The 144,179-nt window shown below is 38.4% G+C and overlaps 1 protein-coding gene across 2 annotated transcripts; it reads left to right on the top strand.

Moving 5' to 3' along the window:
• The first annotated feature begins 58,084 nt into the window (after positions 1-58,084).
• On the top strand, positions 58,085-124,431 carry DOK5 (docking protein 5). Of its 2 annotated transcripts, XM_026664859.2 has the most exons (8): positions 58,086-58,778; positions 91,988-92,095; positions 106,697-106,811; positions 107,890-108,009; positions 109,424-109,613; positions 111,468-111,603; positions 117,328-117,448; positions 123,921-124,431. In XM_026664859.2, exons 1-8 carry the CDS (start codon positions 58,713-58,715, stop codon positions 123,977-123,979), a joined length of 915 nt encoding a protein of 304 aa, XP_026520644.1. In that variant the 5' UTR covers positions 58,086-58,712; the 3' UTR covers positions 123,980-124,431. The 2 variants fall into 2 exon arrangements, with proteins under 2 accessions (XP_087815393.1, XP_026520644.1); XM_087959267.1 differs by lacking the exon at positions 107,890-108,009 and having other exon boundaries at positions 58,085-58,778.
• Positions 124,432-144,179: the final 19,748 nt, after the last annotated feature.

The raw sequence follows: 144,179 nt of genomic DNA, 5'->3' as shown, positions 1-144,179 counted from the left end.
AAAAGGTCGCACATTTTATTACTCAGGCCCTGGAAAAGAAAAGAATTCTGTTGCTGTTATAGTCAGAAAAATGTAGAAATAACAATTCTTGGTTACAAGCAATCAGTGATTGAATAACATCAATTAGACTTTATAGACAATCCTTTAATATGAAGATGATCCAAGTTAATGCTCCAACCATTGATGCTGAAGAAGAGAAGTTTGATTGTTTATGATTAAGTTCAATTCAAAATTGACAAAATATGCAAACAGGATGTGCTACTTGTGATGGGAGACTGGTAGGCCAAAGCTGGAAACATTCAAGAGGAAAATGAAGTTGGATTGTACAGCTTAGGAAATTGAAATGAAGCACAGGAATGATTCATCAATTTCTGCCAATTCAATGATTTCTTCAATGGTGGCTGTTCAAAAAAATCAAAATGACATCAGTATCTATAAACATCACCAGGCAGAGTACATAGAAATCAAATTAACTATACTATTACTAACAGGAAATGTAGGACCTCAATTACAGCATCAAAGATATGACCAGCTGCTGTCTGTGAAACAGATCATGAACTGTTCATGTGCAGGTTTCAAGTTAAACTAAAGAAGAAGAAGAAAAAAGCCATGCAGTTTCCGCAATATAATCAAGAAGAATATGAGGAAATAGTTTCTTAGTTAGTTTTCAAGAAGAATATGAGGAAATACTTTCTTAGTTAATTATTTGCTTAATTTCCAATCTTCCTTCCTTCCTTCCTTCCTTCCTTCCTTCCTTCCTTCCTTCCTTCCTTCCTTCCTTCCTTCCTTCCTTCCTTCCTCTAAACCTCCTTGATAGAAAAGCAGAACTATAGAGTGAAATTTTAAGATGTTGTTAAGGAGGAATATGAAAATAATCAGCAAAAAAAATGAAGAAACTGAAGAAAATAGTGTGTTGAAATAAAGCAGGGAAATTGCCAATTCAGGTAAGGCTCTGAAACTATAGGGAAATATGCTGTTATCTGTACAGTATACTGTAGTACTGTGTGGATCTACAACATTACATATACTTCCAGATTGCAGAACTTATTTAACTCTGGACATGGATGTTAAGTTTTAGCTAGAACACATAATATGGTTGTTTTGTATACACCAATGTTGTTGGAGAGTTTACTGAATAGCCTGTGATGGACAAAACTAAATAGTGATTTTCATTTCCTAGAAGGCCTGAAAATAATAGGAGCACTGTGGGAATATGACAACAGAATGTTTGATCTGGCCAATGAGTTTGAAATGTTTATATAAGTCTTTTAATAGGGACAAGGTATAGTTCAGAAGTCCAATCTTTGCTTGTTTAGGAGACAACAGTATTTCAGACTGTAGGAACAGCTTTAGGATTAGGGTTTTTCCATCCAGTAAAACATGGACACTAACCTCACAATCAATACAAAAGCTATGAAGGGCGCTATGGAAAGATACATGCTCAGTGTTACAAGACAAGATAGAAAGATCCGTACATGGATTAAAGAATAAACAAAAGTATATGATATCATCAAGAAAGTAAAAGAATTGAAATGCAACTGAGCTGGTCATTTAGCAAGAAGAACTGATGGCCAGTGGATCAAGACAGTCATAGAATGGATCCCACTCAGAGGTGGTATTCAGCAGGTTCTGACCAGTTCTGGAAAACCGGTAGCAGAAATGTTGAGTAGTTTGGAGAACCGCAAATATCACCTCTGACTAGAGATTTTACAGTATCCTTCCCCTGCCTTACCCACCAAGCCCACAGAACTGGTAGTAAAAAAAAATTGAATCCCACCACTGATCCCACTTGATAAAAAAGCATCCATGAAAAAGGCCTAAAACAAGATGGATTGATAGCATCAGCAAGTATTGAGGGCCCAATTGGCAAAAGAAAGCTCAGGAGCAAATTGCTTGGAAACATGTGGAAGAGGCCTTCATCCTGATAGAAAATGGCTAAAATAATGATGATGATGATGATGATTATGATGATTACCTTGTTCAAATAAAGGTAGAAAAGTACATTTTTTAAAATTACAATGTAAAAAAGTACATTTTTTAAATTACAATTTGAAAACCCTGTTAGAAAGAGATAATATTATTATCCTTGGATTTCAGCTCTGCTGTTTTTCTGGCCCACCTTGTTACCTTAGCTTTCAGAAATGGTAATACAGAGTGAAGTGTTAATTGTTAATTGATGTGTTTACGATCTATTGTTTGATAATCCTGATGAAGTGATCCATGGTTCATTGAGTTAAGCCAATCTCTAGGCTTTTCCATAATACACTGAACCAATGAGCTAACCACATAGGTGAGGCTTCTACAAACCAGCCAACTACACTTTGACCAACGTTGTGTGCAAATCCAGCCTGCAATTAATGTCAGCATCAATCATCTAACCCATACAGGAGCTTCGCAGTTCATTTGTCAGAAAATCAGTCTGGCAGTTTTTCCTCCCACACTTTGTTTCTTGTTTTAAAGAACAAACTGTCCCTTCCTCCCACCTGGCAGCCTTGCTCGTTTCTCTTTGGATTATAAAATGTACAGATGAAAATGTTCATCGAAAGCCTTAAAAGTCCTCCGGCTTCTCCAATTTCTTGTGATACAACTGTATCTTTGTGAAATGTATTTATTTATATTAAGCATAAAATGGCAAACTGTTTACCAAGGAAAGATTGAAGTCAAAAAGCCACAGAGCAGTAATTTATCATGAGGATTTGGTTCAGTGGCCCAGAACATAATATCAAAGAAGACAGCTAAAAGTGTGGTTTTGTAGGGTTGTCTACGGTGCCTAAGAATGTGACAAAGCTGAAGGAGAGGACATAAAAATGGCCAGGCAGTTTTCTCATCTTCTCAGAATTTGCATTATCCTCTTTATGAACCAAAGTGAACAAAGGCTATCTTGACCTTCTTAAAAGATAGTCTCATGATTCATCATTATCATCAGCTGCATGCTGAGCTGAGTACCGAACTGAAATTCCACAAACATAAAAGCAAGGAATAATTTTAAAATAAGTACCTTTCAGGCCATTGCTCTTGATGAAAGCAATTGACCTACAGACTTAATTCACCACTGAAAGAACTGCAACAACTTTGCTTAGTTTGGGCTAGACTGAGTGGTACTCTTTATTTGCTTCTCTTTTGAATTTAAAGGCTTTTTTTCATGCTCCACCAAACTTGGTCTAAACCAACACACAATAATAAAATAACACACAATAACACACATTCAGCTCATCACCATGAAAAGAAATAAATTCAGTATCCATCTGCGAACAGGGACTTTAGTGAAGAACAGAAACGTCTAGCAGAAATGTATTTTTCTCCAACCAATTTTATTTTTATCGTTGGAGAGAAGAATATTAACAGCAATGACAAAAACTCAATCAAACCAAAAAGATCTTCACTCACTCAATAAACTAATCTCCTTTAGAAAGATATGCTGGAAAGAGAGTGCTAGGGGGAAAAAACCCACCCATCCTATATGAGGGAAAAGGTGCATCTTGGCAAAACGGCTTAAATCAAAGAATACTAATACATTGGATGAAGAAAGACAGGTACTTGTAAATATTGGAAAATTATTTAAATTAAAGATGAGCAAACTGTTCAAGGCCTGAGGCCCATATTTAAGGTGGCACAGTAATGATAACACTTGCTTGCTTCCTCCTTACAGATAGTCCTCAAATTATAACCATTCATTTAGTGACTGACTGAAGTTACAGTGGCACTGAAAAAAGTGACTTACAACTGTTTCTTGCATTTATGACTGTCATAGCATCCTCACGGACGAGTGATAAAAATTTGGGCACTTACAACTGGCATATATTTATGATGGCTGCAGCATCTTGGAGCCATGCATTTGCCATTTGTTATTTTTCTCAGCCAGCTTTCAACAAGTAAAATCAATGGGAGAAGCCAGATTTGCTTAGCGACTGTATGATTCACTTAATAACTGCAGAGATTCACTTAGCAACTGTGGCAAGAAAGCTCATAAAATTGGGCATGATTCACTCCCTAGCTTAGCAGTGGAACATCTGCTCCCAATTGTGCCTGTAAGTGTCTATACTTTTGGGCAGTGATGGTATTCAGTCGGTTCGCAATGGATCGGGCAAACCGGTAGCAAGAATTTGGCATGGGTCGCCAAACTGGTAGTAAGTTCTGGATGCCCCCCCCACCCGGTCGCCCTCCAGCCTGATGCTCGCTCACACCGCCCGCCTGCCTGACATTCGCCTAAGGTATTTCTTTCTTTTTTCCCCTCCCGATAATCAGCTGTAGATAAGATCAACTGTGCCAGGATTCCCCATGCCGAGGCCCAGGAAGGCAAAAAATGGAGGGAGGAGCTTAGCCCCCTCTCCATTTTTGCCTTCCAGAGCCCCAGAGGAGCCTCAGGGGCAAAATGCCCCCAGAGGCTTCTCTGAGGCTAGGAAGCTCCCAAAATGGAGCTTGGATGAGTGCTGCGTGCCCCTCCCATGTTCTGTTCCTTTTCTTCCTGAGCCCCAGAGCAGATTTAGGGGAGCAAAACGCCCCCCAGAGGCTTCTCTGAGGCTAGGAATCTCCCAAAATGGAGCTTGGAGGAGTGCTGTGTGCCCCTCCCATGTTCTGTTCCTTTTCTTCCTGAGCCCCAGAGCAGCCTTAGGGGAGCAAAAATGACCCCCAGAGGCTTCTCTGAGGCTAGGAATCTCCCAAAACGGAGCTTGGAGGAGTGCTGTGTGCCCCTCCCATGTTCTGTTCCTTTTCTTCCTGAGCCCCAGAGGAGCCTTAGGAGAGCAAAACACCCCTCTCTGTGGCTAAGAAGCTCCCCAAAACGGGTGGGGCCTGCAAAAAAAAGCCATGCCCACCCAGTCACATGGCCACGGCCACCAAGCCACACCCGCAGAACCGGTAGTAAAAGTTTTTGAATACCACCACTGCTTTTGGGTATATTATAATGTTATAGTTTTTTAAAGGATTTCTCACCTATACTCTGACTGGTTTTTGACAGTCATGTTTGCAGCACAATCAATGGTGGCTTAGCCTGGATGAAAGATAATTGGAGAGGAGAAAGAAATCAGGTGGTCATTTCAAAATCCTGTAAGGCCTGTCCAATGAGATAAGGAATACAAAATAATATTTTAAATTACAAGCTGGAAAGTTACAGTTTAACTGTAGGCAGTGTTTCATATCTATAAAGTGGAAATCCTAACTTCATTGACTTGAGAATAAACCCTTTGGAGCTTAAAGGAATTTAATTTTGAGCAGATATGTGTACAAGAATGTAGCCTTGGATGAAATGCCTTAGCAACTTGCAAAATCTTTCTTCATGACAGAAGAAAATATAAGGATTATTGTATCAATATGAAGGAAATGAAATAATGTAATGTTTTAAAAAAGAAACCTTAAGCTTATTTGATTTCCCAAAATTATATGCTGAAAAGTTGTAAAATCTCTTATCTCCATTTATCTGTCTCGGTTGATAAGCCATAATTCTTTAAATTATCAGACCACAGTTTTAGTGATATGAATTATACCAAAACTCTGTTTCTTGAATAATAAAGAATTTTTCCTCCTGACTTACCTCACTAAAATGTCTGCAATGACAACTGAAATCTTCTTATTCTACCAAAAGATCATTTATTGGGTTCTGAAAAAAACCAACGACATTCTGCAACTGTATGATTCCCAATTATTAATTCCCTCTTATTAATTTGTATTATTTATGGATTTTCTGATTTCGCAGTTTCCTCCCAATCAGACATTTCCTTTTATTTGCAATTTTTTTTTTTTAAAAAAAGCATGCTAAACTATTAATCATTGTTTCTAACCACACATAATGGTTGGGAACCTAAAAGTAGTAGTAATTTTCATTACAGTCAGAGACCAGCAGTACAAATAAAAAGCACTAAAAATGAAATAAAATACAATAAGACAGGTAATATTTAGTAATTGATAGTGGATTGTCAGTGGGCAGTCAAAGTCTTCCTAATATTGCAGACAATTAACAAATTTTAGCTACATTGAAGAGACTACATTGGATCACCCTGATAACAGCAATTATACATAAAAGAGACAAGTGTTTCAGGGGTATTTTATCAGGTGAGGTGTTATGAGATGGGTCTGTGAGTCTTACAGAAGATATATTAGAAGGACATGAAGTGTAGTTTAGATAGAGACACACTCAGCTCATATAGGATTTTTTAAATATCATTCTCCAAGACTGCTGTGGGAAGTACATTAAAAGCAGAGGTGGTATTCAGCAGGTTCTGACCAGTTCCAGAGAATCGGTGGCAGAAATTTTGAGTAGTTTAGAGAACTGGTAAATACCTCTGGTTGGCCCCACCCCCATCTATTCTCTGCTTCCTGAATTCCGGCTGATTGGCTGGGTCTTCTTTTGTTGCCCTGCACTGGAAAACAGAGCTGGAAATCAGGTTAGTGGGGTGGGGAAGGAATGGGGATTTTGCAGTAACCTTTCCCCAGGAGTGGGGAGGGAAAGGAGATTTTACAGTATCCTTCCCCTGCCAAGCTCACCAAGCCACACCCACCAAGCCACGCCATGCCACCAAGCCACACCCACAGAACTGGTAGTAAATTTTTTTGAATTGCACCATTGATTAAAAGCATGCCAAACTTAATGCCCTTCAGAGTTTGGGGGCAGGTATATGATGTACATATCTCACTGCTTTGAAAAGAGGGAGTTGACTGCTCAAGAAATTGAGATTGTGAAATAAAGTAATATAATCTGGTTTTAGGTTCATGTTCACATGCCTTTCATTTTGAGATCACTGCTATCATCACATCCCTTCCTTCTCTGACGTCAAAGGCCTGTCTTTGGAAAGGACCAAGTGGAAGCATACCATGCAAAAAATCAGGGAAGATTTGAATTCATAAGATCCAAAGCCCACCTTATCCTTTTATATCTCTTGAAACCTATGCCAATGAAGCTTTCATAATTTCTTATAATTGTCACAATAGAAGATAAAGAGTAATGTCTTCATTCACTTTAATTTATAATGACTTATATGGAGACTTCCATGTCACTGACTTGACACGATTTAAAAGTAGTTTGCATTGTTTTCTGTGATTTTCATCAGTTTCCACTCCCAGTCTAACCTACACTCTTGACATGCTTTGGTGACTACAATCCATGACCTAGTCAGCACCAATTATAATCAACCAAGGTCATATAGGTACTACCACTGAAATTAAAATGAGGGACTCAACCAGAAAGAGAAAATGTTGTCATTTTACTTTCTCTTTCTTCAGTACTAAAATCTTAAACCATTCTCTTCACTTCAAAATATTCTGCCTCGGGGGTTTTATCAGGACTTAGTTATACTATAAATTTGCTTGCTGTGACTTAAACTAATGCTAGTACTGGTTTCATGGATTGCACTAAGATATGCTATGCTGTAAACATGGTTTTTAGAATAAACAAATCACTTTATGGCTTATCAATGTGCAGAATACATATTCTTCCAGACTGATCTGACAATATTTAATTACAGAATTTGGATGCAGCTAGCATTATCATATTTTAGCTTGTTTGGAGTTATAGCTTATTTGTGTATTTTTCCAACAGAAACAAAATACACCAGTTCTACAAACCAATCATTACTAATTTGGCTGAGATTTAGTACATTGTTTAGGTGACACTTTACCTGACAGAAAGTGGGCGACAATTATGCAAAAATAAATGTAAGCATTTCTAATATATCCATAGCTATATTTTAGTTTATAGCTATAGAGTGTTGGTAATACGATATCATTTCTATGAGAAATTAGAAGTCAGAGTTCATTATCCATGCCCTAGGAATAAATAGAAGTTGCCACTTGTTTTATTTCTGGGTTTGAGGATTTTACTAAGTAGTGGTAACCTTTGGAAAGCGAAGCATTCCTGGCATTAAGAAAAGTTTGGCAGGGGAATCAAAGATAAAGTCAAATGTCATAAAATGTATCATCAAAAGATCTTGGATATTCCCCCAGGAAATCAGAACATCTGCTTACCATCTTAATGAGAGTCTTGCATGTGTCCTTCAACCAGTATAGGACAGCGTTATCTGCTCCCAAGCAGCATATTTGAAATTTTATTGGTGTCATTATGAGTTGCTATTTACGATCTAAAATAAGACAAATAATGTAAAGGAGAAAACCTACAATTTTAAAAGCAACACCACATTACATCTTCACTTCTTTGTGAAAAGAAAGTACTTTTCTTTTTCACTTTGTCATATCCAGCCAATCATGACCCAGAAGGAAAACTACAGAATTTACTTTTCTCTTTCTCTCTCTCTCAGCAACCAGTTGCTATTTTCCTTTTTCTAAGAATATGCATGAAATATCATCTTATTGTGAATAATCATGTTTTATGGATCAGCTTCAATTTTTTTTTAAAAAAAGAAATAAATTTAAAAATAAACAAACTACTGTTAAGCAAGAGAAGAAGCCTAGGGGGTATCAATGACAGCACTGTAAGAGTAAGTGAAAAGAAAGAGAAGGAAGAATTTGTAATGGTGATCCTGGCAATAACAGTTTAAGCAGGTGCAAATAGCAGCAATGGTGGGAACACTCACAGGAGGCCATTTTCTAGAGTATTGTCAAACTTTGCAATGTTCTCATGGATATCAATATAATCACCATGGAAGGATAATATTCATATATAGATTGGAGACTGTTCTTCAAAGTACCTGAAGGCAGGAAAAGAAGTAATGGATGGAAACTTATCAAAAAGAGATCCAACCTAGAACTAAGGTAAATGTTTGTGACAGTAATAACAATTAATTGGTGGAAGAGATTGCCTCAAGAAATCATGGGTGCTCCATCACTGGAGGTTTTTGAGAAGAGATTGGACAGCCATTTGTCTGGAATGGTATAGGGTCTTCCACTTGAGCAGAGGATTAGACTAGAGGACCTCCAAGGTCCCTTCCAACTTTATTATTCTGTTATTGTTAGAATTATGATGACATAAATTATGGACATTGGGGAGACCCTTCTTCAAGCAGCAAACATTTTTTTGTAAAACACTAGTTTCATCAGGTCCTATTAGACCTGGGCAATAAATGGCCTTTCAAAGTTCTCCACCAAGTTCTCTAATCAATTTTTCAAGGAGAAGACTTTCACTGAGCAAAGATGGTAGTACCCTACTGTGTGTGAAGATCCGTCATGAACGGAACTGAAGCATCAGATACCCAAAATACTGCTGACCACTGAAGAGATGACTAGACAATGAGAGACAGGACATTTACACACATATAAATAACAGAGACTTCATACATAAAAAATTACAACCGTGCATTGCACCCATGAGAATTTATCTGAAATTTTTTTCTTTGAAAGGAATCTCAAGTACACAGGTTCTTTCATCAAATTGAATGAAAACTAAAAGCCAAACTCTGAGCAGGTTATAAACCAAGATAGCTGTCGGCACTTTTGACTCAAAGATTTTTGATTGTTCTTCTCTCTCTCTCCCCCCTCTCTCTTCTTCTTCTTCTTCTTCTTCTTCTTCTTCTTCTTCTTCTTCTTCTTCTTCTTCTTCTTCTTCTTCTTCTTCTTCTTCTTCTTCTTCTTCTTCTTCTTCTTCTTCTTCTTCTTCTTCTTCTTCTTCTTCTTCTTCTTCTTCTTCTTCTTCTTCTTCTTCTTCTTCTGTAACTAACTACCATAATATATTACAACTTGAGGCCTTCAAGCATAGTTTTCCCTACCATTTCCATAAGAGCAACAAAATGTATTGATTTTCAGTGTCATGCTTCCCCCGACCCCCAGTTAATTGATTAATTTCTTCCACAGTCAGTATATGAGTGGGAGATCATTGTATTAACTTGGTATAAAAGGTGGGTTGGGCATGCAACATGGAGATATGTGCTGAGGCAGAATGGAAACCAAAAGGCTGAGGAGCAAAATCAGAGCAGCTGAACAGTGCTAACCTTTATCAGCTATTTTGGGAATCTAATTATTCCCCTATTCAGGAATATTCACATAGGTACAGCTGCTTTGAACTGGACTCAATTTGCCAGCATACTTAACTGGCTATGGAAATCTAGTTCTTATATGAAGGTCTTTGTGGGTCAAAGGGTTGAGATGGAAGTCATGGATGTTACCTCAACTTCTTCTTTAATTTCTTCTTTATGTAACCCTGTCTGTACCTATTCTGTATTGAATCTTTGAGAAATTGGGTATCGTTAGTGGAAAATGCCAAAAACTTTAAGATTGGTTGCAATTTATTAATTGTTAAAGCCTCTCTTCATCACAAATAGATAGTGTGCAATAAATATTGAACCCTGTTAGAATAAGGACTATGAATTAAAGCAATGTAGAACAGAACATTAGAAACACAATCATGTCCTGGTATGGTAAAAAGGAATTTCCTAGATCCCAAGGTGTAGGATTCAGGAGACTTGCCTGCCAGACAGTACCAAAATCTTGATTTTTTTAATTGATGAGATTGTAGGATTTAAGAGAGATGAGCATCTAAGAGAGAATGGCTAGTTTTTCTTGTTCTTGTTGCATTTCCCCATAGGCATAATCTGTAGAAGATTACATGTGGCTTGGTAGTTATGTCACATCTGGGTTATAAAAATTCAGGCAACAAAAAACTGAAGTTTTCTGTATTTTTGTGCTGCTTCCCAGTTATTGCCTGAAATGCCCGGATATTGTAATGTAGATTGCTTGGTGCTCTTTAAACTTGGTTGTTTGTTTTCAGAGTTTTCATAACCTGACTAGATATCATCAGAACTACAGAGTGTTCAGTTTTCTCTCTGTTTATATAAGGTAGCTTGTCCTGCCACTGTTAGCAGAAGTGTGACTTCCTTCTTAGTATTTTCTTAATTGGGGTGTGGTTTTCTACCTGATTGTTTGTCTCAGATGTATGGGGATCTTATGGATGGGCCTTAAGCAAGCAGTAGACAAGTCCAAAGCCCAGTGTGGGTGAGACCATTGATTCTTTCTCCTTGTCTCTTTCCCTGTCTCCCTTTTCTGAAATTTCCAATTGTCTTTCTGTCATCTCACCTTTCATGCTATCTTTCTCTTTGACATTTTTTCTCTATCTCTGCTCCACCTTTTCCATGTTATAGATCAGGACAGATTGCAGTGGTTGGAATTTTATCTGATTGTTTGAAGGGAATTTTGAAGTTAAGCTGAGAACTTCATAGATGAAAGGCATTTTGCTCTAGGGTGGATGATTGTTCATCTCTAACATCAAAGCTGGGTAATGGAGGAATGGCAGAAAGCAAACACCTCATTTTTTCTATTTTCTTCATCACTGATCTTGCAAATCTATTTGTGCTGTTGTTGAATAACTAGCCTGAGCTTACCAAATATATATGCCTTTATCTGAGTGAAGAAGCAATCATTGCCCCTCATAGTCAAGGTTCATTAAATGGACTTATATTTTTCTTACAGATCCCGTGTTTTGGGGGAAATCATGTCTTATTTATTTCCCTTAATACTTCTTTAAAAGCTGTTGCAATTATATTTTGGGTAGTTTTTTCTTAGGGTTCAAATGTATACCTTTGAATTAAAACAGAGTAGGAACAATTATCATTATATCCAGCAGTTAAATAATTTAAAAAATTGCTAGCTTCCCAGTTGGCAGTTTACAGAAGTAATTAACCAGTTTAAAAATATACTTACATAGTAGGCAGGGATGTGTCTTAATTTTAAAGGAATGAAAGAGACATTTTCTAGCCTGCTAACCACCAATCAATAAAAGTTATCTAGCAATTCCTAGCAATTTCTCAATACTAAGCCAACTGAATAAACCAGATATCAGCTATTATAAGAAAAGGTTGAAAACGTGTTAGGATTGGCATGGAGAAAAGATTAAGATGTGATTGTCCATCTTCAAGTATTTGAAGAGTTGGTATAAAAATGGAGAACAAAAATAAATTATTTCCTGTTGCTTCAGTCAGAACAAAAAAACCCAGTAATTTCATATGGCAAAGAATTTCCTCATAACATGAATTATGTGAGAGCAGAATAGACAGCATTAGAAGGAAGTTGGGTGACTTTTGAGGTTCCTTCTGTGTACTTCTTTCTATGAGATCTATTTTTAAACATTTTTTGAAGCAAGTCTATGCTGAATCTTTAGCAATGTTCAGTTGTCAAAGATACATGATCTCTCTAAAGCATTGAAAGGTTCAATCCCATCAATGATCTCAATGGCTTTTCCTCAGCACAAGGAAAACAATAGTTGAAAAAACAATTTTTAAAATCCTCATACGTTTTTCTGATGCTTTGTCAGACATTACCTCCTTCTTGATTGGAGGCAGAGACCTCATCTTGATAAAGTATTGCTTGTTTGTTTTTTTTAGTGCTAAAATATTGATCTGAAAGAAGCCTGGGATCAGATGTATTCTATGGTTGAAAATTTCAAGATGGAACAAACATCACTTTCACCAAGGACAAATTGGTCTTTGAATGAATTTTGACTTCTCGGTTTCTGAGTAAATAATATATTGGCCTAGATAACCCAAACAAAAAGAATTCCCCCTCCTTAGATGTGTATCTTGCTTCCATTTTTTAAAAGCTACCAATCAAAAAGAAGAAGGAAAAAAAATTAAGCATAGGAGAAAAAATAGGAGGACTTTTATATGTTCTCCTTTTATCTTTATATTTTGATCCATCAATTTCTTAGAGTTATTGGTCCCTATTGCTGCATTGAGACTTCCCTAGGGGAAGTAATCTAAACCAGAAAGGTAGGTATATTATTTGAATTTCCTTTAGAAACTCATTAGGGCATATATAAGAGTCCTTCTATAATAACCTGGAGGACAGGTTGGACTAAGAAAGGATGTCTGGCCAGAATCGTCTAATGAGTTAACTATGAAAATTAAAGTCTAGTCTCTTATCTACTACAACTTTTTAGCTCTCCAGTGTGAAGCTGATTTGTATTAAAGACTAAATTATAGTTCTCCTAATTAACCAAAACATAAAGGATAAGGTCCCAAAGGTGCTTTTTTCAAGAGGCAAGTAGACATTCTGATTTTTCTTTAGAGATGTTTCAACTTCTCATCCAAGAAGTTTCTTCAGCTCTGATTGAATCGTGGGGAATGAAAAGATTTATACTCCTTGCAGAGAGTTGGTCATTTGCATTCTTTTAGAGCAGGGGTGTCAAACTGGTGGCCCGCAGGCCAAAATGCGTCATATGCAGGCCACACCCACCCCGTCTCCAGAAAGGGAAAAAAAAATGCCGCAAAATGTCATGTGACATCACGTGACATGATCAGGTTTGACACCTGTGTTTTAGAGCAGTGGTCGCCAACCAGTGGGCCAGGAACCACTGGTGGTCCGCAAGAACATTTTGGTGGAGAAATGTCACCCCCAAAGCACCCCCAAAGCACCCCCCAAAGCACCCCCCAAAGCAATTAATCCAGGCTGCATGGGAACACAAGGCTGCACTGTGAACAACATAAGGTAGTGAAGGGAAGGGGAAAGGGCGGAGGGGGAAACTTGCCCCATGCGCCTTGCCTGGCCACCGGGTTGTTTCTTTCCACTTCTTTCTTCTTTTTCTGCTTTTGGCTGCACACCAGGAAAGCAGCAAAAGTCTTTCTTTCTCTCCCCGAAACACAGCCAGAAATGAGTCTTTGGAACCTTGCAAGCCATCCTGCTCCAAGAGGCTGTGCCGGTGCAACAAGTCTCACGAAGACTAATTTCTGGTGGAGTTTGGAGGAGAGAAAGAAATACTTCTGCTGCTTCTGCTGCTTTCCCTGCATGAAGCCAAAAGTCAGTCAGTCTCTCTCTCTCTCTCTCTCTCTCTCTCTTTCTCTCTCTCCCTGAGAACAGAGCTGGAGATGGTATCCGGTAATCCCAAATAAAGAATGATCGATCAGTAGGAAAACAGGGTGGGGAATTTTCCTGCAGACTTTTGGGGGGATTTTCCCAGGGTCTCTGGTCCGTGGGATTTAAAATTATGAGTTTGGTGGTCCCTCAGGTCCAAAAGTTAGCGACCCCTGTTTTAAAGAGTTGTTGAGGCCACCTGGAGGTTTATCTTGTCCTCAGGGTCACCTGAGTAGTGCAAATGGAACCGTAAAAGGACTATGTTGTTGACTGGAGATAGATAATGTCGTATCCCTCCCTCTCTGAGAGAGGGCTGTTCAATTTTGACATAGATGAAAGAGGGATCAAAGAGGCCATCTATGTCAAAACTGAACAGCCCTCACTCAACAGGGGAGGGATACAACATCCTCTATCTCCAGCAGAGTCCACAATTAGCCTTTTAAAAAAAAGCTCCCTTTAAACCTGGTGGAAATCTGGGGTTATATCTGCTTCCAAAGAAAAAAAAACTACAGGCAGTCCTCATTTACTGACCACAATTAGGTTTGGGAATCTGGTTGTTAAGCAAATCTACAAATGAAATATGACTCTGCTTACACTCTTAATTCAACCTGCCTTCACTTTATATAGACCTGTGAAGACTGTAAAAATGAGGATTCATTGCAAAGCTACTTCTTCAACACCATTATAACTGTAAATGGTCACTAAATGAGGCAATTGCTAAATGAGGACTACCTGTAGTACCTTAGTAGCTGTGAAGTATGAAGCTGTGTCATTTTTCTCAAACATGTTTCTGAACAAATGGTATGATTCATTACAGGATTGACAAATTCCATATATGATCCTGGAACAATAACGGGAGGCTTGTAATTTAACAAACAAGAATGGTTTTCTGGCATTTTCTGCTTATGTCGTTAGGAAGATAGTTGATTTCATCTTAACTCCTGTTGATGTGCAATAGGTTGATTAAAATATTACCATAGTTTTCATTCAGGAAATTGGTTTTTTTCTTTTTCTTTTCTTTTAACTTAACATAATGATTGTAATATAATCAATGATTATTTCCTTCTTGAATGAGAGGGACTGGGTGTTTCATTTATTTTATAGCACAATCCAAAGTGACATCTGGTAAAGTGAATCTCTGACTTCACATTTTGCTACCTTTAGCAATTCTGCTACAAATGGTATCAACAGAGAGAGTCTATATACCCCACTCCAAAGGAACTTAGATGAAATTATGGGTTTGAGTGAAACAGAAAACATACTGTAATTCCGTAGCTTCAAATTCAATGGTGGCACATCTGACTTCAGCTGAATTATTCCTTGTAACAGGGATGCATTTTAAGGTGTTAATTGAGTGTGCAATTCATTCACTCCAACCTATTTAAATGGAGATTGAAATGAGGCTAGTATTTTACCACCCACCCTTGGGAATCACCCAGTCCCAGACCATAACAATAGATAAGTCTGATAACATTATTAGGCTGCTTGATTAATTAACTACACTTTGAGATTATTCCATCTTTCATTGGACCGAGCTGAGGCAGTCTTTTGTGAAAGACAATTCTGCATCAGCATAATAGTTGAAGATGCTTTTTAAAGTACTTCATCTAGCTTTTGCTTATCTTCTTAATGAAGAGTTGGATCAGCCATGACATGCCACATTTTTTATTTTTTATTTATTTTTTATTCATTTTATTTGTTTGCCAAATATGTGCAAGATAACAAGTGTAGGTATGAACATAAACATGAACAAAGGAAGTAAATACAAATAAATGGGGACAGTAAGACAGGGACAGAAGGCATGCTGGTGCAGTTATGCACATCCCCTTTAAGGACCTCTTAAGAATGGGGTGAGGTCCATGGTAGACAGTTTGAGGTTGAAGCTGTGTGGGTTTGAGGTTGTAACAACGGAGTCGGGTAGGGCATTCCAGGTGTTGATCACTCTGTTGCTGAAGTCATATTTTCTGCAATCGAGTTTGAAGTGGTTTATCTTGAGTTTGTATTGATTATTTGCCCATGTATTATTGTGGTTGAAGCTGAAGAAGTCATTGACAGGCAAGATGTTGTAGCAGACAATTTTGTGTACTATGCTTAGGTCAGACCACAGGCGGTGCAGTTCCAGATTGTCCAAGCCCAAAATTTCAAGCCTGAAGGCACAGGGAATTGTGATAGATAGTATCTACATAGTATCAACACTCAAGATTTCAATCCATATATTCCTTACCAAGCCAAGATAATTGTATAAGTTTCTCAGCCAGTAATTATTTATATGTATTGTATTTGCAATTACAATTAATGGATTCTGTGCTATTGTCAGTCCCTTGAGGAAGTCCAGAAAGAAACCAAACCATGAGTACTAATCCTACCTTTATGCTAAGGTTATAGTAACAGAATCCTACAAGTATCAAAGCACATTCCCCTTTTCCTGCCTTTATTTTTCAGAGAACTAGGGAAGGTCCCTTCTGAGATTCTTTCTCCATCCCCTTTCCTTATGTGGACTGAGATTGTCTTGCCTGACTGTTGTCTAGGCTGTGGGTCCTCCTCCTCTTGCCCAAGATTATTCAGGCCCATTAAAACTATGGCCTGAATTTTCTGCAACTTTGGGGGGAATGTCCAGAGTGCGCTGGTGGCTGATGCTTCTTGTTCTGCACAGCCATTCTTCTCTAAGCCCGAGGTTCCTTAGCTAGCATTACTTCTCCCAAATATTTGAAAACTGTAAGAATCTGTCTAGACCAAAAATTTCTAAGGTATTCTGTTTCCCCTTTCACTTACGACCACAACTGAGCCAAAAATTTCCATTGCTAAGCAAGACAGTTACTAAGGGACTTAACCCTCCATTTTACAACCTTTTTTTTTTGCCACAGCTGTTAAGTGAATCATGCAGTTAAGTGACTAGTGAGGTTGTTAAGTGAATCTGACTTCCCTCATTGACTTTGCTTGTTTGAAGCCAGTTGGAAAGGTTACAAATGGTGATCCCATGACACAGCAACAGTCATAAATACATGCCAGTGGCCAAGTGCCCAAATTTTGATCATAAGACCATGGGAATGATGCAATGGTTTTAAATGTGAAAGCCAGTCATAAAATACTTCTTTTCAGGGCCATTGTAATTTTAAATTGTCACTAAACAAATGGTTGTAAGCCAAGGACTACCTGTAATATCTTTACAAAGTGCAATAAGAAAGCATTATTGTACATTACTAAATTAAATAAAGCATCAACCACTGAACGATCACAAATTATAGCCTTAGGCTAACCTGAATCCTATAAGAATGCAAGCTCATGTACAAATTAACATCTAGTATACATTTCAAAACGTGGGATTTAAAAGTGCTTAAACAGTTAAGCATGTCAACCCATATTTTATGTTTGAAAACAACTATTATGGTTCGTGACAGAAGTAATATTCAAGCTGCAAGTGTATTAATAAAAACAGTAACGATGAGACAAGTTGCAGTCAGAATGAATTTACTGCCAAGATCAAACTATTTATTTTTAGCGATATCCATTTTTGTAAAATCAGTTGCTTTAATTTTCCCAGTCAGAATAACACAACTTTTGGGAAGTCAGAGGTAGGGAATTGCCATCACCACTGCCGCCGCCGCCATCATCACCATCATCTTATCATCATCCATTATAAAACTGAAGAAAATGAAGACAGCATTCTGGGTGTATATGCACATTTACTCAGAAGTAAGCCAGTAATATTCTTTTTTGGGTACAAATGCACAGCTTTATGGCTTTAATATAGAAATGTAAATATTAAATGAGTGTTCTCTACTTGGCTGTTTATGGGACTCTGTTATTATTAGGGCTTCCAAATCCGAATGCCAAATTTTCTGTATCTCTTTAATATCATGTAATGGTGCTTCTGATTTTTGCAGATTATCACAAAGTTGTACAAGACATCGCACCATTAACTAATCAATCATATTTTCACTAATATGTAATGTGATCCCCAGCCAAAATAATTAGTTAATAGTTCTGTGTATCATATAAATCAGATCATTGGTTTAATTGAGAAAACCATGGTTAAGACTCCAGATAAACTATTTATGGTTTTGAATGCTTTCATAAGTAGAAAGCTCATGTATAAGTTTAAAGACAATCATAACAATGGTTTTCAAACAATAATGGTTTTCAAACAATAATGGTTTTCAAACATGTGTTCACTTACTGAACTTTGCTTTTGGCTGGAATAGATAGGCCATTTATATATTAGGCATTTGACAGTACAGTTCCCATCAAAGGAAAAAAATATACCCAAATTGAAAATCTGGGTTATGCTTCAGTTCAGTATTACTAAATAATTGTTAAGTGACAAATAACAAATTATACAAGACTGAGGTTTGTATATGGATCTGGAGTCTCTTATCACTCTCTGCTCCCCTGTCAAGGAACACTTGATCAGACATTTTGTTGGTATGGTCAGTATGGACAACCGTGGGATCTGGAAGGGTGACAGCTGTGGACACAAAGCTTTTGCTGTGTCTGAGCATAACAGATACAGTGCCCTTGCTGACCTTAATAGGGACACTAAAGTGACAGGTCAAGGTAGTTGTGATTATGATAACTCAAGTAAGCCAGGGATCATGGTCCTAGAAGAAGAACTTACTTTGGAAAGTAGAAAGTGTGAATCAGGTATTACGCACCAGTCACACCAGAAGAGCAAGGCATCCAAAAAGAGAAGCCACCTTCTGGTTGGGACTCAATTGTAAGGGATGTAAATTTAGGAAAGGATACTGAGGTGTTGAAAGAGATCAGGTGTCTACCAGGTGCTACTGCCAGCAGAGACAAGAAGTGTATTCTTAAGATAGTCAAGAATGCCAGTAAGGAATGTGATGTTGATTCTATTATACATCTTGGTACAAATGATCTGTCCCAGAAGGATATACTTTCTGTTCAGAATGACTTCCAGAACTTGGGGTATGAACTTAGTAATATGGGCTGCAGGCTTATCTTTCAAGAGGTTCTACCAGTATACAAGGGACAAAAAGGGAAAGGGCAGCGTGTAGCAGAGTTTAATGCGTGGCTAAAGGAGTGGTGTAAAAGGGAAGGCTTTGGTTTTATTAGTCATGATGTCTGCAGCTGGTCCAATGAAAAACTGTACAAAAGAGACGGTTTGCATCCATCAAAGAAAGGGACTGTTACTTGGCATTAAATTCACAGATTTCCTGGATAAACATTTAAACTGAACAGCGGGGACAGAGAATTAATGTATTCAGAACATTTCTGTCTCCAGCAACCTAAAACTAATAAGGATACCAGTGCATGAAAAATAGATGTTTGTGCAGGTAAGATTATCAACCTTGATGCCAACCAAAACCAAGCATTTAATAGTGAGTGCCATACCATGTGCACTAATCAAACAGGTGGCAAGAAAGTAGGGACAGGCAGGCACAACACAGGTTATGTAGACAGTAAACACAGTGTCAGACATAAAGATTTCAAGTGCCTATATACAAATGCACAAAGTCTGGGGAACAAACAGGGTGAACTCGAACTACAAATACATGAAGGCAAATATGATATAGTTGGAATAACAGAAACTTGTTGGGATGAAACCCATGACTGGAACATATTGGTAGAAGGATACAAACTATTAAAAAAAAACCAGACCCCATAAAAGAGGAGGTGGAGTTGCACTGTAAGTAAAGGACCACTATATTGCTACAGAAATGCATGAAACCAAAGATGAAAACCTCCTAGAATGCATATGAGTCAATATAAAAGAAAAAAAGAATGACATGGCCATAGGCGTATATTATAGGCCACCCAATCAAGCAGAAAAAATAGATGTCCTTTTTGTCAGCCAACTAACAAACATATGCAGGAAACACACAACAATAGTAATGGGAGACTCCAATTATCCTGATATCAATTGGAAAACTAATTCTGCACCAAGTGAGAAATCAAATAAGTTCCTAACCAACCTAGCTGACAACTTTGTTGTCCAAAAGGTAGAGGGTGAAACTAGAGGGACAGCCATACTGGACTTAATTCTTACAAACAGAGAAGAAGTGATAGAGGGAGTTGAAACTGTAGGAACCTTAGGTGAGAGTGACCATGTCATACTAGAATTCAACATAACACAAACACAAGCAACAGAACATAATGACACCAGAGCCTTGGATTTTAAAAGAGCTGATTTCAATAAACTCAGACAGAACTTGGAAAAGATTCCATGGATGAAAATCCTAAAGGGGAAAAAAACTCAAGAATCTTGGGAAACTCTAAAAAGTATGATCATAGAAGCCCAGACCAGCACAATACCACTAACAAGAAATCCAAGAAGAAACCAGCATGGCTGCACAAAGATCTCTCTGGCAAATTGAAAGAAAAAAAGGACAAGTACAAAAAAATGGAAAGAAGGACATACAACTAAGGCAGAATATCAGCAGATAGCCAGAATCTGCAAAGACGAAGTCAGGATAGCAAAGGCTCAGAACAAACAAAGACTTGCAAAAAAAGTCAAAGATAATAAAAAAAGTTTCTTCCAACATATAAATAACAAGAAAAAAAAATAAAAGAAACAGTCAGTCCACTAAAGAGAGAAGATGGCAAGGAAGTAACAGGCAACAGAGAGAAAGCAGAACTGCTTAACTCATTTTTTGCATCTGTCTTCACGCAAAAAGAAACTATAACTCAACCAACCAAAAACATAACTGTAAAAGACAGACCTGAAATAAAAGTTAAAATAAGCAAAAAAAATAGTAAGAGAACACCGGTCTGATCTTGACGAAAACAAATCACGGGGGCCTGATGGATTACATCCCAGAGTTTTAAAGGAGCTGGCAGAGGTCATCTCAGAACCACTGCACCATATCTTTCAAAAATCCTGGAGCACCAGGGAACTACCAGAGGACTGGAAAAGAGCTGATGTGGTTCCCATTTTCAAAAAAGGAAGAAAAAAAGACCAGGAAATTATAGACTAATCAGCCTAACATCAATACCGGGGAAGATACTGGAAAAGATAATTTAAAAAAAACAAAACAAATCTGCCAACATCTAGAAACAAGTAAAGTAATAACTAGCAATCAGCACAGGTTTGTAAAGAATAGATCATACCAAACCAATCTTATTTCATTCTTCAACACAGTGACTAAATTAGTAGACCAGCAAAATACTGTAGACATAATATATTTAGATTTCAGCAAAGCATTCAATGAAGTAGACCACAACCAACTTCTTAGTAAGCTAGAAAAAGGTGGAATAGATAGCACCATTACTAGATGGACTCGCAACTGGCTGGCAAACTGTACTCAACAAGTAGTCCTTAATGGTTCTAAGTCTACATGGAGGGAAGTAAGCAGTGGGCTGCCACAAGGTTCCGTCTTAGGCCCAGTACTCTTCAATATCTTCATTAACGATTTAGATGAGGGAATAGAAGGGGAACTTACCAAATTTGAAGATGATACTAAGCTGTCAGGAATAGCTAACACCCAAGAAGATAGGCTCAAGATCCAGATGAATCTTGACAGACTAGAACACTGGGCCATATCTAACAAAATGAAATTCAATGTAGAGAAAAGTAAAGTCCTACATTTAGGCAAGAAAAATCAAAAGTACACATATAAACTGGGTGAAACTAGGCTCAATAGCAGTAACTGTGAGAGGGATTTTGTAGTCTTAGTGGACAACCAGCTAAATATGAGCCAGCAGTCTGCAGCAGCAGCCAAAAAAGCTAATGCAATCCTAAATTGTATTAACAGAGGGATACAATCAAGATCAAGGGAAGTACTAATACCACTCTATAAAGCCTTAGTAAGACCACACCTAGAGTACTGCATCCAGTTTTGTTCACCACATTATAAAAAAGATGTTGAGACTCTAGAAAAAGTACAGAGAAGAGCAACCAGGATGATTAGGGGACTTGGGGCTAAAACATACAATGAACGGTTGCAGGAACTGGGCTTGGCTAGTCTAGTAAAGAGAAGGATCAGGGGAGACATGATAGTGGTCTTCCAATATTTGAGGGGCTGCCACAGGGAGGAAGGGGTCAAGCTATTTTCTAAAGCATCTGAAGGCCAGACAAGGAATAATGGATGGAAACTGAACAAGGAGAGATTCAACCTGGAAATAAGGAGAAACTTTCTGACAGTGAGAACAATCAACCCATGGAACAGCTTGCCCTTGGAAGTTGTGGGAGTGCCATCACTTGAGACTTTCAAGAAGAGATTGGACTGCCATTTGTCAGAAATGGTGTAGGGTCTCCCGCTTGGGTGGGGGGTTGGACTAGATGACCTACAAGGTCCCTTCCAACTCTGATTATCTGTTATCTGTTGGTTTTTAGCTGATACTGGACCTTGAAGGTAGAGAAATAATATATTTTCCCAGGAAAGAGAGGCTGCTGCTGTGTTGATGAGAAGAAAGACTAAGTGAGACATCTAAAATGAGACACTTCTGAAAGAAGATGGCAAATGATTATTCCTGGCAAACTAAAATGGATTTTAGATTATGTAAGCCAGTGTTATTCAACCTTGGCAATTTTAAGACTTGTGGACTTCAACTCCCAGAATTCATGGTTGGCTGGGGGATTCTGGGAGTTGAAGTCACAAATCTTAGAGTTGCCAAGCTTGGACACCCCTCATGTAACTATTGAACATTTGTTGACCCAGGAGAGCTCATGGCAAGACACTTGAACACCTGTTTGCAAAGATATTGTGTTCAGAGAACCTTTGTTATGACAAAAATACTGCAGCAAAATAGTACTTCTAATGATCTGTCTTCTAATGAAATAGTACTTCTAATGATAGTACTTCTAATGATCCAAGTATATTAGTTGCTGTTATTTTTATAGTTGGTGATTTTATCAGTCCGTTTCATCCCATTCTCCCCTATTTTTGTGATATAAAAGAAAAAAAAGAAAGATAAATGCTTTGGCATTTATGGAAGAAATTAAGCCTTTTGGTTCCAAATCCAAAAAAAGCAGCTAGTGGCTTATGGATCAGTGATGGCACGGATCCCAAAGAGCAATTGTGAACACGTTGCAGGCTAAAACACAGCATTGTCAAGGTTTTCTAGAGGTTAAGAGCTCAGCTGGGTTCAGCAACATATGGACAAATCATATGTGAGATTTCCTGCCCTCATAGAACCAGGCTGATTAAACTGTGGAGAAAATATGCTGCATCCTGAGGGTATGTCAGAACACTGCATATGCATTCTAATTGGATGGGATGCAGACAATGATAGAGTGGCTTGCAAGATTATCTCTAAATAAGAGGTGTTACCTTGTATTGAATAGTGGCAAGCATGGCTAGAGTAAAATTAGACTTTCTCTGTGATTATGATATCAGATCAATGTTGTCTTTTCTTTGCAGGGAATGATGAAGGGCAACAGAACATAGAACAGAATAATGGTGTTGGAAAGGACCTTGGAGGTCTTGTAGTCCAGCCCATAGTATGAGCCTAGATTACGAGCCACGGTGGCGTAGTGGTTATAGTGCAGTACTGCAGGCTACTTCTGCTGCCTGCCGGCTGCCTGCAATTTGGCAGTTCAAATCCCACCAGGCTCAAAATTGACTCAGCCTTCCATCCTTCTGAGGTGGGTAAAATGAGGACCCAAATTGTCGGGGGCAATATGCTGACTCTGTAAAACCACTTAGGGCTGTAAAGCGCTGTAAAGCGGTATATAAGTCTAAGTGCAATTGCTATTGCTTCTTCTTCTCTACCTTACAAAAAGTGTTATGGATAACGGTGGTATAACATTTAATGAATGATCATGTCAATGCAACATTACATGGTGTTGGTTACCACTTAATTTTGAAAAGGGGATGGCTAGAGAGGAAATATATGGTTTAGTCAAAACAGAGTAGGTTTTCTTTAAGTAGATAAGCAGTGAGCAGTAACAATTCTCCTGCAGATACTTTAGGCTTTTTTGCTTGTAGGAGGAAGCACAGGGACATTGCTCCCCAGGGTACCTCGCCCTTCATGGAGAAAAGAAATAATATAAATTAACACATTTTTTTCCTTAGGCCCCAAAGAGTCTCCTTCTTAAATATATGGTTGAAGGCATGTAGCCTCTTGAGCTTTCATTTGGCCCTGTTAATTTGGATATCTATGCAAAATGTAGCTGCTTACCAACCCACAAACCCTTTGTGTTTCTTTGTTCTGAAATGTATTGAAATTAAAAAAATAATTTGGAAAACTTTGGTGTATTTATTTCCTTACTAAGAAAATTGGGTATTATAAAAGATGCTCAATTAATAGGCAACAGTAGCAAGACAATGAATGGCCTTGAAAAGAAGATGTTGTTTTGTTTTCATTTAAGGGTGAAAGGGATCACTTGATGATCATAATACAGGACACCACTTTATGTAGCTTATCACAAAGGGAGTTTCGAGAAGGAACTTTCAAAATGCAAAATCTGAAGGCACCAGAATGACTTCCATAATAAGGTTATCTGATGTAGCATTCTTGGTGTGAGAGTTGTATAGTAATTTACATTACCTTTGTAATTCATGGCATTTGTTTGAAAAGTTATATAATTTAGATCTGGGGACTCTACAGCATTCATCTGGCATTCCTACAGACATTACTGTAGGATTGCATATGCCAATAAACTATACTTTGTTGCAGTATCTCTAGATGCTTTGGTTCCTTGTTTAGTAAGTGTTAAATTATGTAGAGAACAATTAAGTGGAACTCCAGAAATTGTGGATATTGAAAATACTCTGGTATTCTGTTCTGTTCTGCATTTTTCACACAACAGGTGCCCTGCTTTCTCACTTTTCTCACTTTCTGGCTCTTCTTCCATCTAGCAGTGTTCCACCTCTCTTCTGTAGCCTTTTATAGGAAAAAAGACGTCTGAGGGGGGGACTCATTTTGTCTAACCCTTTTAGGCTTCCTTCAAAGTTCTTTCCTCTATCTTGCCAAATTAGAAACTTGTACATCTGTTTGAATTTTCCTTCAGGAAAAAAAAATGTTATGATGCTATGGGAGCCTGTTTGAACATTGAACCATTGTTTAGAAATTTTAGTAGAACTGAATAAACTTTTTAAAAAATTTACAAGTCTCTCAGTTGTTTTGCCCTTTAAGCTTGCCTCACATTTTTCTTAAACTGACACTTTGGTAGAACTCATGATTTCATATTTCTGCGATTTATGGAATCTCAGTGAGCTGAAAAGACACAGTAGCTGACAGTGTCAGATAAATGTGTAAAAGGAAGAGAGTGAATTACACATATAATTAAAATAAGAAGATAAATGTGTTGTTCCATAGGAACTCCTGGCTACACACATATATGGAATGAGATCGAACGAGAATGCCACAAATGGCTGCAAGAATGAGGTATAAGGACAAGTCGAACATTAGATAAGTGCTATTTGGAGGTCATGGTTGTACCAAAGATGCTTTTACAAAAACAACTGGAGTTTCTTGATTTTTTTCTTTGAAAACATTTGACTTCTCATCCAAGAAACTTCAGAACTGAAAAATGTATTGGATGATGTTTTCAAAGAAAGAAAAAACAAAAAAACAAACAAAATCCAGCTGCCTTTTAGAAAAGCACCTGTGGTCTAAAATCTAAAGCATCAGAATGAATGTATTTGCCATTACAGCAGCTACAAGTACCTCTCAGCCTTTTCAGATAAAGATACAATAACTGGTTATGTTCTGAAAAAGCAAGCAGCATCTCCTGTTTTCAAAGAAACCGACTTCTGTCTTGGAAGGGAGCAGAACTAATGAGAGATATAACAATCTTGATATCAACAACTCTGGAGATCAATTTTAGGTAGCGCATAAGACAAAGAGGCAATTGAAGTCAAATTGAGCGGTACAAATATACATATATTATGACTTCTACTCATTTGGTAATGTATGTGGCTATGTATCCCTTGTCTACAGAAACAGTGAAGGTCTTTTTATCTGTATATAGAGTGGAAGTAAAGTAAGATTAAAAAGCTAGGGTTTGTATTAGGAACATTTCAGTTGTTTCTCCAACATTTTAGTTTGAGAAGATTTTAAGTGGCAATACAACACAACACAGAAAAATATCCAGTAATATTCAATAATAAAAGCAATAATTAAAAATAATTAAAAATTAACAGTAAAAGAAATGGGCACAATAGTATCTATGAGGGGGATCCAGGTGTCCTAGTGGACTACCACTTAAATATGAGCCAGCAGTGTTCTGCAGCTGCCAAAAAAGCCAATGCAATCCTAGGCTGCATCAACAGAGGGATTGCAAGCATCAAGATCACAATAATTGTTAGTACCACTCTCTACTGCACCCGTGTGGCCACACTTGAAATTTTGCATCCAGATTTAGTCATCCTGATTTTTAAAAAAAATGGTGCTGAATCCCTAGAGAGAGTGCAGAGAAAAGCAGCAAAGATGATAAAGCTTCTAGAGGACTAAACTATATGATGAATGGTTAAGGGAACTAGATACGTCTAGCCTAACCAAGAAAAGGATTTGGGGTAATACGATAGCTGTCTTCCTGTACTTGAAGGGCTGTCTGGAATTGAGTTACTCTCCAAAGCAACTGAAGACAGGACAAAAAGCAATGAGTGGAAGCTCATTAAAGAGTGGTCCAACATGGAGCTAAAGAGAATTTTCCTAAAAGTGAGAACAATTAATCAATGGAACAGCTTGCCTCTCAGAGCTGTGGATGCTCCATCGCTGGAGGTTTTCAAGAAAAGATTGGACAGCCATTTGTCCAGAATGGTATAAGGTCTCTTTCCTTGGGCAGAGGGCTAGACTAGAAGACCTCCAAGGTTCCTTCAAGCACTATGATTCTAGGATTGAGTTTTCATCAATGATGTCATTTTGACTAATCTGAATATCCTCCTCCTTGCTCTTCTTGTCAAAATTTATCACCTTGCATATAAAAATCAGCTTAGCAAATCTGAATCATCTATAGATATCAGTCATTCGCACAACAGGATCCATAAATTCCTGCCTAAGCTTTAATTACACGTTGTCATTTATTCAAGAGGCCGTTTACTCTGCCCTGCTAGTGCCCTATTTTATTGCATAACAGTATAACCATGGTATATTTAAAGAGTTCAGAAAATCTGGATTACGTAGTTGTCAAACAGATCTATTATAGCAGTCAGGCTCATTAAAAACACAAATCAATATCACTCTAGTTTCCAGGACAGTTATTGATTACATATCTCTAGGTTTAGAATGCAGAAGTTGACAAGGTCATGAGTTATAGAGACATAAGCAGCAAAGCCCTTTGGTTTTGAATAATAATTATAAGAATATGAGTTTGGGGGAAGATATCAATAGGAATATTTACAAATGGTCCCTTTTCATTGTATAGGTTGGCTTGTTTATCAACATTCCTCTTTTGTAAAGCTGGTTTTAGCCCCAGTCCTCATTATCGATTGAAATAAAGTCTTCTAGATAGAATAACTGTGTTCTTGCTCATTTTTCTGTGTGGGTCCAACAGGAAACAGAGCTAAACAGCACAAACTGAGTCCAAGCAGGACATTTTATTTCTTAGTTTACAATATATACAGTCTGCCCCAATCCAAATGGATTTTGGGCTGGATACTACAGTGCAGAAAGAGAGGCATTAAAAACATTTATAGATAATACAAATCAATATACAATATTTTTTAAAAAACAAAACAGCTCCAGTATATCTAAGGCACTATACAAGTAACCTAATGCCTACTGGAACAATGCTACTTTAGCTTGTTTTCAAAATTCTTGCACAATAGAGTCCATCTATACCTCCAGAAGGAGAGTATTCCATACAATGGAACTACAACCCAGAAGTACCATTGCCTAGCTAATTCTCACAAACTTTCCAAGGAAGGTGACATTTTACAAAAGGTGCTCTCTAAATCAGAGGTCGCCAACCTTTTGGACCTCAGGGACCACCAAGCTCATAATTTTAGATCCCAGGGACCACTAACTGGTTCTGTGGGTGTGGCCTAATTTGTAGGTGTGGCTTGGTGGTCATGTGACTGGCTGGGCATGATTTGTATGTAAATATTATAAATATTGAATTTTTTATAAAAAAGAGCAGTTTTTACCCAAAATCAGGCAAAGCAGGCAGGCAGATTGAGTTTCTCACAGAATCACAGATTTATTCAGAAATCTATCTATCTGCCACCGGCTAGCTCAGTCTGTCACATTAAATTTGCTTGCAAGCAAACTCACAAAATTAACTCACAATGTAAATATTGATTTTTTTATAAAAAAGGAGCAACTTTTACCCAAAATCAGGCAAAGCAGGCAGATTGAGTTGCTCATAGAGTCATTCAGTGATCTATCTATCTGCCATCGGCTAGCTCAGTCTTTCAAATTTGCTTGCCATGAGTCTGCACTCAATTTGCTTGCAAGCAAACTTTCAGTCCTAAGGTTCGGCTGTACTTAAAAGCAGAGCCAAAGATCTAAAGACTAGCTAGAAAGCAAGAAATCCAACCATGTCCTGCTTCCTAGCTAATCTAAATCTCCCAGCACAGCAGAACAGATGATTGTCGGAAAAAGGAAAAATAGAAATTTAGCAGGCAAGTTTGAGGGGTAAGGAGTGAGTGGGCGGGGAGGGTTCCTGCAGGCCATATGGGTGGCGTATCCTTGTGTTTCTGTGCAGCCTGGATTAATTGCTTTGGGGGGGTGCTCTGGGGGTGAGATTTCTCTGCAGCCCACCAAAATTTTCTCATGGCCCTCCAGTGGGCCATGGCCCACCAGTTGGTGACCGCTGCTCTAAATGACCCCTTTAGATAGGCAAATCTGATTTTACCAAGACATTGTCTGAATCAATCCCGGTCCTGCATCATAAGGGAATTTAAAAGTGATTATCAAGATTTTGATTTGGAGCTGAAGTCTACTGGCAACCAGAACACCTGTTAGAGGTCAAGCCATCATATTTTATACCAATTGAAGTTAGAGGTTATCTCCAAAAGCGGTAATCTTGCTGAAGGGTCATCAAGACATGAATTATATAAAGGCAATAGATTGATGTTGCTTAGGCACTGAAAGTAATAGTAAACTACCAAGAAGTAATATACAGAAATCAAAACTAGTTGTAAACAGCCCTGGTCTCCACAAATATGCTTTTAAAGCTGTCGCTGTTGGTAACCAATGTTCTGGAATTTTTTAGTGAAGAAATCGATATGTGAGGTGATTTTCTTTTTTTTTCCCCCTTTCTCATTTAGAGTTCAGCTGATACTAAAAAAATAGCCCGAAGGGGTGTTGGGCAGATTTGAGTGTGGTTTGAACACGCTTGATACTATACCAGCTGCAAAATTTGCTTCGCCTCTTTGGTGCTTGCCTAGCATTTATTTCTGATACGACCATTTCAGAAAACTTAAAATAATATATGAGGCCTGAGATATTTGTGTGTGGAGCTAACGTTACTGGGAAAAAAAGTGCTATGCATTGCAATGAATAAAATGAATTTCACAAACCTCTCCTCTTACATGTTTCCTTAGCATAGAGCAGTTTGCAAAATGAAATCTTTAAAAAGGGAGTTGGATAGATGTGTTTATTGAAGTATACATTTCTTAGCAGTTTTTAGGTCAAGTGGCATCAATTTACAACTTGGGCAATGTTTTCTTTCTAATTGCCAGTGCTGACAACTAGCTGAGATGCAAACGTCAAACTGGATGAGCAATCTCAATGCTATGTCTTCTGCACCATCAACTGAATTTAGAATTTAGCTTCTCAAGTCTCATCCTGCTGGCAATGGAGCATGCAATACGTTTTCAACACAGAGTCTGAAAAAATCCCAAAGCTTAAATGTGATGCTGTTGGGCTGAAATTCAAAAATGGTCAGTACTTGCTTCTGCAAAGAAATATATGTGTCTGAAAAGCTTCCCAAATATGTGCAATGTTATGTTTTCTTGTTTGTTCTGCCTTCTTCTTTAACTGTCAACACTGCTGCATTCTGTGCCAGTTTCCTAGTATGATTTGATTGCTTATTGTACCCTATGACTATTATTAAGTGTTGTACCTTATGATTCTTGACTCTTGACAAATGTATCTTTTCTTTTATGTACCCTGAGAGCATATGCACCAAGACAAATTCCTTGTGTGTCCAATCACACTTGGACAATAAAGAATTCTATTCTGTTCTGTTCATTCTGTTCGTTCTGTTCCATTCCATTCCATTCCATTCCATTCCATTCCATTCCATTCCATTCCATTCCATTCTATTCTATTCTATTCTATTCTATTCTATTCTATTCTATTAAAATGGATACACTTCAAGGACAGCTCCACGGAAAGCATATTGCAGTGGTCCAATATTGAAGAGGATGATGATCACTGGCTTCTTGGATGAGAAGTGAAACATCTTCAAAGAAAAACCAGAAAGTCCAATTGTCTCTTGAAAAAGCACCTTTGGGACAACCATGACTGAGAATCTCCATTGATATTATTATGCCTCTAGTTTTCTAACACAATACATACATTATAAGTAATCATGGATTTTACACTGATGAAGGAACTGGAGGAGAAATTACCTCTCTTTTGTGAGAGGTAGGCAGAAGAAAAATAAAGGGAGTGTGTTTGGAAAACCTGCAATCATTTATTTGAGTAGCAAGCCTTCCCCAGCCATCAAAGCTCCTTTTCCTGAGGAAGGAAAGAAGAAAGAGGGAATGGGGGAAAAGAAAAACAATAGCAAAAAATGCACCTGTTGTGCTGTTTCCTAGGATGGGTAATCAAAAAATATTTTTATGATTGCACTTTCTGTGTGTGTGTTTTCATGTCACTGTTGTGCCACTGTTAGGGTTAATATGTTTAGAATTCTATTTCATTGATTAATTATTTAAATAACTTCTTTAAAAGGGTGATGTAGAGACACTTATGGGCATTTTGTTGCTCATGGGCTGCCAATTTTCCATTAGATTCTAATTCAATAAGCTGAGGGTCTGGGGTGTTCTTTGCTGTGAATAGTTAATAATATATCACATTTATTAATGGAAGTCCCTTAATAATAGATGTCACTAGAGGAATACTCTCAATCATCAAAGAAAAAAAAGTTAGTTTTCTTCCCTTTTAGCTTATTGTGCTAAAAAATAGTGCAGCTTAGACATGTGCTTCACGCTGATCTTAAACAAGTTTTCCCAAGCCTCCAACAGAACAGCTTTAAAATCGGAGATGCCCTACTGTCAAGACGTATGTCAAAAGCTCTTGTCTGCAATTCAGCATGTGTGGAATTGCTACATTATTCTAATCAAATTTACTTTTCACTCAGAATTACTATTCTTCCTTAGGCAGTTTTGTCCCCATCTGGAAGCAGACATGGGAAAAACAGTGTGTATATGTGTGTGTGTGTGTGTGTGTGTGTGTGTGTGTTTATTTAGGCAGGGAGGCAATCATTTGCTATAATAATTTCTATTGTACCAAAACGTAGCAATAGCAATAGCGCTTAGGTTTATATACCACTTCACAGTGCTTTGCAGCCATCTCTAAGTGGTTTGCAGAGTCAGCATATATTGCCCCCAACAATCTGGGTCCACATTTTACTGATCTTGGAAGAATGGAAGGCTGAGTCAACCTTGAGCCGGTGAAATTTGAACTTCAGGCAATCGGCATTCAGTAGAATTAGCCTGCAATGCTGCATTCTAATCACTGTGCTACCATGGCTTCTTGTAGGTCCTTGTTTCTGCAGATGTGTCACTATATATATAGTTGTGTTAACTCAAGGGGACAGAAAAATAATATGCATTTCTAACTTACTCTATAAGACAACACAACACTTGATCAGTGGGATGGAGTGTGTTTCTCTCTATGCTGAAGTTTTGCCTAATTGGTCAATTACACATGCACACACATTTATTTGAAAGGAAGTTAGTTGCAGAATTCCAAAGACTGAAAAGTTCAATCCATTTATTTTAGTTAGGGTTTCTTTTTTCCTTTTCCTGTTCATTTTTGTCTGGTGCAGTGGTGGGATTCAATTTTTTTTACTACCGGTTCTATGGATGTGGCTTGGTGGGCATGGCAGAGGAAGGATAATGTAAAATCTCCAGTCAAAGGTGGTATTTGCCAGTTCTCCGGACTACTCAAAATTTTTGCTCCAGAACTGATCAGAACCTGCTGAATACCACCTCTGGTCTAGTGTTTGGAGACTGCCCTGACAAGTCACTATCTTTTAAAGGTAAAGGAAAAGGTTCCCCTTGCACATATGTGCTAGTCGTTTCTGGTTCTAGGGGGCAGTGCTCATCTCAGTTACAAAGCCAAAGAGTCAGCGCTGTCCGAAGACGTCTCCGTGGTCATGTGGCTGGCATGACTAAATGCTGAAGGCACATGGAATGCTGTTACCTACCCACCAAAGTGGTCCCTATTTTTCTTCTTGCATTTTTACATGCTTTTGAACTGCTAGGTTGCCAGAAGCTGGGACAAGTAACAGGAGCTCACTCCGGTATGTGGCGCTAGGGATTCGAATTGCTGAACTGCCGACCTTTCTGATCAACAAGCTCATCATCTTAGCCACTGAGCCACTCTCTCTTAGCCATAGGAAATAGGCAATAGCTAACCACTTCCAAAATCTTACCTAGAAAACTGCAGGGACTTGTCCAGGCAGTCACCAGGAGTAAAGTCTGATTCAAAGGCATGCACACCCAAACTTAGCCAAAAAGCATTTTGATATTTAATGCTCAAAATCTGAATCTCCACTACTTCTATGCGATGTAAACATGTCACAAATACACGGTGTCCCTATGAACACAGTGGAAGAGCTTCCTGATGAAGAGCTGTTGCGTCTGTTATAATGAGCAGGGGGACCATCATGGGGGAAAAGAGAGACAGATGCCTTATAAGTTAATTTTCATCTCTCACCTGCTCAGAATGCATGAAATGGTTCTGGTTCTGCTTGGCAGATGCTCACACTGAAAATGTGTCCTTCTGCCCGTCTGCCCCAGAAACTAAATTCAAGCTGAAACATTGGAAGCAAATGGCTTTTAGAATAAAATTAACAGCTGTTGCTATATTGACCTGAGGCAGCATTTGTTCAGGGTTTGATGAGGGGGGGAGGGAGGGGGAGGAGGAGGAGGGGGAAGGGGAAGAAGAGGAAGAGGAAGAAAAGGAAGAGGAGGAGGAGAAGGAGGAGGAAGAAGAAGAAGAAGAAACAACAACAACAACAACAACCTTGGTCATATTGATGCCTTCTGCTGTAAGTCCTAGAAAGTGAGGAAATATAAACAGGGAGTGCATCATCAAATGGCCAGCATACATACATTGTTTAGTAATAGAGGAAGATACTGAGGGAATAGATATTGAAATTCAACTTTGCAAGGACTCACTTTTTTCATTTATCCATCTGCTGACCATTTAGATATTTAGCATTTTTTTTCTACCATATCAATCTGCTATCCAACAGTAGATGTAAAAGTAAACCAAATATCATTTGTGGGTAGTTTGGAGACAAAGCCAGAAAGACCACTGTTTGCTTGAGAACGGTGATCCCTGTCATTAACTATAGGCAAAAGACTAATATGGTTGGGATTCAATTAATGGTGACAAGAAAAGTGTTAATAACAATAGCAGTAGCACTTAGACTTGTATGCCGTTTTACAGTGCTTTACAGCCCTCTCAAAGCGGTTTACAGAGTCAGCATATTGCCCCCAACAATCTGGGTCCTCATTTTATCCATCTCAGAAGGCTGGAAGGCTGAGTCAACCTTGTGCCTGGTAGGATTCAAACTGCTGAACTACTGGCAGCTGGCATTCAGCAACAGTAGCCTGCAGTACTCTGTTCTAACCACTGTGCTACCACAGCTCTTAATTATTATTTTTTTAGAAGATAGACATGTCCATTCATTTTCATAACCATTCAGTTTGCCCATGACTTAATAATCTTTAAATATCCTAGTACAGCTCCTATCCAATGCCCCCATTTTGAAGTTGTGGTCCATCATTTTGTAGTCCTGATTTAAAAAGGGATATGGAAAAAAAGACTTAGTCTTTGTGCTATCAAGTCAGTTTTGACTCCTGGCAAGTCTATGCAATTTTCTTGGCAAGATATTCAGAAGCAGTTTTCTCATTGCTGCCTTCTGGCTGAGAGAGAGGAAGTGACCCAAAGTCACCCAGCTGGCTTTGTGCCTAAGGTGGGAATGAAAAGTAATGACCGCCCAGTTTCTCACCTAATGCCTTAACCACTGCACCAAACTGGTTCTCATATGGATATTTTAAATTTCAGAAGTAATATGGTATGGATAGATGATGAGCAACAGCAAGGAAACGATCTTCTCTTTTGGATATATTCATGGACTTTGCAAAGATATCTGGTTGGCTCCAATATAATATAATATACTTATTATATTAAATATCATATAATGTACATTATACTTTAATATACAGTATAATATTTTCATGTATTCCAGCATAGCTGTTCTGGGATAATTGTTCTTAGTGTTTGAACATAAGTTTCCAGGTATATAGCTTACTTTTCTCCATGAAATCATTTATGATGGACCCCGTCACATTGATTTCTGTGTACCTTGCACCAAAGTATAATGTGGTTGATTTGGGCTCAGTGCTATGCTTGAAAACCATCATTTATGGCTTTAGAGTGTTGTGTGATCCCAGCCAGTTAGAGTTTAGCAGTCTACGGTTAAACAAATAAGGGATTAGGATGATATTTCATAGATTAATGATAGACAGATAGATGACGGATACACACACACACACACACAGAGAGAGAGAGAGAGAGAGAGAGAGAGAGAGAGAGAGAGAGAGAGAGAGAGGGATGGGCAGGCAGACAAACAGACAGACAGGCAGACAGGCAGGCAGACAAAAGACAGGCAGGCAGGCAGGAAGACAGACAGACAGATAAGGATAACTGCCTCTATTTCCTCTGGTCTAGCTACAACTTCGCTAGCAGCATGCTAGGTTGTTTTGGCAACAATCTTTGCCAGCTGTGCACACAGATGCAATATGGAAGAGTTTTTCCATAATTCTGTGCCTAAACAAAATTTCTCCATGTAAGAAGAGAGAATAAAGGGTCAATCAAAATCTCCCCATCTCCATCCATGGCAGAGTTTTTGTACTCTAATGAAAACCTTCATCTAAGTCGGGGGTGTCAAACTCACGTTGTCACGGCATTGTCACATGACGTATCAGGACGTCCCCCCCCCCTTTGCTAAACTGGGCAGGGGCAAGGCCAGCATGTGACGCATCCAGCCCATGGGATGCAAATTTGACATCCCTGATCTAAGTGAAACTACAGTGAAAATCAATGGCAACAAGCAGAGTTATGCACCTTCACTTTATGAGAGGGATGACTTCTCTTATTGTCCAAAATATAACAAATGAATAAACCCGTTCCTGGAGACTCACAGCAATTTAAATATATTCCTTCTCATATATATCCCTAGCTGCATTATGATTTCCATTTCTTTGATTGACCTACGCTAACTTTTGTTGTGATGTGACCATATGAAATTATTCATTTTTATCACATGCTTTTCTTCCCAAAGGAGCCCAGAGCTGATCCTAATAGTTAAGGCCAACATTGAGTGCTTATTTATTTTATTTATATATGAACTCCTTAACCACCTATTTTCCTTGAATGCAAATGACTTGAACTACATACAATTTGATATTTGCAATTATGTAGTTTAGACCATGATGGTATGATGCAGATGACGTCATCGTGACTTCCACAGGATGATTATGGAGAGAATAACATAATCCTTAGGATAGAAGCTGTCAGCATGTTTCCCCCTTAATCTCAGGAAAATGAAAGCAGAAAGCTATTATAAAGGCTTCTGGCTGTGCAATCCTTCTTGTTGGATTTAACCAGATTTGTTTAATGTTCAGTTGGCTAACAGCTGGTCTTAAATGGTAAATAACAACAGTTGATTAAAATATCCTTACTCCATTAGTGCCCCTTATTACTGTTTGAGTACAAAGTCTACCCAAACAGCAACAAAATCCCTGCTTTCTAAGCCTGTAAGTAACGTCATGTTATTACCATTTAGATCAGGGGTCACCAACCTTTGGACCTCAGGGACCACTAAACTCATAATTTTAAATCGCATGGACCAGAGACCCTGGGAAAATCCCCAAAAAAGTCTGCAGGAAAATTCCCCACCCCATTTTCCTACCGATTGATTATTCTTTATTTGGGATCATAGGATACCGTCTCCAGCTCCATTCTCGGGGGAGGGGGGGGAGAGACTTTTGGCTTCATGCAAGGAAAGCAGCAGAAGCAGCAGCAATCTTTCTTTCTCTCCCCCAAATTCCCCCAGAAATGGGTCTTTGTGAGACTTGTTGTGCCAGTGCAGCCTCTTGGAGCAGGATGCCTTGCAAGGTCCCAAAGACTTATTTCTGGCAGAGTTTGGGGGAGAGAAAGAATTTTTTTTGCTGCTTTCCTTGCGTGCAGCCAAAAGCAGAAGAAAGAAGCAGAAAGAAGCAGCCCAGTGGCCGTGGGGCGAGTGGGTCAAGTTCCCCCCCTCTCCCTTTCCCCCCTCCCCTCACTACCTCATGTTGTTCGCAATGCAAGTGATGCAAGCCTTGTGTTCCCATGGGCCATGTGGGTGGCACAGTCTTGTGTTCACACACAGCCTGTATTAATTGCTTTGGGGGTGACATTTCTCTGTGGACCACTAAAATTTTCTCGTGGACCACCAGTGGTCCCTGGCTCACTGGTTGGCGACCACTGATTTAGATAATTTGCTATTACAAAGGGCCATGCCTTATTTAATGATGATTTGGGGGACAATATAGAACATTAAAACCAAGAAATAAGAACATTGATTTTTTTATAGGAGTTGTTTCTTCTGTTAAAATATATTCTTTTGAACAGTTCACACCTTTAAATGTGTGCATACACACAAGAAGGAGAAAACTTAGCTCCCTCTATTTTCCAACTGCCAAAATTACTGACCTTGACAACAATAGCTAGAGCTTCAAACTGACATATGGATTTCTCCCATGTTTGGGTTTTCTGCCATCTGGACAGGCAAAGCTTGATGTGAATTTCCTGTAGCATCTAGAAGGAAATTACATTTTTAACAGTGCATTTGTTCAGATGCTGGTTCTCTTAGATGGTGGGCATGTGGGAAGGCAAATCAACCTCTCAAAAATAACTTTAGGTTATATGTGTTCCAGTAAAATCTGTCATCAGTCATCTTAGACTACCAATACTCGGGGACACTTGTTTAGTGACTGTTTAAAGTTAGGATGTCACCTTAAAAAGTGTCATACAACCAGTTTTTCATAGTGTCCCACATTCATGTGACCCATAATCTGAACACTACTGGCTCATGCTTACAATAGTTGCAGCATCACTGTTATGGGTGAAATTTGGTTATTATACTTGAGAATATAAAGAGACGAACTGAAGCCATTTTGTGTCCACAGTCTGAACTTTTACAAGCTCAGAACAGTTATGAAATGTGTTTTTGCTAGACAAATATGTTGGATTGCAAAACCATGTACTTGGCTTAAGTTAGAGATATGTTCTAGGGCGCTTTGACATTATATAGTCACATGAAGAGAAATTAATGACCCTATTATACTATAATAATTATAGCCTTCTGGTATTTGCATAACAAGAAATCTGGAGATAAATCTGAATAAAGAATGTTGATAATTGTCCAGTATCAAGTGGGGGAATTTTTGTGGAAAGACCCACAACTTTCCTATGGGATTCTGTGTATTTTTGATTTGGAAAACAAGATGTGTTATGTAACTGTTTATATAACTATATTTGAATATAAATATGTGGTCTTTTTGGAAAAAGGCATCTCCTTTTCCTCATACTATGTCCAGTATGTTTTAAAGGTTGATCGATACTGTAGTATCTTAAATAAAAGCCAGTTACGTGTTTCAGCATATCAAGTCTGTTATTTCATTTCTGCTCTGACTTATAACAATCACCATCCCCATTTGCGACTTTCCCAATTGGCTTCTGACAAAGAAAGTCAATGGGGAAGCAGAAGGTTGCAAGTGATGTCTCCCTTAATGACCATGTGTGATTCATTTAATGACTGTGGCAAAAAACCCCTAAAATCAGGTATAATTATGTAATGCCTTACTTAATGACTGCATTGCTTAATGACAAATTATGGCCATAAATTGAGGATTTGCTGTACCCCTCCTCTTATTTTTCACAGGATAAGAACTCTATGAATTCTAAGAGAGAATGGCCTGAATTTAGCTGGCTTCCATATCTTAAGCAGGATTTACAATCTCCCCTTTTCTAATCCACCACCTTAACCATGACATCAAATTTGGTCTTAATATTTAAGGTTTCTAAAATGTGGATTTTGGATTTCGGGCTCAGGGTTCACTGGGATTATCCCCATATCCTAGTAGCAGCAAATTTCTTAAGTCTACAATTCATCATTGTGATTTCTAACTTGCAGTGGCCATTGCCAGTATGTGTATAAGAGCAGGAGGTCATAATGATTCTGAAAAAGATCTGCTTTTTTGTATATTTCATTCCCCCGGAGATTAGAATGGGCCCCACTCTAACACTCTTCCAGAAGACACTGAAGACTTGGATCTGCCAGTGGGCCCAGGGAAGGCAGAGCAGGATGGAACCCATTAAAAGGCTCATGTGATATGTTGTCATCAGGGTGGGGAGTTATTTTATTATGTTATTTTATTAATTTATTATTCTCTCTTTTATTAGTTTTATTGTTTTTATATTTAAAATGTATGTATGTATGTATGTATGCATTTAAAAACTGAGATAAATGTGAGCTAGATCTGACAATGGTGCAAAATATATAAACTGAGTATTCATAATGAAAGTAAGTACTGTAGCACATGCTCAAGAGCTAAATTAGTAGCATAGCTAGGATTTAAATTTTCCTGAAATTCTCCAGGTTTCTCCTGCCTTGTTGCTAAAAATGGACAACCTATGGGTTTCATATAATGCAAAATACTGCAATTTTATATCTTATACTTTAACAAGAAATGAAAAACTGAAGTCTGCAAATAGTATCTTTCCCATACTGGTTCTTTTTGGATAGGCTGAGGGTTGTGTACTTCCAAAACATGCAATATTTTCCTTTTTTGGCACTGTTACAGATGCTGCAGTGCTCGTCTGACCTGCTAAGGCAGGGCTGTCATACTTTTGGCCTTCAGGCCGGATACGTCATGCGCTGGCCACACCCACGCCTGGTTTAGCAAAGGGGGAAAAAGGTCCCAATATGTCACATAACACTGCTGTGATGACATGAGTTTGACACTCCTGTGCTAGGGCAACCCAAGAAGACTTGCTTTCTAAAGAGGAAGATCTGAGGAGTTTGTGATAGGAGGGGAGAAATCAGAGACATTTTTGCCTCTGCTGTCATAGTCAACTTACTGTGAATCAGAGAAGGAAATTGAAAACATATCACCAGTTAATGAAAGAATAACTCATTAAGATTCTCCTGACCAGTTTTTTCCTTTAACTGGAAGAATCAGGAATTATTCTCATGAATTCATAGGAACAAAGATGTAGGTGTGTTGGTAGTCCTTGACTTACAACCATTCCTACAATGACTCTTCAAAGTTACAATGGTACTGAAAAAGAAAAAGTGACCTATGAGCAGTTTTTACATTTAAGGTCCTTGCAGCATCTCCATGATCACGTGATCAGAATTCAGGGGCTTGGCAACTGGCATGTACTTATGACAGTTGCTCTGTTCCAGGGCCACATGATCACCATTTGTAAACTTCCCAGTCAGATTCTTGTTTTTCCCTTGCTCTATTTGGACTGTCTCCTCTCTTTTGATTCTGGACAGTTTATTTATCACAGCCTGCTCTTTTTTATTTTCTCACTGTTAGTAGGCAGGATGGGCAGCCCATGGTCAGTGGCAGAATATAGCTAACACATTGAACACTTCTGATTCAATCCTTGGACCCTCTGAGTTTTGACATTAAAGTTCTGTGACCATTCTGAATTGCTTGGATGGACATTGTTTTAGATTAGGGGTGTGAAACTTGATTTGATTGAGGGCTGCATCAGGATTGTGTTTGACCTTGGGGGTGGGGGGGCGTGGCCAGAGTGGGTGTGGCCAGCTCAATGTCACTCATGTTGGGGGCACCTGTGGTTGCCAAGTGCTAAGGCAGGACTTCCCTCAGACCCTCCCTCCCTCTCATTATAATCTCCTTCCTCCCTTCCCTCCCTCCCTCTTCATTCTCCTTTCTTATTCCTTCCCCTCTTTTTCCTTCCTTGCTCTCTTCCGATCTTTCCTTCTTTTTGTTTGTTCTTCCTCTTTCCCCTTCTCCTTTCCTGTCCCTTCTTGGATGCTCAAATGCAAAAGGGGAAACATTTATCCTTTTGTTTTGTTTTTAGTTTGTTTTGACAGACATCTGCCAGTAAAAATGGAAACCAGGCTCCATTTTCTCTGGCAAAGGGCTGCAGGAAGCTGTCATGGCTGAAAAGGGGGTCTGGAGGGCCACACGCAGCCCTCCCAAACTCCATTTTCACTGGCAGAGGCACTATGGGATGGTCCTTCCCTGTTTCCAGGGCGGCCCCATGGGCCAGATATAAGCACCCTGTGAGCCAGATCCGGCCTGCAGGCCTTGAGTTTGGCACCCCTGTTTTAGATCAATACAGTGCAATTGTATATATACATTTGGCAAGGATTTTAAAGAACATCCCTTGGGGTACTTCAACCTGGCTTCCATAATAAACTTCACTTCAACAATGCGTTTGAACCCCAAACACGTGTAAATCCAGCTGCAGGATGTCATTCATTTTGCTTAGTAGGAAACAAAGCCTCAGTCATAGCCAGTATTGATTTCCTTGTGAAGAAGACAACTCAGTTTCCCTGGATAGATATAAGAACAAACAATGTCAGTTTGGCATGACAGTACAGATTTCATCTTAATGGGATTTACTAGTTTGAAGCTGGACAGGAATAATCACACCTATTCCGTATTAATCTTTTCATGACAGTCTTTCCTAATAGTACCATTTTTTAAACTTCTAGGGTAAATTTAACCTTCAGTGTTAAATCTCTAACTGCAGATCATCCATCCTCACAATGTCATTGCACACTGTCAACATCAAAAAATAAGTGTATGTGGGTTTGTGTGTGTGTAAAGTATGGTGGTGGGGAAAAAATGGGTAGAATAGTTATGTAATATAAAGCTTGGATTAAAGACCAAAAGCTTAAAAACAGTAGGAAGTGGTGAGGCTAGGACTAGAAGTCAGATCCAAGATTCAAGAACCAAATGATTAGGGATAGACAGCTAACATGAACAGCTCAAATATACCAGCAGTCAGGGAAATTTAGGTACATCGTGATCCACTATTCAGGGGTTTCAAACTCGCAGCCCACAGGCCGGATGTGTCAAACACAGGCCATACCCACCCCAGCTTTGTGAATGGGAAAAATGTTGTAAAACATCACATGATGACAATGTGACGCAACAACTTTGACACCCATGCAGTAGATTCTGCAAGTAGAAGTTTTGGTATTCTCAGTCATCCAGGTCATGTTTTTTAAAGGAAATTGGACTGATTTTTTGAGGAGGAAGAAGAAGAAGAAGAAGAAGAGGAAGAAGAGGAAGAAGAGGAAGAAGAAGAAGAAGAAGAAGAAGAAGAAGAAGAAGAAGAAGAAGAAGAAGAAGAAGAAGAAGAAGAAGAAGAAGAAGAAGAAGAAGGAGGAGGAGGAGGAGGAGGAGGAGGAGGAGGAGGAGGAGGAGGAGGAGGAGGAGGAGGAGGAGGAGGAGGAGGAGGAGAAGAAGAAGAAGAAGAAGAAGAAGAAGAAGAAGAAGAAGAAGAAGAAGAAGAAGAAGAAGAAGAAGAAGAAGAAGGAGGAGGAGGAGGAGGAGGAGGAGGAGGAGAAGAAGGAGAAGAAGAAGAAGAAGAAGTAGTAGTTTCACTTTTCATCCATTAAAAAGTGCAGGGCACAACATAGAAGATCTAACCCATCAGGACAAGATTCAGTGGTCCATCTGCATTTAAAAGATAAAGGTCACTTTTTTGAGGACACATTTTGGATGGAGAGGACCATTGGTGTGAAAGAGGGATATGTTAGAACTGAACAGCCCTCCCTCAACAGAGGCAGAGGAATAAGACACCACCTAACTCCAGTATACAATGCAATCCTTCTGGCTGTTCCAATATTCCACAGTTCTGATTCAGGTGACTCTAAGGATGACAGGGTCATATTTGGGCTGTTAAGGAGGTTGATTCAAAGGGATCCAGACTGGCTAAGTAACTCTACTTTCTTCTAGAAGCTGAAAGGGGCTTCTTCAAGGGTGGGCTTCATAAATTTTAGCAAAGGATTCTCTGCCCGGTTGCTGGGGGGGCATGGCCATGATGGGTGTGGCCTAGTTGTCCACATGCACCATGGGGGGGGCATTTTTGCCTTCCTCGGGCTTCAGAGGTTTTCCTCAAGTCTCCGGGAGGGCAAAAATGGCCTCCTTGGGCTCTGGAGGCTCTCTGGAAACTGGAAATGGGCCCATTTCTCATCTTCCCAAACTTCCTGGAGGCCCATTTTTTGCCCTCCCTGAGCCTCTGCATGCGCCCTGCACTTACCTGCATCCAAAACGGGCTGCGTGGGGACTCCTGGGAGGAGAGGGATGGGGTAGGTGGGGCCAGCCAGGAGTGGGATTTGGGGGTTCTCCAAACAGCACAGAATCTTAGCTAGGGACTCTCCCGAACCCCTGTGAACCCCCAGCAGCCCACCCCTGGACTTCTTATTCAGCATTACAGATGTAGCAAAGCTTCAATTTGATAAAGAATCTTGATTTTCCAACTCAAAGTGCCATCTTGTATGATGATGTCTGCTTTGTATGGACTGAAACATGGCAATGCCTTAAGGAAGAAAATGGCTATTTCATAGATAAGATGATAGATGATAGACAGACAGACAGACAGAGAGGCAGGCAGGCAGGCAGGCAGGCAGGCAGGGCAGGCAGGCAGGCAGACAAATAAATAAATAAATGCCTTTTTTCCCTGTGATCTAACCACAAGTTTGCAACAGTATGCTACATAAGGTTGTTCTGGCAACAATCTTTGCCAGCTGTGTATGCAGATGCAAGGTGAAAGAGTTTTTCACAGCAATGTTCATAAACAGAATTTTACTATCTAAGAAGAGAGAATAATGGGCCAATCAAAATCCCCCCATCTCCATCCATTGCAGAGTTTTTGTGCAGGCATGGAAATCCTTCATCTAAGTGAAATTACAATGAAAATCAATGGCAACAAGTGGAGTAATGCACCTTCACTGTGTGAGAGGGATGACTTCTTTTATTATCCAATAAATAACAAATGAATAAGCCCATTCTTGGAGACTCACAGCTATTTGAATATATTCCTCAGGTGACCCTGAGGGAACAGATAAAATGCCAAGTAGCCTCAGTGACTCTCAGAGAGTGTTAAAACCAGGTGAATGCAAAGAAACACAATCCATCCTGTCACCATTGAGTCTCAACTGTCAGTTCCTGTCCTTCCATCTCCCCCATAATCCAGTACAACTGATGAAGCTTCCTGAGTGGGAAGCAAAACTTCTTCTCCTTCTCCTTCTCCTTCTCCTTCCCCTTCTCCTCTTCCTCCTCCAGTTGCTTTTAGAAACAAAAACAAAAAACCACCACCTTTGAAACTGTAAGGGAGAGGTTCTCAGAGGATGAATTGGCTCCATCACAAATATATAAATGATCTTTGCAATCACCTTATAAGCAACTGCATCCTTTTTGCGGATGACGTAAAACTATTCAACACCACTGACAATGCTACTATCCTTCAAAGTGACCTTGATTATGTGTCTGAATGGTCAAACATCTGGCAACTCCAAATCTTGACCAACAAATGCTTTGTCCTACACATTGGTAAAAAAAATCAGTACACCAAATACAAACTAGGTGGATATGACCTCGTTAATGATCCTCACTCTGTCAAGGACCTTGGAGATCTCATATAAAATGACCTAAGCACCAGAGCTCACTGGAACAGCATTGCCAAAAAGGCATTAAGAGTTGTAAATCTAATCTTATGAAGCTTCTTCTCCGGAAACATCAAATTGCTAACTAGAGCATACAAAACTTTTGCCAGACCAATAACCCTAACCCTAACCCTAACCTAATACTCAAATACAGCTCATCAGTCTGGAATCCGCACTGCATATTGGATATTAATACAATCGAGTGAGTCCAGAAGTATTTCACAAGAAGAGTACTACACTCTTCTGCTTGCATCAGAATACCCTATATCACCAGGCTTGAGATTTTGGGCTTGGACAGCCTTGAACTATGCTGCCTATGGTTACACTTAAGTGTAACACACAAAATTATCTGCTACAATGTCCTACCAGTCAATGACTACTTCAGCTTCAACCACAACAATACAAGAGCACACAACAGATACAAACTCAATGTAAACCGCTCCAAAGTTGATTGCAGAAAGTACGACCTCAGCAACAGAGTGGTCAATGCCTGGAATGCACTACCTGAATCTGTTGTTACATCCTCTAACCCCTACTCCTTTAACCTCAAACTATCAACTATTGACTTCACCCCATTCCTAAGAGGTCTGTAAGGGGCGTGCATAAATGCACCATCGTGCCTACTGTCCCTATCCTATTGTCTCCATTTATTAGTATCTATTTCCTGTATTCTTACTCATGTTTATACTTATACCTATTATCTTGTAAGCAATTGACAAATCAAATAAATAAATAAATAAATCCGAAAGCTTGGAAGACTAAACCTTTGGTTCTGATGACCAACCCCGATTGGATCCTGCAACATTATCCTGGGACACATATATTGACCTTTATTTGTGGATAACCTTTGGCCCCACTGGATGTTGCTGAACTTCAGTTCCCAGCTATTCTTGATAGCAAGTTCAGTGATGAGGAATGATGGGAGTACATGACTGTTTGGAGGATCGCTGGGTTCTCTCTCTATGTCTGTAATTTTGAATTTGGAAAGGAACATTCCAATCATTGAATCTAACCTTTGTACAGTGTATGAATCCAAATACAAGTATCCTCAGCATCTGCTTGATCATATGAACACACCGTAAAGGAATAAAATAAAATGTTGAATAATTTATTTCTGCCTTCTTTCCTCCTGGATGGATTCCAGCTAGGCTTGTTTGTATGCTGGATTGTAAGGCTGTCCTCGAGAAACAGGAAGAAGAGGAGAAGCTATAGAGTAGGCAAAGGATAGATGAGACATAGCTTAAATTGCAGGATTGGTTGTCTGAAAAGGGACCCTCCCTAGTTTCTTTGATTGTACAGGTAAAGGGGGAGAAATGTACTTCTTGCCAGATTCTTGCCAGATACTCTAACACAGGGGTCCCCAAACTTAGCAACTTTAAGATTTGTGGACTTCAACTCCCAGATTCTGGGAGTTGAAGTCCACAAGTCTTAAAGTTGCCAAGTTTGGAGACCTCTGCTCTAACAACAAACATAGTAAGTACGTGTGGTTGATGCTTCTTGTCTGGACTATCTTGAAAGGCTGAAACCAATCTTGCAAATTTCAAAGTACTTCTCTCTCCCCACCAGCCTCAGTCTTGCCTTGTAAAACATGTTCCCCTTCTTTAACATCTTTTCAATGCAGTCTATCTATAGAGGCAGGTGCTCTTCAAATTAACTTCTGAGTCCATTGTTTAAAAATATCCTTCAGTATGTCCAGCGTTAAAATATTTTCCTCAATTCTGTATTAATAAGTCCAATTTAAGTGCTCTTGTCTTATTGTAATCTTTAGTTTCTTCTAATTCCCTCTAGTATCCATTCTTCAAAGTCCCATCCTATCATGATTTTTAAAAAGAATTGAAAACAAAAGCCTTTTTCCACATGAAGGATTCTTATAATTAATTCCAAAATCTTATTTCAAATCCACCTAAACCATATACAATTTTCCAAAACCAAGTTCTTTTTTGCTTTCTATTCACCCCAAAACTTGAACCCTCAAATCTTTTTTTTTATAAGAATTGAAAGAAACTCACAGATGTTTTCAGCCTTGTTGATCCAAAAGTTCCTAATAGCCAAAACAATTGCTCTTAACAATTTCCAAAAGTGATTTTTAAAAAGAAGTTTGCAAACCCATTGTTCTTCTGAAGGTCCTAATTGTTTATTTATTTTATTTATTTATTTGATTTGTCAATCACTTACAAGATATAAGTATAAACCATAGTTATGAATACATGAAATGGATACATATAAGAAAAATAAAAGAAACAATAGGACAGGGACAGTAGGCATGTTGGTGCACTTATGCACGCCCCCTACAGACCTCTTGGGAAAAAGGTGAGGTCAATAGTAGAAAGTCTAAGGTTAAAGTTTTTGGGGTTTGGGGAAGAAACCACAGTCAGGTAGAGTATTCCAGACATTGACCACTCTATTGCTGAAGTCATATTTCCTGCAATCAAGTTTGGTGCGATCAACCTTGAGTTTGTATCTATTATTTGCTCTTGCATTGTTATGGTTGAAGCTGAAGTATTCATTGACAAGTGGGACATTGCAATGTAAGATTTTATATACTATACTTAGATCGGAACAAAGGCAGCATAGTTCTAGATTTTCTAGGTCTAGAATTTCAAGTCTGGTGGCATAAGGTATTCTGCAATGAGTAGAGGAGTGGAGAACTCTTGTGAAATATTTCTGGACTTTCTCAACTGTGTTAATATCAGATATGTAATGTGGGTTCCAGACTGATGAGCTGTATTCGAGTATTGGTCTAGCAAATGTTTTGTAAGCTCCAGTTAGTAGTGTGATATTACCAGAGAAAAAGCTACGCAAGATTAGGTTAACAACTCTTAATGCCTTTTTGGCTATGTATTTGCAGTGAGCTCTAGCACTTAGATCATTAGAGATGAGTACTCCAAGATCCTTGACAGAGTTTGGATCATCAATAAGGTCTAGACTATTCAGCCTGTATTTTATTTTCTGATTTATTTTTTTTCCAATATGTAAGACAGAGCATTTATTTGTTGAGATTTGAAGTTGCCATTTGTTTGACCATTGTGATACATAGTCAAGATCTTTTTGAAGGGTAGCAGTATTGTCTGTGGTATTGAACAGCTTTACATCATCAGCGAAAAGAACGCAGTTACTCTTAATATGATCACAGAGGTCATTTATGTAGAGTATGAAGAGAGTTGGTCCTAGAACACTGCCTTGGGGGACACCACTGTTGACAGGTACAGAATTTGATAGGACGCTCCCAATTTTGCCCTTTTTGTTGTCTGTTTGACAGGAATGCTTCTATCCAATTATGCAGGTGTCCAGAGATACCATAAGATTTTGGTTTTAGGAGTAGTTTGTTGTGTACCACTGAATCAAAGGCTTTACAGAAGTCTATGTAGATTGCATTTATTGCTTTGCCCTGATCGAGTTGTGTAGTCCATATGTTTTTGCAGTGTAAGAGTTGCAGATTGCAGGATAGTTTTTTTCTGAAAACAAATTGTCTATTAGAGAGTAGGTTGTTTGTCTCTAAGTGGAAGATAATAGATTGGTTAATAATTGATTCCATGACTTTACAGGTGATGCAGCATAAGGAGATTGGTCTATAATTTTCAACTAGGCTGGGGTCAGGGGTGGGATTCTACCAGTTCGCACCTATTTGCTAGAACCAGTTGTTAACATTCTAAGCAGTTTGGAGAACCGGTTGTTAGAAGAAATTACTGGCCTAATCCTGTAAGGAAGGCAGGAAGGAAACATTTTGGTGTTGCTTACAGAAACTGCCTCTTCATTAACCCTTATTATATTCTTGGCAGGACTAGACTTCCTGTCTCAGGAACTTCTCTGGAGCTTTCCCCCCCTCCTTTGCTGGTACTTTGCTTGTGTGGAGTGACCATTCAAAGTTACAATGGCACTGAAAAAAGTGACTTATGACCATTTTTCACACTTACGACTGTTGCAGCATCCCCACAGTCATGAGATGCCAGGCGAGGGGATGCGTGCCTTGATGTGAATGATATTGAGTTGGCCACGCCCAGCCAATAACATGACCACCAAGCCATATCCACCTGGTCACATGACCACCAAGCCACACCCACCCACTAAGCCACACCCACAGAACCAGTTGTTAAAAAATTTGAATCCCACCCCTGGCTGGGGTCTCCCTTTTTGAAGATGGGGATGACCATGGCTAGTGACCATAGGTTTGGCAAGGAGCTGGTCCTGAAAGATTTTCCAAAGATTATGCTTAAAGGTTTGGCTATGGCAGTGAATAGCTTTTTTAAGAAATAGGCACATATTCCATCTGGTCCAATAGACAGAGATGGTTTTAGATTGCATAGTGCTTTTTCAACATTTTCTTCTGTAAAATTGATCATTGTAGTTGTCTGTGATTCGACTAGGAAATACTGGGCATGATCCATTGCTGTTTACAAATACTGAGCCAAAGAATGTGTTAAAGAGGTTGGCTTTAATGGTGTCATCGTTGCAGTCTTTACCATTAGGTCCTATCAGGGGTGGGATGGACCTTGAGTCTTTTAGTTTGTTGTTTACAAAATTGTAGAAAGCGCAGGTGGAATTTGTGTGTAGAAGATTTTCCTCTTGTTTAATATGATATTTGGTGCATTCAGTCTTTATCTGATGGCATAATTTTTTGTATTGGCTTTTGACGTTGGCAAAGTGACTAGATTTGTTTTTTCTCCAAAGTGATTTCATTTTGGATTGAAGCTTCCTTATTGTTATGGGTAATCTGTTTTTTTTTGGGGGGGAGTTGTTATTGGTACATATAGTTTGATGACTCTTTTGACTTCAAGTAAAAATATGTTGTAATGGTCTTCAACTGTATTGAATCCAGGGAATAGAAATTGCCAAACAAGAGATGAAGGATCGTTGTCTATAAGATCATAGTTGCCTTTTTTGAAGTTATAATTGGGGATCCCATCATTTTGATGATTTTTTGCGGGTGTATGTTGACACAAAAGTCAATCATATTGTGGTCACTGTTGGAAAAGGGTTCTTTAATTTGTATTCCGTAAATTGAATTCAAACTATTGCAGAAGATGAGATTGAGGCAGTTGTTAAGTCTAGTATTGTTGGTTACTAGTTGTTCCAGTCCCAGGTTTGTTACAGCATTGTAGAAGGTTGCATGTGTGGGTTCAGTTGTATATTTGTTTAGGGTCCAGTTAATATGAGGTAGATTGAAGTCACCAAGAAAGATAAAAGCATGTGGGCATGATGTTGCCCAAGTTAGTAGTGAATTTAACTTGTTTACATGTTCAATGTCATAATCAGGGGCTCTGTAACATAATAAGAATCGAAATGTGATATTTAAGGATGGTTCACAGATGATGGTCTCAGGAAGAGCAAGCTCCTGGGTAACTTGGATGTTTTCTTAGATGTAGGGACTTTTTATAGAAGATAGCAACACCACCTCCTCTATGGCTTTCGTGATCTGATTGGTAAACATGATAGTCTCTTACTGTGGTAATGGAGTCAGGGAGATATGTATTGAGCCATGTTTCACAGATAAATATGGTGTTAAATTTAGCCATATTTAGTAAGAGGAGAAATTCAGGTATTTTATTTACAAGGCTTCTTGCATTGAGTAGTTTGCATTTAAGGCCAGTTGTGGTTGGAATTGAGGTAGTTAGGGGTATGCATGCCTAGTTTTGAGTGATGGTGGGTTGGATGAGGTAGGGTTGGATGCGGAGTTGTGGGTTATGTGACTTACTTTTGATACAATCAGTGCAGTAGTCAATTTAAAGATCTTTCTCTCCATTGTCTAGACGTCTTTTGAATTCTGTGCAGAGTTCAAGGGAGTGGATTCTTTGCAGTATGGATAAGTCTGGTCTTGAGCGAAGCTTTTTATGGTTGGGATTGGGTTTTGCAATGGCGTTTATTGTATGAATGAATATACATTTGCTGGACTCATTTTTGCATACAACTCTACAAAATTTTGGGGCCATCGAGCCATCATTGTATTTGAACTCAGGGCCATCTCTGGTTATTTCAATGATATCTTCAGGAGAGATGTTTGTTGTATTTGAGTTGCTTATGATATTGTGAACTTTGGTGATGTCATCTGATTCGTTGGTGTCCTCAAGACCAAATAAGATGGCATTTGAACATTTCTGATCGTGTTCCATGATGTTTCTGATGAGTAAGGGGATATCATTTGTGGAATCATTTAATGGGATAGTAATTATTTGTGGTTGTGGTTTGGTGGTTATTTTTGGTTGTAGTTGTGATTGTAGTTGAGGTAGTAGTTATGGTAGTGGTTGTTGAGTTGGGATTTGATTTTGAGCTGATAGGTAGTCGCTTATCTGTGCTGTATTTTTTTTTTTTCAAGAGAGATTAGGCTTTCTTGTATAGTTGTTTCAAAATGTGTGGCTAAGCATTTTTCTATTGAGTGAATGAGTGATTCTATGCTATCAACTCTGTCAGGCAGAGTACTTAGTTTGTTTAGTTGAGTTTAGTTGAGTTTAGTTGAGAAAGATGGTTATTTCCTCATCTCCCAGAACTGTGAACCCACCAAAAATTGCTTTGTTAAGAATTCCCTGCAGGGACCATCTGTCTGCAGCATTATATATGATCTCAAGTTCTCTTCTTATTCAGAGATGGATTATAAAATGTTGGCTCTGCTTTAAGTTGAGCCATTTTCAATTTTCCATTTCTTCCCTGAAGTCACTTCAATATTCTTCTAAGACAAATTTTACTAAATCAAAAACCTGCATAAAAATTAGGATTTTTTTCTTAAGACAAAAATTAGCATTTTTAAAGGCAGCATGTTTCCTACCAGTGTAATGGTGTAAATAAGAAATAGCTGCACATGTGTTTTTGATCTCTCAGATGACCTTAAAGTTGGAGTTGCAGAAAATTATTTCCAATTTCTGGAAACCTGGAGTTTCAGCCACTGTGCTGAGTGCAGAAATGACATTCAATCTGAAGAGTTTGAACTGTATCAATGGTCCATGAGAGACATGCCTGCTCATCCCCTACTGTCCCCCAAATTTGCTGACTGTCATTGTTTCTATTTTGCCTGGATTCTTCTTTTTCAGTCAATGGACATGTTGCTTCTTATGTGCTGACAAGAGCCTGGCATGCTAATTAGTGAGCCACTTGATTTAAGATTTTGCAGTAATTGCTTTATTAGGCTAAGCTTCAGTGAGTTCCAGATAATGTTTGCATTCATTCAGTGTTGGAAAGAAACAAGAATGGCTTTTAAAAAAAGAAAGAAATCTTAGCATGCAATATGAGTATTTGTGTGTGTGAGTGTGTGTGTGTGTGTGTGTGTGTGTGTGTGTGAGAGAGAGAGAGAGAGAGAGAGAGAGAGAGAGAGAGAGAGAGAGAGAGAGAGAGAGAGAGAGAGAGAGAGAGAGATAACATTTATTTGTTTTTCTATTTGAAGAAGTAAAAATTCTTGGGTGAGTCAGATAAAACCAATTATCTGATGCAGGTAACAAAGCATGAAATGTCACAACTCTCTAGGTGCATCATCCTTAGAGGAGGCAGGATTTCTTATTTCAAGATATTGGACCAGACAATTTGATGGCTATTAAATGATGGAACAAGAGCTTTGCAACTTGCTCTGGTCTCTGCAAGCTAAAGTAAATGTGTTTACTAGTTTTGGGTTTTAATTTTAAATGGGGACCAAAGAGGAAAAATATTTATTTGGCTGTGCCTCAATGCTGCTCAAACCAGCTTGTAAAAGTGGTTGGTTTTTTTTTTAAATTCTTGTATTGCACTGACAAGGTGAGTGTGCGGAAGCAAAAGCAGATTGGACAGAGGTAGCTTTGTTCATTTTAAGATGTATATATTGACTCTTAGGCAACACCTTCACCAAAAAACCTTGACAAAAATTGTGGGGGGGGGGGGGAAATCAACATTGTAGTACACATTATCCATATATAGGTCAAAACATCAGTCAAATCTCAAAACGCTAAAGCTTTAAACCATTAAAACCATGGCACTCTGAGTAAAGACTGAATGGCACATCATAATGATTAATTAAAATTAGTTTGAGATGAATAAACTCTGTGAGGGTTGCAGTCTTAGTGCTTTGGAAAGGAGGAGTTAGAGAAACCTGTCTTACTGAGTAACAGAGGTGAGCAGCTGACAGAGTAGAACAATGTTGGAATTTGCTATTAGGAGATGCAGAGTTGTCTATCAGGATTGGTCCAGTTGGAAGTCATTGGGATCAATGGCCATTAGCCTTGAAGGTTGTGCGATTGCATGTGTAGCATCTCTGGGGTGATGCTGGGAGACTTACTTGTGCAATTGGTTGACCATTGTAAAACAGACTGGTGGAGTAGATGAGTCAGAGATCTTATCTAGCAGGACACTGCTTGTGATCTTTTATTCTTAAGATTAGACAATGGTTAGCAGGCACTCAGGGAGTTTTAAAAATACACACAGACACCTTCACATAATGGCTATCAGGAACAATATGGATATTTACAGACAACTTGGTAATGCTATACCCAATCATTTCCCTTACCACTGACCCCAACCCCAACCCTACCCATTCAAAATGCTGAATTGCACTTAGCAATCTTTTTGTAATGATTATATTCTAGATATGGGAATAGGGATTATGTATGGGCATCTTTATAAATAATGGTGATACTCAAGATCAACATTGGTAAGACTACAGTTCGAATATTGCATCTACTTTTGGTCGCCACAATATAAAAAAGACGTTGAGATTCTAGAAAGAGTGCAGAGAAGAGCAACAAAAATGATTAGGAGACTGGAGGCTAAAACATGGACTACCATTTGTCAGAAATGGTGTAGGGTCTCCTGCTTAGGTGAGGGGTTTGACTAGATAACCTACAAGGTCCATTCTAACTCTGATTATCTGAATTTAATAAAAAGAAGGACAAGCGATGATACTGCTAGTGTTCCAATATCCAAGAGGTTGCCAGAATGAAGTGGGGAGGGGTCAACCTATTCTCCAAAGCACCTGAAAGCAGGACAAGAAGCAATGGATGAAAACTAATCAAGGAGAGAAGCAACCTAGAACTAAGGAGACATTTCCTGACAGTTAGAACAATTAATCAGTGGAACAACTGTCTTGCCTCTGGGAGTTGTGGGTGCTCCAACATTGGAGGTTTTAAAGAAGAGATTGGACAACCACTTATCTGAAATACTATAGCTGTGATGGCAAACCTATGGCACACATGCCACAGGTGGCACACAGAGCCATCTGTGTGGGCACACGAGCCCCAGGCAAACTTACCTCACTGCGCATGTGCGCACCTCCCATCTGCTTTTTGGCCCATTTTGAGGCCTTTTTCGGCCTGCCAGAGACTTGAGGGAAGCTTCTGCAGCCTTTAGAGGCCGAAAAGCAGGCCCGTTTCATCACTTCCAGTATTTCCGGAAATACAGGAAGTGACAAAACAGGCCTATTTTTCAGCCTGCAAAGGCTGCAGAGGCTTCCCCCAAGCCTCTGGGAGACCAAAGAAGGCCTCAAACAGGCCAAAAATCAGCTGGAAGGCACAGTGCAGGTAAGGGAGCTGGGCGGGGGGAATCATGCACGCATGCACGGGGGGCATGGGGGTGCACATTGCCTTCTGGGTACTGGCACATGAGTGTGCGCACATGAGTGTGCGCACAGGAGCCCAAAAAGGTTAGCCACCACTATACTATAGGATTCCCTGCCTGAACAGGGAATTTGACTTGAAGATCTCCAAAGTCCCTTCCAACTTTGTTATTTTGAGGATACCAGCCTTTTGATGTGTGCTTGGTGAAGAAACACACCACAAGATCTCCAGAAAAGTCAACAAAATCATGAAAGCCTTTAAAGGCTTCTCTATGTTCCACTTTATACTAAACAAAAGAAGGATTATTCTGAGTTTCTTTCCCATGCTTGCTTCAATTTTATTTAATCTTTTTTGCATGTCCTTTCTTAAAAGCTCTTTCATATACTTCTCAAGATTATTTATTCCTTTACATAGACAAATTTGTGAAAACCCTTACTAAGACATTATGTAGAATCCAAAACTCAAATCCTGAAACTCATCTCCGTAGCTGTATGAATTTATTTTTAGAAAATGAACCTGTGAGCATATAGATTGCTGGCGTTAAGGTAAATACTTGATCTATGATGAGCTTTCTTCATCACATTTCTCAATGAAATCTTTGTTTCCTTTTAACATTTAAATAACATAATAAACAATGATTTAGGTAGGTTCCAATCTCACCTCAACCCTTAGTCATGTTGGGAGTCCTGTCAACTCCTGTAGGATTTTTTTTCTCCATCAACATGAAACTGATGATAAGACTAAGCAGCAGATCATCTGGATTTATGGCATTTGTTTTCAGGAATTCTACCTAGTTTATCACTTAACACACTGCATAAAATTAAAATCACAATAAAGTTTCAGAAATGCTAATGAGCAATAGAATAGTGTGTGTCTTCAGCTAGTTGGGCAATGAAACATCTGTAAGCAAACAACCAAGGTCAGAGAGTACCACGGACTCCACAGTTCAATCCTGCATTATATTTTCTTCTATTGAATAGACAGACAGACAGACAGATAGATATACTGAAATATCAAGATATTGAGATATCAAGAGAGAGAGAGAGAGAGAGAGAGAGACAGAGAGAGACAGAGACAGAGAGACACAGAGAGAGAGACAGAGAGAGAGAGACAGAGAGAGAGGTAGATACTGGTAGATAGAGGATCTCTTGTTCTGAATATCCTGAAAGCATCAAATTGATCACTATAAAGCCTAAAATGAGCTTTGACTGATCCATAAGACCAGCAAATATTGCTGAATATCTATAGACTCACCTCATTCATATGTTAGTTTTTCCAATGCTTATAACCTGTATGTGTGTACAAAGGCATCCATAAATGCAGAACAGTCATATCTTTCAAAACTAGCATAAGAGCTGAATGAGCTCTATGCTCTGTGAAGGTGTTGGTTCCTTATTTTCAGAAAACACCATTAAAGGTTGATATTACTGTTCAAAGTCTTAAAAAACAGTGGGATCTTTCATATTCTCATCTTCAGGAAGAGAAGTTCAGAAGGGCAAACAATGGAAGACCACTGGAATGAATTGTCGATCCTTTTGGTTGAACCATTTAAGTGCTTTTCCTTCTCTTGCCAAATGAAATCTTTGTGAAGCTGCACCACAGATTAAACATTTTCACCCACTCTACAGAATAATGTAATTATAATTACTATTCATGTAAATTATTAATAACAGAGCCACCAATACTTCAGTCTGACCTTTTGTTCTCCTGCAATTATAAATGCTAACACAGAGTTGAGATTGCCTAATGATAATATAGTGAAAAAAGCTTGAAGATTACCAGAGTAGCAGCATTTGTCTCTATTTAAGTTTTCAGCTTATCCAGGACAAATATAGCAAGACAATGTCAATTTTCTCCCCACAAGGAAGAAAAGATGGGAAGATGCTATCACAATGTGTAGGCAATGTGTAGGCAATGCAACTACATCACTGAATGAAGTCTACAGAAGCCAAATTGACTACCTTATTGGTACAAGGAGCTGGAAGATCTCAATTATAATGCTAAAGATGTGATCAGGGGTTGAGCGTGGAATGGATCAAATATACAAGTTCCAAATATGAAGTGGAAGAATGAAATTGACCAGTTTCCATGATAAGAGAGTGTCTATAATCTCACCATTTTTCAAGAATCTCTTGGAAGTCCCAAGCTTCATTGATAGGGAACCAGAGGAACATGGAATGAAATCAAAGATGTTGTTAAGGGTCAATGTGAAAAGAGACCAGAAAAAAATACAACAAACAAAAAAGAGAAGAAACCTGAAGCAGTAACGCATTAACAAAGATGGAAAGAATAAACCATACAGTAGAAATCTGTAGAGATGCTAACCAAATTGGGCCAGCAAAGTTGAAGAATGGCACAATGGTAAACAAACTGGAAGAAGCAAGTTTACATACCAATACCAAAGAAAGAAGACTTAACAATGTGCAAAGTATTGAACAATATCCTTAATTTTGTATGCATGTGAAATAATGTTCAGGATGATCTAACACAGATTAGAGCCCTACATATGTTCATGCTGGTTTTAGAAAAGGCTGAGAAACAATAGGCATTATTCTTGATGCACAAGAATAGCAAAAAGACATTCACTGACAATGGGAAGACCTTCAATTGATTTTAACCATGTCAAGCTATGGAAAATCCTTAAGTGGGAATCTCAGAACATCTTATTGTTCTCATAAAAATCTGTACATTGCAGTGGTGGGATTCATTTTTTTTTACTACCAGTTCTGTGGATGTGGCTTGGTGGGTGTAGCAGGGGAAGGATACTGTAAAATCTCCAGTCAGAAGTGATATTTGCTGGTTCTCCAAACTACTCAAAATTTCTGCTAACGGTTCTCCAGAACTGGTCAGAACCTGCTGAATACCACCTCTGGTACATAGGACAGCAAGCCAATCTGGGCAGAAAACAGTGAAGTAGATTGTCCCAAAGGTGCTTTTTCAAGAGGCAACTGGACTTTCTTGTTTTTCTTTGAAGATGTTTCGCTTCTCATTCAAGAAGCTTCTTCAGCTCATTTAGTGAAGTAGTTTGGTGCTCAGTTGGCAAAGGAATGAAGTAAGACTCTATATTCTCCCTTTATTTATTCAATCTATGTGCAGAATATATTTTGAGTGAAGATGGAGTGGAAGATGTGTGTGATTTTATATTTGGAGAAAAAGTATCAATAATCTTTATCAGGATGTTGATAGCCAACATGCAAATCAGTTGCAAGCTCTAATAATGGAAGTCACAGAGCACAGTGAAAATTGAGGCTACAGTTAAATATAATCAAATTAATCACAACGGGTTCAGCAATCAGTCTTAGAATTGACCATGAAGACATTGAAATGGTGGATTGCTTTTGCCTTTTAAGATAACCTATCAACAATAAAAGAACCAGCAGTCAAGAAATTCACTCTAGACTAACACTTGATATGGCGGCAGCAGTGAAGGTCTTGGAGAAAATGCTGTGTTGTGTTTATATGTATTGTACAAAAATTAGAATTCTGCAGTCAATAGTTTTCTTTGTGTTACTCTACAAATGTCAAAGTTGGACTTTAAAGAAGCGGAATAGAAAGCATACTGATGCCTTGAACTTCAGAGATGGAGGTGACTGCTGAGAATACCAGATAACAAACAAACTGATCATAAATCAAGTCAATTTGGAATTCTCATTTGAAGCACAAATGAACTGTCTCAAATATTTTAGACACCTGTAGACCCAGCTACCTAGAGAAGTCCATAATTTGGGGAAAGATGAATGGAAAGTGAAGAAGCATCCAGCAATAACTTAAAGGGACAAGTCAACATGTAGAATACCTATATATAATATATAAGAATTAACACTGACTTAATGCTAAATAGCAGTTGCTGTATTATCATTATCATTTACAGCACAAGTGTTGACTGTAGAAAATTCTCATGTTCAATTTTGTGATATCATTTGGTATTAGAAATTGCAAGGTGTGGGGCTGGAAAAAATGTGGTTAAGATCTGAGACATATATTTCCAATATAATTACGTTTCCTGAGATGGTGTTAGATTACTGCTTCTGAATTTGCAATCATCACATCTTTGAACCCAAAGTGTGTGAAGCAGAATCCTCATTGTATTGACATTATAAGTACTTACAATCCTCCTTGGATACAGAACACATTAGAACACATACTATTTTTTGAAATAAATGATGGTGAGAGGGGGATGATTGCAAAAGCACTAGGAACTCAACATTTCTTGTCACTGGTATGTTCGGATTTTCTTCTCTCCAACCTACTTCTTAGAAAATCATGTTCCTCTGCAAATAATTTCAGATATTGATATATTACCATTTTCTTGAGAAAATACCATATCCAAAAGGAGAAAGGGTCTCCCAGTTAGAATGACCTTAACTAAGTGGCCCTTGTTTTCATTTAATTTTTCTAGATTCAGAATCTAATATATCCTACAACATAAAAATCAATATTTTCAACATTGCTATATCTTACTAAATACATATTTGATTGATTGCATGCCATCAAGTCAGTGTCAATTCTCACTGACCACATAGACAAATTTTCTCCAGGACAATCCAGCCTTAACCTGGTCTTTCAGATCTTTCAACCATGGATCCATCAACCACTGTAACTGGCTATCCATTCATCTTGGTGATGATCATCCTCTTTTCATTCCATTCACCAGTCACAACATTAGAACCTTCTCCAGAGAACTAGGTCTTCCGAAAATGAATCCAAAGTAAGATAATTTGAGCTTAACCTTGAGTGAGAACTGTCGGTTGACTTGTTCAATGATCCGTTTATCTTTGGCTATCCATAGTATATTCAGGGGTCATAGCTAATGACACACTTCAAACTCATTGACACTGTTTCTATCTTGCTCCTTCAAATACATTTCAGGATAGTGTGCAACATTAAGAAGCTTTGAGTAGCTCATAATGAAGATTATTATTTTATTGTTAATTTGCATTTATTACACTTGCCCGCTCCCATAGGCTCTAGAAAACATACTCCATATCTCCTGCCCCCCCCCCCATTTATTTATTCATCTAGATGTGTTGAACTACAATCCTCATGGAAGTTTTTGCTCACCATACCTGAAGGACAGAAGCTTGAGGAAACTTGGTCAATTCTTAGTCTGATGATCATGATAGTCCCTTCTTGGCATTAGTCAAAGATGCTAGAATAGAAGCTTATTGAACTTGAAATTAGAGCCCCTTGTGTTATACTATAAGATTGTCACTTCCCCCTCCTCTCTAGTTGCAGATGGTACTTCTGCCCTATCAAAAAGTGAGGTGGAAAGGAGGGAAATTTGCTCCTGCATCCAGGAAGCAAGAGAGGGAACTGTAGTCCCTACTAGGAAAATCAAGAACAAACTGGGGAGGAGGGAGAAGGAAGAGTATTTGGGCTGATTCCCTTCTCTCATTCCGCTGCGACCTACGCAGCGTTCAAGCTACCTTTCTGTCTCTCTAAGAGAGGGAGAGAAAGAGAGAGAGAGAGAGAGAGAGTTAGAGAGACAGAGAGCAGGAAAACAGTCGTACTGGTCGCCGAGCTTCTGGGTCAGGACTGGAGGATTTATCCCAAAGACGGATCGATCTGGGGTGGGTGAGGGGCAGTTTCAAACGGCAGCCAGGCGAGAAGCCAAACCAGCCAGGCACAGCTACAAACTGGTTTGCGTTTGCAACTTTCCTCCAGCTCGCCTTCGTCCGCCGTAATCCAGGATGGCTTCTAATTTTAACGATATAGTGAAGCAAGGGTATGTCAAGATTAGGAGCAGACGTTTGGGCGTAAGTATTTTGCCATTGCTTTGGGGTGTCCCTCCCCTATTTCTCTCTCTCCCCATCCCCGCTTCTCCCTTTGGCGTTTTCATCCAAGACTGACCGGCGGCTTTTGAGCCTTGCCAGATGCTCCTCGCGGCCCCCGGGTGGGTTGCTGGGATCGATCGGAGTGTCTGAAACGAGAAGAAAAGCAAGACAGCGGCTGCTTTAGTGTTATAGTTATTTAACTTATACCTTGCGGAGAGTTGAGCCTTTCCAGATCCCTGCGCACCATATCCGAAAGACTTGCAAGGCACGTTTCTAGATAGCGGTTCAGCAAATGGAAAATAGGAGATGTGCGCTGGCATTAAATGGATATTTTTCAGGAGCTTCGACTGTGCTGGTAGAGTAGCAAGCGTTGAATGTCACAGAATTCTCCCTCAAATGGGACTGGGGTGAGTGCTGCCCTGTGGGAATTGGGTTGGAGAAAATGCCTTGATAGTAAACTGATTTAGAAATCGGGAATTGACTGATTGAGGCAGCCTGACTTTTTACTTCCTTCTCTTTCCTGAAGAGGAGCCCCCGTTATAGCAAAAGAGCAAACAAACTTCAGTGCAGCTGTGCCATTTGCATTTGCAACGGGGTTTGGTTTAAAGTTTTGTGGCACCTTGGAGATGTGCGGCTTAATCCTAGGTAACTTCACCCAGAAGTGAGATCTGTGGTGGATGATGTGCAACAGTGCAACATTTGCTTTTTATAAAAAGAAGTAGATGTTAATACTTTAAGTAAAATGTGCATAGACCTGATGTCAAGGCAACAGGCGTCCTTTAGAATCAACACGCATAGGCTTGTGTTGGCACAACTGTTTGAGATAAGAAGCCAGTAATGCAATCATATATATGATTACACAATATATATACATGATTACCCAGAAGTAAATCTTCATGGCTTCAGTAGTTCGATTGCTTAGGAGTATAAATGTACTGAAAAGTCCAAATTGATGCAAAATACTCTCAGGAATAGATCTGCAGCATTCATCCCACTTGAATAAAACTGGCCCTGCAAGTAGAAAAAAAATCTACATTATTTACACTTAGTGAGTCTTGTATCTCATCATCTGCACCAGACGATTCTGAAGTTTTGTGATATTAAACCATTCCGGCAAGATGAACCCATCATACTTTTGTTAGCTGTCTCTTTAAAAATGTGCTGTCACTCTGCATGTGGGCCACATGGAAATACCATTCAAGTAAACCGTTTCTCCAAGTCAGATGTTGATGGTATGTTTCCCCCAGAGGATTCCTTCATTCATGAAACTTTTTATAGCTCAGGGAAGTCAGGAAGCCACGGCCTTTGACATGGAAAATAAATCTAGATAAATTTGAAACTGGAGTCTTGGGGATATAACATCTATATCAATCTATCAGGGTTCCTACTGTGCAGGGCTGATTGTTTGGGTGTGTAGAAAACTGTGCATGGGAATTTTTAGTTGTCAAAAAATATTAATACTTGGAATAGGTTCGCATCTCTGATTTTCAGAAGGGTTGTCAATCTGGTTGTCATATTTGTGCTGGAGCATTTCTTTCAAGCATTTAAGCATTTCTTTCATTGTTTACCTATCCAGCATACTTTTTCAGTACAAAAAAAGGTAAAGATGCCATGCATAAAAGTATTAGGAGTCTTATGTTAAAATTGTGCACCGGACTGTTTTGTACCAGACTGTTGTCGGTGCACTGGTAGCTGTTTTGACAGTTATTGTGGCTTCCCTTGAGAAGTTGATTCATAGGCATCTGCAAGGCTTTAACTCTTTGGAGGCACATTGTCTGCAGTTTTGATATAAACAACTGAGACCAATGTCTCAGATTCAAAAGAAATGGGATACAATTTCAGCTCAAGCACCCATCATTTCACCAGGTGGATAGTAAATGTCATTGGCTACTGTAAAAGTGGGACAGCTTCTTTATAACTGAAAGGTTCATGTAGTGTGAACTTTGTGCCGTGTACTGCATATATGTGAGTGTTGGAAGAGCTATGTGGTTGAAAAGAATAAATGCACTGATCGAATAGAATAATAGAGTTGGAAGGGACCTTAGAGGTCCAAACCCCTGCTTAGACAGGAAACCCTACACCACTTCACACAAGTGGTTATCCAATCTCTCCTTAAAAGCTTCCAGTGTTGGAGCATCCACAACTTCTGGAGACAAGTTGTTCCACTAATTAATGGTTCTAACTGTCAGGAAATTTCTCCTTAGTTCTAAGTTGCTTCTCTTCTTGATTAGTTTCTACCCATTGCTTCTTGTCCTACCTTCAGGTGCTTTGGAGAATAGCTTGACTCCCTCTTCTTTGTGGCAGCTCACACAATGATCCTGGATACCTGTTCCTAATCATACACAGGTAGTCCTTGACTTACAAGCATTTGCTTAGAAACTGTTCAATGTTACAATGACACTGAAACAAGTAACCTATGGCTGGTCCTCATGCTTACAACTGTCTCATCATTCCCATAGTCATGTGATCAAAATTTGGGTGCATGGCACTCATATATTTAAAATGAAGAGCTGTGGTGGAACAGTGGTTAGAATGCGGTATTGCAGGCTACTACTGCTGACTGCTGTCTTCCTGCAATTTGGCAGTTTGAATCTCACCAGGCTCAAGGTTGACTCAGCCTTCCATCCATCCGAGGTCAGTAAAATGAGGATCTAGTTTGTTGGGGGAAATAGGCTGACTCTGTAAAGTGTTTACAGTGGGCTGTAGAACACTGTGAAGTGGTATAGAAGTCTAAGTACTATTGCTATTTATGATGGTTGCAGCATCCCAGGGTCATGTAGTTACCATTGGTGACATTCTCATCCAGCTTTCAACAAGCAAAATCAATGGGGGAACAAGATTCACTTAAGGACTGCAGTGATTGGTCTTAACAACTGTAGCAATAAAGGTCATCAAATCAAAATGTCTTACTTTTTTAATGGAAATTCCGATCCAATTGTGCTCTTAAGTCGAGGACTACTTGCACAAATATATGTCCTAGTTTTTAGTGACCCATTATACACTTCTAAGTAAAAATGTTCAGATTAGCATCTCCAGAGCTCAGACATTTCTGAAGAAGAAAACATGGGCTGGAGGTTATGTTTACTACATCGCTATCATGCCTCTCCTCCAAAATGCTTAAGAAATGTCTATTTTCCCTCTGTTTTAGTTTTACAATAAATAAATAAGGTCAGCTAGGAAGAGTGAGAGATCATTTTATTTCTATACGGCCCTGTTGTTATGGTTTTTTTAATTGTACTTAGGAAATAAATGTCATTGTTTTTTTTTACAATACGCTAAACCAAACCAGATAAAGGGCTTAATGGAATATATGAACAATAACTTGCAGTATGCAAGGGGCAGAGCTTATGTGATGAAATCCTAATGCACATTTTGGCATTCAGCTGGCAATTCTGGATTTTATGGACATGTGTGTAGTTTTCCTGGTAACGGTATGGAAGGTTGTCCCAAAGATGCTTTTTCAGGAGGCAACTGGACTTTCTTTTCTGAAGATGTTTTGCTTTAAAAGAAAGAAAAAAAAAACAGAATGTCCAGTTGCCTCCTGAAAAAGCACCTTTGGGACAACCATGACCTGGATGACTAAAAATCTCTATAGACTGGTATGGAAGATTACTGTTACCTATGGAAGGTACCCAGTTTAACCTATGGCTGTGATATAACCTTCTGGTTATCATTTCAAGTACTAAGGAGGTATGACCTTTCTTAACTGTTTTGGGCACCACCAAGATTGGCTATATTCTGCCACTTGTCTTTCAGGAGACCTCATCTCCATTGTCAGAGGACTCTTGCTGTGGAAGTGGGAGAAGACTGACATAAAATCTTTTGGGTTGCACTTAGTCCCCATATTTTTGCCTTTAGAAGAGCAACTCATTTCAACAGGCTTTTAATTGCTAATTGCTAGTCATAATAGACGTGCTTAATTTTGTTAATATCCCGATCCAAGTAATTATATGATGCTCTGACATTTTTATGTATGTTTATTATGATTATCATTACTGTGCCTGTGTTAATTTGATTAATTTAAATCTAATTATTTAAATTGGTTTACTATGGATATTTGATGTGCATGCTCATGTTGTTACCCACTGGGAGTCATCATAAAATATAGCTATGTACAAGGATGATAAATAAACACCAATTGTTTTATTGTTCCTTTTATCAGTATTTTTTTATTTATTTTCTGTTTTGTTTCTAAATTTTGTAGATGTCTTGAGTAGTCACCAAAGTAAAAAGGTAGGGTAAAAATCAGAGAAGCAAATAAATAAGAGTTTTAAATCCTTATTTTGATTTTTAACAACCTTTTTAGCTTTCTGGACAAGGCTATTGCTTGTATGACATATAAATAAAAAAGATGGAATACATTTGAATTTTAAAAAATCCCTCCCACCAACCCACCTCACCAAGTATATGGATTTAGATTGCAGGTAGAACAATTAATGTAACATTACTACAAACCAAAGTTTGAGATTGTGGCTAAGATAGACAACTTGAACCATAGTTCTAGCCTTGGAATGATTTTAAAGTCTAATTTAAGTAAAGTTAATCATGTCAAATAATTATACCTACAGAGTGCCATTATATAATCTCCCCTCATTCTCCTGTTCTGTGTTTAATGGGTCCAGATTATGCATTGTGAGTTTTTCAAGTATATGGGCTTAGTTCCTCATGGAAAGTGTTTCTTGAATCTGAGAAACTGAAAAGAGGAATGAAGAGAGCAGTTGATTCTGATCTTTCCATTCCCATGTACCAGATGACCATCTAGAAGAGGGGTGTCAAACTCAAGGCCTACGGGCTGAATCTGGCCCATGGAGTGCTTAGATCTGGCCCATAGGGCTGACCTGGAAATAGTGGATTGGCCCAAGGTGCCTCTGCTAGTGAAAACAGAGCTCTGGAGTCTGTGTGTGGCTCTCCCAAGCTCTGTTTTCACTGGCAGAGGGTTGCAGGAGGCCATTGCAGCCAAAAACTGAGCTCGGGTGCCCATTTTTGATGGCAGAGCATTTGAACCACTGCAGGCACTCCCAACATGAGTGATGTCAAGCTGATCGCACCCACCCTGGCCACGCCCACCCTGGTTCCCAAGGTCAAACACAACCCTGATGCGGCCCTCAATGAAATCAAGTTTGACACCCCTGATCTAGAATAAGGGCTTTCAACCTTGGGTCCGTGTACTTTCTGGGCATGTGTGAACTTAGATGGAAAAACCTTATCAATTTTACTTTCACTAATCTCTAACTAAAATGTAGCTATTCAGATAGATACCAAACTAATTTATGGCAAAATGTTTCTTTACATCAATAAACCTCATTAAAATTATTACACTTTATTTATTTATTTGGTTTCTACAGCTGCTCATCTCCACAAGTGATTCTGGGCAGCATAAAACAGGTATAAAACAGTTAAACAAGCATTGACCGTGATTTAATGGGTTAATAAAGAAGTACCTATATTAATAATATCCATATTGGCTATTCTTAAAATATTTTGATAATTGAGGATCCTTGGCTTCCTTTGTAATAACTTCTATATGTGTTTTATGCAATTCAATCATATTTTCTGAGAAGTGTCTATAGGCTTCACCAAACTCTCCAAAGTTCTTGATGGTACAAAAAGGTTACAAATCATCATCTAGATAAAGCTTTAGTTTTCAGGAGATTTAAGAGCGGCTAATGACTTTGTACCGCACTGTGCTTGCCTATAGTCTCTTTTCCAAATTTATATGCAATGTGGATAGATGACCTGCTGGGAGGCCAGAATTCACTACAGCAAAGTGGCCTGGGAGAGCTTAAAGTCACCTTTTATATTGCAGTTAATACTGAAGAATGAAATCCATGTGTGGAGAAAAAGGCTGCAGCCAAGGTGAAAAGCCATAGATCCCGGCTGTGTATTACAAGTAGTGGCAGCAAGGTCACACAACAAGAAGGCTCCCTCTGGATCATTTACCTTGAAAAATAATAAATCAGATGCGTTTGCGGTTATTGTCCACTTAAAGCCCTTCCAGAGAACTTTGGGACATATAATGGTGCCTAAGAGTTGTAAAATACTTTCATCCCTCATTCAAAGGACATCAAGGAGAATGGATGCAGAGACCTCAGACCTGATGGGAAATCCACTGGCCTGTGGAAAGTGGATAAAATCGTTTTAAGGGCCACAAGTTGCTTTTATTTTCTTCTTGTTTTTAAATAGCCCTGTATAACTAGAGGTCAGTTCAGAATTTGTTTACTTAACAGTATTAATGGATGGCCTTTCAGCCAACACAGTGATGGTGGTTAAGAATGTAACACAATGAAAGGCATCCACAAGGCACAGTTCTAAAGAAAAAATAATATGAAGAGGAAAAAAGGGAAGACAATCAACAGATTGAAATCCTTTATTTTTAGGTCACAAACATCACCCCATGTGGCTATATTCTGTATTTCTTTGCTGTTTTTAAATAATCCTCCAGGTTTGTTTATTTAGTCTTGATCTAGCAGTATTAATTACTTCTAAATTTCATGACCAGCAGCTGTATTGTTAAATAGAAGGGAATAGCTCAGGATTGAAAAGACTCGGTTGAGTCTAGTGGTTAAGGCAACCTGGTAGAACCAGGAGACTGTGAGTTCTAGTCCCACCTTAGGCATGAAAGCTGGCTGGGTGACTTTGGGACAGTCATTCTCTGTCAGGCTACAACATCAGGCTTAGGCAACAAGCCAGTCAGTCAATTCCTGTTATAAACAGTGGAATAACATTTGGTTAATTCAAAAAGCAGACCCTGCATCTGAGGAAAAAAAGCTAGGAATTAAAAATAAATCATTTTGTTATCTAATCAGGTAATGAAACATCTGCAACCAACCAACCAAGCTCAGAGACCACCAAGGACTCCGTAATATTGTTAAATATCAGAATTGGTTGAAAAGAAACACTATGGATAGTTTCTATAGATACTTGAACACCAAAGTTTGTGGCATAACCAAGGGAAATATATATATATTGATGTTATTATAAAATTTTTATTATAGTATCTTTTTTTAATATTTGGATTTATTGTCTAATTATGTACTTAATTATGTTGGATGTATTAGTTAGATAGAATGTACCAAGCAAAATCGGATTGGGTATTAGATATTATTTTAAAGATTAATTTGATTAACTTAGGGGGGAGATAGAAAGGCATCATACTCTGATTAATGATTTCAGGAGAAACTTATTTTCTTTTTTTTTTAATAAGGAATGAGACAAAGGGATGATAAAAAATGGACAAAAGATATAAATATAATGATTCAAACTAAGATGATTAATTAAGATAGAAGTAAGAAGTGTGAAATATGTGGGGAAGTTAATATAGAAGGCTTAGAATGGTAAATAAAATAAGTAATGATATGTAAGATGAGCATGAATATAATTGAAGTCCATGAAGAGAGAGACACCTGGGTCCAAGTTACTTTCCAAAAAGATTTTTTTTATGTTTTGTGTGTTGTGTGTATATGTCTTTTTGGGGGGGAGAATTAGTTAAAACTTGTAGAAATATAGAATGAGAATAATGGTAACTAAGTCAGAAAGAAACAGATGAAATAATAATAATGATATTGAATAAGAGTAAAGAGAAGTAAAGAGAAATTGAATAAGAGGTTTTGGTATGTTGTATGGAAATGGTTTAAAACAGAATCATAATTTATCTGACTTGTTAAATTGACAATGAAAAAAGGTTTAAACATGTAATGAATAATGATAATTTGTGTGTTTTAAAAATTAATAAAACTTGTTTTAAAAAAAAAACCAAGGGAAATATATAAAATCACATAAAATATTAAATTATATAAAATAATCTACACATATATGCAGGCAGCAGTAATTACAAATATGTGCTACAGGAAAGTGAATTACAGAGGGATAGCCAAGGAATACTTCAGATATATAATCTAGGCAGTTTACTCTTTGTACAATAAAGGAAAATTAAAAAAAAGTTTTACATGAAGTTTAAATGGGCAATTTCATAGAAAAATATTTTCATAGCAGCAGATATGTTCTGAAGTAAATTATCACATCTCTAAATCATGTGTGTGTGTATGTGTGTGTGTGTATGTGTGTGTGTGTGTATATATATGTATGTATGTATGTATGTATGTATGTATGTATGTATGTATGTATATTTTCTTAAGTTTTCGCGGGTACTTACATGTATGGTATTCAGCTTTGTTCAGGTATTTTCCCACGTCATTATAGTTGTGCTTTTAAAGTTGTAGCAATATTTCGGCATAATCTCATCTGCCATCATCAGGCTTCTGTATTGTGTTCGTCTGTGAGTCAGACTTTTACAGACCCACAGATGAGCACAATACAGAAGCCTGATGATAGCAGATGAGATTCTGCCGAAACGTTGCTACAACTTTAAAAGCACAACTATAATGATGTGGGAAAATACCCGAACAAAGCTGAATACCATACATGTAAGTACCCGTGAAAACTTAAGAAAATATATACATATACATATACATATACATATACATATACATACACATATACATATACATATACCGTGTTTCTCACATAATAAGGCCGGGCCTTATTTTTTTTTGAGCCCCGAAAAAACGGCTAGGCCGTCTTTTCAGGGGGTGACTTAATTCCCCCCCTTGCATCCTCGCCACCAGCCGCTCCTAACGGGCGATCATGGCCAAGCACAGAGAGCTCCCTACTCCCACCTTTGCTGCAGACACCTTTGGCACCCGCCGCTGTTGCTTTCCCTTCTGCCCATTACGCCGCCACGTTTGGAGCTGCCGCTTCCATGTTTGGAATGCGGTCGCCATTTGGAGCTCCAAACGCGGAAGTGGCAGCTCCAAACATGATGGCGGGCGATCTTTTTATTTTGGTCCGCGCGAAGTTCAAAGCGAGCAAGAGAGGGAGACTGCGATGCCTCCATCCGAGATGGCAACCTCACTAGTGGATCACAACGTGGCTGGAAGCCCGAATCGGCGGGATACGATGGCGATCTTTTTGGAGCGAGAGGAAAGGGAGAGAAGAGTTGCGAGGCATAATTTGCAGGAGGAAGTGGGTGTACCCCACGGCAGGGAGCCCAAGGAAGAAGGGCTGGTAGGCAACGGAGAGCGTCCTGTAGCTCCGGAAGCAGCCTAGAGACGCGCCCGGGAAGAGGCGCAGATGCTGCCTTGTAGTCCCCAAGCCAACTGCGTGCGCCGCCTTTAGTTATGTGCGCTCCGCGCTTTGGGCATCTCCGTGTGATCGCGACCCTGTCCTTTCCACCTGGCGCCCTTGCTGCTTTCTGGCTCTTTAGCAAGGCATCGCGGTCTCCCTCTCATGCTCGCTCTGAACTTCGCGCGGACCAAAATAAAAAGATCGCCCACTGTCATGTTTGGAGCTTCTGCATTTGGAACTTCCGCCGCCGTTTGGAGCTCCAAACAGCGGCAGTGCTCCAAACACGAAGCCGGTTGTAGTTTTATTTTTTAAAAAAACTTGTAATTTTTAGTTTATAAAATTATTATTTTATACATTGAATATATATCTATAAATGTAGAGTAAGTCCATTTGAACACAACAGAGTATACTAAATCATAATGTCTATGGGTGAATTTTATTCAGTGTATTAAACTATGTCAAATCCTGTTTTGTTCTAATATTTTGTTTGGTCCATGTCGCAAGGTGAATTGAATTCCTTTTAATCACAAAAGTAGTTTGCTTCCATAGTAATAATGCCTTAATAATATAGTCCATTATAGAGATTATCCATTAACAAAATGGAATTTTGTGTTCCATTTCCTGACATAGAGGTTATCTGCTTACATGTTTTAATTCAAACTCACTGCTTCCTGTCAGTGAATTTAATGAGCTGTTGTACAATTACTGTGACAGAAACATTCTACTCTTAGCAAAACATTCACCGTATCTTCTCTCTAAAGCATTTGTCTAGACATAGGCATTTCTTCTAGTGTGGTCTCATGATATTCCTCCTAGTTCTTAAATCACCCTTGTGGGCCTCCTAAAGATTTTGCATGGCTTATCAAAATCCATGTTCACGTGTTATAGGCCCTGCAATCATCAATAATACCCTCTTCTGCCACTGACTGTAACATGAAGAAGAATTCCATGTGGAGAACTTGTGTTTATTTTTAGAATGTGAGCAGGGTTGACTTGGACATTCCATAGTGGCTTCCTTCCTGCAACTTTGATATCCTATTTAAATAGGGAATCTGAGGACATGATATGGAATTGCCAGTATCCAGTCTTGGATAGGAGCCATCCAAAGTCTTCAGACTTTTTTCTCCACCGAGTGAGTGTAGTTATACCTGTTTCTTTGTAACTTCTATCTCACATTCTTTAGCGGTGATGGGCAGTTTTATGATCAGTGGCAGTGAAGAAGTTGAGGTAGCAGCAAGATCATTGTGGCATTAAGTACCTTAGAAATAACTGTAAATGAGATGTTGGAATGCTGACTTAGAAAGGGCAGGGCCTCTGAGGAAGCAGGAGCAGGGTGGGAAAAAAATGAAGTCACATGAATATACCAGACTCACAAAGAAGGAAGAATTGCTCAGAAAGGCAATTTTTCACTGGTTCCTGAGTTGCTGATCTCTCATGCAGTTCCTGCCTCTTTTATGAGCACCTTCAGAAATTCATGTCTGGGTTGCAGTGTGTTGTCAGCAGGACTGCTTAGTGCAGATTGTAGTCACCACAACACCTAACAGAATAACAGAGTTGGAAGGGACTTTCTCCTGGCAGAAGGCATTACTTCTCTCCTTGATTAGTTTCCATCTGTTATTTCTTATCTTGCTTTCTGGTGCTTTGGAGAATAGCCTGACTCCCTCTTCTTTGTGGCAGCCTCTCAAATATTGGAACACTGCTATCATGTCTTTCCTAGTCCTTCTTTTCACTAAGACTGGACATACCCAATTTCTGCAACCATTCTTTGTATGCTTTTGCCTCCAGCCCCCTACTCATCTTTGTTGCTCTTTTCTGTACTCTTTCCAGAGTCTCAACATCTTTCTTAGATTGTGGTGACCAAAACTGTATGTAGCGTTCCAAGTGTGGCCTTACCAAGGCATTATAAAGTGGTCCTAGCACTTCATGTAATCTTCACCTATTTGATTATTTTTCTGCTTCTTGACTTCCTCATTTGAGCAGGGAAGGAAAGTCTCCCTGGTTATCCTTTTTAGGAGCTGGTCTCTCAGTACTACCTTTTCATCTTGGGGAATAGCAATAGGACCAGGGGTGTGATTCAACTGGTATAACAACGGGTTCGGTGAGCGCACGCACGCCAAACATGCACTCTGCGCACGCAATCTGCATTTTAAAAAGCTGATTTTCAGCTCTTCAACTGCAGCCCCTGTGAATCTACCAACTGATGTGTGGCAAACCGTTCTGCTGCGCCAATCAGCTGTGCTCTAAAAACAGGAAATAAAGCACAGGAAAGAGCAGGGGCTGGTGGGTGGGCCGGTGAACCGGTTTGGAGCCAGCTGATTGTTAGAACAAGAGATTCACCTGAACCGGTCCAAATCGGGAGAATCCACCTCTGAATAGCACTTAGATTTATATACTGCTTCACAGTGCTTTACAGCCCTCTATCGAATCGAATCGAATCGAATCGAATCGAATACCGTGTTTCTCATATAATAAGGCCGGGTCTTATTTTTTTTGAGCCCTGAAAAAATGGCTAGGCCATCTTTTCGGGGGTGACTTAATTCCCCCACCTTGCATCTTCGGGCGAGCGGCGACAGCTTGGATGTTGACCTCGGCGTTCGTGGGGTACTTCGTATCGGGGTCAACACAGGCAGCACCATATCCAGGTGTGCAACAAAAGTACTTCCTAACTGCAAGCCCCCCCCCACCATTCCCCCCCATTTCGCATGTTTTAATATAGGCCTTAATTTGGGGGGAGGGGCTTAATTTCATTTCATGCCTATAAAACATGCTGGGACTTCCTATTGGGGGAGGCCGTATTGTTGGAGAAACAGGGTAGAATAGAATAGAATAGAATAGAATAGAATAGAATAGAATAGAATAGAATAGAATAGAATACTTTATGGGCCTACTAAGCAGTTTACAGAGTCAGCATACTGCTCTCAACAATCTGGGTCCTTATTTTACCGAACTCAGAAGGATGGAAGGTGGAGTCAATCTTGAGCCACTCAGAATTGAACTCCTGGAGTGAGCAGAGAGTTTGCCCTGCAGTACTGCATTCTAACTGCTGCACCACCATGGCATGTTCCCTTCTTACTATTCCAATGCCTTGCCTTGCCTTTTCCAGATATTTGCACCCATGGATGCCTTTAATCCTTCTTCCCACATTACCTCCTTTGACATTAATGCAGATGCTTTCTATTTTTTTTTTCCTTGAAAAAAACATCAACATCGTTGTGATGCCACTATAATCAAAGTAAAAGGGAATAGGTTGGTTTCCCCTCCCAACACACACACACATTTTCACAAACCACAGCCAGAAAAGGAGAATGAATGAATGTCAAAGAATACACATATGACAGACTGATCTGATTTCTATGTTAGTAATAAAAAGAGTGAATTAATTCAGAATTTTGTAGAAGTCCTTTTTAAAAGACTATGCAGAGATAAAACCGGCAAAAAAATGCTAAGGAGGAACTCCTATAATGTGAAGGTATAACTCTTTCTGTGATGCAATTTCTCAAATTTCTTTACAACCAATTCTTTTTGAAAAAACTTAGCCCATGTTTGAAGTCAAGAAACAATCATCTTTTTGAGTTTTATATATCCATAAAGATTCACAGACCCAAGACTTGATTTGTGGTAAGGCTAGGAAAATGCTGATTTACTCCAGATTGTGCAATCTGATCAACCATCCAAATTCAGAATAAAATTTATTAAAACAAAGCATTGCTTGTCCCTAACCTGGGTGAAATGCAAAATAACAAAAAAACTATTTTACTTTTCCCAGCAGAATTGAACAAAACATGCAAGCTAATTAGGTAATAATGACAGGATCAAAATTGCCAGCTTTGATTAAAATCAATGTAGAGGTTTCCAAGTTGCAAATTTCTGAATTGGGAAATAAAAATGCCTGTTAATTTAGGCTGTTTTGACATAGAAATGGATGAAATTTAAAATGATGATAGCTTTTTTTCAAGATCACTGTGCCAGATTTCTCTTTCACTCCCTCCCTCCCCCCTCTCACATACACACATAGACACATACACATGGACACACACACAAGATACAAATGAGATAGTTTCAGGGATCGCTATACAGTTGGGAAAGATATATGCAAAGAATGGTAATATTTTTCAATGAATACTATGCTGCTTACTGCATTGTAAATTCATTTATACTCTAAACATACATTAAAGGAAATTGCATATTATAGGAATGGCAATCTATTTGTCCAATTATTGTTGAATTTTAAGAATTTTCTTCTATTGAACAATTCTTCTATTGAATGAAGTCAGATGGTATGAAAATAACAAAAGTTACAATAAAACTGCCACCTTATACGCTGAAGAAAACCATTTACTAATTTTAGTCAAATGGGAAATAGGTTACCTATTCGTTACTAGCGACATGTTATCCATACTTAAAAATAGAGAAATATATGTATTGCACCTTCTTTTAGTTACTCAATTTTACCATTTGTCCTTTTAATTCCTATTTATACGGTGTCCTGTGCCTGAAACATTGCAGGGTATTCTATTAAAAGTAGAAAAATCAGTTTCTGAGTAAGTTTTAAAAAATAGAAGTTATAAAAGAAGTCTTGCTCATATGACCTAAGGAAATCAGAAGCTATGGAAGTAATACTTCCTACGTTCTTGTGTGAGAATTTATGTTGATCTCATTGCCGGAACAAACAGCTTAGAAGCTGATTGGATTTCCATTCCAAGAAAAGATTGAGCAGGAATTTCTCAGGAAGACATTAAGTGTGTACGGTAGTATATAATCTTAGGACATATTTTTGGATCAGACGACGGGATTTAAATTGAACCAGGTCTCACTAGGGAACAGACAATACAAACCAAGAAAGAATGATAATCCTGAGCATCTACAGTTCCCCACTAAGTTGTTATTACATCCTCAAATTAGTCTTCAAATAAGAATACCTCATATATGTGCAATTTAAAAAAAATAAATCTGATGTATGACTTTAAAGCCCATCATTGCTCAATGGTGCCCTCTAAACTGGACATTAACTTCTAAAATTTCCAATTAGTTTGGCCAGCTAGGAATTCTTGGTGTTGAAGGCCATGCATATTATTGAACCCCCCAGTACAGGTAATCCTCGACTTACGACCATAACTGAGCCCAACATTTCTGTGGCTAAGCAAGACAGTTTGTTAAGTGACTTTTGCCACATTTTACAAACTTTCTTACCACAGTTAAGTGAACCACTGCAATTGTTAAGTTAGTAACTTAAGTGAACCTGGCTTCCCCATTGAATTTGCTTATCAGAAGCTTGTAAAATGGGATCACATGACCCCAGGACATTACAATCATTATAAATATAAGCCAGTTGCCAAGCATCTGAATTTTGATTGTGTGACCATGGAGACGCTGCAACAATCATAAGCGTGAAAAATGAACATACGTCAGTTTTTTCAGTGATGTTCTAACTTCGAACTAAATGAACTGTTTTTCCTCCCAAATTTTATTGATTTTTTATAAATTACATTTCTTAGTACTTAATAAACATCGTATTGTCTCAGTATTTAATTTGCTTAACAATTCTGATTATATTCTTAATCTCCACCCTTTTTTTTTTCCAACCACTGGTAAAATAGATTCCATGTTTGATAGTTTTCTGTGTCTTCTTTCTGCTTAATTTTCAGTGTCAATCTATCCATTTCTGCACAGTCTAGTATCTTCTTAATTATCTCTTCATCTCATTGTGTTTCTTCATTTTTCCAATATTGTGCAAATATAATCCTCACTGCTGTTATAACATGTAATATTAAATACATACTTTTCTTATCTAATTTTTCTGATATTATACCTAATAAAAACAGTTCAGGTTTAAAATCCACATGATTTCCTATCATCTTTGCCCAATTTTTTTTTTGTTTTAGCATAAAGTTAAGGGTTACCTGTTACTGGTTCAAAAGGGTTTCATGGTCACCAGTACTGAAAACTCCTGAGAGATCAAAGATGGATGCACCACTGCCATCCTGGCTCTGTCACATGTCATCTAACAAGCATGATCAAAGCTGTCTTCTGACCAGTGGTGGGATTCAAATTTTTTTACTACCGGTTCTGTGGGCATGGCTTGGTGGGCATGGCAGGGGAAGGTTACTGTAAAATTTCTATTCCCACCCCACTCCAGGGGAAGGATACTGCGAAATCTCCATTCCCACTAACCTGCTTTCCAGCTCCGTTCTCCTTCTCAGGGCAACAAAAGAAGACTCAGCTGATCAGCTGGGACTCGGGAGGCAGAGAATAGATGAGGGCAGGGCCAGTCAGAGGTAGTATTTGCTAGTTCTCCAAACTACTCAAAATTTTCGCTACTGGTTCTCCAGGACTGATCAGAACCTGATGAATACCACCTCTGCTTCTGACCTGAAAACTAACTGAAACCGTTCTAGAGAAATCTATTTCATCAGAATTTTCATGAGCTGCATACTGACTAGTTTTTGAACAATCTTCCCCCTAAAGGCTGGGGACAGATTAATAGTTATTGAAAACATTTGGATCCAAAGGCAACCTTTTTAGGGGTGAGGAGTCAGATGGGCATATCAATTCAATCAGTCAATCATCATCATGGCTGGGAGCACCACTCTTTCCATCTAAGAGGATGACAATGTACTTTTGACTTGTTCATAATTGCTATCCACTTCTTATCTCCCAGTCATGTTTGGTTCTAAATTACAAAATCCATCTATGCTTGAGCTATTGAATATCTTGCCCTGACAGATTGTCTGTGTTATTAAAGAACTGAGTCATTTTTTTTTAAAGTTGCAGTACTGGAAGCTTAATCAATAACAGGAAGCATGTTGACTCAACTGTGTTTTCTGGGTCTTTTTTTTTTTTTGAAAAAAACTTTTATTGTTTTTTTAGACAAACATAGACAAATACAACATAAAAACATCAAGCCATCTTCCACATATATACACACAGTGTGTCGGTTGGTTTACAAATTGTTTTGTGCATTCACTCCATAGTCATCACTTACAATTTCATTGTATATGTTCTCATATTGTCAATCAAATATTACGAAATACATTAATATTGTTGTTAATCAATCATTTGACTATACTATTATTCATTCATGTTTTACAAAATAATCCATATATTACTTGATTTATTTTATGACAATTCATATTATCATCCCAAGTCTACCCTATAATTATATTATAGTTATGATAAAAATAATACATCTTTATATATTCCTTATATTCTAAAAATCTACATATTTCATTACCATGTTTTATTGTCTAACCATTGATAAAATAAATCCCAAATCTTATAAAATTGTTTATCTTCTTGTTCTCTGATTTCAAATGTCAATCTACTCATTTCAGCACATTCCATTATTTTCTTAATAACTTCCTACTGCATTGGTATTTTCTCATTTTTCCAGTTTTTAGAAAATACAATCCTAGCTGCTGTCAATACATTTACAATCAAATACTTCAATTCCTTACTGTATATTTCAGGTAAAATTCCCAATAAAAATATCTCTGGTTTCAAGTCTTTGTGTTTTTTTGTCATTTTTTCCAACCATGTGTGGATTTTAGTCCAATATCTTTTAGCATCCGCACACGTCCACCACATATGGTAATATGAGCCAGGTGTCTGATGACATTTCCAACATTTTTCAGATTTATTCTTGAACATTCTTGCTATTCTTGTTGGGGGGAAGTGCCACCTGTAAAACATCTTATACAAATTTTCTTTATATGCTGTTGACATTGTCATTTTATAATTTTGAGACTACAATTTTTGCCATTTTTCTATCAATCCCATATCCAAAATTTTTCCCCCAAGCAATCATTGTTTCTTTGACTTGTTCTTCTTCTAGCTTAATTTCTAATAAATATCCATACAGTTTTTTAATCACCTTTTTATCAGTACCTGTCAAAATCTTATCTAAATCAGTCAATTTATCATAGAAACCCTCTGTTTTAGAATGTTTATCATACCTAGAATGTATTTGTGCATATGAAAACCAATTCATCTTTAGACCTTGTTCTTCTAGTTTTTGCATAGATTTAAGTTCACCCTTTTCATTCAAAATTTCACCATATCTAACTGTTTGTTCCTTTTTATATACTATAGGATAAGAAAAAGCTTCAATAGTCGATAGCCAGACTGGAATTTTCAAATAACATTGCCTTTTAGTCTTCTCCCAATTTAACCACAGAGCCTCCCGTATATGTCTTCTAAAGTACCCCTGTGTTTTAGTTCCTTTGTACCATAAAAAGCATGCCACCCCAACAACAGATCATGTCCTTCTAATGTCAACAATCTAGTATTTCTTAATGTTATCCATTCCTTGACCCACATCAAATTTGTAGTTTGGTAGTACAATTCCCAATTAGGCAAACCGAATCCTCCTCTTATTCTAGTATCTTGCAAGAGTTTTAACTTTATTCTTGCTTTCTTACCTTGCCATATATATTTCAACAAAATTTTATTTAAATCTTCAAAATAATCTTTTCCAAGCCTAATTGGAATTGTTTGGAACAAATATAAAATTCTGGGTAATATATTCATCTTGATTGTTGAAATTCTCCCTATTAATGACAATTGTAGGTTTCCCATTTCACCAAATCTAGCGCTATCTGCTGCTTGAGTTTAATATAATTATTCTCTTTAAGTGTGGTACATCTTGCTGTCAAATGTATCCCCAAGTACTTGATCTTATTTGTGACCTGAATTTTCAAAACATCTGCCAATTCTTCCTTTTGTCTTGGTAACATATTCTTTGTCAAAATCTTTGTTTTGTCTTCATTTATTTTCAAACCAGCCACCTTTCCATATACCTCTATATTTTCAATCAATTTTAATGCTGTTTCTAGTGGGTCTTCTAAAATGAAAACCAGATCATCTGCAGATGTTTGCAATTTAAATTCTTCCTTTTTAATTTTCATCCCTTTTATATCCTTTTCTTCTCTAATATTTCTATTTAGCACTTCCAAGGTTAACACAAACAACAAAGGTGACAGTGGGCACCCTTGTCTTGTTCCTTTTCTTATATCAATAGAATCTGTCAATTCTCCCTCTATCATTACCTTTGCCATTTGCTTGTGATATTTAGCTTCTATTGCATGGATAATTTTTTTTTTACCAAACCCATCTGTTCCAGCTGTAATAACATAAATCACCAATTCACATTGTCAAAGGCCTTCTGTGCATCTAAAAATATCAAAGCCATTTGTTTTTCAGGGTGTGCCTCGTAGTATTCCAAAGTGTCCAAAATTACTCTCATATTGTCTTTAATTTGTCTCTTTGGCAGAAATTAATTTTGATCGGGGTGAATAAAGTTATTTAAGTATTTTTGAGTCTTTCTGCCAATATCGAAGCAAATATTTTATAGTCTGAGTTTAGTAGGGAAATAGGTCTATAATTCTTAATGGGTCGGCGTCCTCTTTTGGGACAAGTGTAATATAAGCTTCTGACCATGATTTGGGTATCCTCTTCTTTAACATAACTTCATTCATAACTTCTAACAATGGGAGATTCAATTATTCTTGTAATATCTTGTAAAATTCCACTGGAAGTCCATCTGGGCCTGGTGCCTTTCCATTATTTTGCTTCTTAAGTGCTTCAGTTAACTCCATCATCGTTATATTGCTTTCTAACATTATTTCAATCTCTTTAGGTATCTGGGGTAGGTTAGCATTCTATAAGTACTGTTTAACTCTTTCATCATCAATATTCTCTATTACTATAGTTTCCCATAGTAATCTCATATGATTTTCTTCTTCTCTTTACTTCTATAGCAAGCTTGGCCTTGATCATCTATTAATTGCAATATTCTCCTTGATTCTCTCTCCTTTCTCAATTTATATGCTAACCATCTACCTGGTTTATTTGCATCTTCAAAATAGTTCTGCTTCACACCTCTGATTTCCTGTGCTAATTCTTCTTTTTCCATTAATCCCATTTATGATTAGTTATATCCATTTTTAATTTAATTTCCTTTTTCTGTGGTGTTTTCTGTAACTCTTTTTCAAGTCCTTTATACTCATCCTCTAATGTCTTAGAGGCTAGTCTTTTTGTAATATTTATTTTCCTTGTATAGTCTGTTATCAAGCCTCTGGCATATGCCTTCATTGTATCCCATACATTCTGCATTGATATGTCTTCTTTTTATTTTCTTTAAAGAGAAAAGCCAGTTCTTTCTCGATTCTCTGTATAAAGTCTTTTTCTTTTAGTATGGTATTATTTAACGTCCATCTAGATCTTCTTCTTTGTCCTTTCCATTTAATTGTCATTGGGTTATGATCTGCACAAGTATTTGTTTCAATGTTTATTTTTTGGAGATTAGCGATCAATTCTGTTGACATCCATATCATATCTATTCTGGACCATGATGAATGTCTGTTTGAATAGAAGGTGTATTGTTTAGTCTTAGCATTTCTTTCTCTCCATGCATCTTTTATTTCATCTATCAATTTAAAAAAGGGTTTCGGGAGAGTCTTTCTGCTTTGTTTTGTTGTTTTCTATGTTGTATAGTCCAATTTATTGTCTACTATTCCATTAAAGTCTCCCATCATAATGATATTAACATAGTCCAGTTCAATTATTTTCATATGTAATTTTCTATAAAATTCTTCTTGATTTTCATTCAGAGCATAGATTGCTATCAGGAGTGTTTTCATATTGTTGTCCATTATTTCCACCATTAAGAGTCTTCCATCTTCATCCGTATGGATCAATTTCACTGGGATAATATCTTTGATGTATAAAACCACTCCTCTTTTCTTGCATTGTGTCAAAGAAGTAAATATTTTCCCTAGCTTTAGCTGTATCAACAGTTGTTCATATTGCTTTTTAATATGTACTTTTTGTAGGCAGATTATATCACATTTTAATTTCTCTAATTTATGGAAAGTTTTCCTTCTTTTAACAGATGAATTAAGTCCATTTATATTAATTGTAATCAATTTTTTCTCTTCCATGATTATACTTTATAAGTAGGTTTTGCAGCTCTCATAGATCTTGGTTCTCATTGTTCTCTGGCTTCCACCTTTCCGCCTACTGCACCTTCTTCTTTTTCAATCACTGCTTGGCAGTCCTCTTGGAATTCAATTGGCATTTATTTTTCTGTCTCCTCTTCTTTCCCTCTGAAGTATTCTGTGTAAAATAATCTGCTTTCTCGATTGAGTCAATTCTGTGCCTCTGTTCCTGCCATGTGAACATTAAACCTGGAATCAACCATCTATAATTCACCTCTTTTTTAAAGTAGGATTTTAGTCAGGAATCAGTACTCTCTTCTCATCTCTCTCATTCTTCTGGGTACTTGTTTGAGGACCACAATCTCCTTATCTTTATATTTCAATGTTTTCTCTCTTGCCACCTGCAATATTTGCGTTTTAATAGCTTTCTTTGTAAATCTAATGTGAACTTCTCTTGGTAGACTATTTCTCATTGCATATCTTGTGAAGACTCGAAAGACCTCATCTATCCATCCTTCATCTTCTCTTTAGTTATTTCCAGAGCTTCAGACAAGATTTCTATCATTATTTCAGCCAAGTTTTGTCCCTTTTCTTCCTCTATGTTTTGGAATCTGAGATAAAATTCTGACCTGCATCTCCCATCTCAGCATCCCACTTTTATCTTGTTCAACTACAGTTAATCTGCCATCAATATCTGCAATCTTCTTATCTCTTTGTTTATCTTCTTCAATTTTTTGGAATCTCTCATCATACTTCACCATCATTTGTTGAATATTCTCCACCTTTTCATCAGTTTTTTTTCTGTTCTCTTTTCAATATTCTCTGTTCTTGCTTGTATGTTTTGAATTCCTTGCATTATCATCTGCAGTGTCACCTTTTCTTGTTCTTTTTCTTGTTGTAACATCGTCTGTATTAAGTGTTGTCCTCTGGATGGTGAAGAGGAAGAAGTAGGAATTGAGGTACCAGCTGCTGTTAGTTTCCTGCTCATTTCAAATGATTCAAAATCTTCAGGTTCTTCTAGACCTTAATCCACTCGTGTAATGACCAATTGTAATTCCAAGTAAAAATAGTGGAAAAAAAGGAAGCAGGATAAAAGAAGAGTTTCTTCAGGTTCTTGTACACCTTAATCCAATCGATTGGTTAAATAGCAGGAAACCCCCCCAAAAAAAGAATAAAAAACCATAAACAGAAAAAGGAAAAATTGTTAAGTCTTGTAGGTGGCAGAGAAAAGAATAAAAACTAAAGAGGAAGAAAAAATAAAGAATAAAGTTCTTCAGGTTCTTCAACACCTTAATCCAATTAAAAAGTCTCAGGTATATATATATATATATATATATATATATATATATATATATATATATATATATATATATATATATATATATATATATATATTTTCTGAGGTTCTCGGGTATTTGTATGTGGATCTTTGGTTATTCGGGTTTTCTCCGCGTAAGATTCAAAGTATCTAGGCAGCGTTTGGCGAGTCCACTCGCCATCTTCAGGCTGGTGCTTTCGGCTTAGTGCCAGTGCAAGCAGTGTGTGACGGAGCTGCCATCTCTCATATATACAAGTGGTGGGGGATGGTGTGCTGGGCTGGTTGGCTCAGAGGCTGCAGCACAGCCAACCAGCCCAGCACACCATCCCCACCACTTGTATATATAGAGAGGCAGCTCCGGTCACACATTGCTTGCACTGGCACGCTTCAAGCACCAGCCTAAGATGGTGAGTGGGACCTCGCCAGCGTGCCTCAGATACTTGAATCTACGCGGAGCAAAACCAAAGATCCAATAATATATATATATATATATATATATATATATATATATATATATATATATATATATATATATATATAAAGAGCCACAAAAATAAAAACAATATGGAAGATGAATAAAAAAATGGAAGGGAGAGAAAAAGAGAAAAAAGACTACTCCTTAAAAAGAAAAAGAAAAAAAATTAATACTAAGACTTTCCCTTTAAAATGAAATGCAAAGATAGAGAATAAGCTCCAAAAGCAAAAAGGAAAACAAAAGCAAGTTCCAAAAGGCCAAAGATCCAAATGACTATCACAAATAATAAGCTAAGCAGGAGGGGGTTTGTTAAAGTAAAAAAATAGCCCAGCTTAGAAAGGAGAAAAAGAACACACTGCACCTATTTAATTATCCAAGGTTTTTTGTTAAGTTTTATAACTCTCTTCTCTAGAGTGTTATAATCTTTTTTCTGTAAACTTCAACACCAGACTCCAGCTACTGATAGAAACCCAGAGGAGCACCTGCAATAATACTGTCCCATGCTCTTTCCTCTTGTTATCAAACAGGCTCAAAGTCCTTGAAAAGAAGCCCAGATTCTTTCTCAGCTTTGTCTGATCAAAAAAAAAAAAAGAAAAGAAAGAAAAAGAAAGAGAGAGAAACAATATTTCTAAGTCTCTAGCTGGCAGTGTTACAAAATTTCGTCTGCTTTCACTTTCCCCCTCCTTTTCCAAACAAAATGTAATGTAATTAAAATTAATTAAAAAGGAAAAAAGACTTAGAAGAAAAGACTGAAATGGAATCTCTAGCCTAAAATATTATAAAGACAAAAAGGAGAAAAGACAAAAAAGAAAAAGTAAGGTAAAAAAGAAAACCAGTCTAGTTTCAATTTCAATGTAAAAAATCATGTATTAAGAGTCCAGCAATAAAAAAAAGAAAATATTAATTTGACTTCCTGTTTAAAATTGCCGCTTAATCACTTCTGTCTGAGATTTTACAAATTCTTTCTTTTCCTTAGGGTGTCCTTTCAAATCTTCAAACAAAGAAAAAACTCTCACCAAACTGGCTCACTTTCTCTTTCCATTCTCTTCCGTTTCGGAGCTGTCCCAACTTCAGCTTTAATGGCTGCCTCTTTGCCGCTGGCAAAAAGAGCTTCTCCTGGATCTACCAGGGACTTTGCGGTATCCCTGGGATCGACATGATGCGTTCTTTACATTCACTGTCTCTTCGGGACGGTTTAGATCCGTTTGGACCGTCCAGGAGCAAAGATATCGGCGGCGATCTCAGACCTTCAAGATCGCATGCCATATCGTCATGCCAGCTCCGCCCTCCCCCTGGGTCTTTGTTGTTATAGACTTAGACAATGTACAATGAACTTTACTCATCCACGTTTTGTTTGGAATTAAAACAAAATAGATGTTAGTGAAGGTAGTCAGAACATATTTGTAGCCTATGGAATTGTTGAATGATTGATTTTGTGCCACCAGGTAGATGTTGACTTAGTGACTACACAATATCCAAGGATCAAGGATAATCTGCTCTTACTTAATTACAGTCATATAGCTTCAGGGACCTCCCAGGTCTTCTAGTCCAGACAGAAAACAGAAAAGACAGAAAACCTTATACCATAGGTGACAGAAAAGACAGAAAACCTTATACCATAGGTGTCAAACTTGATTTCATTGAGGGCCTCATCGGGGTTGTGTTTGACCTTGGGTAGCCAGTGTGGGTGTGGCCAGCTCAATGTCACTCGTATTGGGGTGCCTGTGGTGGCTCGAGTGCTCTGCCAGCAAAAATGGGCTCCCAAGCTCTGTTTTTGGCTGTGATGGCCTCCTGCAACTCTTTGCCAGTGAAAATGGAGCTCAGGAGGGCTGCCCATGGCCTTCCTGAGCTCCATTTTCACTTGCAGAGGCACCACGGGCTGGTCCTTTGCTGTTTCCAGGGCAGCCTCATGGGCCAGATCTAAGTACTCTATGGGCCAGATCCGGCCCCTGGCCCTTAAGTTTGATATCCCTGCCTTATACCACCCCTCTCAAACAATTGTACAATGTATTGTGCATCCATCACTGCTACAGTTGAGTCCATCCACCTTCCTGGCACTTGTTTTCTTCTTCTCTTTCCTTTCTCTGTTCCAAATATTACAGATTTCTCAAGAAAGTCAGGCCTTTGCATAATGTGTTCAAAATACAATGATCCAAGTCTGCTCATTTTTGCCTCAAAAAAGAACTTTGGATTGATTTATTCTGTGTTTGTATTCTTTTTCCATGGCATTCTCAGGAGTCTTCTCCAAAACCAAACATCAAAAATGTCAGTACTCTTTCCATTCTGTTTCTTCAAAATCCAAGGGACAACTTTTTACAGAATAAAAATTTCAGACTAAAAGTTACTTCAGATGTAGAGTAACTCTCTCTCTCCCCCCCCCTTCCCTCTCTCCCTCCCTATCTGTCTATCTATCTATCTATCTATCTATCTATCTATCTATCTATCTATCTATCATCCATCCATCCATCCATCCATCCACCTATCATCTATTTTATATCTGTCTGTCTGTCTGTCTGTCTGTCTCTCTCCACCTGTAGTTCATATAAGTGATATACATTATTTACTCCACATGAATCTTGCATACAAGACTTTTATGGAAATATTTTCATCATTGCAGTGATGGAGTTACTGTAGCAACCTCTTTGATCTTATGGGTGAACGATGGGTGCCTCGGAATGTACGACTCTTTAATTCTCTATTTTTCTCATGTGGCAAATTGTGACAAATCAAATGGTTAAAATTTATTTTATTTTTTACACTTTTGAGCATCATCATATTTCTGTAGAGGTTGTAAAAATGTAATATGTGCACTTTGGAAATGTGTTTAACAAACACATTTAGAGCAGCAGGAGGGTTATAACAGTGTCGTGTTTAATGAATTTCAGGCATATTTGACTAAAGTAGATAAGTATCACAACATCTTATTATGGATTGGTTTAACTATAGTGTTAATAATGAAAATTGTTGGATGTTGATGGTGATTTGTAGAGGAATAGAAATGCATTTTGTTGCAGCGACAACCCTTCATTTTATCAAGATAATCCCAAGTAATGTCTAAAACTGTCTCCTCTATCCTGGTTTCTTCTAAAGGACTAATACCTCATCTCTAGACTCTCAACTATTTCAATGTATCTGAAGAAAAGGCTTCCCGGGGCTACATAGGCCTTCTGGAGACCAGAAACGGGCCCGTTTTCAGCCTTCCAGAGCCTCCAGGAGCCCCATTTTTCATCTTCTCTGAGCCTCCACGCAGGCCTTGTACTTACCTGGGATCCAAAATGGGCCATGTGGGGACTTCTGGGAGGGGCAGGGCAGGATGGGTGGGGCCAGCCAGTGGTGGGATTTGTCAATTCACCGAACCGGTCATAAAATGGCCATAAAATTAGCTACAGGTTCACCCAAACTGGGGCAAATCGATAGCAGCCCACCCCTGCTCATCCCTGGGATAAAAAAAACCTCCATGTACGTATAATTATTTGTTTGTTTGTTTCCCAGTATCTCCAATAAAGACTCACACCTCTAGGGATTACAAATGCTCTTTCGTCTGCCCAAGAACCTTCACAGAACACAAAAACCTTATTTTAGGACAGTGTTTTTTCAAACTTCAAAACTTTTAAGATGCGTGAACATCAATTCCCAGAATTCTCCAGCCAGCGTGTCCACATATCTTAAAGTTGTCAAGTCTGAAACACACTGGTTTAGAATATATGGTACTGCCATCTTATTTCTTGATGTATTTTGGGAAGGTCATAAGAAAGGATGTTAAGCAAAGATTCTGATATATTCTTTATCTCTGGAGGGGCTAATCTATTGAACGGAGACTTGGGAGACTTAGGGTCAATAAGGCTGTCAACTATGAAACTCATTAGATGTCCTTGAATCAATCTCACAAGGTTGCTATTTTGGGAGTAGTTGGAGTTGAGTGTGATATGCACATTGCCCTGAGCTGAATGAAAAGCTGTTATATAAATCTAATGAGCAGATTAATTTGTACCTTATGATTCTTGACTCTTGACAAATGTATCTTTTCTTTTATGTACACTGAGAGCATTTGCACCAAGACAAATTCCTTGTGTGTCCAATCACACTTGGCCAATAAAGAATTCTATTCTATTAATTCATGAATGATCTTACTCAGTTCTTAAAGACTGACTCATAATAAATATGTAAAAAGGGGCAAGGAAAGAGAAGGAAAAACGGACATAAAGAAGAAAGGGAAAGAAAGAGACCCGAGTGAGCCAGAATTATTATTTTTTTAACAAGACCTAAGTTTAAAACAGAGCCACTTGAATTCCATTATAAACATTTAACCTTTTAACCCCATTTAAGTTTATTTTTGACTGTCAGGTCTAGATGTTCTCCTGTCTGGACTGTATTGTGTAATAAAGTTTAAATTTTCCAGCACATGAATTTGAAACAATCATAATAGTTCCCAATATCTGTAAATTTTAACCATGCTGTAATTTTCTAGATGGGTACAATAAATCTCCCACTTAAATTAAGATATGAAAAAAGGAAGCTGAGTTAATAGCCCACAAAATACATTATTCAGAACTTAGCTATTTCTAATGCTTGCTACAATTTTTGTGAAAGGTCGAAACCTTGCAAAGTTATTCTTACAATTATTCTGAACCTTAGAGAAGGAAGCATTAAGAACAGATGTGTAATTTTTCTCTACAGGCCACTTATAGTTTATAAATAGACAGAAACCACACTCCAAAAAGAAATTTAATTTTATTGAATTTTTTATTTATATTCCATCTTTATCATTTTGATAAATAATTCAAATCTGGGCTGAGCGAGAGAGAGACTTGCCCAAAGTCACCCAGCTGGCTTTCATGCCTAAGATAGGAGTAGAACTCATGGTCACTCGTGCCCTAGTCATTTCCCATCTTGACTATTGCAATGCACTCTACAAGGGGCTGCCCTTGAAGAGCATCTGGAAGCTCCAGTTGATGCAAAATGCAGCAGCCCACATTGTTTTGTGCAGACTTTGTTGTGCACATATATCACCTCTCCTAAGGGAGCTGCACTGATTTCTGATTTGCTTCCAGGTGCAATTCAAGGTGTTGGTTGTCACCTTTAAAGCCCTTCATGACTTGGGACCAGGTTATCTGAGGGACTGTCTCTTGCTGGTCACATCTACCCAACCCACCAGAGCAGGGAGGCAAGGAATGTCTCCATCTCCTAGGGAGATACACCTGGTGGGACCGAGGAGAAGGGCCTTCTCTGTGGTGGCTCCCTCTCTGCAACAACATTCCCCCAGAGATTAGAACGGCCCCCACTCTAGCATTCTTCCAGAAGGCACTGAAGACCTGGTTCTGCCAGCGGGCCTTGGGAACTCAGAGCAGGATGGAGATCATTAAATGGCTCTTATGATGTGTTGTCGCCAGGGCGGGGCATGGGGGCTTATTTTACAATATATGATTCTCTCTTTTATTAGTTTTATTGCTTTTTATATGATGCTTTTATATTCTTGTAATCCAGTTTGAGTTGCCATGTGCAAATAGGCGGCAATATAAATCTCCTAAATAAATAAATAACTCATAGTTTTCAGCTTGATGTCTTAACCACTACAACACCTGCCTTTAATGGACATGCCATGAGTTCCATTATAGGAGAAGCAGTTTGAATGTCTTCATTCACCATCACAGACAAGGTCACAAACTCTACTGTTTCTTTCCAGAAATATCACAACACACTGAATGGTTATTTGCATGGTCCACGGCTTTCATAGGCAAATTTTAAAATAAGAAAGTTCAGCTAGAAAAATAGTACACTTTATCAGATTGTCTGTGTGGAATACATTTTTGCTGAAAGAGGCAAACCCACATTTACCAGATGGATCTTCTGTTAATTTTTTTGTATTGGACAGAGTTGTGTGCGTCAGCAGAAATTTAACATGAATGATCAGTATGAAATAACTACATTAAGGGTGTTTCGGACCTGTAAAGAGAATGAATGAAAACCAGATTGCAAAACAAATATCTGAAGGAAAACTCAGTAATTTGAAAGGGAAGCTAAGATTAAAAAAAAAAAAAGTCCTGGTTGGATGGAATTGATAAAGTCCTCAAAAAAGATAGTTACTCAATAGGAAGAGCAAAAGGCAATATCTAATCTGGGTATGGATGTGATAGAAGATAGGATGAATGGAAAGGATAAAAAGTAGGGACTATTATGATGAATGGTGTTGGCATAAATTTAGGTTTCCTTTTTATCTCCTTTTGACTCACTTTTCCTTTGCTCACTATTTTTTATTATTTTTATTACTTTTTTGTGTGCTTTGGAAAACATTGCTTACTCAAAGAATGTAGATAACTGATAGATTAGATCAGGGGTCCCCAACCGCCGGTCCGCGGACCGGTACCGGGCCGCGGAACAAGCCTTACCGGGCCGCTGGTTGCTGGGCGCCGCCATCTTTTTGGTAAAAAGCGCTTCTGGTGAGCTTTTCCGGTAGAAAGCTCACCGGAAGCGCTGTTTCATCATAAAAGATGGCGGCGCCAGCGCTCGATGAGCTTTTCGGGTAGAAAGCCATTTCTACCGAAAAAGCTCACCAGAACGCTGAGCGCCGCCATCTTTTTATGACAACAGCGCCCGTGACGTCACCGAAGCGCCTTTTCGTCATAAAAGATGGCGGCGCCAGTTGACGCCGGTACCGGGCCGCGGCGCCCAGCTGATGTCGGAACCGGGCCGCGGCGTCGAAAAGGTTGGGGATCCCTGGATTAGATAGATATAGATAGATAGATAGATAGATAGATAGATAGATAGATAGATAGATAGATAGATAGATAGATAGATATGAGAGAGAGAGAGAGAGAGAGAGAGAGAGAGAGAGAGAGAGAGGTGTAAAAATACTGGAAGGCCCATAGTTCTGAGCAGAGAGAAATATCTGCATGAATGAAAAGACATAATATCAGAGAAGAAGAACAACAGAGGATCTTTGATCATCCAAACCAGTAGAGATGCATTTTTAATATATCAATGGTAGTTCAGTTGCATAAGGCATGCCCAGTGATCTATGAATGAAAGGACAAACCAGCCCAATCCATATTTCAGTCTCACCCAATGTAGTCTTTTGGCACTAGATCCCTAGTGCTAGTACTTAGTGCCCATGGCAGCAATTAGAACAGAAAATAGATTTCTCAATGTGAACTGAGTGCCCCAAATGAAAATTTTAAAGTAAAAATAATAGAACTGTTTGCATTGTTAAAGAGTTGCCTTATCAGGGAGATGGGTGGCATATCAATAAATAAATAAAAATAATGAACTTTAAAAATGAAGGAAGGCACAGGAACAAATGACTCACTCATTCCTACCTCCATTTGAAACCTGTTTCAAATAGAGGTATCTAAACTAAGACCACAGTCAGATAATGTACCAACATATAGCATAGCTTAACTACCTGCTATGTAAAAGTAGCATTTTTTGTCTCCTGCTATGTTTTAAAGTAATGTTTTCACAAATCTGTACAACATTTTTCTTTGAAATGACCCTGTGTCATTATTTTGAAGGACAGCATAGTGCATTTTTATATTATAACATATAGACACGGAGAGACACACATGTACCCATGTATTAAAATGGTAAAATTACCTTTCTTTGGTCATTTCCTGCAAGACCACTGTTATTCCAAAACTCTTTCCAATGAGAGATGAAAACTCTTTCCAATGAGATTCAAATGAAAAAAGATCACTGAAGAATTCTGTGATAGAAATTCCAGCCCTAGTTGATATTAACCAATGCCTCCTGTATGGCTAAGCAAATTATGTCACAATAAACGAACTCAGTTCACAAAGGGCTTTCTTGGATTTTTGGAGGCATTTGTCATCGCTCAGAGTGCAGATGTCAGCTTTGGAAGCCATATTGAGATTCAATGCTCCCATGCTGCTACAAGCCTGAGAAAGTGGGAGGGGGGATTCAATTGAGTAGCTCTAAGTAGACAAAATAAAATTCTTTTGTTAGTTCAAGGTCACTGAGTATGGCGCAGAATGAAATCAGGATCTTACTTTAGGACGGATTGTGATTGGACCATGTGATGTGATGATGGCCAAGGGGGGATGGATTTGTAGTTTTGAATATATACTTTCAGATTCAGGATTCCACAGATGTTCCAGTTTACTATCCAAATAAAGGTACCTTTGTCTGTCTCAGAGTTATTGATTGGAATGGAGGTTTGCTGGAACACTAACAGCAGAAATGTTTAAAGGCGGAATAGAACAGAACAGAGCAGAGCAGAGCAGAGCAGAACAATAAAATAAAATAAGAGTTGGAAGGGACCTTGGAGGTCTTCTAATCCAACCCCCTGCTTAGGCAGGAAACCCTACACCACTTCAGACAAATAGTTGTCCAATCTCTTCTTAAAAACTTCCAGTATTGGAGCATTTACAACTTCTGGAGGCAAGTTGTTCCCCTGATTAATTGCTCTAACTGTCAGGAAATTTCTCCTTAGTTCTAAGTTGCTTCTCTCCTTGATTAGTTTCCACCCATTGCTTCTTGTCCTGCCTTCAGGTGCTTTAGAAGATGAGAAACTTAATTCTAATGTAGAGCACAATTAAGACCTATTGTCAGAATCTACTAATTGTCTTTCCCCCTTACATTTCCAGTGTTTTAAAGTACCATTCGGTGAGCTTTCTTAGTTACTGGCAGCTTGTTTAAGCAGATGTTGAGCTGAAGTTGTAAGTGCCTGTCTGGGGCTGGTGGAAATGACCCAACCTCATTTACTTCTGGCATTCCTTCAGATATTTGATCCTCCTTGTTTAGAACAAACAGCTACCGCTTAGCTTCTTGGCTGTTAAAAACCTGCCTTAATAGTTGCCATATGCTTGAGATCAATAGAGAAAAGTGAAGCCCTTGCTATTCCTTGGCTTTAATGAAAGCAGCAAATTAATCATTTTGGAGAATCAGCACTCCGGGATACATTAAGCCCCCTTTGTCCTTATGCATGTTTTTCTGCAATCTTTAGACACAACAATAACAACAAAAATGAAATCCAGACAATGCATTTCATTGAACTCTCTAAATAGTGATATTGCTCTCATTTTTCTCCTGAACACAGGTTATGTTTTGTAGTAGAATGAATGTGACTTTTGGGGATGCCCCAGTAATCTAGCTTCTTTCCTTCCTCCTTCCCTCCCTCCCTCCCTTCCCATCTTAGTGGGAAGTGTAGGAATGGTGAAATGATTTTTTCTGCTTTTTGGAACAGGGATAAGAATGATTTTCCAAGGCAGGGATTTTAGTGATACTCTTGGATTGAGAAGATGCATTTTATATATCTATCTAAGTATATGGTTTATAGCTTGACTCAGTAGGTGGATCCAGCCAGTTGTGATTTATGAAAGACAGAGCACAAAGTTGGACAAGGTGTGGTCTTTCTTATGTAGTTGAGCCTCAACTCCAAGCTTCCCACGTTATTATCCATTGTACATTAAATTGTCAGGATTTGAAAATCAACACCATAATGTCACTTCCTAGGTTAGTTGAAAGCAATGTGAACAATGGTTAATTCCAACATCTGCCCAGGTGATGAGACAGAGAAGATTTTTTTCTAGGGCGCTTCCTGGAGATGCTATAGCTGCCTTGCATGCAAAAGATCGATGTTGCATTTTTGAGCCTTGATATTTTCCCCAAAGGAAAATAAAATAGTAGATTAAATTTGAAGATCCTCTCCTCCCAATACATTTTTTAGAATACATCCCAAACAATTGGTGCTCTGGGATGAGACTTCCTGCTTGATGCTCTGACAACAGTTTTATCACCTGAATGGCTTGTCAAAGACAGTAGCTTAAAAAAAAGCGGGGGGAATGCGAGCCTCTATCGAGCTGTGTTCTTCAAACAGCTTCATTTACCCACATTCAGTTGGGCAGAAAGACATAAACAGATACTCTGATTAATTGCTGTGAATGGATATGATAGCACTCATGGAAACAATAATGTAATTAATTAACAACAATTTAATTGTTAAACATTTAATCTTTAATGTGGCATGTTCACAAAATTTGAAAACTTTTTGCCATTACTTTGACTGTAGTAAGTTGAATCAAAATTGGTTTGATTGCATACGTCCTAGTTAAACGAGGGAAACACTGAAAACTGAACTTTAATCTTGTAGCCATCAAATTTCTGTTCCAGAGATTTCATCCACCCACCTGTAATTTTTAAGAAATTACAAGTCTTACAAAAAGTCTTATAAATATGAGGTACTTATTGATGCACTGCCTTCTAAAACTGCAGCAGGACAAGTTGTTGCCAAGGAAATGAATTTTAACCAAAAACAAGCCTGATTGTATTTACAACATAACAACTGTATGTTAATAACTGTTGCTGTTTTGAAGTGTGAAACAGTAGACTCTCTGTAGCTACAAGTCCTGCATTTTTAACTTATAAATGTTGTATCATTTATGTCCATTCCAGTTGGCTCAGAATTTTACTGGTACCGGATTTAGTTCTCCTAGTTTGTTAGGCTCCCAAACCAAGAAAGACATGAGTGATTCTTTCAAACTGAATTCTTCATTGGTTGACACCTATAGACAGATTCTTGCCAGACTAAACAGTCTATTATTTGCATCTGCCGTATACTCTGAGAACTATTAGGGAGGAGCTTTCTTCACCTTCTTTCTCCCACACAAGATATCTCAACTGAGTTATCCTTATCCTTATTTGTCTGGAATACACCCCCTATCTCCTAGGAATCTCCTAGGAATCCAGCCTGCTGCATTCTATCACATCATATGGAATCGGAAGTTCCTGCCTTCTGTAAAGTAAACAGAGTAAAGTTTGGTCCTTTAAAAGAAAATCTATTAACCATAGTAGGTCAGTACATTTATCAAGACTGAACAGAGCAAAGAAGAGCAGAGCTCTTCATCAGACAAGATAAAATAAAGAGCTGGGAAGAATCCAAAAACTCAGCTAGGTGTTTCAATGATAAACTCTCCATTGAGATTTTGGAGATTATATGCTAAATGTAGACTAAATCAGAGGTAGTGGTTGTCATTATATGATTACAACTGATTTACATGGTCAATGAATAAAAATTAAGGTTATCCTGAGAGACAGTTCCCATTTATCTTCTAACATTCCAACATATCGAAGTATTGCAACTAGGATATATAAATATTTACAGTTATCAAAATCTTCAGTTATCAAAAGATGTTGTTTGTGATGTTTAATTGCTGAGATACGTCCCAAAATAATTGAACTTCAAGTGTCCTAGAATCAGTGAGACAAATTGCATAGACCTAATTTTAAATACTGGATAGGTGTGGAGAGATGTTTATGAGTGTATATTTGTCATAGAATCATTGTCGTACAAGTCATGGGGAAGTATGTTTTTGTATGTTTTTCATAGATTTATCAGAGATGTTGGCTAGTCTTCAAGAAAGCATCCAGCAAAGGGCCCAGAAGAATGGAGAAATTTTCAGATGAGCGTGCTGCATACTTCAGATGTTATCACAAGGTAAGAAGAGTTAAAGAGTTGGATAAGATGCTTCTCCCTCAGTTTCATGCTGTGATGAAAATCTTATGCAAATTATTTAAATTGGTCTTTTGTGCCAAATCATCTAAAGACATACAGTGTTTACTGACATTTAAAGAGAATTAAAGTTGGGATTGATCTGATTTTATTACCACTTAATCTAGGGATGTCTCTCTGGAGACAAAGGAAATCATTGGTATTTGTATTCCTTGCCCCAGCTTAATCATATTACCTATACCTATATATATATAACTAGAGTCATTTGGTAGAATTAGATGTTACAGAAATTTGATAAATAAAGGTTAAAAAATATTATGGCATACAAGCTTAATAGTCTTCAGCCCTTCTAGTTAAATGTTAATATAATCAATGTACTAAAGACTGCCCCTACCTTCAAAAAAGATATGAAAATCTGTTGGAGTTCAATACATATTCCATGGTTTGTCAAATGATAGATGTTATAATGTTAACACCTTGCAGTTTCTTTATTATTGAAGGAATTTATAACAAAATATTTAATAGTCTTGCTTCAGATTTTGGGATGTTGGAATGGTGGTATGAATTTATTTGGGAAAGTGGATGATAACATGCCTAGTACATTTGATCCAGCTTTTTGAATTCATTGTGTATTTTTGGTTCATTTGTGGTATTTTTAGTTCATTCCATTTATAAGGCCACTCATCTTACTATGATGACTCTGGATGGCTGACAATAGTTGCAATATAATGTAACAAAAATTGAATACACGAATATATAATTGGTGGTTAAGATAAAACAAACATCCATCAACATAGCCATATCCTGGGCTCCAATTGATGCTCTAACCCATATGCCTGGGAACACAGCTCTGCAATATACTACAAATAATTTCATTGCGTGTTAATAGCATAGCATAGCATAGCATAGCATAGCATAGCATAGAATAGAATAGAATTCTTTACTGGCCAAGTATGATTGGACACACAAGGAATTTTTCTTGGTGCAAATGCTTTCAGTGTACATAAAAGAAAAGATATATTCATCAAGAGTCAAGAATCCTCAGGTACAACACTTAATAATAGTCATAGGGTACAATAAGCAATCAAATCATACTAGTCAATATAAATTGTTAGGATACAAGCAACAAAGTTACAGTCATACAGTAACAAGTAGGAGGGGATGGGTGATAAGGAGTGATGAGAAGATTAATAATTAAGGTGTGTTTGGCATATTTTATTGTACTTCTTATATAGAGAGAGCTATCTTCTTAAGTGACCCACCAGATGTGTTCTTCCAGTTGTTACATTTTCCAGCCAAATTACTTATTGACTTTGCTCAGTGAGCATTCTTGGACTTATAGTCCAAATATGAGCAGAAGCGTTAAGGAATTCTACTACAGCGATTAGTTGAATTTTGAGATTTTGGTAGTTATAGTCAAGTTTGGATGAGACTTTGGCTTCAGATTGTTATTGTTATTGCTTAGCCTACTATATGATTTTGAAACAGAGTTCTCATCCTTTCTTTTAATCACCACATATCTAAGAGAAAATGGATCATTTTTAGCATTTTTAATCAGCTGCATAAATCTCCAAGGCTCAGATAAGGTATAATAAAAGAATACAAGGCCTACTCTGAGAACATGTGAACTTTCAGAATTGTATTGTCCAATACTTTCTGGAATAAAATTGCTAGATAGAACCTGGTTAAATAAATCTTCCTGACCATTATATCTCCATCTTCCTTGAGCAAGGATTGTCCTCTCTGGGAGCCAAAGAAACAAACCTTTTAGGTGCTGTCCTCTTCTTCAGGTACAACTGTTCATATGGCCCGTTCATGACAGACTTTCAGAAAGTCTCTAATGATTTTGTTCCAGCTCAGGATCTGGGTTGTTGTGACTATTCTGCTTGATCAGGAGTTTGCCTTTTGGTTTTCAGTGCTTGGATTCCTGCTATTATATATGGTAATTTATGATTTTCAGTTTTCATTTTCATTATGTTCATGATATTTACCTTGCCTATTTGTGTTATCGTTTTTAACCAATGTTATGAATTTCAGAATGTGTACAACACCCAGTTAAACTGGAATGGCTTATTAGCATTGCAAATTAATAATGATCTCCCTCTCTCTGTCTGAACGTCTCTGTCTCTGTCTGTCTGTCTGTCTGTCTGTTTCTCTCTCTCTCTCTCTCTCTCTGTGTGTGTGTGTGTGTGTGTGTGTGTGTGTGTGTAGGATCACATACTCTGTCGGGAAAATATATGTGTAATTCCATGCTGCGCTATGATAACTATACTAGACCTTTACTTATTTTTTAAGCTTTGGCAGTGCAGCTTATTATATTAGAAAAATGGGATTTAGGTGTGGCGTTTAGGAGCCTTGGAGCAAAAAAAGATAAGCTTCTGGTAGCTGATCCATTTTTGTTTGACTTGACAAAACATTTAAGAAATAAAAATCATGTGCAAATTGCATTTGAATCTTTTTAAATTCCCTTAAATTTTCCCCATCTGTCTACATTTGCCTGATGCATAATGTGTATAGTATTGATTATTAAAACTATGTGCCATGCTTAGAATCTGAAGAAATAAAAACTTACGGATTTTCAAAACCAAAAATCATTGGGGGGGGGGGGACAGAGAAAAGGCCAAGGACCTATCAGTTCTTATCAGTTCTTCTCAATTTGACTAACATCTGTACACTGTTGCATACAGACCCAGTGGTCTGGTCTTTGTTAATTTTCATCATTAAATGTGCCATTTTATATGGAAGAATTTGTGATGTGAAATGCCTCTGCTGGTTACTCCAATTCTTTGTTCCTCTGTACTATGAAAAATATTGAATATGCTGGTTCTTTTCTTTCATGTGTTATGCACCTGCACTTGCTTTGCTGAGGACAAAAATAAAGATGAATTTTAAATCTGATCAATCAATCCTCTTCATTTGTTGGTCTATAGAAATTGGGGAGATCCATCTTTACAGCAATAAAATTTTAGGTTGGCACAGAAAGTATGTAGTTTGAAATAACATTGAGTAGACCAATTGTTGAAGCAAATCTTGAATTTTTTTCTCTTTCTCATTCACATTATTAATACAAAATGTTATTAATACATTAATATTAATACTAAATGTAAGTGGTACTGAATGATGAGGGAATTAGAGCCTGAATATAGTATCCTGAATTAAGTAATAATTAATCCTTTTCTTCTCTTCTCTCAAAAGGTGATTTTATTTCTTGCTATGCATAACTTCCCAAAATAAATTCTGTCCTGCTCAGAAAGAAAAAAAGTTTCTGAACTCAGAGTTATTAGCCACCAAAAAACCCTGTTGCTATGATTGCTTTATATTCTGAGGATAAATTTAATCTAAGAATGTCTGTCTAGGGCAGGGGTGGGCAAACATTTTGGCTCGGGGGCCGCATTGACTTTTAAAATTTGACAGACGGGCCGGGTCAGCACAAGATTTTTTGGGAATCGCCCCCCCCTTCCCACCCTTCTCCTCCTTCCCCTCCCCTCGGAGGCCCCTGAGTCAGGAGTTGCTACCGCCGGCGCGCTCCGCGCGGCTCCAGTCCCGCGTTGCCTCGGGAAGGAAAGGCAAAAAGGAAGAGCCGCGGCGGTGCTTTGCAATGGGAGCAGCGGCACCGGAGGCTCAGGCTCAGCGGCTCCTGGTTTTGCCTTTTCCTTCCCAAGGCAACGCGGGACTGGAGCCGCACGAGCTGCGCCGGGTAGCAACTCCTCACAGCCCCAGCCAGACACCTGAGCGGAGCCCGGGCGAACCTGCCTGTTGCTGCTGCCGGAGCACCGCCGGGTCGCCTCCTCCAAGCAGCTCGCCCGCCCGCCGGGCTTCCCCTCTGCCGCGCGGCTCGGGGCCAGGCGCGAGCGCCCGCGAGTTAAAAGGAAGCCGAAAGTTGCTGGGAAGTTGCTCAGGTGCTGGGAGCAGGCTTTTAAAGTGCCGCCCGAGCAAAGTTTAAGCAGCCCGCCCGCCCGCCGGGCGGAACCCTTCCCACTCCTCGGCGGGAAGACGCTCCAGCCTGCAAACTTTGCCTTTGCAAAGTTTAAGCCTGGAAGCCCCGGAAAAAAAAGGGGATCGGCGGGGACTCACCTTCGTAGAGGTCGCACTCGAAGGTGATTTCGAACTCCCAGCCGAGGCCTTTGCAAATTTCTTTTCTTTCCTACCCCTAGATTGCTCCGCACTGTTTTGCAGCTTTGGGGGCCACGCGGCACAGGGCAATACGCCACACCCAGCGATTTTTTTTCAGGGGCGGGCCGGATTGGACAGACCAATGGCAGTGATTTTTTTTCAGGGGCGGGCCGCATTGGACAGACCAACGGGCCGGATGTGGCCCCCGGGCCGTAGTTTGCCCACCCCTGGTCTAGGGTATATCACAATATTTCAATGAGAATTAATAAAGCTTTAATCTTAACTTTATTAATTTACATTTTTCCTGTGGTCTGGATTTCTGTTGTCTAATACCTGTTGTTATTATTAAGTCTGTTTCTATATTTTGAAATGTTATATTGGGAATTTAATCCAGAAGAAAGCTCAGGAGAACCACTTTTGTATAATGGCAAGATATTCCTAGGTATATCTTATATGTCACTAGGAATTGAGCTTGAATTGGAGGTGACTTCATTTTTCTCCCTTTTAACTTGCAATTTAGACTGGTTTTGAAATATTTTGTTAAGTCAGAATAAATACACATCAATTACCATCAATAACTCAACAGTTTGAGATCTACTGCAGGGTAATGATGGGTGGTGAAAATTGGGGTTGCCATTACTGACAAGACCTAATTATATAATGTTTCTTATGGTCAGATTTAGAATGATAAAGCTTGAACAGCCATTACTGAAGTTATTGAACTTGCTGTTATGTTCCAATAAGCATCACAGATTGAAGTTTGTTTTAATTTTGCAGAGCCAGATCTGATAATTTTGTTCTTATCACCTTAATGATTTATTGCAGTTGTTCAGCTGACTTATGCTTATATCCTTTGGTGATGTTGTAGGCTTACTTATAACTAACACTCTTATTTATAGATATGAGGCCTTGGATGAATTTTTCCATCATCAGGAAGATCCTGTGAACGGAATGCTTCTTCATCTGATTGTAAACTCTTCTTTGTAAGGGACAGAATTCAGCATCCAAGCCATGATTAAGACAAATATGTCTGAATCCTCACATTGGAAAGGCGTTTTCACTTCAAATTTGACCAATTTAATTTTAAGTAACAAAAATTAGCAGCAGTTTAAGGAGAATTATTAGAAGATTATAGCAGTTACCCTGTGAGAACAGATATTACAGAAGAGAAATCTTATTTGTAACACAGGGTTGAATTGTGGAGTCCTTGGTGCTCTCTGAACTTGGTTTTATTGCAGTCATTTCATTACCAAACTAGGTAATATCAAGACATCACCTAGTTTGTAATGGAATGTCTGCAAGGAAATAATCACGCTCAAAAAGCACCGAAGACTCCACAGATACTACATTTGGGGCTTTCAAATTTAGGGTAGATGTGGGCACCATAGCCATCAATATTCTGTTTGCACTCTATAGCCCTCTAAGATCAGTGGCAAAATGGCTAGGTGTTGTTTTTTTTTTTTTTTTGGGGGAGGCTTTTTCCCCTCTTAAAAATGTGAGAGGCATTTCACTAATCCAACTATTACAATATTTACATAATCTAAAAGCCTTCAAGAAAAATAAGCTCATGCTCCACCTTGTGATCTCTATACTCTACCTGACTCTGTGGTTTCTTCCACAAACCCCAAAAACTTTATCCTTAGACTGTCTACTATTGACCTCACCCCTTTCCTAAGAGGTCTGTAGGGGGTGTGCATAAGCACACCAATGTGCCTACCATCCCTGTCCTATTGTTTCTTTTTATTTTTCTTATATGTATCCATTTCATGTATTCATAACTATGTTTATACTTATACCTGTTATCTTATAATCACTTGACAAAATAAATAAATAAATGCTATTCTCATAACATTGGATGTCTAAATGACAAAATTGGGGCTGTTGACCCAAAGAAAGTTGTCTAGGACTGGTAGGTACAGGGAATCGCATACAGGTATATGTGGATAGAGATACATTCTAATAATGTTAAAACTTGCAGTCATTCACCGAAATTAAATGTAGGGATGTTCAGGTATCTCTTTAGGAGTTATTGTTTATTAGTCTTTGTTATCTTCTATTATCATTGTGAACAAGTAGCTTAATTGAAATTCAAAACGAACAACAATGTAAAAAGGCTGTTGTTCTTACATCTCACCTGTCAGTTGAGTTCTGTGTTAGAAAGGGTGTTCTAATATGACAAGGCCTCTGTGTTTTCCAGGATCACAATAGTTTGAACTTGGCTTCTCTGAAAACATTCAATGTGACTTCAGACTCCATTCCAGATACCATTGTCTCCTTTGGAATTTTGAATGAATTTTGTCTAATCAGTGTCTTGTCTTGGTTCACAGATGTTTGAGTCAAGCTGTTGGGTTCAGAAGATTAATCTTTCTTGATATCTGTAGTATGAAATCAGAATCTTGTTCGGTCTAGATAATAGTCATTGGTGATGAACAATCTTCATTGTCTGCTTTATGAACTGATAAAGTGCAGATGTGGGAGGAAAAAGTAACCCAAAGCAAACACATTTTGCTCTTCAGATGGATGAACTCTGAAGCACTAGATGGGAAGTGAAGCTTGTAAAATGTTTGTTGAAACCCATCGTTCTTCATTTTAAATTTTGGCAGAGCAATTGCTCTTTCTGTATCTGACCTTTAAGGATGAATTGATAATGGGAATAGATTGGGAAACATCTTTTGTATTACATCGTTCCCTCCTAAACCTCATAAAGCCACCATGGGCAGTCAATAGCTCATGTCTCATCAATATCTAGTTACCTTCACAAAGAAATTGAATAGGCAGAATTCAGATTTCAGCAGGCTGGGGAAAAATGGGGGGTGGAAATGCTGTTACCAAAGACAAAGTATTATAGATAATTAAGAGAGACATAAAGTTAGTTTTCAATAATACATCTAAAAATGGATGTGTGTCTGTCTGTGTGATGTATACACATCACACAGATGGACACACATCCATATATAGAATGGTGATAGATGTAGCAATACTAAGTGACAGTAAGATCAGGAAGGAGTATGAGTAACTGGAGAAGTACCAGTGCATGAAGGAGGAACTAGAGAGGATGTGGAAAATAAAGTCCAATGTAGTCCCAATGCCATAGACTGAGATCAGGAAAAATAGAAAAACTGTTGGAAGGCACCTTGGACATCTAATCCAACCCTCTGCTCAATTTTAGTGTAGTGTAGTGTAGTGTAGTGTAGTGTAGTGTAGTGTAGTGTAGTGTAGTGTAGTGTAGTGTACTTTACTTTACTTTACTTTACTTTACTTTACTTTACTTTACTTTACTTTACTTTACTTTACTTTACTTTACTTTACTTTACTTTACTGTCATTGCACCTCATAGGGTCACAAGCAGGAGACCCTATATCATTTCATATAAATGGCTTTCTAATTTTTCTTAAAAGCCCCCAGCAATGGAGCAACCACAACCCCTGAAAGCAAACCATTCCACTGGTTAATTCTCCAGAAATTTCTCCTTCGTTCTAGGTTGCTTCTCTCCTTGATTAGTTTCCATCCATTGGTTCTTGTCTTCCTTCTGGTGCTTTGGAAAAGAGGTTTTTGTGGCAGCCCCTCAAATATTGGACCACTGCTATCATGCCATCCTTAGTCCTTTTCACTAGACTAAACATATCCAATTCCTGCAACCATTCTTCTTGCTTTAGCCTCCAGCCCCCCAATAACCTACCTACCTACCTCTCTCTCTCTCTCTCTCTCCTTCCTCCCTCTCTTTCTCTCATTGTGTGTGTGTGTGTGTGTGTGTGTGTGTGTGTGTGTGTGTGATATATAGATACATAGAGCCTTTCACACATGTACACACACACACACACACAAGAACTGTGATGTTGTTTTTGGGTTCTACTGAAGCCATTCTCTCAGCCTACCACCACAAAGCCATTTTTGAATTTCATCCTTACAAGTAAAATAAAGGTCTCTGATAGCCTGAATCTTTTCTTCAAAAAAGGAAGTAACCCTTTATTGATTACCTCCTCTGACATTCTCCTCCTAACTCTATATTTAAAGTTTAACCCCCTCTCCCCCCCCCCCAGTTCCTGTTAATATCTTGTTCTTTCTGGTATCTCAGATTTGGGAAACTTTTTTGAGAAGAATTTTGTTAAACTTTATAGGCATGTATAGGTACAAGGCATTTATAGGCACTTATAGGCATATTCAAGAAACTGTTAGCTTATGCATTATAGGTTAGCTATGAAACTGAATTATGCCTATTGAAATGTGAAATTAGATTGGAACTTCTTTGGAAGAGACACTAAACAACTTTAATTCAGTAAATATCATAGCTAAATAATTTTGGTGGGCCAGAACACTTGCCAACCATTTTTTTTCCTATCCCACTCATTTCCTCTAAATGTTGGAGTATCTTCCTTTTTAGCATTTCATGTGCTATGATTAACAATAATAGCTTTCTTGGCATTTTCAATATGCACGAGCTTCTTTCGGAAAGTAAAGGTGTTTTTTTTTTAATTAGTCCAAACTTTTTGCTTTGCTTTCCAAGCTCATATTCTCTTCTTGCCAAGATCCCATAACAAGAAAGATGAAAGCAGAAAGAAAGGTTACTATTAAGCCAGGGAAATTTTGCAAGGAAGTGATCATTCACACGGTTTTTCCTAGAGAGAAATTTAAATGTAGGCCAGGCTTTTAGGTAGAAGGAGGCAATTCTTACCTGCTTGGCTTCTGCTTGTTCTGTGGTATTAGAAAGTAAGCACCCACTCACCCTCCTAGAGAATGAAATATTTTGAGGAATATTAAAAAGGTAGGATAGAATATTTAAAGGAAAAATGGGGGGAGGGGGAATCTTAAGGGAGGCAGAAATGCAGATTTGGTAATCCATTCAGAAAGACTGGGTCAGACAAAAACTCCAGATAAGCAATTAGGAAAGACAAAATTAGCTCAGACAAACACCTAGGATTTGCATTTCATTTTTTGCCTATAGAGCCAGCTATGACCCATACATGACCCCATAGAAATCAAAAAGGTATAAAAATCCACCCTACTCTCAACTCTATTTTGTCAGCTGTTCCAGCACTGGATGCTGTGTGTGTGTTGGTTCTGTTCACCAATAAACAAAATCTTTCTTTCCAATCAGCTTCCATCTCACCTTAGAATTGGACCTGAATTTTTCTTCCAACAGGTAGAGGAGATAACTTTAAATCTTTAAAACTAGAGGTATTTACAAATATTTAAATCAAGTAGATGACTTTAATATTCTAGACACCAGAGGCCCAACTGAATTTTTGCAAGTTTATACAGTACAGTGCAAGTCTATTCAGTACACCGAACCTGTACAAGTCTATCCAGTACATTTGCACAGTTTCTGAATTTGCACAATTATGTTGAGTTGCAGACTCACCAAAAGGATTGAGCTTGCACAGTACAGTAAGAAAAGAAAAACCCATTCTAAGTAAAGTTTACAGTATTCATGTTGAAACTGAAATGATAGAATGCTGGAAGGAGATTTTAGAGGTGATAGGATTGATAATATAATGTTGAGGAGTGGATGGAAAACCAATGCTATAAATGTTAGTGATCAAGAAAAAAGAAAGAAAGAAAGAGGAACATATAAATCTCAAGAGTGTGATTTTGCCTGGTTATATGGAAGTAGGTATTGAAAGTAGTTTAAATGAAACACTGAAGACTGAACACTGAAACACTGAAAACACTGAAGAAAACACTGTCTCAACATACGCCCACACAAAAATCATCACAATGACATAATCCCCAATTATAACTTCAAAAAAGGCAACTATGATCTTATAGACAACGATCTCCCATCCCTTGATTGGCAATCTCTATTCACTGGATGCAATACTGTTGAAGACCATTACAACATATTTTTACTTGAAGTCAAAAGAGTCATCAAACCATATGTACCAACAACAACTCCCAAAACAAAACAAAAAACCAGATTACCCATAACAATAAGGAAACTTCAATCCAAAAAGAGATCAGTCTGGCAGAAAAACAAATCTGGTCACGTTGCCAATTTCAAAAGCCAATACAAAAATTTATGTCACCAGATAAAGACTGAATGCACCAATTATCACATTAAACAAGAGGAAAACCTTCTATGCACCAATTCCACCCACACTTTTTACAATTTTGTAAACAACAAACTAAAAGACTCAAGGTCCATCCCACCCTGATAGGACCTAATGGTAAAGACTGCAATGACGACACCATTAAAGCCAACATCTTTAACACATTCTTCGGCTCAGCATTTGTAAACAGCAATGTTTACAAATTCCTAGCTGAACCACAGACAACTACAATGATCTAATACATATTGATTTTACAGAAGACAATGTTGAAAAAGCACTACGCAATCTAAAACCATCTCTATCTATTGGACTGGATGGAATAGTGCCTACTTCTTTAAAAAGCTAACCACTGCCATAGCTGAACCTCTAAGCATAATCTTGAAAAATCTTTCAGGACCAGCTCCTTGCCTACCCCATGGTCACAAGCCATGGTCATCCCCATCTTCAAAAAGGGAGAGCCCAGCCTAGTTGAAAATTACAGACCAATCTCTTTATGCTGCGTCACCTGTAAAGTCATAGAATCAATTATTAACCAATCCATTATCCTCCACTTAGAGACAAACAACCTACTCTCCAATAAACAATTTGGTTTCAGGAAAAAAACTATCCTGTAATCTGCAACTCTTACACTGCAAAAACATATGGACTACATAACTCGATCAGGGCAAAGCAATAGATGCAATCTACATAGACTTCTGTAAAGCCTTTGATTTAGTGGTACATGACAAACTACTCCTAAAACTAAAATCTTATGGTATCTCTGGACAACTGAATAACTGGATAGAAGCATTCCTGTCAAACAGACAACAAATGGTCAAAATTGGGAGTGTCCTATCAAATTCTGTACCTGTCAATAGTGGTGTCCCCCAAGGCAGTGTTCTAGGACCAACTCTCTTCATACTCTACATAAATGACCTCTGTGATCATATTAAGAGCAACTGCATTCTTTTCGCTGATGATGTAAAGCTGTTCAATACCACAGACAATACTGCTACCCTTCAAAAAGACTTTGACTATGTATCAGAATGGTCAAACAAATGGCAACTTCAAATCTCAACAAATAAATGCTCTGTCTTACATATTGGCAAAAATCAGAAAATAAAATACAAGCTGAATAGTCAAGATATTCTTGATGATCCAAGCTCTGTAAAGGACCTTGGAATACTCATTTCTAATGATCTAAGTGCTAGAGCCCACTGTAACTACATAGCCAAAAAGGCATTAAGAGTTGTTAACCTAATCCTACGTAGCTTTTTCTCTGGTAATATCACACTACTAACTAGAGCATACAAAACATTTGCTAGACCAATACTCGAATACAGCTCATCAGTCTGGAACCCACATTATGAATCTGATATTAGCACAGTTGAGAAAGTCCAGAAATATTTCACAAGAAGAGTTCTCCACTTCTCTACTCGTTGTAGAATACCTTATGCCACCCGACTTGAAATTCTAGACCTAGAAAACCTTGAATTACGCCGTCTTCGGTCTGATCTAAGTATGGTATATAAAATCATACATTGCAATGTCCTACCTTTCAATGAATACTTCAGCTTCAACCATAACAACACAAGAGCACACAATAGATACAAACTCAAGGTTAATCGCACCAAACTTGATTGCAGGAAATACGACTTCAGCAACAGAGTGGTCAATGTCTGGAATACTCTACCTGACTCTGTGGTTTCTTCCCCAAACCCCCAAAACTTTAACCTTAGACTGTCTACTATTGACCTCACCCCTTTCCTAAGAGGTCTGTAGGGGGCGTGCATAAGCGCACCAACTTGCCTACCGTCCCTGTCCTATTGTTTCTTTTATTTTTCTTATATGTACCCATTTCATGTATTCATAACTATGTATATACTTATACCTATTATCTTGTAAGCAATTGACAAATCAAACAAATAAATAAATAAAATAAGGACGTGTGTACAATCAAAGAAGAAAAGATGAGGTCAAGAATGCAATGGTTGCTTGAATGACTATGGATCGAATGTAAAAATGAATGAAAGAAAGGAATGGATTTGTTTTGGTCATAAAGGCAAAATCAATGCAGAATGAATCACAAAAGAAATGTGTCAAGAATGAGTGAATGGCTTAAGAAAAATGCTTGGAGTTGAAGGGATCCTCAGAAAGATATATGAAACACTTAAAGAACAAGGCAAACAAAGAAGCTTGGAAAGAATAGAAAGGAACAGAGAAAAATAGCGAATGGCATGTTGGATAACTTGACTTAGCAGTTTTCTCTTTCTTATTTAATTTCTTCAGCTTATTACTTCTTATTCCTTTTCTACATTCTGTACAGTACAGGTAGTCCTAGACTTACAACAGTTCATTTAGTGACTGTTCAATGTTACAACAGCCACTGAAAAAAGGGACTTATGACCATTTTTCACACTTACGACCTCCGTAGCATCCCCATGACCAAAATATGATCAAAATTCAGATGCTTGGCAACTGACTCATACTTATGACCGTTGCTGTGTCCTAAGGTCATGTGACGCCCCTCCCCTTTGCAACCTTCTGACCTGCAAAATCAATGGGGAGGCCAGGCTCACTTAACAACTGTGTTCCTAACGTATCAACTGTGATGATTCACTTAACAGTTACAAATCCCAAAAACTTTAACCTTAGACTGCCTACTATTGACCTTTCCTAAGAGGTCTGTAGGGGGTGTGCGTAAGCTCACCAACATGCCTACCGTCCCTGTCCTATTGTTTCTTTTATTCTTCTTATATGTATCCATGTATTCATAATTATGTTTTTACTTATACCTATTATCTTGTAAGCAATTGACAAACCAAATAAAATAAAAAGTAAAAAAACAGTTGTGGCAAGAAAGATCGTAAAATGGGGCAACACTCACTTAACTAATGTCTCACTTAACAATAGAAATTTTGGGCTCAATTGTGGTCATAAGTCGAGGACTCACTAGCTCAGTTCCAGAGAGAAAAGACACGTCTGCATGTAGATGCACATACAAGTGGATAAAAGTTGGGAGTCTTGTTGCTTAGGAGTTTAGTAGTTGCTTGTGCCTGTATATAAGAGACATGTACATATGGTGGTTTTCATGTGCTGACCTTGGACCCTTTCACTACAAGAGGCTACTGTATATTATGTCAGCTCATAAAATGTTTCTGTGGTCTTTTTAGAGTTGCCAACAGAAAGGGAGGGGGGAACAGTGGGCAGCTTGCATTCCATAAATGTTTTCAAAGATAGTTTCTAGGTGACCGAAGTTTCTGCCATGCAAAATTCTAACTGGAGAGTATGATTGATGACTCTTGGCTATGGATGTGTCCCACTGGAGAATACAAATTATGATATTTCCCCCCAGGGGGTGGGGGGGAAACCAGGGTGAAGGGTGGCAATGAATGATGTGTCTCAGAATCGGCTTCACCCAAGCAATGCCGCGTCATTTAACTCCCAATAAATCCTTTTGAAGTTTGGCTAGAGACTCATGATTTAAATGGGGTTAAGTGTCAGAATCCTGACACAACACAGGGATCCCCAAACCCGGGGCAATGGTCTATACTTGCATGAGTGGTGGGCCGGCATTCACTCAGCTTGACTCACACAAACAGTGGGCTGGCCTGCACATGTGCATGCGCTGGCCCAATTCTTCCATGGGCTGGTTTGTATCTGCCCCCATTGGGCCACTAAGCTATAAAGGTTGGGACTACTGGTATATCACATTACTAATCTTTCAACATTCAGAATCCAGTTCCTCGATAAAGTATATTCCAGTCCATTTGCTCTTCATTTGTCCTTTTAAATTAACACAGGTAGTCCTCATCTAATCACAGTTTGTGTAGTAACCATTCGAAGTCACAGCAGTACTGAAAAAAGTGACTTATGGCCGTTTTTCACACTTACAGCTGTTGCAGCATCTCCATGGTCACATGATCAAAATTCAGATGCTTGGCAACTGACTCATATTTTTGATGGTTGTACTGTCCCAGGCTCATTTGATCTCCTTTTGTGATCTTCTGAGAAGCAAACTCAGTGGGGAAGCCAGATTCACTTAACAACCGTGTTACTAATTTGATAACTGCAGGGATTCCCTTAACAAATGTGACAAGGAAGGTCATAAAATGGGACAAGATTCAGTTAACTGTCTTGCTTGGCAACAGAAATGTGGGACTCAATTGTGGTTGTAAGTCGAGGACCACCTGTATTTATGTTGTATTTCCATTTCTCCTTTCCTGAATCAGTTGCTACATTCCAGACCCTGTCAAGGTACAGGTAAGCTTACCTGATCATGAAATTGGCCTGTGGATGTAGAAAACAGAAAAGAGCTTTAGGTTCTTTACCTCAAATGAATGGTGTTGATTTGTCAGGTTGCACCTGTTACCTAGAATATTCATTGTGAAACAACCTTAACGAGATTCACGAATGGCTGTTTTTTTGTTTTAATTTTTAATTCCAGGTTACAGAACTTAATCATGTGAAGAATATATTGCGGTTGCCAAAAGGTACAAGGAAACATGCTGTAGGGATATATTTTAACGATGACACATCCAGGACTTTTGCTTGTGAATCAGGTAGGTGTCAGACTTCAAAAATCTTTCTTCTGCTTGTCTTTCCGGCTGCCATAGTAACGGGGGGAGGGAGGATATATTGGGCTTTGGGGGAAGTGTGCTGGAGGCTTTAGAGAGTGAACTGTAACACTTGGGGAAAACTTTATTGTTTATGCTTACTTGCATACTGCACAGCTGCATCTTATCTAACCAGGCCAAGGTCAACGGCCAGATGTCTGCATCACTACCTGAAGATGCCCCAGATGACGTTATACATATCTCAGATTGGATGGACTTTTTGACCTGTTGTGGGTGGGAATGTTGCCATAACTTTGTATATGTGATTTTCGTGCCTAATATCTCAGATCTTGAATTCTTTTGATGCTACCACTTGATTTCCAGTAAAAGTCCTTTTCTCTGTAAGAATGGAGTCTAAGGGTGTCTTTCTTGGATTTTGAATGGAGCCTTACGCAGGGGTGGGATTCAAAATTTTTAACAACTGGTTCTGTGGGTGTGGCTTAGGTGGTGGGTGTGGCTTGGTGGTCATCTAACTGGGTGGACATGGCTTGGTGGTCATGTTATTGGCTGGGTGTGGTGAACTCTATATAACTCACATCAAGGCACGCATCTCCTTCCCTGGCCTCTCGTGACTGTGGGGATGCTGCAACAGTCATAAGTGTGAAAAATGGTCATAAGTCACTTTTTTCAGTGCCATTGTAACTTTGAATGGTCACTCCACATAAGCAAAGTACCAGCAAAGGAGGGAAAAAAATCTCCAGAGACATTCCTGAGACAGGAAGTCTAGTTTCTGCCAAGAATGTAATAAGGGTTAACGGAGAGGCAGTTTCTGTAAGCAACACCAGAATGTTTCCTTCCTGCCTTCCTTACAGAATTAGGCCAGTAATTTCTTCTAACAACCAGTTCTCTGAACTGCTTAGAATGTTAACAACCGGTTCTAGCAAATAGGTGCAAACTGGTAGAATCCCACCCCTGGCCTCATGTGACAGTAGGTCTAATGCATGTGTGCTTGCACAATTGTGGTAGCTGTAAATATTACAAATGGTCCACACCAAACTGCAGATTTTTGGTCATTTGTATGCAGAACTTGAAGCAGATGAATGGTGCAAAGTCCTTCAAATTGAGTGCCTGGGGACTCAGATTAACGATATTAGCCTGGGAGAACCTGACCTGTTGGCTTCTGGTGTAGAGAGGGAACAGAATGGTATGTAAATACATGTTGCATATAACCATAAATAGACACGTTCAGGGTGCCTATCAGGGTGCCAAATAATAGATCCATTGCAAGCAACACTCCGAGGCAGGTAGATTCCTCAAAGAATAGCTTTATTGGAAATATCATATTAGCATATATCTGGTGAACACCAGCTCTGAAGGGTCCCTCAGTTTTCCCCTGATCAAAAATGAACATTTTTCCCCTCAATTCCAGTCACATGCTTGAATTAAGGCAGCATTCGCTGGTCTGGTGACATCACTCCTCCTTCCTCCAGCCAGGTGTGAGAACCTCGTTGGTTCTCAAGAGAAAGTATTTTATTTTGGCTACACAGCCCCAGCTATCTCTAATCCCCCCGTCCCTATCCCTCAGCTCTAGTGTGGCAGCAGCTCCAAGATGGTTTCAGCCAGGCCAACTCTAGGGTTGACAGAGTCTTCAGAATGGCTTGATAAAATCCAGAAATGCTCCTTTTGTTAAATTCTTTAATTTAGTCAATTTTTTTTAATCTGCAAGTGACATATTCTGTCCTCCTCTCTCTTGCCCCATTCTTTCCCTCTTGCCAGTTAAACTATGTGTCACCCAACAGAGGTAGATTCAGCATTGCTTAATTAAATGTTTCAGTCCTACCTTTCTAAGCAAAGGAGAAATTATTTAAAATGAGAATAAATCCCAGCTGTTGTTAGGAATGTGAAAAATGCTGAGATTGGACAACTATTTGTCTGAAATGGTATAGGATTTCCTGCTTGAGCAGGGGGTTGGACTAGAAGACCTCCAAGGTCCCTTCCAACTCTGTTATTCTTTTATGTGGAAATCAATCTATTTTAACAAATGCATAATTTGGATTGTCCTTGTAGGATCCAAGGGTTTTTGGATTGCCCCTTGTGTTCATGTCCAACAGTTACACTTCTATATCACTAAGAACCCTGTTGACTTTCTAACTTCCCAAAACAGAAAGTTTGTAGGCAGAATTTTGCAGATTCTTTGGGTGTACATCATGCACAATTTAGTACCCCTAATTCGTAGAATTTAAGTTTTAACAATTGCATTGGGGCTTCATGTTTTTGAAGCGGTTTCACATATATAAACCATAGAGCAAAGTACCATGTCTAGCAAAACCCTAAACTGAAATTTTGTCTTCAGTGAACTACGTTTTTACAATCAATAGTTTCTTCAGTGACATTCAAAAATATGATTTTCTTCTGCCAATGGAAATGGTACAATCAAATAAAAATTATCCAAGCCATGTAAAATTGCTCTTTCATTTTGTAGGTTGTTAGGAAAAAATGTAGGAATAGTTATGGATCAATTTGAAAATGCCACAAAAAAGTGACGCATGATTTGTTACGATTATGCTGGCTTTTAGTTCTGCAAGGATTTTAATTTGAATGTTTTGTTTTTCTCCCAGAGAGATTCCACGTGTACTTGATGCCTTCACCTAATTTAGATGTGCATGGGGAATGTACCTTGCAGATAACATTTGAAAATATCTGTCTTTGGGACATACAGAATCCCAGAATAAAACTTGTGTCTTGGCCTTTAAGTGCCCTCCGGCGATATGGGAGAGACTCAACCTGGTTTACATTTGAAGCTGGAAGGTGAGCAAATTCGTTTCTGCAGGATATTTTTTTTTCATAATATTGTTGAAAACAGGAAATTCTCTCTGCATTGGATGGAGCCCTTGTATATCGTATTAACAAGACACACAACAAGCCAACAGACATATACAGTAGCAACAACTGTTCTCTGTCCTATTAATATAACATCTGATATATTTGATGGCAGAGGAAGTAGGTCTATTTGGTTTTGGGAGAACAGCCAATATTTTAAATCTCTTGACAAGTGTAAATCTGATTACAGTCAGTTGCATTGGAAGCTATAGAAGCATGATTCAAGACTGGACTGTATCTTTTCTGGTATTAGATTGGTTAGCAAGGACTTTTGGGGGATTGTTTTAGATTTCTTTTTTAATTTCTTCAGCCCAATCTGAAGATGTGCAGAATCAAACCTATACTTCTCTGCATGCAACACAGGTACATCAGCCCTGTGTTTTTTATTCAGGATAATTTTAAAGGAAGGATAAAAACACATTTCCCATCCATGTACATACACATATATTCACACACATATATTCACACACATGTACAGTTTTGGCCTGGTGGGTAGACAAGAGAGAGCATTTAACAATGGATGAATTAGAATATCCAGTACTGGAAGAACAATATTTTCTGCTTCAGAGATGAACGCATTTTTTTTTCCAGTACTGAAAGTCCTCTTAAAATGTACAGGTTTAATCTGGCGGAAATAGTCAGCCAAAATGGCAGCATGGTTGTATGCTATGGTAGTATGCAAGTAGTCCTTGACTTACAAGCATTTGTTTAGCAACTGTTCAAAGTTACAACTGCACTGAAAAAAGGAACTTGAGACTGGTCCTGACACTTAGGACCATTGCAGCATTCCCAGGTTCACATGATCAAAATTTGAGTGCTTAACAACTAGCATGAATTTACAACAGTTGTAATGTCCTGGAGTCATATGATCTCCTTTTGTGACCTTCCCAAGCAGCTTCCAATAAATAGAGTCAATGTGGGAAACCAGATTTGCTTCATCCTTATGTGATTCGCCAAACAACTGCAGTGATTTACCTAACAACTGTGGCAAAAAAGGTCATAAATTTCATTGTGACTCATTTAACAACCGTGTTGCTTAGCAAACAAAAATTCTGGTCCCAATTGTGGTTGTAAGTTGAGGACATTCTGCTGCTACTCTACTAATTCATATCTGCGCTCCGTATGGAATAATGGGTTGTAAGCTATCTTGTTATACGGAGAAAGAATGTATAATTTTGAGAGTATTAAAAAGTAGCCTTCTAGAGATGAAATGAACTTTAAATTCTCTCTCTCTTTGTGCTTTTATTTTCATTAAATGTGCTTTGTATGGCCTTTATTTAGATTCCCCAGATGTAGAAAATATTTGTGCTTATCTGTCTACCCAAGGATATACGTGTGATACTTATCTTTGACTAATAACTGTGGTTTAAATTTTAATATGCAAGCAACATATGCAAACTGGACTCTTAAGGAGCCTCAGATTTTTGCACATTTCTGCATGTCGTGGTACAGCTCTCCAGTCAATACACACTTTATAGAAAATTGCATACCCAAAACCTGCAGAGAAAGGTATTTCCATAGCAATATTTTGCAATGGAAAAGCTACAAAGGAGCATAAAATTGGAACAGGATTGACTTCTGTGTCAAGAAACATGGTAAAATTGCAAGAAATGGGGGGAAGACAGAAATTCATCTGAATTTAATACACTGTTATAGTATCTGCTATTTTTGCTTCATCCTTTCTTGCTCCTTTCTTTCCCCCAGCAGAGACCCTGCTGTAGGAATGAACAGTTTAAATTATTCTGAATCATGTGGAACCACATTCTGTTCTTTTTCTGGCAGGATGTGTGATACTGGGGAAGGCCTATTCATCTTCCAGACAAGAGATGGGGAGGCAATCTATCAGAAAGTCCACTCAGCTGCCTTGACCATAGCAGAACAACATGACCACTTACTGCAGAGTGTGAAAACCTCAATGGTAGGCCTCCTAATTTCATGAACACACAAGCCACCTTCTTAAGTAAGAGTTCAGGTTGGATGGTAGGAACAGCAAAGCAATCTACTTGCTCTTGCTAGCTTACTCCTCATCTTTGTTTCTAAGCAATGGGTTTACCAAGTGAACCTGTAGCTGCAATTGCTGTTTGATGGATGAATATGGGAAGTGAAAGCTACCTCAAGTATCCCAATGGATTGATTCGCCTCTGTTATAAAACAGTAGGCCAGATATCCTCTAAGGCGGGGTGTCCAACCTTGGTACCTTGAAGACTTGTGGATCTCATCTCCCAGAATTCCCCAACCAGCCATGGGGAATTCTGGGAGTTGAAGGCCATGAGTCTTCAAGGTGCCAAGGATGAACACATCTGCTCTAGGGGTTGGCAGAAGGGTGGTTTGGAACTCCTTTCATTTCTAAGACTGCAGTCTATCCACTCCTGGTTTCACCCTTGTTGCTGAGCTACTCATTTGACCCTGAAATATTAAAAGAAAGCTCCTTGGAAAGATATGAGCCTCTCATGAGTCTTTAGGGTGGGGGAGGGTATAACACAAGTAAGCCAAAAGAAGACATTATAAGGAAAAGCATTTTGGTGTTCTTCTGCCTTTCTCAGCAAATCTACAGAATTGCCCTTTTTTAGCCTTTTACCAGATAATGTATCATCTTAGTTATAACATTTTCTTGTATTAAGTCTAATGCCAACTCTCTTTTTGTTATTTTTTTCTTTTTTTTAAATTTGTTTTTATAAATTTTCATTCATAAACATTTTTTGTTCAATATGAAGTTTGGAGAAATCAAGTACATGTTATAATAGGACCTGAAAGGAAAGGTTTGGCATGCCAGAAACATAATCTCTGTGTAGATCATGTACAGAACTACTGCATGAAACCAAACAGTTGGATCAATAATCTTGTCCTCCTCAGATTGTTGTCCATTTCCCAAATGGGAAACATCTTGCCAATATTTTTACCTTGACCAAAGTTGTGCTGACTTGTTTACCCAGCTTTAAGCCTACAAACTTCATGATGCAATATGAGATTGATGAAAACTATCTGCCTGAGAACAAATGTATCTTAAACTAGAAACCTCATTTGGAATATATGTGATATTTTGCCCCAAATCACGCTGGAATTTCACTGGAAGACAGAAATGTATTCTTTGATTTTGTGGAACAGAAGCAGAGATAGATCGGCTGGTACCTGAAATCACCAGGCAAAATTAGAGATGTTAGATTAACATATTATGGTTGGTCACACAGTCAGCCAGATGTTTAGAGTGGGTTTGGAATTTTCATCCACCTATCAAGTTGTTCCAAAGGTGCTTTTTCAGGAGGCAACTGGACTTCCTTGTTTTCTTCTTTTGACGTTTCACTTCTCATCCAAGAAGCTTCTTCAGCTCTGACAGGATAGTGGGAATGGAATAGGACAGTGGGGAATGGAATTCTCAGTCATTCAAGACAACCATGATCTGGATGACTGAGAATCTCTACAGACTTTCACCTATCAAGTCCTTCTCACGGATCTGGGTCATAGGCAGTTGTTATTGTTGGGAGGTGTTAAAGGTATCATCACAGGATGTAAGTTGTTCCAAGTAAAGTTGCCTTTTGCAATTGACTGGTGGTGATTTTGTCAGTGTTAATCAGAGGTAGTATTCAGCAGGTTCTAACCAGTTCTGGAGAACCAGTAGCAGAAATTTTGAGTAGTTTGGAGAACCAGCAAATACCACCTCTGACTGGCCCTGCCCCCATCTATTTTCTGCCTCCCGAGTCCCAGCTGATCGGCTGGGTCTTCTTTTGTTGCCCTGAACAGGAGAACAGAGCTGGAAATCAGGTTAATGGGGTGGGGAGGAAATGGGATTTTGCAGTAACCTTCCCCCAGAAGTGGGGAGGGAATGACAATTTTGTAGTATCCTTGCCTTGGAGTGGGGTGGGAATGGAGATTTTATAGTATCCTTCCCCTGCCACACCCACCAAGTCATGCCCACAGAACTGGCAGTAAACATTTTTGAATCCCATCATTGTTGATGGTGTTCAAGTGGAACTCTCAAATTGTTTTGGAATTGCACCCAAGGTGCTCATTATTATTCCCTATCACAACAATATGAAGTCACAGTTGTCAGTTCTTTAGCTAATGTTGACCTTCATAAGTTCTTTCCAAGAATTTAGGACATCTTTATGTACTTGCATAGTATACTGTATGTGTCAATCTAGGCAATGTTGCCTTTCATAATTGATAGATGGAAATTTATCAATGCACAGGCTTGTTAAATGTTATCCAAGACTTTTTGGCATGGTAAAAATAATAATTATTAGAAATTATTATTAGCTGTATTTCCTTAATCTATTAATTGCTTGTGATCTAGAAATAAATATCAGAAAGGTTTTTTTCTTGTACAGTTCTTTTCAATGTTTTTCTCCTGTTAAAAATAAGTTTTATTTAAACCTATTTGTTTTCTTTGATTAAATGCTTTTCTCCAGCCCTTCCATTCTATCAGAATATTTGAAGTTTCTTTAAAAATAACCTTTTAAAAATATTTTATTCATCTTTTATTTTAAACAAGGATACCTTTAGTTCAAAAAGATGAGAGATATGGAGGGGTACGCTTTTAAGTTGTTTTCAAATGCAAGATTTTAAAATGTGCTACGGTTACTAAAATAGATTTCAATTGTTTCCATGACAGTAAAATATAGGATAATTTTGTACATTCTTTTGAAGGTTTACCTGATGGAATGTATTTATTTAACAGTGTGGGTAGAAGCTTTTATTTCATGGTGTATTTGTAATCCAGATGCAAATGTTAAAGATTTCAAATTGGATGTTTGTTTCCAGTAAAATGGCTAAATGTTACAGAAATTGAAAGTTAAATATAAGTAGTTTTCTCTGAAACACCTTCAGAGATGCAGTAGGATCCTACACTCATAGTTTTCTGACAGGCCATAGAGAACTGTCTCTTCTTGTAAGCTTTTGGAAAGAATGAGACCGAAGGCTAGCAAGCTAAAACACGGATGTGTTGGAGATTGGTTTCCCCCAGACCACCAAGTTTTTATTTGTAGTTGTTTTGGTTTTTTTTAATGTTCTTATTGTTTTGGGAGCTGCTCAGGACCATGGTTCATAATATGGGTAATGTTGCTCTATTTGTTTATTTGATTTTCATCCTGCCTTTATTACTTTTGTAAGAAACTCAAGGTGGCACAGGTACATAATATTCTCCTTCCTCCTCCTCTTTCCCCCCTCACAACAACCACCCTGTGAGCTGTGCTATGCTGAGACAGGGTAACTGGCCCAAAGTTATCCAACCAACTTCCATGCCTAAGGCGGGACTAGAACTCACAGTCTCCTGGTTTTCTCCTTCATCCTAACCATTACCTCAAAGTGGTGTAAACAAAACTATATAAGTTTTTTTTAAAACAAACAAACAAACAAACAAGCATGGCATTCATATTTTGCATATTGTCCTAGTATGTGTAAGTCTTATTAAACTCCAATTTGAAGGGACTAAGGATATGCTGATTAGCTAAGATGCATTGCATTCTACAGCTTGCCATTTTTGATTCCAGCAGCCCCTTTTTTTTAATTAAAAAAATAAATTAACAGATATCTAAGAGATGTAGTGTGTGTGTGTGTGGGGGGGGAATTACTGCTTCTGAAAATCTACAGGGTGTTCAAGATAATTTTTTCAGATATTTTTGACTTTCAAAAACCTGGGTGGGCTAATCACCACAATGACAGACTTCTTCTCTTCTCTGGTGCTTCCTGGAAAGACCAGGTGACATTTAGCTTCGTTTTATTACCTGGTGAATCCAAGAAATGCAAGAACGGTGTTTCTCTTTTAGGAGTGTTGCAGCAATTCATAAACATTTAAGCAAAGCTAGGGATGAACTACTTTCTTTTAAAAATGATCATTCTTCAGTTCTGCTCTTTCTCTGTGTACGTGGAGAAAGAGAAGGACAGAAAATAAAAAAAAATTAGATAAAATCTCATTTGTATCTCATATTCATCCTGCCATGGTTTCCACTAAGGAAAATACAGTCTGCAAATTTTCTTCCAGAAGAAATTGTGGGAAAATAATTATATGTTTTCCCTAGTGTTTTTGTCTTCGAATGGCCATGCCATGTGTTATTTTCTGTACTCTTAGAATAGCATATTTGTTCTGAACAAGTGTGATAATCTGTAGCTTATTCTAACTCCCTCCTAACTCCCTAAAGTAGAATTGTTATGAAATCAACTTTCCAGCAAATGGCATGTTTTTCTTTTTTCATTTTATACTGTGAAAGTCTAATCACACATTTTTATTCGTTGAAAAATATATCAGGAAATGATTGTAATCAGTTTACGGCCAAAGTTGTAATCCCAGAACAAAGTCAAACTGAACTATAAACAGTTGCAAAAGATGTCATTCTTACATGAACTTTTCCCCCAAGAACTGGTGAAAGTTTTGATAGTGTGTTGGAAGTGGAGAATAAATTGCTTTCATGGACCAATGTACAGATAGAAGAGAGCAGAAGCGATAGAAGTAAAATAACCCATGTGGAACAAGGCATGGCAGGATAAAGATGGTCTTGGAGGGAGTTGGTGTATACCAATCATGGTTTGTCTCCCATTATTATCAATATATCTTAACAAATCTCTTATATGTTTGGGTGTCAGGAAGGAGATTCTGGTATTCCTATTAAAAAAAAATCTAATGTCATCCAGTCTATATTTCAGTGATTCCTCTGTCCCAGAGATCCTAAATGAATGTGTGTGTGTGTGTGTGTGTGTGTGTGTGTGTGTGTACGTACATATTGGGAGAGACAAATTGTTAGAATGGCATATCTCCCACCTTGCTGATATTTGAGAAATTTGAATGCAATGCTGTTAAATACATTAATTCTTTACTTCCTAAATTATTCACCTTAAACCCAACAAAGGGGTATAAATGAATAAAATTGCAACAGTGTTATTTCTCAGCCAAGGAAATATGGTAAAATCTTGGTTAATGGGATCCATTTCCTCAAAGGAGTTATCAGTGTGACTCTTGGTATCTTTAGATTGAACATACAGCTCTCTCTGAGTGGTTTATAGGGGGGGGGGGGGGGGGGGGGGGGGGGGGGGGGGGGGGGGGGGTGGGGGTTTTTTTTTTTTTTTTTTTTTTTTGTTTTTTTTTTTTTTTTTTTTTTTTTTTTTGTTGGGTTGGTGTTTTTTTTTTTTTTTTTTTTTTTTTTTTTTTTTTTTTTTTTTTTTTTTTTTTTTTTGTGTTTTTTTTTTTTTTTTTTTTTTTTTTTTTTTTTTTTTTTGTGTTTTTTTTTTGGGGGGGTTTTGGGGTCTTAGTTTGGGTTTTAAGGGGGCCTTTGGGACTTGACCCGGTAACATGGGTTCAAGGGTTTGGGGTTCTTGGTTTTTAAGTCAACATATTGCCCCCAACAATCTGGATCCTCATTTTTACCAACCTTAGAATGATGGAAGGCTGAGTCAACCTGAAGCCATCAGAATCAAACTCCAGACTGAAGATATTAAAGATAATAATCTTATTTGATAAAGCCAGATGATTCTAACATTCTTCTGCTTTCTTCGGTTACATAAACTATCATTAATTTTGGATATGAGCTTCCTTTTTACACATTGAAAAGATGAAAAGCATTAAAACCAACCTAGGTTTTGATGCAACATGTTGAAGATACATTTCATATGGTCCTCAGAGATTCATCCCATTATGTCTTGGATTTTCTTTCAGCTTCAAATGAAAATGACTGACCGGGCTGTTTCTCTTGGCACCATGGTCCCTTTGCCCAGGAGTGCCTATTGGCAGCACATCACACGGCAGCACAGTACTGGACAGCTCTTTGGCTTACAAGGTAAGGTGCTGATATAACATTTCCAAAAATAGTCCCATTGGGTGATGGGTATGCATGAAAGATCTTGGGAGCCTGAGCCAAGAGATGTAGCCAAGGGAACAGTCAATAAGAGACAACATTTCCTGCAACTGCATAATGGGTGGGACAAGAAGCTCAGAAAGGACCCTCCCTAATTGCTTGGGCTGCAAAAGAGATGGGGAAGAGATGTACTTTCAGACTTGCAAGATTCAATATCATTTTACAATAAAATAGAATTAGCTCATCTGGTTGGGATCTGATTTACATTGTGAAGTTGGCACCAAATTTGTAAGTCTGAAAATTCATCTCAACCAACTCACCCCCATCTAATTTATACCCTGAGAAAATAGGGAGGGTGTCATCCCTGAAGCCATTTTTTTTAAGCTGGAGCCATTTTGGGAGCACCTTCAGGGATGCCACAGCAAGGATGGTTGGAGCTGTGGGAACATGAGGGGAGGGTTAGAGATAGCTGGAGATGTGTAGCCAAAACAACATTCTCTCCCGTGGGAGCCAAGGATGTTCTACCAGGTGTTGGAGAGATGTGAACTAAAGCCAGCCAGGATGGTGGTTGCAACCTGGTTGGACCATGTGACGGATGTATGACCTGAGGGGAAGAACTTTGGAGTTTGATTTGGGTGGGGAAAACCTCAGGTCCTCCAGAGTTGGGTTTTCTCCAGATGTGTCAATATGACATGCCTAATAAATCTATACTTTGAGGAGCATTGATTCTGTTGGGTTAGTGGTGGGATTGAAAAACTTTTACCACTGTTCGGTGGGTGTGGCTTGGTGGGCGCGCTTTGCTTGCATATGCACACTTTGCGTGCACACACACACCAAACATGCACTTTGCGCAGGTGCAAAGGCGTTTGCACAGGTGTAGAGGCATTCCAACTCACCTGCAAGCCTGCACTCTCCCAGTTGCGCAAAGCAGCTGCACTTCAAATTCAGAAGATAAAGGTGAGTATGGAAGCCTGGGCAGGTGGGTGATCCTAACAGCAGAGCGGCAGAGAGAACCAGTTTGGTCTACGCTGCTCATCGCCACTACTGGCTCGGTAGAACTGGGCTGAACCGGTAGCATACCACCACTGCGTTGGGTGTGTTAACTGGAACTCTGACAGAGGGCCCCCTCTGAACCTCTTTTCCTAACCACTATGTGGATTATGGTATCTTTTATCTGCACATTGAACCTCAGGATCATTTATATAGCATTACACAGATTCATATGTATTGCCACACCATGGTTTGGTGTTGCATCAATCAATGACAGTCTTCAGTGCTTTTTTTTTTTCCCTTCTCTGATCTCCTGGGCAATGACCTTCTCTGCCTTCCCATTTTAAGGAAGCCCTAATTTTTTATTATGCTTGTATTACAAATCTTGAGGCTTGCCTTCCCAAATAAAATTGGAAATCAGATTCAGACCATAGTTCCCAGATTTGATTTGGAAGGCAAAGCAGAGTTTGCTGATTTGGATGTGGTGAAAAAGTATGGTTTGGATGAATGAATGAGGAGGTTGCAGGTAAATTGGAGAATGTAAAAGAAGTGAGAATGAAGAGAGACTGCATAACCTTCATGTTCGCAAAGGAGAGATTGTGGCCACCTGTAAAGAGCAAAGTGGAAGACCTTTTCTTTGTTGAAAATGTAGATGACACAATTAGATCTCAGGTGACATTTTACAATGTGCTTTCTAGACTTCACATCACTATTTTCATCTAAGAAACACTTGCTTTTTGTGCATAAAACCTACTAATTATATCTTAGTGTCCAAATAATCTTGACTAGATTGCAGATGGAATTGACTAAGTGGGCTGACTTCAAAGGGTTGATCAAGTTGCCCATTTTGGAAAGCCTGTAACAATTAACAATTAATTGTTCAGTCTTCATTCCACCTCAAAAATAATGCCTGATTGAATGGGTCTTTATGCAAAGTCATTGCACGTTATTTTTTTCCTTATCTTGCTGAAATTTGGATTGTGAAAGCTGAAAGCAAAGGTGGAGGAAACTGGTTGTATCTATCAGATTCTAAATCTTGACTGTTCCAAAACCATCCATGTTTTAATTCTTTACATTCTAAATCAATTCTTATGCACACCCGATGACCTTCTAGTAGTCAACATAAATAAAAATATTAATTATGATACACACTGTGTTGAAAATAAAATGGGGGATGGAGCAGCTGTCATATGAAACCCTGTAAGTGAGGGCATGTTATATGTAACACCTCTGTGGTCTAAAATGTTAAGAAATGGATGGTGGGCTATATATATCAGTGGTGGCTAAACTTTTTGGGCTCCTGTGCCAAAAATTGCAGGCATGCTTGTGCACGCTCACTTGCTCACGTGTCAGCACCCAGAAGGCAATGCGCGCCCCCAATGCCCCTGCGCGATTCCCCCACACATCGCCCCCTTACCTGCACTGTGCATGTGCATGTCTCCCAGATGATTTTCGGGCCGTTTGAGGCTGTTTTTCGCCCTTCCAGGGGCTTTAGGGAAGCCCCTGCAGCCTCAGGAGTCTGAAAACGGACCCGTTTTGACACTTCTAGTATTTCCAGAAGACCCATTTTTTGGCCTCCCAAGTCTGCAGGGGCTTCCCTCGAGCCTCTGGGAGGCCGAAAAAGGCGTCAAATGGGCTGAAAATCAGCTGGGAAGTGTGTGCGTGCTCAGTGCAGGTAAGTTGGTCTGGCCCAACTTACCTGCCCAGCGTGTGCCCGCACAAATGGTTCTACATGCCACCTGTGGCATGCGTGCCATAGGTTTGCCATCACGGGTATATATGATTCTTAAAAATCAGGAAATAATAGACATCAAATTCCAAACCTACTCCAGTCTATTATACAATCTATAAGTATTCTTTTTCTTATTCTCAAAAAATTGTTTCCAGTTAGGTAATTATTCTAAATGCATCTCTAATTGTAGAAACTTAGATTATCTCGTGCATGATGAAAAGCACATCTTATCTCTCTCTCTCCTAAATAAACTTTTTTTCTAGTAAAGCTAAAATGTTGCTAATATTTTTGTAGCCTTAGTTCAAACCTTGTTGATTTGTCTTATAATCTCTGAGGACATCTAGTGGCCAGGGAAAGTGTCTATCTAACGTCCACTATAATTTATTTGGGAGGGACTGGAAAGAAAAGCAATGAAAAAGAAGTGCTATGAAAGGTTAAAAATATGTACCGGTATATGTAGTCCTTGATTTACAACTGTAATTGACTGTAACAGTCATATGTTGCGGTTGTAAGTCAAGACATAACAAGACCAGATTCAAATTTTCAACACTTTTTTTTTGCAGCAGTTGTTAAATGAATATGACAGTCGTTAAATGATCCCCACTGGTTGTTAAGCAAATCCATTTTCTCCAGTGTTTTTTTCCCCCCAGTAACCATAATTAAGCACCAGAAATTGGCAAAAGTGTCACAAATTACAGTAAGATAACCAGGAGAGCTGCAAAAAGCTGTAAGGGGGATCTGGTTGTCAAGTGCTCAAAATACAATCACATGAATACAGTGTGTGCATATATGTGTGTGTGTGGGGGGGAGCATCATGGTATAGGGTTTCCTGCCTGAGCAGAGGGTTGGACTAGAAGACCTCCAAGGTCTTTTCCAACTGTGTCATATTATTCTATTCTATTCTATTCTATTCTATTCTATTCTATTCTATTCTATTCTATTCTATTCTATTCTATTCTATTCTATTCTATTCTATTCTATTCTATTCTATTCTATTCTATTCTATTATTATTTATTCCATTCCATTCCATTCCATTCCATTCCATTCCATTCCATTCCATTCCATTCCATTCTATTCTATTCTATTCTATTCTATTCTATTCTATTCTATTCTATTCTTTATTCCATTCCATTCCATTCCATTCCATTCCATTCCATTCCATTCTATTCTATTCTATTCTATTCTACTCCCATTCTCTACTCTACTCTACTCTACTCTACTCTACTCTACTCTACTCTACTCTACTCTACTCTACTCTATTCAAAAATGAGTTGTGAGTAGATCTGGGGAGGTCCATAGTAACTTTGAATGGTTGTTAAGGACAGGAATCCTAGACAGATATTCTAAAATAAGTTTACTTGTACTGTAACCAGTTGGTTTCTGGGAGCAATTCAAGATGCTAGTTATGATCTATAGAGCCATAATGATATGAGACTTGATTATCAGATGGACCACTTGCCTCCTGTAATTTATGTCTGTTCTATTTGATTGGACAAAGCTGGTATGCTTTGGGTCCCATCAGTACACATATAGACTGGGTGAAACCAGGCTCAATAGCAGTAACTGTGAGAGGGATCTTGGAGTGTTAGTGGACAACCAGCTAAATATGAGCCAGCAGTTGTGGGAGCGCCATCACTTGTGACCTTCAAGAAGAGATTGGACTGCCATCTGTCAGAAATGGTGTAGGGTCTCCTGCTTGGGTGGGGGGTTGGACTAGATGACCTATAAGGTCCCTTCCAACTCTGATTATCTGTTAACTGTTGTCAGTTAAGTAGTTCCCTCTGATGGGATACAGAAAGCTGCTCTCTGGAATAGTATTCTCCCAGAGATGGGAGTCTTCATTCTATGACCACATTTGAATGAGTTCTTTAAAATGGCCTCACCCCAGGCCCAGATGGTCTCACAAGCCAATATTATAAGGACTTCAAGGATGAACGTCTTCAACCATTAAAGGGCACAATGAAATATATACTACAAAGTGGAAATATAGCCTAGATGTGGAAAGAAGCCAACATTGTGTTGCTCCCAATGGAGGGTCAAGATGTTACAAAGTCTCAAACAAGGGTGGGTGATGAGGGGATGCTTTGCATAAAGTGTGTATTGTTTTGCTCTTCCTGGGTCCTCCCTCCCTCCTCCCCCCACTGTTACTGCTTAATTGTTCTAAACTGTCTTTACCATAGTAAAATGCCCAGAGTCATTATGTAGTCAGGTGGCTATATATATATATTGGATAACCAGACAGTAAATAGAAGACTGCCTGAAAACTCTTCTACCCAAGATAATAGCTAGTAACTATTAATGGAATGCTGTAAAGCTACTTTTCAGTATTCCTTTAAAATCCATCTTTTTGTCTCCCCCCACCCTTAACACTTCAGTGCTTGCTTCAATTTGTGTTTCTCCCAAGCCCCACATTTGTATAGGCTTGTTATGGCTTTCCTCCTCCTAGAACCTAGTTTTACATTTTAGGCCCAGCACAGGGAGAAACACAAATATGAAATACATTAGAGGATTTCTCTACTATTAATAATAACAACAACAGCTTTGGTTGAAAGAAAGGAAATGTTTTAATTCTCTTTTTATTCAGGAAGGGTGGTCCACAGCGGATCAAGAAAGACAAGATGGTGGCCATACTTGCATCATCAAAAATCTACCCTACCCTATACGATGGAATGTTGTCCAGATTCCCAGGAGGGAGGGGATGCATTCCAGAGGAGCAAGAGACAATGTGGCAATAGCAATAATACTTAGACTTATATACCACTTTTGAGTGCTTTGCAGCATTCTCTAAGCAGTCTTCAGAGTCAGCATATTGTCCCCAACAACCTGGGTCCTCATTTTACTGACCTCAGAAGGATGGAAGGCTGATTCAGCCTTGAGCCAGCAAGGATCGAACTCCTGGCAGTGGGCAGAATCAGCCTGCAATCTTGCATTGTAACCACTGTGCCACCATGGCTCTATTTAGAACATTTTGGTGAGAGAAAGAGGGTAAATATGGCTAGTCCCTAATAGTTCCCAGAATATTTGTTTCATGCTGCAAGTAATCTGCTTGAGTTTGCCAAGACTTTTTATCTATAGGTGAGGAACTATAAACTATGGTGGCGCACTGGTTAGAATGCAGTACAGCAAGCTACTTCTGCTGACTGCCAGCAGTTCAGCAATTCAAATCTCACTAGCTCAAAGTTGATTCAGCCTTCCATCCTTCTGAGGTGGGTAAAATGAGGACCCAGATTGTTGGGGGAAATAGGCTGACTCTGTAAATTGCTTCAAGAGGGTTGTAAAGCACTCTGAAGTGGTATATAAGTCTATATGCTATTGCTATAAAAGAAATTGTTTTGAAGAATCTCTGTCTTTTGGTTTTTGGAATCTGTCACCTGTCTATATGAAAACATGAAAAAGATGTGGCTTTAGTTCATAGTTATGGCCATAATCTGGATTCCTGCCCTCTCGGCAGAAACCTCTGGGTGAGGACAAAGTTAAGTAGGTTTGTATTAGCATTTTAACATTTCGAGCAAATGGAATGGATAGCATTATGCAAAGCTCTATAAAAATCTGAACATTAGAATGAAGGGAACAAATACTTTACTTTGTCAGGATGCTGTTGGGCATCTCAAATCTTAGTTTTAACAGTGAAAGTGTGCAGCTACTCAATCAGTCCAACTGATTAGATCCTGAACGTGTGATAATTCAATGACACATTTTTTTCTTTCTCCTTTTTGTTTGATTTGGAGAAGATAGCCCACTGAAGATCCACAGAACAGAAACCTTTCCCACCTATCGGTCAGAACATTGATAAAATGGAGCCAAGGACTTTAACAAGTTGTGTGTGTATGTATTGAAATGGACTTGCAACTGAACTGGACAACAATAATGAAGCAGATGAAAGAAGGAAAGACTGGATCATAGCTGCTAGATTATTTCTTAATTTTCAGGAGAAGAGGAGACTGGCTTGAAAATTATCATTTGTAATTTGCAATGTTTCATAATCACATCTGAAACAAAGAAACTTTCTTTCAATATGGGCTTTATATATAGTTAATCTCTGCTGTTGATTTGTTCTTTGCTATAAGTTGTTCAACATTTAGTTCATCCATTTCGGTGATTCCTTGAATAATGTAGTTTAAGGTTTTATTTTTCTTGTTTCAACACTGACTGTAGCACTTTTCCACTTTTAAAACTGATTGCTTATTTTTAGGAACTGGAATCAGTTGTCTCCCTGTCTATTAAAGTCTGGTTTTGTCTCCTCTAAACTATCTAAAGATAATTCTTGTGTCTCTATGTTTAATTCATGTTCAAATGCTTAAATATGTATCTTAGAACTTTAGAAATACAATGGCCTTTCCCATATTGTTAGAAAGATTACACATGTGACATTTCTGGGCTATTCAAGAAGAGCAATAATGCCCAGGATTCTGTAGATAATACTGTTACTCTATTTGGCTCCAGCAACACTTCTTTTTAAGCCGCATGTTAACATTATGCATTAAGAAGACTTCAGATTGTATGAATGGTTCAGTATCTATTCAGAATACAGAGAAGAGCTTTTAAATATTTGCTAGTTCGTGATACAACATCATGTTAATGACAGGTAGTCCTCACAACCATTCATTTTGCGACTGTTCAAAATTACAATGGCACTGAAAAGAAGTGACTTATGACTGGTTCTCCCACTTATGACTACTGCAGCATCCACATAGTCATCTGATCAAAATTCAGGGAATTGGCAACCAGCATATATTTACAACAATTGTAGCATCCGGGGGCATTTTTGACCTTCTTATCCAGCTTCCAACAAAGAGTCAATGGAGGAAGCCAGATTTGCTTCAATATCATATGAGTCACTTAACAACTATGGCAAAAAAAGAAGATAAAGCTGTGTATAACTTACTTAACAATTCCCTTGCTTAGCAATGGAAATCCTGGTTCCAATTGTGGTCACAAGTTGAGAGCTGTGACAGAGAAAGGATATCAAACCTTATGACCTTAACTATCATAATTATGGTTAACATGATTTAGGTTATAATCTCCCTGCCTAGGGCAGGAATTTTAGACAGATATTCTAAAATAATTCCAGATAAAAAACTGCCCAAACTTTGAAAATCTCTAGTGATGGAGATTACCACCTGTAATTTCAGAAAGAACCTGTCCTGCTGTTTAGTAGCTGTCACAATCAGAAAATTCTCCCTTATTCTTAAGTTCACTTCTTTAATCTAAATATACCCAAACATAACCAGATCCTTTGGCTTTTCTAAGATTTAGCATGGTTAGGTGCACCTAAACTTCTGAGAAACAAAACACATTTATCATATTTAGTGCATAAAATAGGAAGGTGAAAATGAATGGATAATTGTTTGGTAACCTGGAGCTAAAGTTAACTTAGAAAAATGTTTAGGTACACAGTGGGAAGAAACATATTATAAGATTGTCAGAATTTTTCATACATGGAGGAGGGCAATTTTTTCTGGGTTTATATAAATTACTTTTCCAAATGGCTTACAAATGTCTTTTCCAAATGTCTTTCTAACTTTATAATAGTTATGGCACAAAGCTATAAGTAATCATACTATTGATTTTTAGCAATAGTAGTAATAGCATTTATACTTATATATCCTGCTTCATAGTGCTTTAGTGCCCTCTCTAAAGTGATACATACAGTCAGCATACTGCTCCTAACAATCTGGGTCTTCATTTTACTGATCTTGGAAAGATGGAAAGTGGAGTCAATCTTGAGCTGATCAGGATTGAACTCCAGGCTGTGGGCAGAGTTAGGCTGCAATACTGCATTCTAACCACTGTGCCACAACTTCTAGTAGACAAATGAGACTCCGGGGTTACATAAAAATTGGTCCAGGAACTACATTGAAGTCATAGGTTGTTCCGTCCTCTCCCAACAAGACATACAATGTGCCAGATATTTTAAATGCAAACTCTGTTCCCCTTTCCCTCTCATCATATATGAGACAGAGTCATCCTGCCATTGGCAGAATTCATTTAATACCCTCCATCAAAGAACCCAATGGAATTTTCACTGTCACTTGTGTTTGTGTGTGTATGTGTGTGCATTTGACTTTGAAACAAAATCCCCCAACTTTCCCCCCCAAAATTTCTATCTACCTACTTCAGCCTTTTTAGGTATTTGTTCATGATTGCCTGTTTCTTTTCAAAATGTATTCTGACATTGTTGGATTTTCTCAACACTTGTGACTGCAGAAGAAGAAATAACATTGTGATCATCTTTCTCCAACAAGCTTCATTGCTGTGCTTTGCTTGACCAAAAGATGTTGCCCTAACACTGTATATTGTGGTGTCTACATAAACTAAAGCAAGACCCAGAAATACAGCACAATCATCACACCAGCAAAGAAAGGTTAAAATTCCTACATTTTGCCAGAGAAGACGCTAATGAAAAGCTACAGGCATCTGCTCCCAAACACCGTTAACAGAGCATAGAAACATAACCAGGCATATCATTTCTGTCAGCTCATCCTCACTCTGAGCTTGAGAACCTGACACTTAAAGATCAAGATACATTACTTGCAATCATACACCCACTTAGGCTGTGTAAAACCCATCAATTTGTTGGAATTATGGAGTGTGTCCACTCTCCCAGTTTGTGAAGCCTCAGAAAGGATGCTGGATTTTTATTACTTTCATTGCTTAACTTTAGAACTGTTGATACATTAAATGGGGGGAGAGATGGGGAAAAACAGGGAGAGAGGGGGGAGGGAGAGAGAGGGAGAGAGGGTGAGTAAGGGAGGGAGAGAGACAGGGAGGGAGGGAGGGAGAAACTGAAAGAGGAAATTACGCAGCCATTAATGTATTTTAGGGGGGGGAATGTTAACGGGTTAAATTAAGTCATATGTATACATCTTGAGTGCAATTAAATCCATTTTTTAAAAAAAGAACAACTACTTAATTTTAATCCAGATAATTCAGACTTCTTTTAGTTGCATGCTTGCAATAAAACTACTGAGGTCTTCATTGGAGATAGATCTTCCCTTCTTTATCATATTATGCAGTTAATGAGCCTAAGAGGTGCTAAATGCAATATGAACGCACCTCCTGATGCATGTCTTTTCTTTCTACTTGCAACTTTAGAAATATGATTCTACCTATTGATATTTCTCTTGCTGGACTGGGTCAATTGATACAATATGTAACGCTGAACTACTATGGGTATTTTTTTCTTCCATCCTTCCCCTATATATTCACCCGTGTTCTGTGAAGAGCCATTTCGGACTTTCAGTCAAAAGGTGATTTTGATCAAATCATTTCTTTCATTGACTCCTGCCGAATCAATTTAAAGTATCAAATCAGAGTGGACATTTTTTTAATTCAATTGGACAACTGTTTTTTTCTCTCTATCCCCCTAAATTGAATAAACAGCTTGGATTGATTATTTGAAGCACAACTTGGGTGATTCACTGAACACTAATATTTAGAGTGGTGAATGTCTTCTTCTTTTTTTAAAGTGTTTTCCTGGTTCTTGTGCTATTTTTTCTTTTCTTGTAGATAAGATTCGTGATGTTTTTAAGCAATATAGTGGATGATCTGATCTGGGCTGGAAGTTGCCTAAATGACAGAATATAAGACCGTGAGGGAGTAGTCAGACATATTTGGGAGTTCTTCTACTTCATCGTCTTCTGCTTGTGAACTGTCAGCTGGATGGTCTACATACACAGATAAAATTTAGTAATTTTTTGCACTGGTATAGAATGTGTACATGCCATTGGACATGCCCTGAACATTTCTAATTCTTCTATACAGGTAGCCTCGGCTTACAGTCATTCATTTAGATACATTGAAAGATACAATGGCACTGAAAAAGGTGACCTATGACCGTTTTTTCACACTTAGAACTGTTGCAGCATCCCCAAGGTCACATGATCAAAATTCAGATGTTTGTCAATTGACTCATATTTATGACAATTCTAACATTTCAGGGTCATGTGAACACGTTTTGCGATCTCTGATAAGCAAAGTCAATGGGAAGCCAGATTCACTTAACAACTGTGTTGGTAACTTAACAACTGCAGTGATTCGCTTGATAACTGACAAGAAATATCACAAAATGGAACAAAACTCACTTAACAGCCATCTTGCTTAGCAACAGAAATGTTGGACTCTGTTGTCGTCATAAGTCAAGGACTATCTGCAATTCTTGCCCAGTTCTTCAGTGTCAACCGAGTGTCATACAAGCAAAGTTTTTTTTACTACAAAGTGCTGGTGAGTGGGTACAGAAAGGAATGAAGCCTTACACATACACACCCCCAGTGCATTAGCCATCATTGTAGTATCCAAGTCAGAGGTGGTTCGCACCAGTTTGAGCAAACCAGGAGTTAAGATGCTGTGCAGTTAGGTGAACCGTCAAATCCTACCACTGGCTGGCCCTGCCCCAGCTTGTTTTTCAGCCTTTCTGGGCCCCTTTTTGGCCATTTTTGGCCATATTTTTGGCTGTTTCTCATGTCATTTTTGGGCCTGAAAATGGCCCAGAAAAAATCCCTAAAACAGCCCAGAAAACAGCCCCCAAATGGCCTGGAAATGGCCCCAAAATGGCCTGAGAACAGTCTGAAAAATTGTCTGAAAATAGCCCCAAAACGGCCTGAAAATGGCCTGAAAACAGTCTGAAAAATGGTCTGAAAATAACTCAAAAATGGCCTGGAAAACGGCTTGAAAATGGCCAAAAATGCCCCCCAAAACAGGCCAAAAAATGGGTGGGGGTGGGACCAGCCAGTGGTGGGATTAACTTTAACCGTTTGAATCCTACCTGTTCCTCTGAGGCAAGTGGCCGGGAGGCAGGGCTGGGTGTGATGAGTGACGTCACCCATCCAGTCACATGACCAACCAGCCACGCCTACCCAGCCAAAGAACCGGTTGTTAAGTTATTCAAATCCCACCACTTATCCAATTAGTTATATACAAAGTGACCAACAATCCACCTAAATTTGTACACTAAAAGGTATATAAGCAAAGGAATATACAGGTAGTCTTTCAATGTACGACCACATGGAGCCCAACATTTCTGTTGTTAAATGAGACATTTGTTAAGCAAGTTTTGCCCCATTTTACAACCTTTCTTTCCACAGTTGTTATTAAATTAGTAATGAAGTGGTTAAATGAATCTGGTTTCCCCACTGATATTGCTTATCAGAAAGTTGCAAAAGGGGATCACTGTTGGAAGCACCCCCAGAAGAATGAAATATTTTGGGGGATATTAACAAGGCAGGATAGAATATTTCCCCTAAAGGAGAAATGGGGGGGAAAAAGAGTAAGGGAGGCAAAAACCACCTCCAGTTTCCCTGCCCCAAGCAGAAACTGAAGAGGCCAGTTTATAGAAATGCAGATTTGGTAATCCATTCAGAAAGACTGGGTGAGACAAAAACTTCAGATAAACAACACAATTAAGCAAAAGGTTGACAAAATTATTTCAGAGAAATACCTAGGATTTGCATTTCCCCATTTGCCTATAGAGCCAGCCATGACCCCTACATGACCCCATAGGAATCCAGAAGGTATAAAACCCATCCACTCTAAACTCTATTTAGTCAACTGCCCCAGAATCACATGTGGTTGGTGGTTGTGCTTCATTAATAAAGGGAACCTTTCTTTCCAATCAGCCTCCAGCCTCCATTTTATTTCTAGTGCCTTTCTCCCGGCTTGAAACTGGATCTGGATATTTCTTCCAATGTCACATAACCCTGGGACACTGCAACCATCATAAATATGAGTCAATTGTCAAACATCTGAATTTTGATCACGTGACCATGGGAATGCTGCAATGGTCATAAGTGTGAAAAACGGGCATAACCCACCTTTTTCAGTACCATTGTAACTTTCAACGGTCACTAAATGAACTGTTGTAAGTTTAGGACTACCTGTAATTATGTGATTTAAATCTTTGCTCTTGAAATTTCCTTTACGATTTCAAATGCTAAGCTATTACCTTCTTTTTTCCCTCCCACACTTTGCCATCTATGTACTGGTTTAGGAATGTTAACAGCCAATTTTTTTGCCTTGCTTGGTTGTTAATGTACCAAAATTTACTATTTGTTCTCCTTATCCCACTCTTGCCCAGTTTTCCATCCCTTAAAATATGGGGTGATTGCTTTGCCACCCTTTATAATCTAATCTGTTCTCCTTTCTGCTGCCTCTTTCTGGGGTTCTTTTTAGTCATCAACTCCTCAAGATTTCTCCTGATTCCTTCCTCTCTCTACCCATAGATCATCTTCATCCTAGATGTCTAAGGTACTTTCCCATCTGATCTGCATCCTGTCTGGCCACCTCTCATTTCAATAGCACTTCCTGATGGTGTGAACAGATGGATTAAATTTAACTTAGAAGATTTCCTCTCCCCCTACACACACACACACACACACACACACACACACACACACACACACTCCTCTCCCTTCTATCTATCTGTGATGGCTCAGAGTGTAACACAAACATAACAAAATCCAAAATGTAAATAAATGTCCTTTATTGCCTCCAATTTGGCCCCACTGTTCAATAATACTCAGTTGGAGATAAAGCGTACTCAAAAATAGTCTTCAAAAGAAAGCAATACAGTCCGAATTTAATGAGCAGATAGAGGTGAAATAAAAAACAAACAAACAAATTACAACGATGAAATGTCCACAATGGAACACGAGAAGTATTTACCAAATTCAAGGAGATAACAAAGCACAGTCTGTTGGAAGGACTCCAACCAAGATAACTTCAGACCAAAATAAAACATGCTTGCTTCTGGTAACCTGTGTTCTAACCGTCTCTCTTATATACTCGTCTTCCCAGCTGTAACCAATGAGGAGGATCATTGCTGCTTCCTCTCTCGCAAGCCAAGTTGTTGCCTTCTCCTTTCCTCCCTGCGTGTCCTAGGAGGCAGAGGGGATGGGCCTGGTTCTTCCTCTGACTGCTCAGCTGGCCTCAGCCCTTCTCCAGCCTCCTCCACAACATCTGGAGCCACACCTCCACTCCCTGTCGGCTGTTCTTCTTCTCCCTCAGAGTCCGATTCTATCAAGGGCATGACACCATCAGCTGTGGCTTCATTTTATTCTTTTTACCCTTCAAAGCCTAAGTGCCAGGTTGCACACAATTCTATGGAATGTAGAGAATGTTCTTTTATCTTCATTTCTGTAACTTTTTTCTTCTTCCTTATTTTCTGTATCCGCTTACTTACCTAAGCTGTGCAGCTGACCAACCATCAGGGAGGAAAAAAAAATGTTGATCTTAGCTTTTCCACGTAATATTTTTGCTTGTTTGTTTGATTAGGGAAGTTCCTCCTTCCACACTAGGATTTAGCAATCTTTTGAAGGTGATACTAGAGCTTTTTCTTTTTAATTAAGCACTCTTGAAAGAGCACTAAGCTTGTGTTTGAAAAACAGATGTAGTTCTCCAAAGATGATTAGTCCTGTGCTGTGCATAAGATTGACTTATACTGATAAAGGCAAATTGTGCTTGATTTATATGGCAGGCTCTGTCTTAAATAGATGCAACCATTCAAAATTAAGTCTAGGACAGCTCGCCATGGCCAAGTTGCTATGGCCAACTTGCCACAGAGCAAGAGTTACACTAATATCAAAGAAAATTATGGAATAGAATCATTAAAGAAAGGATGCAAAAGGAGGACAAAATGAAATGTGAATAACAAAAAATATGTCAGGGTAGTGATTTAAAAGTTGGCCAACTGATGCAATGATGGGAATGAGTCATCAAGGTTTTTGGCTGTTATTCCTTTAAGAGCCTATATAATAATAAGAGGCCCTGTTAGGGCATCTCTCTCTCTCTCTCCATTCTTCCCTGCTGTAATTCACTAATGGTTTGACTCCTGCCTATAGTACGTGTATGTATAGTATATATTCTTTTCTAGATAAAACTACTATTTATTACAAACCTCTGTTTGCTCTTATAGCTCCTGGGTTGTCTCACATAGTAAAGCTATGCACACTCTGACAAACTAAACTAGTTTTTAAATTATCTGTCATTTAGGCTCTTCAAAAATATGGATTTAGCTCTTTTTCAAAAAGGTGCCAAAACTGTTACATAATGGAGAACAACTGCTTGCTCAGTCTGTTATGATACTGTAGGTGATACTCAATGAAAAATGAAAAGATGGACTGGGGTGACATGATAATAATATTCTAATATTTGAGGAGCTGCCACAAAGAAGAGAGGACCTAAAGGCACAACAAGTAGCAATGGATGGAAACTTATTAAGGAGAGAACCAACCTAGAAATGAGGAGAAATTTCCTGACAGAAAAATTTATCAGTGGAACAGTTTGCCTCAGAATTTGTGGGTATTCCATCACTGGAGGTTTTTAAGAAGAGATTGGACAATCATTGTTTGAAATGGTATAGGGTTTCCTGCTTGAAGGGGTTGAACTAGAAGATCTCTAAAGTCCCTTCTGTTATTTTGTTATTCTGCTATTCTTTACTTAACTTGTCCCACATTAAAACTGTAATAATGGTAGCATCCATCAGCTCTGATATTAAGACAGAAAGGGGGTCAACTACTTTATGCCACATAATTTTCTGCTGCTTTAGGGACTTGGATGAATGCCTGTTAATACTACTACGATGAAGCCTCCTGGAGTTGTGGGTACTCCATTGTTGAGATCTTCAAGAAAAGATTGGACAGCCATTTGTCTGGAATGCAATAAGATCTTCTGTCTTGGTCAGGGATTGGACTAAAAGACCTCCAAAGTCCCTTCCAGTTCTCTGATTCTAAGAATCCAAAATCCCCGATGATGATGTAGCATTTTCAACAGAATAGTTGTATTTTATTCAAAGCACAAAGGAGAGAAAAATTGCTTCTGATAATGACCTTCTAAAAGTATAATAAAATATCTCAGAAAACAGAATGGGTGAGGTCATTCACCAGTGGGTCAGAGCAAAAGATAGTCAAGACTCTTTCTAAAGGCACTGCAAAACAACCATGTAAAGATCTCAGCTTGAGCTCAAACTCCAGGTAAACAGGATCAAATAAACAATATTGTAAATGTTTTGTTTCAGGTGTTTCTTTATTCTTTCCTTTTTAAAATGAAGCTGAGTTCATAACTGCAGCTATATGTTTATAGTGAACAAATAAAGCAAAAAAATCAAAGTGTGCAATGAAATACATGCTCAAAATTTGATATGAAAGTGATGAAAATAAAAGGAAAGATATTAAGAAAAGAGCAACAACAATAAAAAGAATATGGATGTAGCAAAACATGAAGGCCATTACTAAGATGATTGCTGAATGCAATAAAAACTAAGTTCACTAAAATTCAAAGAACACAGGAAATTCCTATCTAACCAGAATTTTGGCACAGAGTAACTATTGTTTTTCAGGATTTGGGGCAATTTCCCCCCCAGATCCTATTTGAAATTCTGGAAACCGTGACTATCTTCTATATTCTAAGTACATAACACATATGTAAAAATGATAAAAGAGATATTTATTGTTAATAGCAATAGCAATAGCACATAGACATATATACTGTTTTACATTGCTTTACAGTGCTCTCTAAGAGGTTTATAGAGTCAGCATATTGCCCCCAACAATTTTGGATTCTCATTTTTACCTACCTTGGAAGGATGGAAGGTTGTGTCATTCTTGAGCCGGTGAGATGCGAACTGCCAAACTGCTGGCAGCCAGTGATCAGCAGAAGTAGCCTTCAGTAGTGCACTCCAACCACTCTACCACCATGGCTCTAATGGGATGATACTAGAGGAAAAAACGACATGCCTTTCTCAAAGTTGTGTGAGATTTCTTTGGATGCTGCTCCATGTAATTGACATTTAGAACACACAAAGCAAATTCATGCAATTTGCAGATATAAACATAACGAAGTCCAAGAAGAAATGGGCAGCACATGTATAGTTCAAATGTTCAGTAGTTTGGGATTTCACAAGGCATGTAATGGGATATTAATAGTGAGAGGAATAAAAATACAGAAAGATGGAGCCTGTTTTTGTTGTGAGTCTCCAAATAAAGAAAATAATGCCTAGCGATTCATCAGCGATACAAGAATATTGGGAAAAAGGTGTAAGGAGAACCCAATGTTTCATATGTTTAAAGAGTTTTACTTGGACCAGAAATACTCAGCTTCAAATCACCACCTGGCCATGACATTGATGTGTGATTCATGTCAATCACTCTCAGATCAGCATAAGAACCAGAGTTGTTGTGATAATAAAAATTAGGGGGAAAGCTGAGGTACATTGCTTGAATTCTCTAGGAGGGGAAAAAACAGAAGAATGAATGAATGAATGAATGAATGAATGAATGAATGAATGAATGAATTCAGAACCTAAAGTTAGTATTGAATAATCTGAAGCAGGCCTACCTGGGCCAAATGTTGCTTTGTGAATGAGGAAAAGGAACTTTGACATTGAAATGTTATTGGATCTGAAACGCCAAAGGCCTTTTAGAACAGAAGAATCTGCACAAAAATTTAGATACTGAAATAACAATGCAAACAAAGCATTGGGACATTGTAAAATAGAGCTTGTCTTGGCAAAAGGGATCAACATGAAATGAAAAGAAGTTAAATAGCATTATATTTCTCAGCAGGGAAATCAATACACCTCATTGTTTAAAGGCACTGGACACAGTTACACTGTGAGCTTTATTGCCCTGAAACAAAGATTATTATTATTTTTTTAAAAAAAGAAATAGATGAAAATCATTCATTTCCAGACAGGAATATTCATGTAAATGTGGCCTAAATGGCAGTTTGGAAGTAAGCAAATTTTATCTAGGAGACTGTCTCACCAGGACATTCCCTCTGCTAAATGATAGCACCTGTTTCTTTGTCCTGAAAATAACAGTTCAGTAAATATTTCTATTCAGACTTTATTTGTTCAGCAATTGATACAGAAAGTCTTTATGTTCAGTCCAATTATTTGTGAGACAAGTAATTACATTGCATTGGCCTTGAAATAATGGATCCTTGAATAGGCAGCACTAGACATCTGGGAAACTTGCATTAGTTGTAGGAAGGAAAGCAAAATTGTGGAGATAATATTACATTGTTCTGTACTCCTTGTATGACTTGAATATTGTATATTACAGGTCACATCAACAAGCTGCCGAAAATCACAAGAGAAATATGTACTTGTTGCTGATAATCAGGATCAATTGGGCAGATTATTAACGTCTCCTTTAGGATGAATGAGAATTAACCAAGGGGTCATTAACAAAATAGAATGAGAAAAGAAAGAACTGGAGGAGACAACAAAATATAAAGACGTGCAAATAGAAATAGAATGACTGTGGTAACAGAAAGCAAATTGGTAATAGGTGCCTTGGGTGCAATCCCAAAATAACTGGAACATCACTTGTACACCATTTGTCAATTTGACTATCTTCTATATTCTAAGTACATAACACATATGTAAAAATGATAAAAGAGATATTTGGCATTGACAAATTGATCATCAGTCACTTGCAAAAGGTGGCTTTACTTGGAATAGCTTACATCTTGCAGTGATATCTTTAGCACCATCAAGCATCCACATGTCCCAAGTCCTTGGAAAGGACTCAATAGGTAGACAAAAATGCCAAATCCAATTGGAACATCTGGCCTACTGTGCGACAAACCATAATGACTCGAGAAGTGAATAAAATTGCCAAACCTAGTCTAAACATATGGCTGACTGTGCGATAAGCCATAATAATACAAGTGGAAAGACTGTGGTAAAAGCAATAAAAGATAATACCAATAGTAATAGGCAAGAATGAAGGTGAATATATGTTTCCCAGGATAATGTTTCAGGATCCAATCTGTGTCACTCACCAGGAGCAGAGGTTTAGTCTACTGAACTTTTGGACACTTCTCTACAGAGAAGTTTCCTTGAAGATAGGCTCCAGCACAAATCTGAAAGCTCAGAAGACGAAACCTCTGATCCTGGTGACTGACACAGATTGGATCCTGCAGTAATAGGCACTTTGGGTACAATCCCAAAACTTCTGGAGCACTACTTCAATACCATTGCCATTGACAAACTCACCATCAGCCAATTGCAAAAGGATAGGGCTGGTGTTGCAACAAGGCAATGCCATTGATGAAATAATGATCTGATCCAGTTTCTGTTTCCTTATGATGAAAATGAAAAAAGTGTATGTCTCTCTCTTTCTCTCTCGCTCCATGTGTGTATGTGCACATTTTATTTCCTTTTTTCAATCTTCCAATCCCACTTCATTTTCTCAAGTGCTTCAGAGAGTAAAAGCAGGAAAATGAATGATCCTGTTCATAGCTAAGCATGCAATGAAATCAATAGGATTTATGAAATGCTTAAGAGGCTTTGCTGAGATACAACCAAAAGCATCGTAACTGAACATTAATCATAAATGATGTGTCCAAGTTATAAGAGTTTGCACTGCTATGTTGCGGTTCTAAACAATGTATAAAATTCTATGGCTAACTTCAGATTTCAAGTTATTAAATGTTTTCCTGTGTGACTTCATTATGACAAGAGCAGATTGACCTTCCTTTGTTCCAAACAAATAAAAGCACTGACAAATGACTGATAAAGTCATATTTTAAATGAAAATTTTCTGCTCTAACTGGTATCTAAAATGGGAAAACTCAAGACTGTACTTCCCTTTGTGAGTTAAGAAAAATGCAGATATATCTAATTATATATAATACATAATTCTTCACCCTTCTCTCTTGGGATTAAATTTTAGTTTCAGATAAGAACACTTTAATCCCTTTGTACACTTTAACAAATATGGCATAGGTGTTGTTATTTTTGCTGCTTGTTTAGAAATAGAATAACAGAGTTGGAAGCAGGGGTGGGATTCTACCAGTTCGCACCTATTCGCTAGAACTGGTTGTTAACATTCTAAGCAGTTCGGAGAACCGGTTGTTGGAAGAAATTACTGGCCTAATCCTGTAAGGAAGGCAGGGAGGAAACATTCTGGTGTTGCTTACAGAAACTGCCCTTCCGTTAACCCTTATTACATTCTTGGCAGGACTAGATTTCCTGTCTCAGGAACGTCTCTGGAGTTTTTTCCCCCTCCTTTGGTGGTACTTTGCTTGTGTGGAGTGACCATTCAAAGTTACAATGGCACTGAAAAAAGTGACTTATGACCATTTTTCACACTTACGACTGTTGCAGCATCCTCACAGTCATGAGAGGCCAGGCGAGGAGATGTGTGCCTCGATGTGAGTGATATTGAGTTGGCCATACCCAGCCAATAACATGGCTATGTCCACTCAGTCACATGACCACCAAGCCACGGCCACCACCTAAGCCACACCCACAGAACCGGTTGTTAAAATTTTTGAATCCCACCCCTGGTTGGAAGGGACCTTGGAGATCTTCTAGTCTAACCCCCTGCCAAGGCAGGAAACTCTATACCATTTTAGACAAATGGCTGTCTAATCTCTTCTTAAAAACCTCCAGTGTTGGAGCATTTACAATTTCTGAAGGCAAGTTGTTTCACTGAATAATTGTTCTGTCAAGAAAATTTCTCCTTAGTTCTAAATTGCTTCTCTCCTTGATTAGTTTGTTCATGACAACTACTGGTTTTAAAATTATATCAAATACAGTCCTTAAGCAGATTAAGGATCAAGTGCTTAATCTGGTATCCTTTCAAATATGGGCTTGATGAGATGCATCATTTGTATTAGCTAGAACACTCAATTTCTTCATATGTGAAAAATCCCATTATGATTAGATTAGAGTCATTCTGATGTTTTTCCTATCCAAGGGGGGGGTAGAATAATGTATCAAGTACACAACATCATTTTTTCTCTCATACCACACCTATGTGTATAGGTGTTTTCAGATTATCGCAATTCCAAATATAGTTATCTAGCTTGTCCTTCAGCACTTCCAGCATAAAAGAGCCCATCATCTTTGCTAATTCATTCTACTCTTGAATTACTCTTAATTATTCTTAGGAAGTATTTTATTATGTGATCAAAATCTGTTCCTGGCTTCTTTGAGTGATAGGAGGTCCATGAATGTACATACAATAAATGCCCTGCTCCCTCTGCGGTCATTCAACAGGGATCTGCAGAATCTGTGGCTTCCCGCTTTTCAAATTTATCTTAACATCAAGTGGGATGTTATCCTATTAGGTTGTTTTGAAGTAGAAGGTATGAGTAGCTGCAGGGATTGAAGAAGAAAAGAGATGCATATGAGAAAAGAAAAATAAACAAAAACATCACCCAGCAGGAACATCGCAAAGTTGTAAAAATAGTCAAATGGTAGCTGCGTTCAATAAAAAAAAACTTGGCTTGGTAACTCTTTGCTCGTGCAGATTACCCACCATTTTAAGTATTCGTCTCTCCTCTGCAGAGAACCTGCAGATTAAACCCAGGGTCTTAATGGATTGGGGCAATCTGTAATAAATGAATACATGAATGCATGCACAAAGTCACTTCTAGACAAGATGGGTGGCACATAAATGTAATAAATAAATCAAATAGATTCAACCACATAACTCTGAAATACCTGCAGTTATGTGGGTATAATCAAAATGGGACCTGGTTATCCAGAATACAGTCCAAAGCCTTTGTAATGGTATGTGAGAAAGACCTTGGGAGATGGAGCAAAGAGATGCTGCTAAGGGAAGAGACAGCATAGCCTGCAGCAAGATGCTTAGAAAAGACCCTCCCTAGTTTCTCAGCCTAAAGGTGATGGAGTGGAAGGTGAGAGAGAAATAGACTTTCATACTTGCAAACTACTCTCGATATACCTTCACAATAAAGTAGAAATAGAAAAATTGTGAGGAGGCTTTCACACAATATAAATATGGATTCTGCTGAAATTTTAACAATGGCACATTTTAGGAATGCCAAATGGAGCCATGGTTGTCCTTTTGTATTCTGTGTGCTAATACATCAGCAATAAAAATCAAGATTCAGTTTAACAACAAGGAGTGAAGCAGCAGATACCTTAAGTTATGGGGGTGTCTACAAGAGAGATTTAAGAATGTCAAAATGGAGATTATGACTGTTCATTGAAAACACCTCCCCCCGCCTTTTAGGTGTGTCATATGTAATGTGACAAAAGTCACATCTAATTCTGTAACAGTTATAAGATCTGCTTTTTCCTTTTCCATACATCATTTGTTCCCTCCTCCCTTCTATTCTACTCTAGAAATTAGTTTTCTTTTTCTTTTCTCTTTCCTACTACAGCAGTCTTTTGCTTCCTGGAACACCCTGCATGCATTCTCAAACTAAACCTCCAGCTGCTATTTATTTTAAATGCAAAATAAAATAAAATATGCAAATGCAATCAAGTACTGGCTAATGATGCCTTGAGACTCCAGCAAAAAAAAAAAAAAAAAGACACACAGGCTCACAATATAAATCTCACATTATTACCATTTGCAAACTCAGTTTCCAAAGACCTGTTGAGCGGATATTTCCCAACTGATTGAGATAATAAAAACGACTTGGAAAATGTGAACAAGACATACATAGATATACATAAATACACACACACATACATTCATACAAACGTAAGAATACTTAGCTTTCTTTTAAAACTCATCTTTATATACCGTATATATTGCTTCTTTAACCACTAGGTGTCTCTCTCTTTCCATCTCAAAGGAACAAGAGCCCACGGGTAGAAAAAAAAAATAGCAAGGACTTTATTTGGTTTATCAGTCTTGCTCCATGCTTTGATCCTTGGCTAAACTGGGGTTTATAGCTAATAAAGTCAAAAATATCTTACACTTATTTCTCCTTTTATCTGACTTCTGGAACTTCTCATTTTCGGTATCAGGCCTCTATTCTTTATCTCTTCTGCTACTGGCAGAACTACAGTGCCGGCACGAGGCTCCAGCATTTCATTAAATGGGATCTTTCCAATGAAACAGAATGAAATGGAACTGTCTTCTCTACACATATATGGGTCCATGGCAAACCTTTTCTGCTCACATTCATGCCAGACAAGAAACCCTGAGTGGGATTTTTAATCACTGGTGAAGATGTTTCCTGACTCTGTTTCCTGCTATACCCTAAGATGCTCCATATCTACAATCTGGGTTTTCAGTTTGATGCCTACCACTTTGCTCTTGGTATCTATTCACTTCTATTCCCATTCTGATCTTATTTAGCTAGTTGATATTATGTGTATGGATATATGTATAAAATGTAGCCTTAAGCATTTTTTAAAAAAAATTCAGGAATGGCTTTACAATTCACATGCTACGTAACCTGGAGACTTTTTAATATAATGAATAATTATCAAAAGCTATGACCCAATGAATTTTAATGGATGTTTGGAAAAAGAAAGGAAGGAAGAAAGGAAAGAAAGGAAGGAAGGAAGGAAGGAAGGAAGGAAGGAAGGAAGGAAGGAAGGAAGGAAGGAAGGAAGGAAGGAAGGAAGGAAGGAAGGAAGGAAGGAAGGAAGAAAGAAAGAAAAAGAAGAAGACTAAGATGTAAAAAGTATTTTAGAAATCTCAGAAGGTTGAGTAGAAATTGTCTATACTGAATTTGGTATCATTTCTGCAATTTGAGGATCAGGATTTTGAAATAAAAATTCTTCTGTATCCAGTTTAACAGATAACAGATAATCAGAGTTGGAAGGGACCTTGTAGGTCATCTAGTCCAACCCCCCCCTGCCCAAGGGGGGAGACCCTACACCATTTCTGACAGATGGCAGTCCAATCTCTTCTTGAAAGTCTCAAGTGATGGCACTCCCACAACTTCCAAGGGCAAGCTGTTCCATTGGTTGATTTTTCTCACTGTCAGAAAGTTTCTCCTTATTTCCAGGTTAAATATCTCCTTGTTCAGTTTCCATCCATTATTCCTTGTCTGGCCTACAGGTGCTTTAGCTTGACCCCCTCCTCTCTGTGGCAGCCCCTCAAATATTGGAAGACTGTTATCATGTCTCCCCTGGTCCTTCTCTTTACTAGACTAGCCAAGTCCAGTTCCTCTAACTGTTCTTCATATGCCTTAGCCTCCAGTCCCCTAATCATCCTGGTTGCTCTTTTCTGAATTTTTTCTAGAGTCTCAACATCTTTTTTGTAATGTTTGAACAGGACTGGATGCAGTTCTCTAGGTGTGGTCTTACTAAGGCTTTATAGAGTGGTATTAGTACATCCCTTGATCTTGTTTGTATCCCTCTGTTAATACAATTTAGGATTGCATTAGCTTTTTTAGCTTCTGCTGCATACTGTTGGCTCATATTTAGCTGGTTGTCCACTAAGACTCCAAGATTCCTCTCACAGTTATTGCTATTGAGCCTGGTTTCACCCAGTCTATATGTGTACTTTTGTTTTTTCTTGCCTAAGTGTAGGACGTTACTTTTCTCTATATTGAATTTCATTTTCTTAGATATGGCCCAGTGTTCTAGTCTGTCAAGATCCATCTGGATCTTGAGCCTATCTTCTTGGGTGTTAGCTATTCCTGCCAGCTTAGTATCATCTGCAAATTTGGTAAGTTCCCCTTCTATTCCCTCATCTAAGTCATTAATGAAGATATTGAAGAGTACTGGGCCTACGACAGAACCTTGTGGCACGCCACTGCTTCCTTCCCTCCATGTAGACTTAGACCCATTAAGGACTACTTGTTGAGTATGGTTTGTCAGCCAGTTGCGAGTACATCTAGTGGTGGTGCTATCTATTCCACATTTTTCTAGCTTACTAAGAAGTAGGTTGTGGTCTACTTTGTTGAATGTCTTGCTGAAATCTAAATATATTATGTCCACAGTATTTTGCTGGTCTACTAATTTAGTCACTATGTTGACTAAATTGACCCTCCTGGCAAACTACTTGTGGATGGCAACCTTGCTGAAAATTGTCATAGCATATTTTCAAAATTATGGATGTGCCCATTAGCCCAAAAAGGTTGAGGGATTCTCACTTCAAATTTATCTTCCTCTTACTTCTGAGCAAATAAACAAAGGAGTGAGTATACTCCCTCACTAAGTTTATTTTCAAAACAGATCCAACAGGATCTTATAGAACTTGGAGGCATTCTTTCAAATAAAACTGATCATGGTAACTCTATGGCATGTCAGATTATCCCTAAAAAAGAATTAAACAATAAAAGTAAATATCACATATCACAGGCAACAAAAGAGGCATTTGAAAGCTCATCTCTAAAAATATCATATTGGAGAATCTGGCAATAAACAAACTAAGATGTGTCAATGAGAGAAGCTGTAGAGGCAGGCACTAGCCAACTGCTAAGTTACCAAATAAGCCATGATTTATTGTCCCATGTGAATATGACTCCTATATTTTGGAAATAGGTGGATCACGGAGTAAATATTGCCATGCAAAAGTCAATATCAGCATGATACCAGAATGATCCAATCCATGAAGGCTTGCTGGCTTTCAGGCAAAAGAGTGGTAACTCTAATTTAGTACTCTAATTAAGACTGAGAAACACAGAATGGGACAACTCACCATGGCCAACGCATCTTGGCAACTTGCTGCAGCCAACTCTCCACAGCCAACTCACCATGGGACAAACTCTCTGGCCAACTCACCATGGGACAACTTATTGCAGGACAATTCAACAAATACAAAAGTTAAATTAATTTCAATGGAACCATGGCCAATAAAAATAAAATAAAGAAAGTAAATCCAGAAATAAAAGAGTTATAATAATTTTGATGAATACGGTCACCAATAATAAAAGTAACTGAATGAAATGATAGATACAGTGTTGAATTGTCCTGAAGTGAGTTGTCTTGTGGCAAATTGTCCATTGTAAATTGTCCCATGGTGATTTGGCCATGGTGAGTTGTCCATGGCAAGTTGCCCTAGACCCAAGAAATAAGGAATTCAAGCTCAGATTTTAGGAGCTATTCACTAACTCAATGCCCTGCATGTATGTGCACAGATTTGGCACTTTTGTTTTTCTTCTACGTTTTTTAAAAAAAATCTCAAATTCATTATGCTTCTTATAAAGAAGTTTGCAAATTTCAGTAAGTTTTTATTTAAAGTCAGCAGTTCTATTTTTATGTGACAGAGAGGCAATCCTTTTTAAAGCCAGCGTTAACAATAGCATCAACATTTTATTTTTTCATCAGCTCATACTGATCTTGATGAAATCTGCATGCTGTTAGATGATAGATGATCTGCATTTCAGCATAATTCAAATGAGGGGATAAGACAGACACATACATTTAACATATTGTCACGTTAGTTGCTTTGAAGTAATGCAGGAAATATTGTGCTGCTTTAATTTAAACTTGCGAAAATGGATGCCACATTTATCGCTATTTTTAGATCAGCAATGATTCTTGTTTGGGTTTGCTGTTTGCTCTCATTGGGAAGGTAGGGGATGCTTCTGTTCACAATCCCGATTCTCATTCTGAAGAATCAATACAGACTTCAAAATAGGCTATTCCCTATTTGTCCATATGGCTGGCTGAGATTAGCAAAGAAATAAGCAATATTTCATGTCTAGGGGAATCAGACTTTCTTAGGAGTTTAATACTCTCCTTATAGTATTCTCATGCTATCAGCCTATCAAATACATATATAAGGATTTGGACATATATTTTGTAAATCAACAACAACAACATGTTGTAGTGAAATAGAACAAATCTCAATCTAGCCCAGCATTTTGCACCTGAAACAGGACATTTATGTCTAGAACAGGTCCGGAGTTCCAGTTTGTCAGGCTTCGGCTAATGTTTAGCCTTAAAAGATTAAGTTGGTTTGGTGGTAGTTATCCTGAGAATATCATTATTTTAAGGCTACATTAGTGGATTTTACTTAGAAGATCAAGATCTACTTTCAAGATCACTTTCCATTTTACAGACCAAAAGATGCACAATTTAAATTGCAGAAAGCAGTTTCATATTGAATGACAGAAAAACTTTCTGAAAAGAATGTGGAATTTGTTATCCAGAAAGGTGGAGGCAGATTTCTTTCTTTCTTTTTTCTTTTTGGGTGGTGGTGGTGGTGGTGGGGGATTTGATTTGGATTTCTTTGCTGAATGTGGGGTAAGTTTGATGGCCTAAATCAGGGGTCTCCAACCTTGGCAACTTTAAAAGACTTGTGGACTTCAACTCGCAGAAT

Source organism: Notechis scutatus, chromosome 3, assembly GCF_049901735.1.
Source record: "Notechis scutatus isolate UNSWTSFEM ecotype Mainland chromosome 3, rNotScu1.2, whole genome shotgun sequence".
Classification (NCBI taxonomy): Eukaryota; Metazoa; Chordata; class Lepidosauria; order Squamata; family Elapidae; genus Notechis; species Notechis scutatus.
The sequence above is the reverse complement of the archived record's forward strand: the minus strand, read 5'-3'. Positions and strand labels throughout refer to the sequence as shown.

Coding starts and splice junctions, on each gene's coding strand:
- DOK5 (XM_026664859.2), top strand. CDS start 58,713: ATGGCTTCTAATTTTAACGATATAGTGAAGCAAGGGTATGTCAAGATT. Junction 106,812..107,889: donor GACTTTTGCTTGTGAATCAG/GTAGGTGTCAGA, acceptor ATTTGTATGCAG/AACTTGAAGCAGATGAATGG. Junction 109,614..111,467: donor TTTACATTTGAAGCTGGAAG/GTGAGCAAATTC, acceptor TTTTTCTGGCAG/GATGTGTGATACTGGGGAAG.